This window comes from Erithacus rubecula (assembly GCF_903797595.1).
Source record: "Erithacus rubecula genome assembly, chromosome: 5".
Classification (NCBI taxonomy): Eukaryota; Metazoa; Chordata; class Aves; order Passeriformes; family Muscicapidae; genus Erithacus; species Erithacus rubecula.
In genome coordinates, this window is record NC_136687.1 from 48094008 (window position 1) to 48234960 (window position 140953).

Here is a 140953-nt window from a genome sequence, read left to right on the forward strand (position 1 = left end):
TACTTACTGGACAACTTACAAAGTGATCGAGACAATTTATAAAGGATTCCCAGAGACATAACAAACAACAGTAGAACACTATTAACAACAACAACAACAACCACAACACAAAACTAATGATTCCAAACTTGTGACAACATGCATTCTGAATGGAAAAGCTTCCATTTTGAAAAGTTCCCTCAACCAGTTCCTTATTCTTTCTTTTGTGCCTTTATTTTCTTCCCTTCTCTTTTGCTCAGGAAGAGTTTGTCAGGGTTCTTGGAGCAGGAAACAAAGCACATTTAGCAAGTGTGTCGGAATTATAATTTGGCTTCAGTTGTTGCTGGTTTTTCTTTGCTTTGATTTTGCTGCAATGCAAAACTCACATCTCCAATTGGATTGTTTTGAAACACACAAGCTGCTATACGGGTAAATGTGAAGGAAATATACAAGAAGTAAATTGTGATTATGAGAAGAGCATAATTTTAATGCAATTATTAATGTAGCATATAACTAAAGCCTTTTCATTTCTTTGGTTTCAATTTAATAGCATTCTTTTAGTAAACTACTCCTTTTCCTTTTTTCCTCCCACTCTTTCTGTTTCCCTTTCTTTTCCTTCTTTCTCTTCCCTTTCTTCCTGTTAACAGTTTTTTAAGTGTTTTACAATATCACCCCTATCTTCCCATCCGACAGCTGACAACACCTTCTCTTCATTTGCTTTTTCATTCTCATTAAAATTTTGTTATTTTTCTAATAACAAGAAATTGTAATTTAACACATCAAGCAAGAAAGTAAACACATAAGTAAAACTCATCATCTGTAAAAGGGTTTTAAACCGGTGAAAATCAAAACTCAAATTAGACTGATTATGCAAGTTCCCCCCTTTTTTTTTATTTTTATTTTGCTTTTATTTTTTGGGGGGGGGGGAAAGATGGTAATGGTGTGGTCATTTTTTTAGAAATAACTCTTTATTATAAGAACCATGAATATTGCATTCTGCAGGGCCCCTTGCGGAAACAAAATAGTCAGGGCATAATGGGTGTATTCTGGAAAATTTATTATTTTTAATTAATTAAAATAGAGGAATTCTATGTCTCATGGGGCTAGAACTCTTTAGAATAGATTTTAAAACTGTTTACAGTATGTATATATGAAAATGAAGCAAGATATTAATAATTTGCAGAAATGAAAGTGACATTAACAAACTAAATAATAATAGTGATACTTCATACAATTTTAGTTATATAAATTTTGATGTATTCAATAGAGACATTATAAGAAGTACCTAACTTATAAGACTTAATTAATACTCTTAAATCAAGCTACTCTTTAATGAAAACTGGGGGACAGTAAAATACTGTTGATTAGTAGACTGAGCTTAGAAACTATTCAGTTAAATTAATAGGTCTTAAATATAACTGACAAAGCAATAGAAGAAATTTAAGTTGGAATTACTAAAGCTTAAAAGACAACTTGAAATTTATATTGCTAACTGAAATTAAATATTATATTGCCCCTTAAAATAAAATAAGAATGAAAACAGAACTAAATATGACATCTCTAAAATAATTTAGCTTCGTCATTTAATACTCTTAGGCTTGAGATAGCACAAAAATTAAACAGACATGTCTTCAAGCTATATCGAACTTACTGAAATTTGAAATTCTCTAAATACGACAGAAAACATATTTACCACGAAGGGGGTTGTTTGGTTTAGTACAGAAACTTGCACAGTTACACCAATTTGCTGTTTACAGCAGTAACAACAGTTTTCCTTTTCCTAATCCATTGGTGACCCAGGAGCTCTGGTTTTCAGATTTGGGTGAACACAGCTCTGCTCTTGGTAATGGCAGCATGGGTTAGAATTTTGCTGGAAATGCCCGTGGCTGTAACTGGGGGCAGTGGTCACTGAGGCAGGCACAGTTTGGTTGAGGGCAGGCTTGTTGAGGAAGCCTGAATGGCAAGAGCTGTATTTAAAGGAGGCTCTCGATGCTGAAACACAGCCTTTTGCAGATCTTTGGCGGGTCCTGATCAGTACAGATTTCCTCCCTGCCGGGCGTCAAGTGCAATGCCGGCGTCTGATGGATTCCTGGCATATTCCAGTAACAGTCTTTTCTATCTGACTCCCACAGAGAAAGCTCTTTAGGGATAGTAACACAGTCACATACTTGAGATCGGGGGGGTCAGTACATGTGCAGTAAAGGTGGCTCAAAGAAGATTATTTAAACATGGAGATCCCCTCCCACGGCCTGCCCAACACAGTTCTTTTATTTCCCCACGTGTCATTGGCTCCCGCCTTGGTGCAGCTGCCCTCCCCCTGTCATATCTCACTGGGAATGCAGTGAGCTTAGATACAGTCTGCCAACCTCCTTCCTTATGGCAGCTTTCTGGATCTTCTCCCAAGGATTTCTTGGGGTTAGAGGGCAAGGTGGAAACTCCCCAGAACCACTAGAGTTCGAGAACTCTCCAGAGAAAGAGGAGGAGGCTGGAACAAGAGCATTTGGATTAGCATTAAGGTGCTGGTAAGCCTTGCAGGCTTTGGCCATGGGCGCCGCCATGTTGGCCATGGGCGCCGCCATCTTGCGAGGTGTTTGACAGGGTCCCTTGATTTAAGATGGCTGCCTTCCGGGGTGGCTCTCGGAGGCGTGGCCTAAACCGGAAGCAGGCTGCTGCCCGATTGGCAGTGATCCAGTGCTCGAGGGGTGCAGTCAGCAGGGGCTGTGGAGCAGGTCAGGTGCAGGGTTTGGAGAAACCGACAAGCTGGGGAATTGACACTTGGATTGCTGCAGGGTTTCAAGGGTAAGATGGAAACTAGGGAGCATGCGAGGTGTGCTGGGGTCCATTTTTACTGAAAGTTGGTAGAGCTGCTCCCCGCAGTCTCAAAACTTGATTTCCCGCATGTCATCAGCTGAGGTGTCATGGAAGTTCTTACAGATCCACCTCACAAGCAGCTTCAGTTCCTTCTTGGAAAAATCTCTGCAGAATCAAGTTAAATTGTCCATAAATGCTCTTCTCTACTTTGGACATATTACCACCCATCCTCTTTTCTCCCACCTAGGGGGATTAGCTGCCAGGTCAACCCCAGCCTAAACTCAGACCATATTTTCAAGCACAGCAGCAAAGAGGGCTGGCTGTATCATATCTCTTGTCCCCAAACCCCGCTGCACTCCACAGATGTTCCCGTCACATCCTTGCCAAACTGGGGGTGCCCGGTCGAGGTCCCTCCCTGTCGACGTCTCTGCCCCGGCACAGCCACAATCCAGGGGACACTGTCCTGCTGCTGAGAGCAGGAGCCCTTGAGAGGAATGTTACATTTGTCTTTACAAACAAGCTGTAAATTTGATGGTAGATAAAGTTAGCACCTAGAGATACAAGAAACAATGGGAGGGATTCCACTGATGATGAATGGGAAAAGAGATTTGCCTTTACAAACAAACTGTAGGTTTGCTGGTAAATGACCTTGGGTAACTGAAGATGAAAGAAGCAACAGAGGGGGAAAACTATGAATTCTATAAGAATTAAAAATAAAAGCAAGGGTTATACATTCGAGGGAATCTCAGGTGTCAGGCGTCCCTTAGGAGAAGTAGCAGCAAAAACCTTTAACCTTAGCAATTGCTGGGTCTGTGGGGGGCCAGGGGGATCTGAGAACTGGCCATGGTGGCCAGCCCAGTGGAACCTAAATGGTAGGCTAGCACCCTAAGTGAGGTTCATAATGGAACAGGATTCTGGGATGAAGGAGGAAGTCCATGGTGGCTTCTTCTTCTAAAAGAGGCACTTATTGTCTAAATAGGACAGGAAGCATACATGTGGGAAATGGTGTTTGTGACTGGACTTTATCTTTGGGTTTAGACCAAATGCCTTCCTTATGATTGTTCCAGGTATCAAGGCAGATGGAATCAAACTCATGTTAAACTCTCAAATGGTAGCTGGGTAAAGTGTTCTTACCATAATTACCAGAAAGATTTGGAAGGCTGTAAAGCAGTGGGAAGGGATAAGTTTTTTGACTCCTTATTTTTAAGCTGCCCCCGAGATAATTCCACAAGTAGGATATATGTTGTTCATGGCTATCAGTGGAAGTGCAAACACCAGAACAGAACTCAAACTCTTTTTAGCAGGTTCTGGTCCAAATCTAATAAAACGCATCTGGGGCATAACTGCAGCTGGAAACCTCATGTGGGAGCATGGAAGTGCAAATACTGTGATTCCTTTGGTGGGGCAACTATTGTTGGGGGACCAGTAGGCCCACGAAGCAAGCTGTATTTTGACCCCCAGTGGATCATGAAAATTGGGAAGGTCCCTTTGCTAACGGGACCTGGGCTTTAAAGGGGCATTTCTGGATTTGTGGCCAAGATGCCAATCACAGGTTACCCCCAAATGGTCAGGAATATGTTATGTGGGGTGTATCAGACCACTGTTCTTTCTGCTGCCACAAGTCAGGATCTAATTAGGGAAAAGCAGTTAATTGATGTATCCCTGGCTGGGGGGAGCACCCAAAAGTGGTGTGATAATGAATGCCACCTGAACGAATCATGCAACACGATGGACCAGTCACTTGGAATCCTAATGAATTAATATCAGGTGACAGAGAACCCATTTATAATTCCAATCAGATAATTAGGTTATAAGCTGCCTTCGAAATAGCAAGTTCTGGATTTCAGTGCTTTCTTGGTTTGAAAGACACATGTGTGCTAAGGAAGGAAGGAGCCTCCCTTGAAACGGCAGCTGTAGACCCTCCTCTGCAAATTATACTATTGGAAATAAAGGTGCTCTAAGGCAAGGAAATGGGAATAGGAATCCCAGTTTTTACCAGTATATGTAAATCTAAAAAACTAAACAAACAAAAAATAATAGGAAAATTAAAATATGCTGTAGTACAAAAAAACCCCCACACTGACAATTGTTAAAAACATCTCCATCTATCCGCAGAGTCCAGCACAGAGGAGCAGACAGTCTATATTTAAATCAATCAAAACTTTATTTCCAAATGAATTCTAACTGAAAAATGAAACTATATACAGGAAGAACTATATACATGAGGACACAAGTCTCTACAGTGCCTATTGTGCAAGATCCATCCCAGTGTGTCCTGAGAAATGGAAGCACTCATAAATAAATGGGATGGTACAGTTCTGGACTGAGGTCCTCCCTGCAGGTTGGCACATGTGAGAAGCCTCCACGGCAAAAGGGAGGCACCGACAGCAGAAGACGTGGCCACACCTTGTTGACATAAGGTGTCGGCCACTGCGCATGATCTGGAAGAGAGAAAACCACAACATGCATTGGGAGGAAAGAACTGGAGTTTGCTGCTCTGTTTGCAGCAGGCAAAGGAGACTTCAGAGCATCTGAAAGCAGTTAGAAAAATGAGGGACCCACAGATCTGCCAGTGCCATCTTGGCAAGGGCTTCTCCCTCTACATTCAGCACCAAGAAGTGACTTGTGGAGCTTCACAGCAAGGGCTGTGCTCCCAGCCAGCTGCCCACAGCATCCCACATCAGCCAGCTGATTAGCGCAGCCCCCTTCTGGCATCCTCCTGCTCCCAAACTGGAGGAAGCAGGAAGGATGACAACAGGTCCTTACCTGTGAGTAAAAATCCATGCAAATTGGACATCTGATGACAATTCCTTGCTCTGTAGTAGTGGGAACAGAGCTAGAAAGAACATGCAGCTGTTAATATCACCACACTTCAATGGTTATTGATACCTAGAATCTCACAGAATCACACAGCTGCACTGACTAGCCTTGGACATTTCCTTTGAAGAAGCCTGCTGTGCTTAACACACTGCTTGCTGCATTTAGTGAGGATTTGGGGTCTCCCTGCCCTGAGAGGAAGAGTGTCCTGGTTTTCACTAGGAGAAAAGTACAGTCAGTCACCCAGCTCTGGGGTGTGAATAACAGCAGTCTCTAGCCCTGGCAGCTTTGTGTATGGCAACTTTGACTTGCAGGAGGTCATGAGTAACAGCTTTGTAATCACTGCATCCAGCTGTAGTTCCTCTGGGAACCATTCCCCACAGAATACTCATTCCAGGACCCAGTTCTAACACTACAGACTGACGTGGCTGTGGCAGGATCCAGCTCTGGGAAGGAGCCTTGGGCTCCTTGATCAATGTGCAACATGGGAGAAGGAGAGAATTTTGTAGAGTAGGAAGGCTTGAAAGATACACCAGGTATAGGAGTATAGCTTATTCCTACACAGAAAAGAAAAGAAGGCACAAAATTCCATGTTTGGTAGGCATGAGCCCTACATACATACTCTGAGCTTTGAGTGTCCTCCTCCTCTGCTCCTTGGTGCAGGAGATGAGGCAGCCACAGGTGCTTCATTGGCTCCTCTGCCGTTCCCAGAGCCTTCCACCTGGTCGTGGCTGTTCACTCTATCATTACTCCTTTCTTCATCATGCACTGTAATTTAATTTTCAGAAGTTAGATCTTTTATTCTCTCTCTCCCTGGAGTTACCCATGAACTGAGGTACATAAATAGTCAGTCATGGTTCCTATTTTAAATGAACTCTTTTCAGCTGGGTTAAAAGCAATCTTACACAAACTCCTTTCCCAAATAGTAAGGCTGAACCATTCCAGATATTGTGACTATTCTGCTACAGACCAACAAAAAGCATTTGCTGTATTGCTCTATTAAGCACTGTGCTTTGCCTTTTCATAAAGGCAGTTTTAATATCCACTACTTAAGTTTCTTGGGAAAAAGAGAAGCAAAAAAAATTAATAATTTTGTTTAAGGCAATTCCAATACCAACTGTAAAACATCAACTCACCTTCAAGAGGCTTCCATGATGCACATGGAAAGGGAGAGAAAAGAAGATACAGTTAGATTTGGTGAGGCCCCCTTGTGCTGCAGGCAAACCTCAGCTCAGAGAGCAGTTAAAGCACAGCAGGTGAGGAAGGGTAGGGTATCACCCTCTAAGTTGGCTTAGAACATTCAAAGTACTAGCCCAAGGAGCTGCTGCCCTGAAAACAAATAACTGGGTGTTGCTGGTTCTGCTCCCACTACTTCAACTGGGTAGACACGGCAGCTTGGGAACCACCAGAACAACCTCCTGCCTCCTCCCCATTCCTGTTTCCCAATTCAGTTTGTTTCAGGAGGTGTTTCTTTCCCTCTTTCTCCCTCAAAAGAGAAAATACAATTGTGATAGCCATAAACACTTGGGATAAAGGTGAAGTGCTCCTGAAGAAAGAAATCCACAATAGGCATTGGGAGTAAAGAATCCCAGCTTGCTGCTCCATTGGCACCAGGCAAATAGCACTTGGAGTATGTGCAGTCTGTCACTCAGTGCTAGAACTACAAGGAACACACTGATCTGCCAGTGCCATCCTGGCAAGGGCTTCTCCCTCTACAGACACCACCAAGAAGGGATTTGGGGGATGTGGAGGTTGGAGCTTCCCAGCAAGAGCTGTGCTTCCAGCCAGCTGCCCGTGACACCCACCTAAGACAAATGAGTTGTTCAGCTCCCCCCCTGCACCTGTCCCTCCCTCAAAGCTGAAAAGACAAGAACCAGTGCATCCTCACCTGTGAGTCCTCATCTGACCAATATGGAGGATGGAAATCATACAGCAGCCAACCACTAGAGAGAGCACAAACAGAAGAGCATTCAGCCATTTAAACATGGAGCCATTTATTGTCCACCCTGGACACCAAGGGTTGCCAACAAAGAAAATGTTGGCACTTAAAACATCCTTTTTTTGATTTAGCAACATCCCAGCCCAGCAACACAATTGTTCACACACCTTTTACATACTGCGAGCATTTCAAGCCATGCTGAAGAAATATTCAGTAATGGCTTCATGCACAAAGTGGAATGTTATTTCTAGTGGATTGTATTTGTTGTTTTCTTTTGTTTTGTTTTATTACTTCTCTTTCTGTCAGGCCATTCCATTTCAATTCTGAAGTTTTGGCACAGAACCAAGCAGTACCCAAAAGCTTGGCATAAAACTCTTTCTGATATGTATCAGAAATTCAATTTCAGAGAGTCAATTTATCTGTCACATACTCATCAGCATCTCCTGTGTCTTCATCCCTTTCCAGTGGCGCAGCTGAATTCTCTGATGCCATGGAAAGAAGTGGCTGCTGCTGGCTCTGGTCGCTGTCCTGAAATGGGGTAGAAATGGAGGAGCTTAGGAAGCCCTGAACACTCTACTCCCTGCTCCCCCATTCCAGTTTCCTAATTGCATTTGGGCCTGGTGCTTTTACCCTTTATGCTATACCTGCTGGATATTCTGCTTTGTACAGCAGCAGTGACATCCCAAAACTGTTGGGATAAACTACACTGTGGCTGGATCAAGGACTATTCTTTCAAACAGCAAGGGAAATTAAAAGCAAAACAAAAGGACATTATGAACTTCTTGGAGTAGTAAACACTACTATTTTGTACCCCAGTCTGCTGCAGTTGTGCTTGGGCGGGCCTCAGTGACAGGGGTACCTCAATCTGAGGTTGCAGCAAAAACACTTCTTATTTGGGAAGGCAAAGACTTCTGCATTCTCCCTTGTTTTTTATTTTAAATCACTGAAGCAACAAGCTCTTTTAGGTTATTCTTCCACTCTCTGCAATTGATACTCAGAGAGATAGTTTGATACCAGACCACACACCCAGGAGTGCAAGAGAAACTAATTGGACTACAAAAGGAGGGAGTGTGCCCTCCACTACTTACCACAACTGATTCATCATCACTGATAATGATGACTTCAGGCTCAGAAGATTCACCTGTCAGATCGATGACTTCTTCTTCACCTGTCAGATCGATGATGTCTTCTCCTGTAAGATCTATGATTTCTTCACCAGTTGAGAAAGAGAACATCAGAGTCAAAACCAAATATTGCAGAGCAATGAAATGGGCTGCCACGGTGGAACACGTTGAGGTTGGATTCACTCTGCCCTTGGTCTCTTTTTTCCAGGAACATGTCCAGAATTTCACCCAACCTTTGCCCCCAACAGTCCACAGGAAGCATTGCCAGCCCTCTCCTCTGAAGGGGAAACACTAGAGGAAGAGCAGTTGAGCTCCTCACAAGTTCTATTGGATGACCACAGCTTATGGGGCTCACACCAACAGGTGAATCATCTCACATAGGGGAATGATTAGCACACAGGAGAAGATAAACAATCCACAATGGAGGGGATCCTAATTTTACTCTACCATGCTGTACATATTCCCCTGAAGGATGGGACACAGGTAATGACAAACTTTCCCTTATCTTTTTCCAGACTGGGAGACCCCACACTCAGGTTGCCACCTCCACTGTGGCAGCTGCAGTGACTGCCAGCTCATCAGAACACACGTTCAGGTGATTGAGCAGCACTTGAGGACCTTTGCTACACAGCTCATCTCTCACTAGGGCCAATGTAGCGAGCTCAGTAACAAACCAAAGCAGTTGTCAGAACTCATGTTGTTTAGGGATGCCGGAACAGGTGATTCCTCATGCCCCAGGTTTCCCTTCCTCCCCAGAAAAGGTCATAGGAACTGGAAAAAGCACATGGCCAGCAGGTCCTCACTCTCCAGAACAGTTCCTGCTCTCCAGGCTCCAGAGCGGGTGTACCATTTTCCACAGGCTGTGTTGCCTCTGCCTGGGAAGTTTCTCCTGTGCTGGAGGGCTGCAGCCTGCTCCGTTTCCGAGCTGGTCCGGACTCAGCTGCTCCTCCAGGGCGCTTTCGCTGACCCTGGGAGAGAACAAAGCCTTAGCATTTCTGTGGCACTGATATGAACACGGCCTTGGTTATTACAACACCAATGAGCACACAAGGATACAGAAAACACTCCTGCAAAGGCTGGAATAGGCATCAAATAGTGCTATGGGCCATTCCCACCTGAGCAAACCACATCAGAGAAACAGACAACACCCCTGATTTCTGACAAGCTGCCTCACCAAGAAGGAGCCTGTTCCAATGGCTCGACAACAAGAACACCAGTTCCCAGTTGTATCAGGTTCTGATCACACAGAGATTCAAAATGTTCACTATTCCAGAACATGAAGTTACATGAAGTTTTTAAAGGCTTCTACGTTACTATGCTTTCCTATGTTCCTATGCATTTGCTACAAACTCTTGAAATCCTTTTTAGAAGCACCCTGAAAAATGTTTTAAGAATCAGATTTGCATGGAGTAACAAAGTACTTACTGAGCTCATGGTGTTTTGTGATCAAAAACCACCGGCAGAGTAAGTGGGGCAAACACCAACAAAGGAATGCCAGGGAGGTGATCAATCCCTTAGCTTCCTTTGGGTAGCCCACTGCAGATTTTTCAGAGATACAGAAAACTGCTCTTCCAAATCTACCAGAAAAGTAGAGGGAGGTTATCTATTTGGAATGACAATTTTCCTGAACACATCCATGCCTAGTACTCCCATTCCCAGGTCTCCAACTGCTGTCCAAAGCTAGAGAAGACCATAGTTCTGCTACTTGAGCCCATGTGCAGCCCATCCTGCAGCCCAGCCCAGTCCCTCAGCAGCAGAAGCCTTTTCAAGACTTGTCTGCACTCACCTGCACACTCACACCACAGTTTGGATCGAAAACAGCAAATCTCCCTCTGTTCGCTCGCGGGATGGAGAAGACGGATGCTCCACGTCTGCACGCGCAGAGAATCCGTCAACTGGCTCGACTGACTCCGTGTCAACAGAACCTTGGGAGCAGGAGTGACCCTGGCAACCGGTTCCAACATTCCATGCCCAGGCAATAGGTGTCGCTTTGCTCACCCATGGAGCTCCAGAATGCCATGGAGGCACCTCAACCATCGCCTGGTTCCGCTGCCACCCACTGGATCAGGGTGCCCAGGGCTCTGTCCAGCCTGGCCTGCAACATTCCAGGGACAGGCCATGCACAGCTTCTCTGGGCAGCCTGTTGCCATGTCTCAGCACCGTCACAGTTGATGCCAACGTGCCATGGAATGTCCCCCTTGCAGTGCAGGCCCTTCCCTTGCCCATGGCTCCCTGCCCCCTGCAGGCACTGCAGGCCGCAATGAGGCCTCCCCGGAGCTGCTCCTCTCCAGGCTGGACAGCCCCGGCTCTCCCAGCCTGGCTGCACAGGACGGCTGCTCCAGGCCTCCACACATGCCCAGGGCTCCTGCGGCCCTGCTGCACAGGCACATCCCGCCTGTGCTGGGCACAGCTGGACACGGCTCTGCCCTGGGGCCTCAGGGGCAGAGCAGGGCAGGGCTGCACCTCCCGCCGCCCTCAGCCCCAGCGCCTGAGCATCACTGCAGCCTCTGTGCCCACAGAAACCCCAACAAACCACACCAAACCACAGCAAACATACATTTACACCCTTCCTTGACCGTCCTCCGCCACGGTTCTCACTCTGTTGCTGTTTTGACTCTTACAGGAGTATTTCAACTTTAACCCTAGTAACAGCAATAAATAAAATCAAAAGTTTCTTGGGATTTTTTTCCCCAAACTGCTGAAGGATCTAACCATCCAGATCCTTATTTCAAGTCTCGGGAGTTTTGACATTTTCAGGAGTTCAGCTATTCCTCTGACACCATTTCCCAACAGGGCTCAGGGGTTTGTTGTGCTCCCGGGGACAGCACCTTCCTCCCCAGGCCCTGCTCTGCTGCCAAAGGTGACACAGCAGGAAAAGCAGAATTGACATTCAGGGAATGAGGGTGGCCTTCAACAATACTTTTAGGGTTTGCAGATATTAGGGCAAAAGTGGCAAAGTAAAGGAAGTGGTATGAAGAGTAACAGGAAACATTTAATAATAATGAAAGTCAATGTGGGACGAGGCCTAAAAATCTGAATACAGTACCGAAGGCGACAATGTCTCTTTAGCAGTCAGTGGTGAAAGACAAAGATAAAGGGAGGTCTAGGGTATAAATATGGGGTAGGAGAGGGGGTGGAGTTGAGGTTAGGATTTCATGGGTATAGGGAAGAGTGGTGCAGAGGTGGAGTAAGGGAAGGCAGGGTCTGATGGGGTAGGCTGGGGGAACACTGCATTGACTGAGGGCTAACGAGATACAAGGGAGGCAGAACATTTTAGGAACTGGTAGTGGTGATAATTAACTGGGAAATGAGGGCTAGGAATATGTATGAGGTATTAAAATACGCAATCCCATAACTCTTCAGAAGCTTTTTTCTGGGATCAGCAAAACTGAAACAAATGCCTGCCAATGTTCAGGATTCAGGTATAATTCTTCTCTGGTGATTGTTGCCTGACCTGGAATAGTGGTCAGGCTGACTCCACATCTCCCCTTTCTGCTTAACTAAAAGTAGAACTGAAGGAGTTATTTTAAACTTTGTAGAACAACTAACAGTGTAACAACCAATTATGTAGATAACTAAACCTTTTTTGCATTATAGACAATACCCACTCCTTGATTCCCAAACTTTTAAGGCGTCCATCAAACCGTTATCATAACTTGTAACTCTTTCACACCATCCCTTTCTTAAGACAGAAATATCAACTGTTTTTTCAAAAGTTTTAACAACTTAACTACTTATACTTACTGGACAACTTACAAAGTGATCGAGACAATTTATAAAGGGATTCCCAGAGACATAACAAACAACAGTAGAACACTATTAACACAACAACAACAACAACACAAACTAATGATTCCAAACTTGTGACAACATGCATTCTGAATGGAAAAGCTTCCATTTTGAAAAGTTCCCTCAACCAGTTCCTTATTCTTTCTTTTGTGCCTTTATTTTCTTCCCTTCTCTTTTGCTCAGGAAGAGTTTGTCAGGGTTCTTGGAGCAGGAAACAAGCACATTTAGCAAGTGTGTCGAATTATAATTTGGCTTCAGTTGTTGCTTGGTTTTTCTTTGCTTTGATTTTGCTGCAATGCAAAACTCACATCTCCAATTGGATTGTTTTGAAACACACAAGCTGCTATACGGGCAAATGTGAAGAATATACAAGAAGTAAATTGTGATTATGAGAAGAGCATAATTTTAATGCAATTATTAATGTACATATAACTAAAGCCTTTTCATTTCTTTGGTTTCAATTTAATAGCATTCATTTTAGTAAACTACTCCTTTTCCTTTTTTCCTCCCACTCTTTCTGTTTCCCTTTCTTTTTCCTTCTTTCTCTTCCCTTTCTCTCCTGTTAACAGTTTTTTAAGTGTTTTACAATATCACCCCTTATCTTCCCATCCGACAGCTGACAACACCTTCTCTTCATTTGCTTTTTCATTCTCATTAAAATTTTGTTATTTTTCTAATAACAAGAAATTGTAATTTAACACATCAAGCAAGAAAGTAAAACACATCAAGTAAAACTCATCATCTGTAAAAGGTGTTTTAAACCGGTGAAAATCAAAACTCAAATTAGACTGATTATGCAAGTTCCCCCCTTTTTTTTATTTTTATTTTGCTTTTATTTTTTGGGGGGGGGAAAAGATGTAATGGTGTGGTCATTTTTTTAGAAATAACTCTTTATTATAAGAACCATGAATATTGCTTCTGCAGGGCCCCTTGCGGAAACAAAATAGTCAGGGCATAATGGGTGTATTCTGGAAAATTTATTTTTAATTAATTAAAATAGAGGAATTCTATGTCTCATGGGGCTAGAACTCTTTAGAATAGATTTTAAAACTTTTACAGTATGTATATATGAAAATGAAGCAAGATATTAAGAATTTGCAGAAATGAAAGTGACATTAACAAACTAAATAATAATAGTGATACTTCATACAATTTTAGTTATCATAAATTTTGATGTATTCAATAGAGACGTTATAAGAATACCTAACTTATAAGACTTAAATTAATACTCTTAAATCAAGCTACTCTTTAATGAAAACTGGGGGACAGTAAAATACTGTTGATTAGTAGACTGAGCTTAGAAACTATTCAGTTAAATTAATAGGTCTTAAATATAACTGACAAAGCAATAGAAGAAATTTAAGTTGGAATTACTAAAGCTTAAAAGACAACTTGAAATTTATATTGCTAACTGAAATTAAATATTATATTGCCCCTTAAAATAAAATAAAGAATGAAAACAGAATAAATATGACATCTAAAATAATTTAGCTTCGTCATTTAACTCTTAGGCTTGAGATAGCACAAAAATTAAACAGACATGTCTTCAAGCTCTATAGAACTTACTGAAATTTGAAATTCTCTAAATACGACAGAAAACATATTTACCACGAAGGGGTTGTTTGGTTTAGTACAGGAAACTTGCACGTTACACCAATTTGCTGTTTACAGCAGTAACAACAGTTTTCCTTTTCCTAATCCATTGGTGACACCAGGAGCTCTGGTTTTCAGATTTGGGTGAACACAGCTCTGCTCTTGGTAATGGCGCATGGGTTAGAATTTTGCTGGAAATGCCCGTGGCTGTAACTGGGGGCAGTGGTCACTGAGGCAGGCACAGTTTGGTTGAGGGCAGGCTTGTTGAGGAAGCCTGAATGGCAAGAGCTGTATTTAAAGGAGGCTCTCGATGCTGAAACACAGCCTTTTGCAGATCTTTGGCGGGTCCTGATCAGTACAGATTTCCTCCCCTGCCGGCGCGTCAAGTGCAATGCCGGCGTCTGATGGATTCCTGGCATATTCCAGTAACAGTCTTTTCTATCTGACTCCCACAGAGAAAGCTCTTTAGGGATAGTAACACAGTCATCACATACTTGAGATCATGGGGGGTCAGTACATGTGCAGTAAAGGTGGCTCAAAGAAGATTATTTAAACATGGAGATCCCCTCCCACGGCCTGCCCAACACAGTTCTTTTATTTCCCCACGTGTCATTGGCTCCCGCCTTGGTGCAGCTGCCCTCCCCCTGTCATATCTCACTGGGAATGCAGTGAGCTTAGATACAGTCTGCCAACCTCCTTCCTTATGGCAGCTTTCTGGATCTTCTCCCAAGGATTTCTTGGGGTTAGAGGGCAAGGTGGAAACTCCCCAGAACCACTAGAGTTCGAGAACTCTCCGAGAAAGAGGAGGAGGCTGGAACAAGAGCATTTGGATTAGCATTAAGGTGCTGGTAAGCCTTGCAGGCTTTGGCCATGGGCGCCGCCATGTTGGCCATGGGCGCCGCCATCTTGCGAGGTGTTTGACAGGGCCCTTGATTTAAGATGGCTGCCTTCCGGGGTGGCTCTCGGAGGCGTGGCCTAAACCGGAAGCAGGCTGCTGCCCGATTGGCAGTGATCCAGTGCTCGAGGGGTGCAGTCAGCAGGGGCTGTGGAGCAGGGTCAGGTGCAGGGTTTGGAGAAACCGACAAGCTGGGGAATTGACACTTGGATTGCTGCAGGGTTTCAAGGGTAAGATGGAAACTAGGGAGCATGCGAGTGCTGGGTCCATTTTTACTGAAAGTTGGTAGAGCTGGTCCCCGCTGAGTCCCAAAACTTGATTTCCCGCATGTCATCAGCTGAGGTGTCTGGAAGTTCTTACAGATCCACCTCACAAGCAGCTTCAGTTCCTTCTTGGAAAAATCTCTGCAGAATCAAGTTAAATTGTCCATAAATGCTCTTCTCTACTTTGGACATATTACCACCCATCCTCTTTTCTCCCACCTTAGGGGGATTAGCTGCCAGGTCAACCCCAGCCTAAACTCAGACCCATATTTTCAAGCACAGCAGCAAAGAGGGCTGGCTGTATCATATCTCTTGTCCCCAAACCCCGCTGCACTCCACAGATGTTCCCGTCACATCCTTGCCAAACTGGCGGGTGCCCGGTCGAGGTCCCTCCCTGTCGACGTCTCTGCCCCGGCACAGCCACAATCCAGGGGACACTGTCCTGCTGCTGAGAGCAGGAGCCCTTGAGAGGAATGTTACATTTGTCTTTACAAACAAGCTGTAAATTTGATGGTAGATAAAGTTAGCACCTAGAGATACAAGAAACAATGGGAGGGATCCACTGATGATGAATGGGAAAAGAGATTTGCCTTTACAAACAAACTGTAGGTTTGCTGGTAAATGACCTTGGGTAACTGAAGATGAAAGAAGCAACAGAGGGGGAAAACTATGAATTCTATAAGAATTAAAAATGAAAAGCAAGGGTTATACATTAGAGGGAATCTCAGGTCAGGCGTCCCTTAGGAGAAGTAGCAGCAAAAACCTTTAACCTTAGCAATTGCTGGGTCTGTGGGGGGCCAGGGGGATCTGAGAACTGGCCATGGGTGGCCAGCCCAGTGGAACCTAAATGGTAGGCTAGCACCCTAAGTGAGTTCATAATGGAACAGGATTCTGGGATGAAGAGGAAGTCCATGGTGGCTTCATTCTTCTAAAAGAGGCACTTATTGTCTAAATAGGACAGGAAGCATACATGTGGGAAATGGTGTTTGTGACTGGACTTTATCTTTGGGTTTAGACCAAATGCCTTCCTTAGGATTGTTCCAGGTATCAAGGCAGATGGAATCAAACTCATGTTAAACTCTCAAATGGTAGCTGGGTAAAGTGTTCTTAGCATAATTACCAGAAAGATTTGGAAGGCTGTAAAGCAGTGGGAAGGGATAAGTTTTTTGACTCCTTATTTTTTAAGCTGCCCCCGAGATAATTCCACAAGTAGGATATATGTTGTTCATGGCTATCAGTGGAAGTGCAAACACCAGAACAGAACTCAAACTCTTTTTAGCAGGTTCTGGTCCAAATCTAATAAAACGCATCTGGGGCATAACTGCAGCTGGAAACCTCATGTGGGAGCATGGAAGTGCAAATACTGTGATTCCTTTGGTGGGGCAACTATTGTTGGGGGACCAGTAGGCCCACGAAGCAAGCTGTATTTTGACCCCCAGTGGATCATGAAAATTGGGAAGGTCCCTTTGCTAACGGGACCTGGGCTTTAAAGGGGCATTTCTGGATTTGTGGCCAAGATGCCAATCACAGGTTACCCCAAATGGTCAGGAATATGTTATGTGGGGTGTATCAGACCACTGTTCTTTCTGCTGCCACAAGTTTCAGGATCTAATTAGGGAAAAGCAGTTAATTGATGTATCCCTGGCTGGGGGGAGCACCCAAAAGTGGTGTGATAATGAATGGCCACCTGAACGAATCATGCAACACTATGGACCAGTCACTTGGAATCCTAATGAATTAATATCAGGTGACAGAGAACCCATTTATAATTCCAATCAGATAATTAGGTTATAAGCTGCCTTCGAAATAGCAAGTTCTGGATTTCAGTGCTTTCTTGGTTTGAAAGACACATGTGTGCTAAGGAAGGAAGGAGCCTCCCTTGAAACGGCAGCTGTAGACCCCCTCCCTGCAAATTATTACTATTGGAAATAAAGGTGCTCTAAGGCAAGGAAATGGGAATAGGAATCCCAGTTCTTACCAGTATATGTAAATCTAAAAAACTAAACAAACAAAAAATAATAGGAAAATTAAAATATGCTGTAGTACAAAAAAACCCCCACAACAATTGTTAAAAACATCTCCATCTATCCGCAGAGTCCACAGAGGAGCAGACAGTCTATATTTAAATCAATCAAAACTTTATTTCCAAATGAATTCTAACTGAAAAATGAAACTATATACAGGAAGAACTATATACATGAGGACACAAGTCTCTACAGTGCCTATTGTGCAAGATCCATCCCAGTGTGTCCTGAGAAATGGAAGCACTCATAAATAAATGGGATGGTACAGTTCTGGACTGAGGTCCTCCCTGCAGGTTGGGCACATGTGAGAAGCCTCCACGGCAAAAGGGAGGCACCGACAGCAGAAGACGTGGCCACACCTTGTTGACATAAGGTGTCGGCCACTGCGCATGATCTGGAAGAGAGAAAACCACAACATGCATTGGGAGGAAAGAACTGGAGTTTGCTGCTCTGTTTGCAGCAGGCAAAGGAGACTTCAGAGCATCTGAAAGCAGTTAGAAAAATGAGGGACCCACAGATCTGCCAGTGCCATCTTGGCAAGGGCTTCTCCCTCTACATTCAGCACCAAGAAGTGACTTTGGAGCTTCACAGCAAGGGCTGTGCTCCCAGCCAGCTGCCCACAGCATCCCACATCAGCCAGCTGATTAGCGCAGCCCCCTTCTGGCATCCTCCTGCCCAAACTGGAGGAAGCAGGAAGGATGACAACAGGATCCTTACCTGTGAGTAAAAATCCATGCAAATTGGACATCTGATGACAATTCCTTGCTCTGTAGTAGTGGGAACAGAGCTAGAAAGAACATGCAGCTGTTAATATCACCACACTTCAATGGTTATTGATACCTAGAATCTCACCGAATCACACAGCTGCACTGACTAGCCTTGGACATTTCCTTTGAAGAAGCCTGCTGTGCTTAACACACTGCTTGCTGCATTTAGTGAGGATTTGGGGTCTCCCTGCCCTGAGGGAAGAGTGTCCTGGTTTTCACTAGGAGAAAAGTACACCCAGCTCTGGGGTGTGAATAACAGCAGTCTCTAGCCCTGGCAGCTTTGTGTATGGCAACTTTGACTTGCAGGAGGTCATGAGTAACAGCTTTGTAACCACTGCATCCAGCTGTAGTTCCTCTGGGAACCATTCCCCACAGAATACTCATTCCAGGACCCAGTTCTAACACTACAGACTGACGTGGCTGTGGCAGGATCCAGCTCTGGGAAGGAGCCTTGGGCTCCTTGATCAATGTGCAACATGGGAGAAGGAGGGAATTTTGTAGAGTAGGGAAGGCTTGAAAGATACACCAGGTATAGGAGTATAGCTTCTTCCTACACAGAAAAGAAAAGAAGGCACAAAATTCCATGTTTGGTAGGGCATGAGCCCTACATACATACTCTGAGCTTTGAGTGTCCTCCTCCTCTGCTCCTTGTGTGCAGGAGATGAGGCAGCCACAGGTGCTTCATTGGCTCCTCTGCCGTTCCAGAGCCTTCCACCTGGTCGTGGCTGTTCACTCTATCATTACTCCTTCTTCATCATGCACTGTAATTTAATTTTCAGAAGTTAGATCTTTTATTCTCTCTCTCCCTGGAGTTACCCATGAACTGAGGTATAAATAGTCAGTCATGGTTCCTATTTTAAATGAACTCTTTTCAGCTGGGTTAAAGCAATCTTACACAAACTCCTTTCCCAAATAGTAAGGCTGAACCATTCCAGATATTGTGACTATTCTGCTACAGACCAACAAAAAGCATTTGCTGTATTGCTCTATTAAGCACTGTGCTTTGCCTTTTCATAAAGGCAGTTTTAATCTCCACTACTTAAGTTTCTTGGGAAAAAGAGAAGCAAAAAAAATTAATAATTTTGTTTAAGGCAATTCCAATACCAACTGTAAAACATCAACTCACCTTCAAGAGGCTTCCATGATGCACATGGAAAGGGAGAGAAAAGAAGATACAGTTAGATTTGGTGAGACCCCCTTGTGCTGCAGGCAAACCTCAGCTCAGAGAGCAGTTAAAGCACAGCAGGTGAGGAAGGGTAGGGTATCACCTCTAAGTTGGCTTAGAACATTCAAAGTAGTAGCCCAAGGAGCTGCTGCCCTGAAAACAAATAACTGGGTGTTGCTGGTTCTGCTCCCACTACTTCAACTGGGTAGACACGGGGCAGCTTGGGAACCACCAGAACAACCTCCTGCCTCCTCCCCATTCCTGTTTCCCAATTCAGTTTGTTTCAGGAGGTGTTTCTTTCCCTCTTTCTCCCTCAAAAGAGAAAAACAATGTGATAGCCATAAACACTTGGGATAAAGGTGAAGTGCTCCTGAAGAAAGAAATCCACAATAGGCATTGGGAGTAAAGAATCCCAGCTTGCTGCTCCATTGGCACCAGGCAAACAGCACTTGGAGTATGTGCAGTCTGTCACTCAGTGCTAGAACTACAAGGAACACACTGATCTGCCAGTGCCATCCTGGCAAGGGCTTCTCCCTCTACAGACACCACCAAGAAGGGATTTGGGGGGATGTGGAGGTTGGAGCTTCCCAGCAAGAGCTGTGCTTCCAGCCAGCTGCCCGTGACACCCACCTAAGACAACTGAGTTGTTCAGCTCCCCCCCTGCACCTGTCCCTCCCTCAAAGCTGAAAAGACAAGAACCAGTGCATCCTCACCTGTGAGTCCTCATCTGACCAATATGGAGGATGGAAATCATACAGCAGCCAACCACTAGAGAGAGCACAAACAGAAGAGCATTCAGCCATTTAAACATGGAGCCATTTATTGTCCACCCTGGACACCAGAGTTACCAACAAAGAAAATGTTGGCACTTAAAACATCCCTTTTTTTGATTTAGCAACATCCCAGCCCAGCAACACAATTGTGCACACACCTTTTACATACTGCAGCATTTCAAGCCATGCTGAAGAAATTCAGTAATGGCTTCATGCACAAAGTGGAATGTTATTTCTAGTGGATTGTATTTGTTTGTTTTCTTTTGTTTTGTTATTACTTCTCTTTCTGTCAGGCCATTCCATTTCAATTCTGAAGTTTTGGCACAGAACCAAGCAGTACCCAAAAGCTTGGCATAAAACTCTTTCTGATACATATCAGAAATTCAATTTCAGAGAGTCAATTTATCTGTCACATACTCATCAGCATCTCCTGTGTCTTCATCCCTTTCCAGTGGCGCAGCTGAATTCTCTGATGCCATGGAAAGAAGTGGCTGCTGCTGGCTCTGGTCGCTGTCCTGAAATGGGGTAGAAATGGAGGAGCTTAGGAAGCCCTGAACACTCTACTCCCTGCTCCCCCATTCCAGTTTCCTAATTGCATTTGGGCCTGGTCTTTTACCCTTTATGCTATACCTGCTGGATATTCTGCTTTGTACAGCAGCAGTGACATCCCAAAACTGTTGGGATAAACTACACTGTGGCTGGATCAAGGACTATTCTTTCAAACAGCAAGGGAAATTAAAAGCAAAACAAAAGGACATTATGAAAGACTTCTTGGAGTAGTAAAACACTACTATTTGTACCCCAGTCTGCTGCAGTTGTGCTTGGGCCTCAGTGACAGGGGTACCTCAATCTGAGGTTGCAGCAAAAACACTTCTTATTTGGGAAGGCAAAGACTTCTGCATTCTCCCTTGTTTTTTATTTTAAATCACTGAAGCAACAAGCTCTTTTAGGTTATTCTTCCACTCTCTGCAATTGATACTCAGAGAGATAGTTTGATACCAGACCACACACCCAGGAGTGCAAGAGAAACTAATTGGACTACAAAAAGGAGAGGAGTGTGCCCTCCACTACTTACCACAACTGATTCATCATCACTGATAATGATGACTTCAGGCTCAGAAGATTCACCTGTCAGATCGATGACTTCTTCTTCACCTGTCAGATCGATGATGTCTTCTCCTGTAAGGTCTATGACTTCTTCACCAGTTGAGAAAGAGAACATCAGAGTCAAGACCAAATATTGCAGAGCAATGAAATGGGCTGCCACGGTGGAACACGTTGAGGTTGGATTCACTCTGCCCTTGGTCTCTTTTTTCCAGGAACGTGTCCAGAATTTCACCCAACCTTTGCCCCCAACAGTCCACAGGAAGCATTGCCAGCCCTCTCCTCTGAAGGGGAAACACTAGAGGAAGAGCAGTTGAGCTCCTCACAAGTTCTATTGGATGACCACAGCTTATGGGAGGCTCACACCAACAGGTGAATCATCTCACATAGGGGAATGATTAGCACACAGGAGAAGATAAACAATCCACAATGGAGGGGAGCCTAATTTTACTCTACCATGCTGTACATATTCCCCTGAAGGATGGGACACAGGTAATGACAAACTTTCCCTTATCTTTTTCCAGACTGGGAGACCCCACACTCAGGTTGCCACCTCCACTGTGAGCTGCAGTGACTGCCAGCTCATCAGAACACACGTTCAGGTGATTGAGCAGCACTTGAGGACCTTTGCTACACAGCTCATCTCTCACTAGGGGCCAATGTAGCGAGCTCAGTAACAAACCAAAGCAGTTGTCAGAACTCATGTTGTTTAGGGATGCCGGAACAGGTGATTCCTCATGCCCCAGGTTTCCCTTCCTCCCCAGAAAAGGTCATAGGAACTGGAAAAAGCACATGGCCAGCAGGTCCTCACTCTCCAGAACAGTTCCTGCTCTTACCAGGCTCCAGAGCGGGTGTACCATTTTCCACAGGCTGTTGCCTCTGCCTGGGAAGTTTCTCCTGTGCTGGAGGGCTGCAGCCTGCTCCGTTTCCGAGCTGGTCCGGACTCAGCTGCTCCTCCAGGGCGCTTTCGCTGACCCTGGGAGAGAACAAAGCCTTAGCATTTCTGTGGCACTGATATGAACACGGTCCTTGGTTATTACAACACCAATGACAGCACACAAGGATACAGAAAACACTCCTGCAAAGGCTGGAATAGGCATCAAATAGTGCTATGGGCCATTCCCACCTGAGCAAACCACATCAGAGAAACAGACAACACCCCTGATTTCTGACAAGCTGCCTCACCAAGAAGGAGCCTGTTCCAATGGCTCGACAACAAGAACACCAGTTCCCAGTTGTATCAGGTTCTGATCACACAGAGATTCAAAATGTTCACTATTCCAGAACATGAAGTTACATGAAGTTTTTAAAGGCTTCTACGTTACTATGCTTTCCTATGTTCCTATGCATTTGCTACAAACTCTTGAAATCCTTTTTAGAAGCACCCTGAAAAATGTTTTAAGAATCAGATTTGCATGGAGTAACAAAGTACTTACTGAGCTCATGGTGTTTTGTGATCAAAAACCACCGGCAGAGTAAGTGGGGCAAACACCAACAAAGGAATGCCAGGGAGGTGATCAATCCCTTAGCTTCCTTTGGGTAGCCCACTGCAGATTTTTCAGAGATACAGAAAACTGCTCTTCCAAATCTACCAGAAAAGTAGAGGGGAGGTTATCTATTTGGAATGACAATTTTCCTGAACACATCCATGCCTAGTACTCCCATTCCCAGGTCTCCAACTGCTGTCCAAAGCTAGAGAAGACCATAGTTCTGCTACTTGAGCCCATGTGCAGCCCATCCTGCAGCCCAGCCCAGTCCCTCAGCAGCAGAAGCCTTTTCAAGACTTGTCTGCACTCACCTGCACACTCACCACAGTTTGGATCGAAAACAGCAAATCTCCCTCTGTTCGCGCGGGATGGAGAAGACGGATGCTCCACGTCTGCACCGCAGCAGAGAATCCGTCAACTGGCTCGACTGACTCCGTGTCAACAGAACCTTGGGAGCAGGAGTGACCCTGGCAACCGGTTCCAACATTCCATGCCCAGGCAATAGGTGTCACTTTGCTCACCCATGGAGCTCCAGAATGCCATGGAGGCACCTCAACCATCGCCTGGTTCCGCTGCCACCCACTGGATCAGGGTGCCCAGGGCCCTGTCCAGCCTGGCCTGCAACATTCCAGGGACAGGCCATGCACAGCTTCTCTGGGCAGCCTGTTGCCATGTCTCAGCACCGTCACAGTTGATGCCAACGTGCCATGGAATGTCCCCCTTGCAGTGCAGGCCCTTCCCTTGCCCATGGCTCCCTGCCCCCTGCAGGCACTGCAGGCCGCAATGAGGCCTCCCCGGAGCTGCTCCTCTCCAGGCTGGACAGCCCCGGCTCTCCCAGCCTGGCTGCACAGGACGGCTGCTCCAGGCCTCCACACATGCCCAGGGCTCCTGCGGCCCTGCTGCACAGGCACATCCCGCCTGTGCTGGGCACAGCTGGACACGGCTCTGCCCCTGAGGCCCCAGGGCAGAGCCGGGCAGGGCTGCACCTCCCGCCGCCCTCAGCCCCAGCGCCTGAGCATCACTGCAGCCTCTGTGCCCACAGAAACCCCAACAAACCACACCAAACCACAGCAAACATACATTTACACCCTTCCTTGACCGTCCTCCGCCACGGTTCTCACTCTGTTGCTGTTTTGACTCTTACAGGAGTATTTCAACTTTAACCCTAGTTAACAGCAATTAAATAAAATCAAAAGTTTCTTGGGATTTTTTTCCCCAAACTGCTGACAGGATCTAACCATCCAGATCCTTATTTCAAGTCTCGGAGGTTTTAACATTTTCAGGAGTTCAGCTATTCCTCTGACACCATTTCCCACAGGGCTCAGGGGGTTTGTTGTGCTCCCGGGGACAGCACCTTCCTCCCCAGGCCCTGCTCTGCTGCCAAAGGTGACACAGCAGGAAAAGCAGAATTGACATTCAGGGAATGAGGGTGGCCTTCAACAATACCTTTTAGGGTTTGCAGATATTAGGGCAAAAGTGGCAAAGTAAAGGAAGAGTGGTATGATGAGTAACAGGAAACACTTTAATAATAATGAAAGTCAATGTGGGACGAGGCCTAAAAATCCGAATACAGTACCGAAGGCGACAATGTCTCTTTAGCAGTCAGTGGTGAAAGACAAAGATAAAGGGAGGTCTAGGGTATAAATATGGGGTAGGAGAGGGGGTGGAGTTGAGGTTAGGATTTCATGGGTATAGGGAAGAGTGGTGCAGAGGTGGAGTAAGGGAAGGCAGGGGTCTGATGGGGTAGGCTGGGCGGAACACTGCATTGACTGAGGGCTAACGAGATACAAGGGAGGCAGAACATTTTAGGAACTGGTAGTGGTGATAATTAACTGGGAAATGAGGGCTAGGAATATGTATGAGGTATTAAAATACGCAATCCCATAACTCTTCAGAAGCTTTTTCTCTGGGATCAGCAAAACTGAAACAAATGCCTGCCAATGTTTAGGGTTCAGGTATAATTCTTCTCTGGTGATTGTGCTGACCTGGATAGTGGTCAGGCTGACTCCCACATCTCCCCTGTTCTGCTTAACTGTAAAAGTAGAACTGAAGGAGTTATTTTAAACTTTGTACAACAACTAACAGTGTAACAACAGCAATTATGTAGATAACTAAACCTTTTTTGCATTATAGACAATACCCACTCCTTGATTTGCAAACTTTTAAGGCGTCCATCAAACCAGTTATCATTAACTTGTAACTCTTTCACATCATCCCTTTCTTAAGACAGAAATATAAACTGTTTTTTCAAAAGTTTTAACAACTTCAACTACTTCATACTTACTGGACAACTTACAAAGTGATCGAGACAATTTATAAAGGCATTCCCAGAGACGTAACAAACAACAGTAGAACACTATTAACACAACAACAACAACAACCACAAACACAAAACTAATGATTCCAAACTTGTGACAACATGCATTCTGAATGGAAAAGCTTCCATTTTGAAAAGTTCCCTCAACCAGTTCCTTATTCTTTCTTTATGTGCCCTTTATTTTCTTCCCTTCTCTTTTGCTCAGGAAGAGTTTGTCAGGGTTCTTGGAGCAGGAAACAAAGCACATTTAGCAAGTGTGTCGGAATTATAACTTGGCTTCAGTTGTTGCCTGGTTTTTCTTTGCTTTGATTTTGCTGCAATGCAAAACTCACATCTCCAATTGGATTGTTTTGAAACACACAAGCTGCTATACGGGCAAATGTGAATGAATATATACAAGAAGTAAATTGTGATTATGAGAAGAGCATAATTTTAATGCAATTATTAATGTAGCATATAACTAAAGCCTTTTCATTTCTTTGGTTTCAATTTAATAGCATTCATTTTTAGTAAACTACTCCTTTTCCTTTTTTCCTCCCACTCTTTCTGTTTCCCTTTTCTTTTCCCTTCTTTCTCTTCCCTTTCTCTTCCTGTTAACAGTTTTTTAAGTGTTTTACAATATCACCCCTTATCTTCCCATCCGACAGCTGACATACACCTTCTCTTCATTTGCTTTTTCATTCTCATTAAAATTTTGTTATTTTTCTAATAACAAGAAATTGTAATTTAACACATCAAGCAAGAAAGTAAAGCACATCAAAGTAAAACTCATCATCTGTAAAAGGTGTTTTAAACCGGTGAAAAATCAAAACTCAAATTAGACTGATTATGCAAGTTCCCCCCTTTTTATTTTATCTTTTATTTTGCTTTTATTTTTTGGGGGGGGGGGAGAAAGATAGTAATGGTGTGGTCATTTTTTTAGAAATAACTCTTTATTATAAGAACTATGAATATTGCCATTCTGCAGGGCCCCTTGCAGAAACAAAAATAGTCAGGGCATAATGGGTGTATTCTGGAAAATGTATTATTTTTAATTAATTAAAATAGTGGAATTCTATGTCTCATGGGGCTAGAACTCTTTAGAATAGATTTTAAAACTTGTTTACAGTTATGTATATATGAAAATGAAGCAAGATATTAATAATTTGCAGAAATGAAAGTGACATTAACAAACTAAATAATAATAGTGATACTTCATACAATTTTAGTTATTATAAATTTTGATGTATTCAATAGAGACATTATAAGAAGTACTTAACTTATAAGACTTAAATTAATACTCTTAAATCAAGCTACTCTTTAATGAAAACTGGGGGGACAGTAAAATACTGTTGATTAGTAGACTGAGCTTAGAAACTATTTCAGTTAAATTAATAGGGTCTTAAATATAACTGACAAAGCAATAGAAGAAATTTAAGTTGGAATTACTAAAGCTTAAAAGGACAACTTGAAATTTATATTGCTAACTGAAATTAAATATTATATTGCCCCTTAAAGTAAAATACAGAATGAAAACAGAACTAATATGACATCTCTAAAAATAATTTAGCTTCGTCATTTAAACACTCTTAGGCTTGAGATAGCACAAAAATTAAACAGACATGTCTTCAAGCTCTATCAAACTTACTGAAATTTGAAATTCTCTAAATATGACAGAAAACATATTTACCACGAAGGGGGTTGTTTGGTTTAGCACAGAAAACTTGCACGGTTACACGAATTTGCTGTTTACAGCAGTAACAACAGTTTTCCTTTTCCTAATCCATTGGTGACACCCAGGAGCTCTGGTTTTCAGATTTGGGTGAACACAGCTCTGCTCTTGGTAATGGCAGCATGGGTTAGAATTTTGCTGGAAATGGCCGTGGCTGTAACTGGGGGCAGTGATCACTGAGGCAGGCACAGTTTGGTTGAGGGCAGGCTTGTTGAGGAAGCCTGAATGGCAAGAGCTGTATTTAAAGGAGGCTCTCGATGCTGAAACACAGCCTTTTGCAGATCTTTGGCGGGTCCTGATCAGTACAGATTTCCTCCCCTGCCGGCGCGTCAAGTGCAATGCCGGCCTCTGATGGATTCCTGGCATATTCCAGTAACAGTCTTTTCTATCTGACTCCCACAGAGAAAGCTCTTTAGGGATAGTAACACAGTCATCACATACTTGAGGTCGTGGGGGGTCAGTACATGTGCAGTAAAGGTGGCTCAAAGAAGATTATTTAAACATGGAGATCCCCCCCCACGGCCTGCCCAACACAGTTCTTTTATTTCCCCACGTGTCATTGGCTCCCGCCTTGGTGCAGCTGCCCTCCCCCTGTCATATCTCACTGGGAATGCAGTGAGCTTAGATACAGTCTGCCAACCTCCTTCCTTATGGCAGCTTTCTGGATCTTCTCCCAAGGATTTCTTGGGGTTAGAGGGCAAGGTGGAAACTCCCCAGAACCACTAGAGTTCGAGAACTCTCCAGAGAAAGAGGAGGAGGCTGGAACAAGAGCATTTGGATTAGCATTAAGGTGCTGGTAAGCCTTGCAGGCTTTGGCCATGGGCGCCGCCATGTTGGCCATGGGCGCTGCCATCTTGCGAGGTGTTTGACAGGGTCCCTTGATTTAAGATGGCTGCCTTCCGGGGTGGCTCTCGGAGGCGTGGCCTAAACCGGAAGCAGGCTGCTGCCCGATTGGCAGTGATCCAGTGCTCGAGGGGTGCAGTCAGCAGGGGCTGTGGAGCAGGGTCAGGTGCAGGGTTTGGAGAAACCGACAAGCTGGGGAATTGACACTTGGATTGCTGCAGGGTTTCAAGGGTAAGATGGAAACTAGGGAGCATGCGAGGTGTGCTGGGGTCCATTTTTACTGAAAGTTGGTAGAGCTGCTCCCCGCTTAGTCTCAAAACTTGATTTCCCGCATGTCATCAGCTGAGGTGTCATGGAAGTTCTTACAGATCCACCTCACAAGCAGCTTCAGTTCCTTCTTGGAAAAATCTCTGCAGAATCAAGTTAAATTGTCCATAAATGCTCTTCTCTACTTTGGACATATTACCACCCATCCTCTTTTCCTCCCACCCTAGGGGGATTAGCTGCCAGGTCAACCCCAGCCTAAACTCAGACCCATATTTTCAAGCACAGCAGCAAAGAGGGCTGGCTGTATCATATCTCTTGTCCCCAAACCCCGCTGCACTCCACAGATGTTCCCGTCACATCCTTGCCAAACTGGCGGGTGCCCGGTCGAGGTCCCTCCCTGTCCACGTCTCTGCCCCGGCACAGCCACAATCCAGGGGACACTGTCCTGCTGCTGAGAGCAGGAGCCCTTGAGAGGAATGTTACATTTGTCTTTACAAACAAGCTGTAAATTTGATGGTAGATAAAGTTAGCACCTAGAGATACAAGAAACAATGGGAGGGATTCCACTGATTGATGAATGGGAAAAGAGATTTGCCTTTACAAACAAACTGTAGGTTTGCTGGTAAATGACCTTGGGTAACTGAAGATGAAAGAAGCAACAGAGGGGGAAAACTATGAATTCTATAAGAATTAAAAATTAAAAGCAAGGGTTATACATTCGAGGGAATCTCAGGTGTCAGGCGTCCCTTAGGAGAAGTAGCAGCAAAAACCTTTAACCTTAGCAATTGCTGGGTCTGTGGGGGGCCAGGGGGGATCTGAGAACTGGCCATGGGTGGCCAGCCCAGTGGAACCTAAATGGTAGGCTAGCATCCTAAGTGATGTTCATAATGGAACAGGATTCTGGGATGAAGGAGGAAGTCCATGGTGGCTTCATTCTTCTAAAAGAGGCACTTATTGTCTAAATAGGACAGGAAGCATACATGTGGGAAATGGTGTTTGTGACTGGACTTTATCTTTGGGTTTAGACCAAATGCCTTCCTTAGGATTGTTCCAGGTATCAAGGCAGATGGAATCAAACTCATGTTAAACTCTCAAATGGTAGCTGGGTAAAGTGTTCTTAGCATAATTACCAGAAAGATTTGGAAGGCTGTAAAGCAGTGGGAAGGGATAAGTTTTTTTGACTCCTTATTTTTTAAGCTGCCCCCGAGATAATTCCACAAGTAGGATATATGTTGTTCATGGCTATCAGTGGAAGTGCAAACACCAGAACAGAACTCAAACTCTTTTTAGCAGGTTCTGGTCCAAATCTAATAAAACGCATCTGGGGCATAACTGCAGCTGGAAACCTCATGTGGGAGCATGGAAGTGCAAATACTGTGATTCCTTTGGTGGGGCAACTATTGTTGGGGGACCAGTAGGCCCACGAAGCAAGCTGTATTTTGACCCCCAGTGGATCATGAAAATTGGGAAGGTCCCTTTGCTAACGGGACCTGGGCTTTAAAGGGGCATTTCTGGATTTGTGGCCAAGATGCCAATCACAGGTTACCCCCAAATTGGTCAGGAATATGTTATGTGGGGTGTATCAGACCACTGTTCTTTCTGCTGCCACAAGTTCAGGGAAACCAGTTAGGAATCAAGGTATATGATGATCTAATTAGGGAAAAGCAGTTAATTGATGTATCCCTGGCTGGGGGGAGCACCCAAAAGTGGTGTGATAATGAATGACCACCTGAACGAATCATGCAACACAATGGACCAGTCACTTGGAATCCTAATGAATTAATATCAGGTGACAGAGAACCCATTTATAATTCCAATCAGATAATTAGGTTATAAGCTGCCTTCGAAATAGCAAGTTCTGGATTTCAGTGCTTTCTTGGTTTGAAAGACACATGTCTGCTAAGGAAGGAAGGAGCCTCCCTTGAAACGGCAGCTGTAGAACCGCTCTCTGCAAATTAATACTATTGGAAATAAAAGTGCTCTAAGGCAAGGAAATGGGAATAGGAATCCCAGTTCTTTACCAGTATATGTAAATCTAAAAAACTAAACAAACAAAAAATAATAGGAAAATTAAAATATATGCTGTAGTACAAAAAAACCCCCACACTGACAATTGTTAAAAAACATCTCCATCTATCCGCAGAGTCCAGCACAGAGGAGCAGACAGTCTATATTTAAATCAATCAAAACTTTATTTCCAAATGAATTCTAACTGAAAAATGAAACTATATACAGGAAGAACTATATACATGAGGACACAAGTCTCTACAGTGCCTATTGTGCAAGATCCATCCCAGTGTGTCCGGAGAAATGGAAGCACTCATAAATAAATGGGATGGTACAGTTCTGGACTGAGGTCCTCCCTGCAGGTTGGACACATGTGAGAAGCCTCCACAGCAAAAGGGAGGCACCGACAGCAGAAGACGTGGCCACACCTTGTTGACATAAGGTGTCGGCCACTGCGCATGATCTGGAAGAGAGAAAACCACAACATGCATTGGGAGGAAAGAACTGGAGTTTGCTGCTCTGTTTGCAGCAGGCAAAGGAGACTTCAGAGCATCTGAAAGCAGTTAGAAAAATGAGGGACCCACAGATCTGCCAGTGCCATCTTGGCAAGGGCTTCTCCCTCTACATTCAGCACCAAGAAGTGATTTGTGGAGCTTCACAGCAAGGGATGTGCTCCCAGCCAGCTGCCCACAGCATCCCACATCAGCCAGCTGATTAGCGCGGCCCCCTTCTGGCATCCTCCTGCTCCCAAACTGGAAGAAGCAGGAAGGATGACAACAGGGTCCTTACCTGTGAGTAAAAATCCATGCAAATTGGACATCTGATGACAATTCCTTGCTCTGTAGTAGTGGGAACAGAGCTAGAAAGAACATGCAGCTGTTAATATCACCACACTTCAAAGGTTATTGATACCTAGAATCTCACAGAATCACACAGCTGCACTGACTAGCCTTGGACATTTCCTTTGAAGAAGCCTGCTGTGCTTAACACACTGCTTGCTGCATTTAGTGAGGATTTGGGGTCTCCCTGCCCTGAGAGGAAGAGTGTCCTGGTTTTCACTAGGAGAAAAGTACAGTCAGTCACCCAGCTCTGGGGTGTGAATAACAGCAGTCTCTAGCCCTGGCAGCTTTGTGTATGGCAACTTTGACTTGCAGGAGGTCATGAGTAACAGCTTTGTAACCACTGCATCCAGCTGTGGTTCCTCTGGGAACCATTCCCCACAGAATACTCATTCCAGGACCCAGTTCTAACACTACAGACTGACGTGGCTGTGGAAGGATCCAGCTCTGGGAAGGAGCCTTGGGCTCCTTGATCAATGTGCAACATGGGAGAAGGAGGGAATTTTGTAGAGTAGGGAAGGCTTGAAAGATACACCAGGTATAGGAGTATAGCTTATTCCTGCACAGAAAAGAAGGCACAAAATTCCATGTTTGGTAAGGCATGAGCCCTACATACATACTCTGAGCTTTGAGTGTCCTCCTCCTCTGCTCCTTGGTGTGCAGGAGATGAGGCAGCCACAGGTGCTTCATTGGCTCCTCTGCTGTTTCCAGAGCCTTCCACCTGGTCGTGGCTGTTCACTCTATCATTACTCCTTTCTTCATCATGCACTGTAATTTAATTTTCAGAAGTTAGATCTTTTATTCTCTCTCTCCCTGGAGTTACCCATGAACTGAGGTACATGAATAGTCAGTCTTGGTTCCTATTTTAAATGAACTCTTTTCAGCTGGGTTAAAAGCAATCTTACACAAACTCCTTTCCCAAATAGTAAGGCTGAACCATTCCAGATATTGTGACTATTCTGCTACAGACCAACAAAAAGCATTTGCTGTATTGCTCTATTAAGCACTGTGCTTTGCCTTTTCATAAAGGCAGTTTTAATATCCACTACTTAAGTTTCTTGGGAAAAAGAGAAGCAAAAAAAATTAATAATTTTGTTTAAGGCAATTCCAATACCAACTGTAAAACATCAACTCACCTTCAAGAGGCTTCCATTGATGCACATGGAAAGGGAGAGAAAAGAAGATACAGTTAGATTTGGTGAGACCCCCTTGTGCTGCAGGCAAACCTCAGCTCAGAGAGCAGTTAAAGCACAGCAGGTGAGGAAGGGTAGGGTATCACTCTCTAAGTTGGCTTAGAACATTCAAAGTAGTAGCCCAAGGAGCTGCTGCCCTGAAAACAAATAACTGGGTGTTGCTGGTTCTGCTCCCACTACTTCAACTGGGTAGACACGGGAGCAGCTTGGGAACCACCAGAACAACCTCCTGCCTCCTCCCCATTCCTGTTTCCCAATTCAGTTTGTTTCAGGAGGTGTTTCTTTCCCTCTTTCTCCCTCAAAAGAGAAAATACAATTGTGATAGCCATAAACACTTGGGATAAAGGTGAAGTGCTCCTGAAGAAAGAAATCCACAATAGGCATTGGGAGTAAAGAATCCCAGCTTGCTGCTCCATTGGCACCAGGCAAATAGCACTTGGAGTATGTGCAGTCTGTCACTCAGTGCTAGAACTACAAGGAACACACTGATCTGCCAGTGCCATCCTGGCAAGGGCTTCTCCCTCTACAGACACCACCAAGAAGGGATTTGGGGGGATGTGGAGGTTGGAGCTTCCCAGCAAGAGCTGTGCTTCCAGCCAGCTGCCCGTGACACCCACCTAAGACAAATGAGTTGTTCAGCTCCCCCCCTGCACCTGTCCCTCCCTCAAAGCTGAAAAGACAAGAACCAGTGCATCCTCACCTGTGAGTCCTCATCTGACCAATATGGAGGATGGAAATCATACAGCAGCCAACCACTAGAGAGAGCACAAACAGAAGAGCATTCAGCCATTTAAACATGGAGCCATTTATTGTCCACCCTGGACACCAAGGGTTGCCAACAAAGAAAATGTTGGCACTTAAAACATCCCTTTTTTTGATTTAGCAACATCCCAGCCCAGCAACACAATTGTGCACACACCTTTTACATACTGCGAGCATTTCAAGCCATGTTGAAGAAATATTCAGTAATGGCTTCATGCACAAAGTGGAATGTTATTTCTAGTGGATTGTATTTGTTTGTTTTCTTTTGTTTTGTTTTATTACTTCTCTTTCTGTCAGGCCATTCCTTTTCAATTCTGAAGTTTTGGCACAGAACCAAGCAGTACCCAAAAGCTTGGCATAAAACTCTTTCTGATATGTATCAGAAATTCAATTTCAGAGAGTCAATTTATCTGTCACATACTCATCAGCATCTCCTGTGTCTTCATCCCTTTCCAGTGGCGCAGCTGAATTCTCTGATGCCATGGAAAGAAGTGGCTGCTGCTGGCTCTGGTCGCTGTCCTGAAATGGGGTAGAAATGGAGGAGCTTAGGAAGCCCTGAACACTCTACTCCCTGCTCCCCCATTCCAGTTTCCTAATTGCATTTGGGCCTGGTGCTTTTACCCTTTATGCTATACCTGCTGGATATTCTGCTTTGTACAGCAGCAGTGACATCCCAAAACTGTTGGGATAGACTACACTGTGGCTGGATCAAGGACTATTCTTTCAAACAGCAAGGGAAATTAAAAGCAAAACAAAAGGACATTATGAAAGACTTCTTGGAGTAGTAAAACACTACTATTTTGTACCCCAGTCTGCTGCAGTTGTGCTTGGGCGGGCCTCAGTGACAGGGGTACCTCAATCTGAGGTTGCAGCAAAAACACTTCTTATTTGGGAAGGCAAAGACTTCTGCATTCTCCCTTGTTTTTTATTTTAAATCACTGAAGCAACAAGCTCTTTTAGGTTATTCTTCCACTCTCTGCAATTGATACTCAGAGAGATAGTTTGATACCAGACCACACACCCAGGAGTGCAAGAGAAACTAATTGGACTACAAAAAGGAGAGGAGTGTGCCCTCCACTACTTACCACAACTGATTCATCATCACTGATAATGATGACTTCAGGCTCAGAAGATTCACCTGTCAGATCGATGACTTCTTCACCTGTCAGATCGATGATGTCTTCTCCTGTAAGGTCTATGACTTCTTCACCAGTTGAGAAAGAGAACATCAGAGTCAAGACCAAATATTGCAGAGCAATGAAATGGGCTGCCACGGTGGAACACGTTGAGGTTGGATTCACTCTGCCCTTGGTCTCTTTTTTTCCAGGAACGTGTCCAGAATTTCACCCAACCTTTGCCCCCAACAGTCCACAGGAAGCATTGCCAGCCCTCTCCTCTGAAGGGGAAACACTAGAGGAAGAGCAGTTGAGCTCCTCACAAGTTCTATTGGATGACCACAGCTTATGGGAGGCTCACACCAACAGGTGAATCATCTCACATAGGGGAATGATTAGCACACAGGAGAAGATAAACAATCCACAATGGAGGGGAGCCTAATTTTACTCTACCATGCTGTACATATTCCCCTGAAGGATGGGACACAGGTAATGACAAACTTTCCCTTATCTTTTTCCAGACTGGGAGACCCCACACTCAGGTTGCCACCTCCACTGTGACAGCTGCAGTGACTGCCAGCTCATCAGAACACACGTTCAGGTGATTGAGCAGCACTTGAGGACCTTTGCTACACAGCTCATCTCTCACTAGGGGCCAATGTAGCGAGCTCAGTAACAAACCAAAGCAGTTGTCAGAACTCATATTGTTTAGGGATGCCGGAACAGGTGATTCCTCATGCCCCAGGTTTCCCTTCCTCCCCAGAAAAGGTCATAGGAACTGGAAAAAGCACATGGCCAGCAGGTCCTCACTCTCCAGAACAGTTCCTGCTCTTACCAGGCTCCAGAGCGGGTGTACCATTTTCCACAGGCTGTGTTGCCTCTGCCTGGGAAGTTTCTCCTGTGCTGGAGGGCTGCAGCCTGCTCCGTTTCCGAGCTGGTCCGGACTCAGCTGCTCCTCCAGGGCGCTTTCGCTGACCCTGGGAGAGAACAAAGCCTTAGCATTTCTGTGGCACTGATATGAACACGGTCCTTGGTTATTACAACACCAATGACAGCACACAAGGATACAGAAAACACTCCTGCAAAGGCTGGAATAGGCATCAAATAGTGCTATGGGCCATTTCCACCTGAGCAAACCACATCAGAGAAACAGACAACACCCCTGATTTCTGACAAGCTGCCTCACCAAGAAGGAGCCTGTTCCAATGGCTCGACAACAAGAACACCAGTTCCCAGTTGTATCAGGTTCTGATCACACAGAGATTCAAAATGTTCACTATTCCAGAACATGAAGTTACATGAAGTTTTTAAAGGCTTCTACGTTACTATGCTTTCCTATGTTCCTATGCATTTGCTACAAACTCTTGAAATCCTTTTTAGAAGCACCCTGAAAAATGTTTTAAGAATCAGATTTGCATGGAGTAACAAAGTACTTACTGAGCTCATGGTGTTTTGTGATCAAAAAACCACCGGCAGAGTAAGTGGGGCAAACACCAACAAAGGAATGCCAGGGAGGTGATCAATCCCTTAGCTTCCTTTGGGTAGCCCAATGCAGATTTTTCAGAGATACAGAAAACTGCTCTTCCAAATCTACCAGAAAAGTAGAGGGGAGGTTATCTATTTGGAATGACAATTTTCCTGAACACATCCATGCCTAGTACTCCCACTCCCAGGTCTCCAACTGCTGTCCAAAGCTAGAGAAGACCATAGTTCTGCTACTTGAGCCCAAGTGCAGCCCATCCTGCAGCCCAGCCCAGTCCCTCAGCAGCAGAAGCCTTTTCAAGACTTGTCTGCACATACCTGCACACTCACTCCACAGTTTGGATCGAAAACAGCAAATCTCCCTCTGTTCGCTCGTGGGATGGAGAAGACGGATGCTCCACGTCTGCACCGCAGCAGAGAATCCGTCAACTGGCTCGACTGACTCCGTGTCAACAGAACCTTGGGAGCAGGAGTGACCCTGGCAACCGGTTCCAACATTCCATGCCCAGGCAATAGGTGTCACTTTGCTCACCCATGGAGCTCCAGAATGCCATGGAGGCACCTCAACCATTGCCTGGTTCCGCTGCCACCCACTGGATCAGGGTGCCCAGGGCTCTGTCCAGCCTGGCCTGCAACATTCCAGGGACAGGCCATGCACAGCTTCTCTGGGCAGCCTGTTGCCATGTCTCAGCACCCTCACAGTTGATGCCAACGTGCCATGGAATGTCCCCCTTGCAGTGCAGGCCCTTCCCTTGCCCATGGCTCCCTGCCCCCTGCAGGCACTGCAGGCCGCAATGAGGCCTCCCCGGAGCTGCTCCTCTCCAGGCTGGACAGCCCCGGCTCTCCCAGCCTGGCTGCACAGGACGGCTGCTCCAGGCCTCCACACATGCCCAGGGCTCCTGCGGCCCTGCTGCACAGGCACATCCCGCCTATGCTGGGCACAGCTGGACACGGCTCTGCCCTGGGGCCTCAGGGGCAGAGCAGGGCAGGGCTGCACCTCCCGCCGCCCTCAGCCCCAGCGCCTGAGCATCACTGCAGCCTCTGTGCCCACAGAAACCCCAACAAACCACACCAAACCACAGCAAACATACATTTACACCCTTCCTTCACCCTCCTCCTCCACGGTTCGCACTCTGTTGCTGTTTTATCTTATACAGGAGTGTTTTAACTTTAACCCTAGTATACAGCAATTAAATAAAATCAAAAGTTTGTTGGGTTTTTTCCAAACTCTGGAAAGTCTCCCAGTTCAAATCCTTATTTTAAGTCTCTGAGATTTTGACGTTGTCAGGTGTTCAACTACTCCTTTACCAGAATTTCCCAGCAGGGCTCAGGGGGTTTGTTGTGCTCCTGGGGACAGCACCTTCCTCCCCAGGCCCTGCTCTGCTGTCAAAGGTGACACAGAAGGAAAAGCAGATTTAACATTCAGTTTTCCTGCTACACATTCTGCCACTGGACCTGTGGACTGGGCTGTGCCCCCTGAGAGCAGCAGGGAACCCATCTAAGCCCTGCCAGATGCAGGCATGCTGCTCAGCCCCTCATCGCATTGTGTGGTCTGTGGTGTGGGAAGAGGAATGGCAATTCATTCAATGCTGAATATTTTCAGCTCATGCTTTACATGTGGAAGATTATTGCTTACAATAAGTTTTCTGTTATTACAGTTGTTGCTTTTAGGTAGTTTGCAACATTTTGAGTGTTTAAGAGTGGGTGGGCATGACTTTCCCAATATTTTGAGTCCTGTGTTTGGGAATTGAAGCGAAGTCTTGCTCTGGTCAGCATATCCTTCATTTCTCATATTCTGTGCTTTGAGGCTGGTATGAGGTACTTAACTATTTATATGTTAAATACATATTTGGAATTGCTTTAACATCTTAGCATTTTCATATGAAGTGTTAAGTCTCCTTTTGGATTTTTCTAATCCTCTGCCTTTTGGACCCAACATACTTGGAAAGCAAAAGTGTTTAAACTGAGATGAAGTGAATTTCCAGCAGTCTCAAACATCCCATATGTTAAAGCAGAGAGCCTGTCCACTCCTGCTCCACATGCAGCTGAGGTTGTCTGGGTGGACTCAACACCATGTGTGTTTTGGGATAGCACTGGATGGCTTGTAGCAGAAATGTGTCATTGTGGGTAAGGGACAGGGGAGCACTGAGGAAGACGGGCAGATTTTAGTAAGTCAAACATTTGAAGCCTCTAGAGCTGGATCTCTCCTCATCCCTGATGGACAGTGGCAGTGTGGGCTGGGAGACCTTTACTGTAAGACCCAACACTTTTTAACTGAAGCCACTATTGAAAATACTCATCACTCGGTGTTTAGAGGGAAAGAAACTTCTTGCCCCTTCACTGCATTATCCCAGGGAAGCTGCAAAGGCCCTATCCCTGTTTCATCTCCTCCCACATGGGTCACTTTTGAAGCAAGGTGCAAGACCTTTGAAACACCCACTGCCTTTCTGTTTTGGGAAGGAAGAAGTTTGCATCTATTAACTTCCAAAAATAAAAGCCTAAAGTAAGCCCAGATTGAGCTGGCTTGGTATATTAAACACCTGGAGATAGAGCATTGGTGTTTTCACATGATTAGCCTTGGTTTGCCAGGAATTTTTGGCAGAAGAAGTCACCTCAGGGAGTGAGGAACCCAGGGTTCACTGGACAGGGGTTGTCAGCTCTGTACTCTCCCAAATCAGGACTACTCTAAGGATCAGAACAAGGACCATGAAGTAATTTAAGAAAGGAGAATGTAGGGTAGGATTTTGTATACCAAAGCACCGCAGGGTAATCACTGGTGACAAGAAAACCTACAATGACATGAGAAAACCCACTTTCCACCCCAGCTGGATCAGTGCTGCCTCTTTCTTTGGCTCACTCTCTTTAATAGCCAAAATGATTCTGATCTGAGGGTAGACAAACAGCTGGATTCCACAAGGCAGCAAAGGTCCAGCAACCAGCCCAGTCCTTCAGCCCCATGACCATGGCCATGGTTGCCCACAGGGGTCCTGCCCATGGTCAAGTTGGTTTTGCTACTAGGCAACCCAAGCAAAAAAAGCTGCATCACCCTCATGGGCTGCCAGGGATATGTTACTGGTGGGAGGCAGCCAGACACCCAGCTTCCCACACAGCTTGGCACAGGGACAGGACTGCAACCCCTAGAGCAATCCTGCAGACCAGTGCCTCTAAATCCACTAAAGGGATGCGGGGAAATAGTCAAGGATTACCAAAAGAAGCCCCACAAACATGATAGTCTTGACTAATGATGCTTTGTACCAGACTCACTGAAGATTCCATTTCACTTCATGTGTCAAAAGGTGCCTTTGCTTGACTCCAGCAATGGTTGTGATTTCAGAGTAGGTTTCCTCGAAGATTGTTCAAAGTAAAACCATTTTTACCCTCCCTGATGGTAGCAGTAGGGGGTGGCTTGTTCTACAGAACAAATATGTCTCTGATTTCCATCTCTTATTTTTTTCTAATACTCCACAGATGTTTGAAATTCTTCCACAGAGTCTGCATGATCTTGAAAGCTGTGCAAGATTTGTAGCTTGCTCTGAATCTGAGACATCTATGAGTGTGCTTGCAGGGAAATGTGCATATAGGGCTGTTCAGGCAGTAACCAAACAAGGAATGTTTTTCCATATATAGCCTAGGTTGCTTGTTCATACCCCAGGCCTAACACTAAGACAACTCATCTTCATAAATTGCTTTCTTGTGAAGGCAGGTACCACACAGCATTTTTTACAGCATTAGGCAAAAATTATCTGTAAGAATTGGGTCACTATGGTAACCACTTATTGCAAAATCAGATACCCATTACGGCTGTAATTAAACAATATATGATTTCTACCAAGAATTATTCTGAATTATAATTCATTCTCTGTCACAAGCTGCAATTACTTTTATTGCCCCCAAAGGCATCAGAATTTGATCTAATTCAGCAGTACAAAACTTCAAATAGAGAGACAATATAACCTTCTTTGACTCTCCTATCAGAAATCATGGTCAATGACTTAAATCTCTTAAATGCCTCAACAAACTCTACAAAGCATCAGTAATAATTTTTGGGGAAGGCAGAAGATAAACAAGGTCTCCTAAAACGTATGTTTCATTGCAGCTAGCCACATGTCTTGAGCCAAGTGGTGCACAAGAGGGCCAGGTTTGCTGCTGTACACATGGAGTGGGCAGGCCACATAATCAGATTTCCCTTTGGCTTAAGCAGAAACTTTATTTTTAAAAAATAATTTTTAAAAAAAGATTGAAAAAAATAAGAAAATCTCTCAGCTTTTCTTCCTGGGGCAGTTTTGCCTATCACTTCTGTTCTTGGGACCAAGGCCATGCACAGAAACCTTGGCAGACTACTGGGACACAGTAAACATCATTCACAGGTCAGACACTGAGCCTTTAAAATCATAACATCAGTAACAGGAGCACAATGCTCCACGTGGGCTCAGTCAAGCCAGTGGCAAAGCTGGTTTCCAGATGAAGGAGAACAAACTCAGCCTTGTGATTAGGCGAGCTGTACCAGCTGGCTCTGATGGGAGTGCTCCACATGTGGCTTCAGGAAGGAGCAAAGACTCCAGTGATAATATGAACCCCTTCCAAGGAAGTAGCAGTAGGGTGGATTCATTTTCTTTGTCTTGTCCTGGGGCTGTACTAGCTCAGGAGACTTTTAACGGGACTTTTTGGTACTCATGCCTGGGAGATTTTTTTTTTTTTGAGGGGAGGATGGGCTGCAGATGGTTTGTTCTCTAGCTAACACATTATGGAACAAATACACACCTATGTTCTATGTAAATATTAATATGATTGTTTGCCTGAGTGTCTCTTTATTTTTCTCTTTCCAAGAGGGAGGAAAACTAAACATTTATTTTTCTAAAAACCTGTACATTTTTGTGGCACTAGTTTCTCCATACAGTTGTGAATCCCTGTGGGCTCCTGAGTGTTTTCTCCTCAAAGTGAGTTTACTGCTCAGTGGCTGAGTTATTCCAGCAGGAAGCCATCAAAAGCCTTTTGGTGCCTAAAAAGAAGAATTTTCCTTGTCTAGAAGACCAGTTTCCTGTGTTCCAGATGAGCAGTAATGCTAGCTTAATGAGCCATGGATGAATATTTTTTATTATTTTGGAGCTGTTTTGGCTACCCATCCACCCCAATGGCTCTTAGTGGAAGAATTTATGACTCATTGAGTTGCCTAAAGACTTCTGGGAAAGGACCCTGTAAAAAAATCCAAATATGTCTGTGGAGCCTGAACACTGTACCCCGGAAGGGGTGGCACAGCTACTGCCTGTAGGGCTCGGCAGACTGCTGCTGTGGTGCTTCCCCAGGCAAGGGGGCGAAGCATCAGAGGAATGTCCTTAGGGAGAGATGATTTCCTGACCCCGCAGTCTGCCCTGTCACTGCTCAGGGACAGGACTAAGTGAAAGGCAGCTCCTGTAGCAGAGAGACTGAACCTTCTGGCCTTGAGGCTTTTCTGTGGCTTTGCCTTGGGCATCCATCCCTCAGCTCCACTTTTGACCTTTTCTCTGCTGGCTTTTTCCAGAGCCTCCCTGCTGGTTTCTTGAGTTTCTTCAGCAGCTCCAGCTAATGTCCACCCCCGGCCTCCCAGCCCCCAGTGCAAGCAGGTTTTGTGCTCATTATGGATTTGATGTCAAGCAGTGTCTTCAAGTGGGATGCCATTTTCAGGGGCTAGATCTTTGCACTGCCATAAATTGTTAGCCTCCTCTGCCACCCTCATGCTTCTAGTTTCATGAAGGCAGTTGCTTGCTGGCATAGCCCCATCCTTAAATTCAAAAAATAAACTTGTCTGTGTTGATACTTGAGACTACACTTTCAGTTTTCCACAGAGGGTGTCTGCAGTGTGAAATCCTGCACACCACCAAAGATATGCTTCAAAGTTCCAGATAGTGGGGACCACAACTCCTCCCTTGACAAGTTGTTCCATGAACAGTGAAGTGGAGATGTCCTCTGAGCAGCAGGACAAATTGGTGTGTTAGTGCTGCACCCCTGAAACTGAAGAAAAGGGGCCTTCTTTCTTTACCCAGCCCTTTTATTTTGAACTGGCCTTCCAAACTCTCCCAGCAGCACTTGAGGTCAGAAACACAAGAGAGCATCAGAAAGAGTTTTGGAGGAGGGGACTCCTCTGCGTCACTGCAATTTCAGAGGTCCTTGTGCTGAACTCCGAGGAGCCCTCAGAGTTTAATGATAATTACTCAAGACTGCAGAGACTATGCAATCAGAACCATGCTAAGCTTGGAGCAGCCTACTTCAGTTTGAAGTACATTAGCCTCTCAGTACTGGAGAGCAGAAACCAGCATGATGCACCCTCATGCAGTGAAGTGAGAAATAAATCCTGCTGTTTGAGCTGGCTACAAGGATGAGGTGGCACTTCATCCACCTTCTGACACTGAATTAATTTCCTAATCCTCTGGAGAGGGTAGGACAAGATGGTCCTTGCCCATGGGCTATCAGAAAGAAGGGACATTTGCTCACAAAACTGCCCTTGTAGAGCCAGATGTGAAAGTGGTCAGGAAAGGACCAGCTGCACTGGCAATGCTGTGCCAGTCCTCGGTGGCAGTGGAGCCCTACCTCCACCTCTGTGCTGAGTACTCATCCTTTAGATGATGAGAATATATTTTAGTCATTTTTTTCTAAATATTGGAGCGTTCACAAAAGGCTTTTTATTCTACAGTTTTTCATCCATTATATGTATAAGGAAAAAATTATCCTAAATCATATCTTTTAATGTCTTGAGGAAACTACTTACTGGACTGGTTCCTACCTCATGTAAGAAGGAAAATGTGTGCAACTGGGTTTTCCCCTCATCACTGAAAAGGTGAGTTCTATTAGAGATGTTGCTGCTGTTTTATGACTAATCTTTGGGCAAACAGCCTGGGAACTGCTGAACATGCCAGAGACCCAAGGCCCTGACTCATTTGTTCATCCCACTTTATAAAATAATTTAATAGAAAATAATTTAAGTGTGGACTTAATTGTGTTGCTGACTTGGGATTTTGGAGTAAAATCCCTTCTGGATTCAGTTCATCTTAAGCAGATACTTATTAGAGCTTGGGTAAAGCCACTGACATTTTGCTAGAAGTGTTTCATAAAAATGCTGTTGGTGATAATTTGGACAACACCACACAGGCATTTTGGGAAACAAATTAGTACCAATCAGTGTTGTTCTGGATGAATCATATGGGAAAAGGGGAAATTTGGCTGATTTTGCTATTCCTAAGGCAGTCAGCCATATCAATGTGAATGGCAAACAGGAGAGCCGGGCACAAGTCAGCTATAATGGAGTCCATGATAGCCTGCTATTCATTTTGGAGGAAAACTGGCAGTAAAAAGGATCTGGTCATCATTAAGCTCCAGCAGAGTTTATTCTAATTTTGTCAAGCTGACTCCTTAATTAAATGGTTGCTTTGTGGGGAATTGGAGAAAGATTGGATATGTGGTAGCAACAGGTAGAGGCTGTCATTCCAATTCATCTATTTTCTCTGAATTCTCTGAAAACACTGTCCACCTCTGAGAGGTTCTTCTCCCAAAATCTACCAATCTTTCCCTGGGCAGACAAGATGAAAAGGGGTGGGGGAGGGAATACTCTTGTTTCTGTAATAGCCACCTGCTTCTGTACCCCAGCTATAGAGGATAATTTTGCTTCTAGTTTCCAATGCCCAGGCATTTGATTTTTCCTAAGAGACAACTTAATTCCTTTTGTGAACTCATTTTGGGTTATAATGTGACTATATTTCAAAGCCTCTTATTAATCCCATATTGAAGGCAAGCATAGTAAAGATGGAAGAAAAAAGAACTACAGTTTGTTTTTTCTTTGCTGAAGAAAAAACATTTTCCTTTTCCCCATGCCCAGGGCTTTCTCTGAGTTTCAACCCAATAGCCCCTACATCTAAAAGTGTTCTAAAAGAGCCACATGCCCCAGGGCCCTTGGTGGAGCAGAGAGGGATGGACTGGATTTTTGCACTGTACTGCTTTTCTTCCCTGTACACCCAGGGCAGGGGAAGAGGCCAGACACACCTCAGTGTTTGCTTCTAAGGCTGGACTTGTACTGTGGGGTGTGATGCAAAGCTGCACTGGGGCTGACAGTGCACTGCCAGCTCTTGTGAGCTGCAGCATCCCCTGCACCACTCATCCTCATGCCAAGGGGGGCTCCCAGCGAGGCCTGAGGCTCACATCCCCCTTTAATTAGCACCATCCCATCCAGCCTTTGGATAACCTTGAGTAGTTTCAGGGCTTTGTGACCTTCAACAAAATAAAACAAAAAGGGAATTTGCCAATAGAGAGGGCATGTTGCTAGGTGCTGTCCCAGCAGTACCCACTGTGTGGCAGAGATGGTTTTGCAAAAGGTCCTAAATCCTTCTGGGAGCAGCCCTCAGGGAGCAGCCCATGCAGAACATGAACCAAGTAGAAATGCAAAGCTCATCTGGCATCTGTCTTACCTTAAGAAATTCTTAGCGCACTAAGGACACTTGTATTACAGTGTTACAGTATTTGTACCATTTTAATTCATGAATCAAAGCAATGTGGAGTATCATATGTGATAATGTCTGAGAGCTGAATGACAGAGCTGTCAGCTGTGGGACACTGAAGTGACAGCCCTTTAAAGTGCTGTCAGGTCTAGTCGGACACTTTCATCATAATACTTATTTGAGCTTCAGGAAGACAAATCTGTTGTGTCTTCCCTTTCTGGGGAGTCTTCTTAAAGTATTGCTATTCAGTAGTGGGATGTTTAACAAAATGGCTTTCTTGAAATTGTCTGCAGTGTAGGTAAGCTTTTCTTCCTTCCTGGAGACAGGAACCTCACCAATGTCACAGCCAGCGTCTTTGAGCAGGGTTCCAAGACATAGAGAATTTTCCAGGCCTTGTGGCCCTTGCCCTTTTATTATCTGATGGATGCAAAAAGTGCAAATTATCTACCTAATCCCACTGCTGGCTCCTCTCCCATGGGAAGAGCTCAACTCCCTCCCAGCTGGAGGAGGTTTGGTGCAGTGTGGTAGTGCCACAGCAGAGCTTCTCCTAAACCCACCCACGACCATTAAGGCTCCATTACAGGACACTGAATTCACTCCGTAAATGAATTATAATGTCTCCTGAGGAAAATAAACTAAAAGCGGGAAAGGGGACTGGCAAAACAAAAACAACCCTTCCCACTGCAATAGTTCTTTCAATTAAAAACAAAACAGAGCAGGAAGCTTTGAAGCTTGACTTTGGGCAGAAAGAAAGGGCCCTCTCTGAGAGCCCTGGGTTTCTGTAGGCACAGCACAGCGGCTGCTGTCTTCTTTTTACGTCAGAGCATTAATGCTGTTGTTTCGCCCCTGGTATCAACAGAGCTTGCTTGGAAGGTGGGTGGGGTATTGGGATTTATATTGTAGACAAATTCAGGAAAGCTTCAGGAAAATCTTTTTTTTTTTTTTTTTTTTTTTTCTCTTTTTTTTTCCTGGCAAAGCTTTTGACAGTCCACTGGGGACCCCTAATGTTCAGCTACTGCTGAAGCAAGCACTTCAAAGCCAGAGCTGCACAGCTTCTTTACCCATCTATGGGTTTGATCATTCTGGTGGGCTTTTATTACAGGCAGTAACACTCCCTTCCCCCTGCTGAAAGTCATCTTTCTGGGAAGCTCTGAGAGCTCCTCAGAATGTTTGGTAAAACAACATTTCTGTGATCAGAAAACATTCCAGCTGAATCAAACCAGGATGGTCTTGGAGATCATTTGGGAGGCAGAAACATTTTTGCCACCTGCATAGCAGGCAGAATCCCTCCCTGCCCTGACCTGTGGCAGCAAACACACCTAACATGGCCCACAGAAAAGTCTTCAGAAGAAAAGTGGATAGAAGAGGTGGTTAGAAGAGGAGTAATCCTGTGGAGATTTTAAGGATGTTGGTGACAGACTGTGTTAGCCTTCCATAAACTCCCACTGCCTAGTCCCTATTCCCACACAACTCCCCATGGCTGCCTCATTTGCCCCCAAAGTAATCTCCACTATCCACATTCTAAGGCCCATACCAAGCTGGGCAGCCTCTATAACCAAAATCTGCAGTCTTCCCACTGCCTTCAGCCAGGGCAGATGGGAATTGCTGTTATCACAGGGTTTATCCTAGTTTCCTAGTGCCTCTGCTGGTGGGGCAAACAGGGCACACAAATACCTCCACAACAGGTTTAGGATTTTTTCAGCCAAATTCCTGCAGTTAGCTTTTCTCTTTCTTATGACAGGAATGTGTTGTCTCTCCTAGACTAGCATTAATATAATTCTAATTTTCCCCCTCAGTCAAAGGCAACAGCATGGTCAGTTACTGGGAGAGCCACACCAAATGCACTTGGAAGTCTGGGCAGAAAAATAGAAATGCAGCTGGAGTAAGTAAGTTACCTTTCTCTTTCATATCTCCATCCCCAATCCCAAGCAAATCAGAATAAAATTGTGCTAAGTGATTTCTAACATAATGAAAGTCAATTAGAGTGATGCAAACGGAGCTGGTAACTGCAGGTTTTCATCACTGACTCTGTGCTAAATATCTGCACTGTGTGGTTTGCAAGGAAGTCAGGGTGCATGGAGAGGAGAGGGTGGGGTTTTTAAAAGCACTTAAATTGCCTCTAATTAGCAACACAACTGTAGTCAAAACATAATGTGAGGATAATAAATTGATATTTGCATAATGGAAATACTACCAAACTGTACTTCAAATAAGATGAATTAGATTATAATTAGAGCTGTGTTTTGGGAAAGAAAATCCTTCTAATTGCCTGAGTGCAGTCAGTGCCAAGGAGGGGAGGGCTGGCAGCTGTTGGGGAGGTCCAGCCACTGCTGTGTGGGACAAGTGCCCCACAAGTGAGGGACATTCCCTGAAAGAGGGACAGGGTGCCCACATTTATCACTGGCCAGAACAGCCATGGCAAGGCGAGTCTGGGGAGAAAAAGGAAAAAACCAGAAAGAATGTGAATGGATGCACTCTCAGCCATCAACCACAAAACCATGAACTGAAATAAAATCCAGGGTGAAATTGCATGGTTAGCAATTAGGGTGGGAGACACCTGTGATTCAAGGGGAGGTAGTACAAGGGTAAAAATGCAAGCACTAATCCTGTAAATTGCAGGAAAACAGTGAACATCTCTTTCTGGTAGAATTTCATCACCACGTTCAGTTCCAATGGATTCTTCCTGCTGCTGCTTGATAACCAAGTTTATTAAACCAACAATTGTTTTCTTTCTGTTGAAACATATGCAAAGTTGCTTGCAAAGATTTACTGTCCTGCTCTTACTACTCTTTTTTATTAAAGAGTGCCACCTGAATAGCACTGGATGATAGGTCACTCACCCATTGTATAAGACCATGTATACCAGTAAGGAAATTACAGCTGATATGTTATAATCCAAAACAGGTTTATTTTGAGAAAAAAAAAAAGAAAAATACTTAAATCTCGTCACTGAAGTGATGGCACCACAAACATTGAGGCTGACTTATTGCCTGGTAGCTACAGAATCTTATGGTTGGTGCTAATTCCCATTTTGTTGTTGGGCAATGACAAGGCTCAGGTGGGAAAATTGTTCAGCATACAAAACCTGCTCTCTCATTTTGGCTGGGAGACTGAAAAATGTGATTTTTTTAAAGTCCTGTGTGTACTGGGTTTGTGTGGCCTTATTTTGATAGTGAGGGGGGCTATGGGCTGGCTTCTGTGAGAAGCTGCCAGGAGCTTCCCCCATGTCTGACAGAGACAATGCCAGCTGCTTCCAAGGCAAATGTACTGCTGGCTAAGGCTGGCCTAGTCAGGAATGAGAGCAATGCCTTTGTCACAATAAAATATTTAAGAAGTGAAAAAAATGACTGCACAGATGTATTTGTGGGCAAAGAAGAGCAGAAGGGGACAGGACTGCAGCCCATGAAAAGTGACCCACGTTGGAGCAGTGAGTGGAGAACTGTCTCCTCTGGGTGGGACCCCACACTGGAGAAGGACTCGTCTCTCTGAGGTGGCAGCAGTGGCAGAAATAGCTGTGGTGAACTGACCATAACCCCATTCCCCATCTCTCTGCACTGCTGGGGGTAAAGGGATTAGAGCCAGGGAAGAAATGAAGGCATGAGAAAAAAGTTAGTTTTATAATTCATTTTCTTTTAAATCATTCTGATCTGATTTTTTTTGCAATCAATTTCATTAATATCCCCAAGTTCCATGTGTTTTGCTTGTGACAGTATTTGATGAGTGATGTCTCCCAGTCCTTATCTCAATTCATGAACCTTTTGCTATATTTTCTTTCCCCAGCCCACTTGCAGAGGGCAGTGAGAAAATGGCTTTGATGGGTGTCTGGCATCCAAGCAGGGGAAATCCAGCACACCATGAAATGCAGTGACCCTGCTCACCTGGCCCTCAGGGTATTTGCTCCTCACGTAACCAGGTGAGTACACCTTAGCTCACTGAGCTTATGGCATATCTGGGCCACCGACAGCATCATCCTGCACCCAGTGGCAATAGGAAAAGTGTGACAGGTGCATGAGTTTGGCCATCACTGGCTGGCAGAATGTGCAACAGGATATGGCTCTCTGCAGCCATGCTTGGATGCCCCTCTGGCATTGGCTACTGTGCTTAGGGAGGATGGAGAAAACAAGGAGGATGATTTTGGGGGTACAGGATTGGCAGTATACACTGGTTCTGGGTTTCAGTGCTGTCTTGGTTTGAAAGACACATGTCTGCTAAGGAAGGAAGGAGCCTCCCTTGAAATGGCAGCTGTAGACCCCCTCCCTGCAAATGATTATAATTTGGAGATAAAGGGGCTCTCAGGCAAGGAAATGGGAATAGGAATACCAGTTCTTTACTAGTATATGTAAATATAATAAACCAAACAAACTACAACTTAATAGGAAAGTAAAATGCAGTAATACAAAAAAAAAAAACCCCACTGACAGAGTCAGAATACAACCTGACACCCTGTCTGTCAGGGTGTTGGTAGCATTCCAGTTAAATGGTGGCTGCAGTCTTTTTGGAGTGACAGATGTGGTTCAGTTGAAGCAGTGCTCCTGTAGAAGGGTGCAGTTTTCCTCCAAAGGTCCAGTGATGATGTAGAAGGTTTTCCTCTGGAAATTCAGTGGAAAAAGGCTGCCTTGGTGTTCCAAATCTCAGATTATATCCAGGTGGGAATGCTTTGCTCCTTTCCCTGGGTGGGGCATCTCACAATGGGAGATGTAATTTTATCAGTCATACAATGAGACTCAATGGCCCATTAACAGAAGATATGTTCCCGGAGGGAGTATGAGTGGTGCAAAAGATAAAGAACATTGCCCCACCTAGTTTTAACAGATGGTGATAGAATACATACTTGTGGTTACATCCTGCATTACAGCCCAGAAGAAGTGGGGTTTTTGACACAGCTCCTTATGTTACTCCCTTGGTGGATGCTGTTTTGTGGAGATGAAGACAAAGTTTTCCTGTCCACAGGCTCAGAAAGGCAGGTACCACAGGCCTGGAAAAGATGCCAGGTGCCCTTAACTGGTGCATCTCTCTATATATGAGATTTAAAGTATAGGTCTGATTTCTAAATCAAGAGCTACTGCTCATGCATGAGTACCCCATGAGGGAAAAAAGGGCAGGATATGAAATGTGATGCAGCACAAGCCTCACATCAAGGGAAATATTCCCCTGCATTCAAAGGGTCCTGGCTCAGAGCATGGACCACAGAGGTCATGGAAATAAACTCCTTTTTGAGTTGGCAAATGGTGTCTTGCTTTTCTGCTTGGATAGGAAACAGAGAAACTCACCTGGAGCTCTGCTCTGCTGTGCAGTTTGTGGTACTAGATTTAATAAGGGCTGTGTGGGAGAGAGCACAGAAGGGAAAGAGAAAGGAGACGAGTGGGGACAGCAGGCAGCTGCACTGCACCAGAGAGCTTTGGTGTGAGCATGCTGACAGGGACAGCTGAGGGAGGCAGGAGCCAGGCCACAGGTCTCCTCTCCTGTTGGGAGCAGGATATAGAGCTGGCTACATAACCTGCTGAGATAGATATAGGATGGACATAAGATATAGAACCTGGGGACAGCCAGGTGGAGCAGAGGCAAGGCCCAGCCATCCCTTCCTTAATGTGTGGCCACCACACAGCCTCCACCAGTCTCCACTGTGTGAGGTGCTGGCAAGCTGTGCCAGTGGGATGCCCCCCAGTTGTTGCCAGGATCACTCTAGAAAGATACTGAGGCTGACATCCAAGAGGGGACAGGAAAATGGGAGCCTGGATAAAATCCTTCTCACCTCTGCCTATGAATCAGGGCTCAATAGCAATTCTCAGAAACCAAAGCCTGGACCCAAACCAAAGCTTGCTGTCCCATTTGTTCCCTCCATGGCAGCCCCTTGTTCTCAGGCTCACCAGTGTGGCCTCAGGCACCCAGGAGGAGTGCAGGACCTTGTGTCATGCAACAAGTGAGCTGAATAATCATGGAAGGCAGAAGGAAAACACTGCACACCAACAAAAGCCCAGGGAAACAATTTTATTGCTAGCAAAACTCTGCGGGTCTTTGCTTAGTGAGTGCACTTCCCGTGAAATGCAATTGCTCACTGTGGATTTAAACTGAGACCACCCTGAAAATGAAGGCTGTTTCCATTAAATTGAATTACTTTTCCCCAGAAATGGCATGACAATGGTAATGTTGATAAGGAACAACAGCTCTTAAAGTGAGAGCATCATTTATATTTTCTATTAAATCACTGTCATTTCCAGTACAAATGGATCACGCATGCATGTCATGCTGATTTACAGTGATGAAGTCTTAGTTGTGATCAGTTAATGCCTAAGCAGAGCATGAATGGTGGCACAAACATGCAAGGAACACTGCACCAAGCCCAGAGCAATATTTGGATCTAACTTAGCATTAGCAGATGAGTTGGTGCAACAGCTATGGGAGATTTTTCAAAAATATTCATATGCTTATCATCAGTATAACCTTGAAGGCTATTGATCTCCTCCACCTCACCTTTCCAGTTGTCTTCAGAAGTGGCAAGCCAGGAAGCAAATGGAGAAGGAACAGCAGCACACGACTGCTGCAGACCTGGCCATGGAGATGCAGCACAAAGCAAATGTAGTGTCCAGTGAACGATTCAAATTCCTGAAGACTAGACACTCAGCAAGGAGAAAGTGGGATTGCTGAGTGCAGAAGAAAGTAAAGTTGGATGAGCATCAGTGTTGCAGCAGTCACTCAGGGAAGGTTTCTGCTCTTGACGATGTTTTCCAAAAGTTGCTGAGCTTCTAGGAGCCCATGGGCTGCTGCCACACTGAGGAGTTTCTCCACTTCTCTGAAGGACATGAAACCTTCATTAAGAAAATCTAGGAGGAAGTCCTAAATTCAGTCCTAGCTAAATTTTAATTACACAGGCTTTTATAAGAGGATATGAAGAAGAAATATGATATACTGAATATGAAAACATCTGTAAAGTTAACTCCCCTCTATTCAGAAAATTATCTGATTTTCCTTCTGCTTTTTCTTGTGGTCTGAGCACATATGTTCTAGGCTTGGTGATCTTCTTGTCTTAGTTGAAGGAGAAATGGCTTTGGAGTTCTTGAAATACCACCCAATATGTAAGTGTGATCATGCAATATGCAGTGGCGACTGAAACAAAATGCACTGGCTTCAAATCACAAGGTTTTTCCAAACAATGCTTTTTTTAGCTTCATTTAGCATACAACTGCTCTCCCCAACTTTAATGTTAATTTTCAGGCTTAAAGCAAATGAAAAGAATCAAAATGATACAACACACAAAATCCAAAAAGGGTTGGGTTTCACTGTGAAGGGATCAGCTTCATTTAGCCCTAGGACAAGTGGCCACACTGACTGTCCAAAGCACAAGGGAAGTTTTCTTTATCTGTGGGCCTTGCTGGGAGCGCTGATGTGCAATGTACACATGAACATCAGGGAGAGAAACTCATCCTGGGCAGTTTCAACCCCTGGCAGTCAATAGGAAGCTTCTCATTGACCCCACTGGGTGGAAGGAGAGTGAAAAGGGAACTCTCTCAAAAGAGAAAGACAGGTCCTTATAGCAGAAAATTCACATGTCACTTCAACAGCTCTTTCTATACCAGTATGGATCTTGTCCCTTGCCTTCATTGGGAAATCACCATGGAAAAACAAGCAATCAGACCATGAGCATTTTAGGTACTGTGATGCCTTATTTTTAGAATGTCATTGGACTGTATTTTTCCATTTCTCTGCTGCAGGTAGGGCTGCATTACTGACAATACAAAGAGAGGGCATTAGAAATGCTGGAGTGGCTCTGTGCATGGAGTACCTACAGCACCAGGTTTGCCCCCCCCCCCCCCCCAAAAGGAGACAGGAATGAAGCAGTAATGGGAAGAAAGAGGATTATCTCAGCTTACCCTTCTTCTAGTGCCACAGTCATGTTTCTGAGTGTCCCCACTGCCAGGTTGAAGGAGGAGTGGGGATGGCCCTGCCCTGCAGCCTGCCTATAGCCAGGAAGAGACAAGCACAGAAAATGGTAAGAGAAGTACAGAAGAAAACCAGAAGTTGAATGTTTTCAAGCAAGGTAAGTTGGTTTTGGCTGAGAACCACTTTTCTTCCAAGCAGCTGGTACAGTGCTGTGCTTTGGATTCAGTGTGAGAATAATGTTGGTCACACTGATACTTTGGTAGTTGCTGAGCAGTGCTTACCCTAAATCCAGGATTTTTCAGTTTTCCATGCTCTGGCAGTGAGCAGGTGCTCAAGAAGCTGGGAGGGAGTCTGGCCAGGACAGCACACCTGAACGTGCCAAAGGGATTTTCCATCCCATGGAGCAGCTCATGGTCAGTGTGTGAACTGGGGAGGTTGGTCAGGAGCTGCCAACTGCTCATCAGGGACAGGCTGGGCATCAGAGTGTGATAAACAATTGTGTTGAGCATCCCTTCTGTTTCTTGGGTTTGTTCCTCTCTTTTACTACTATTGTTATATTTTACTTTATTTCAATTATCACACTGCTCTTATCTCAACCCATGGATTTTACTTTTTTCTGGTTCTCCTTCCCATCCCACAGGAGCAGGAGAGGGGAGGAGAAACTAGTGAGCAGCTGCACTGTACTTAGTTGTTAGGTGAAATTAAACCAGGACAGAGAAATAAGGGGAAAGTTATGCAGAATTCACATTTTGAAATGTGATTCCTTTGAAATTTCAGGCCTTGACTTGGGAAGCATCCTTATGCAGAAAAGCATGAAGGCTTCAGCATTTCTCTAGGTGTGGATATCTTTAATGAGTCCTTCTTGGTTTACATCTCCTTCTGTCACAGGCATAGTTATTTCAACCCTAAAAGTCCTGCAGCTTGATGCTGTTCTATACCTTGAGCAGGTAGATACCATCCAACATGCCTACTCCTCTCCCCTTGTTTTTAGGGTAGCACAGTAAATTTCCCTGTCCTTAGTCCTTCCCATTTCTCACCAAGAATGGAAGGATTTCAGGAGATGGAGCCCAGGCTCCCACCACAGGTACACAGGCATGGCTGTGTTGCTCATGGGGCAGAAGTCTCTTAGGAGGGTGTGCTGAGAGCAGGAAAATAATACACTACTGTAACTCGATTTCCCATTGCCTCAGCAGCTCCTGGCTCACTCCCCTCCTGCACCTGTGCATTCTTCTGCTGCCCACCTGCAGCTCAAACCTCCCCAAAAAGCCATACAGCAGCACCAGCATCCCTCTGCACTCTCACTGTCAGGATACTTCCTTTCTTCCTACTGACTAACAAAATAGCAGTAACAGGTGGGGAAAGTGGAGCACAGCAAATGCAACCCACAATGAAAAGGCAGGAGCTCCCACTGTCCCTGCTGCCACCTGTGAACCTCCTTCCCACCAACACAGGACAGCTCAGGACAGGTTTCCCCCCAAAGCATTGCCAGCTTTTTCCTCCCCCCATGCCACATGTAGCCTTTCCCCAGAAGAAGCCAATTTCCCATGGCAGGAATTGCTTAGGGGATTTTTGTTCCTCACCTGAACCAGTGCATAGCCATGTCTTCATTTTTTTCCACTCCAGCTCCTGGGTGTGAGACAAGGTAGCAAAGTCACAGACAGATTAATAAAATACAGTGTCCAAAATCCAGCAGTGTGTTGGTACCAAAAGCCACATTTGTGGTTCTGGTTTATAAGCATTCACACTCTGGCAGCAAGTTAGTCATAGATTGGAGAAACATTACCTTGCAAATACCTCTGTCCCAGGATGTGCTGGGCATTGGCATATCCCAGGCGAGCATACACATGAGCCACATGGAAATGGAAATCCTCATAGCACAGTGGGATGTAGAGCAGGAGGAGGCCAGCAGTGATTACAGCTGCCAGCTGTAAAAGAGAGGAACAGTCATGGTGCAAAGAAGAAAATAAGCTGAGGGCTAGCTATAGCAAATATTTCCTCTGAATTCTGAAGCCTCTCAAAGCCATCCCCCATAGAGAAATGGGAGGAAAGGCCCACACAACTGCAGAAAATCAAAGTCACCTTTGATAGAGAGTCAGTTCCAGAACTTCCACTGAAGCTGGCAGAAAAGGCCCTGCTGAATTCAGTAAGCAGTGGATGAGCTCCCAAGTTAATTTCCCCTTTAAGCTCTGCTACAGCAAAGGAAACTACAATCATTTACTTTTCTAGTGGTCCTCTTGAAGAACAGAAAAAAAAAAAAAAAAAAAAAAAAGGAACCCTAAGGTGCCATCAGGCTTTTAGAAACAATTCATCAAAGACACTTGCCAAAAGGAGCCTCATTCTCCAGGCTCCCAGGGCCCTGTGGCTCACCATTGCCCAGTAATTGTCATAGAGATGTGAACATTCACATAATCACAAAATGGGTCAGGCTGGAAAGGACCACAGTGGCTCATCTGGTCCAACCTCCCTGCTCAAGCAGGGTCATCCTAGAGCACATTGCACAGGATTGCATCCAGACAGTTCTTGGATATTTCCAGGGAGGAAGGCTCCACAGCCTCTCTGGGCAATCTGTTCCAGTGCTCAGTCACTTGCACACTAAAGTTCTTCCTTATTTTCAGGTGGAACTTCCTGTGCATCAGTTTCTGCCCATTACCTCGTGTCCTGTTGCTTGGCACCAGTGAGAAGTGCCTGGCTCCATCCTCTTGACATCTTTCAGATACTTATAAATGTCAATGAGTTCCCCTCTCAGTTGTCTCTTCTTGAGGCTGAACAGGCCCAGCTCCCTCAGCCTATTGTCATCCCTTAATCATCTTCATTGCCTTGCACTGGACCTGCTCCAGGAGCTCCATGTCTCTCTCCTTTTGAACATCCACAGCTCATAAACCCTTTCATTCTGTGTTACAGCAAGGACATGCCTACACCTGACAGGAGAATAACCTTGAGTCAGAAACCCTTCTTGCATCCAAGGTATAAATCAGTGAAAAGTTTGATGAACTGCACCAGCAGGGAAAAAATATGAGAGGCCAGAATAATACTGTTCGCTTTTTTTGGTGCCAAATTGGATTTTCTTTGTTCAGTGAGCTAGCTATTAGCTTCCAGTGAGAGGAGCTGGCAACGTATGCATCCACATCTTGGCAGAGTCAGATGTTCCTGGCTGTGGGAAGAAGAACATACTTGGGAAAAGGCTGTAGGAGGCCCATGTGGTGCCTGCAAGGTTACCAGGTTACTTTGCCTCCCTGGAGGGGAATGCAGCATATCTTGCTGGTGGTGCCAGTCCTGCAGAAGGTAAAACCCTTCCCTACTACAGGGGAAGATGCAGCAGGTACAGCACTGAGTGGAAGGCACGGCTTTTTGAAAGCATCAAGGAGGTGAGTGCTGATCAGTCTCTCTGTGCCACTCTGTGCTAAAAGAAACCATGTCAGTGGTGTGGGATCTGCAGGAGACCACTAATACCACATCCTTCAGCTCTGGTGAAATGATGGACTCTTGCAGCTGATGTTCATGGGGACATGCTGAAGTGCCTGCAGGCACTCTGCATGCCACTGTCCCTCCCCTGTGCATGCAGAAGCAGAGCAGATACAAGTGACCCTTTCTAAGCCAAGTCAGAAGCAAGCCCCAAGGTTTGTCCAGTTGACCACAGCTGTTGTAGAACAAGCTCTCTTTTTCATCTGGGCATAATTTCTTGCTTCAGCTACTTGTGCACAATGTGTGTGTTCATCACCATGTCATGTGCAGAATGACCCAAGGGGACAAGAAGCAGCTGCAAAGGATGATGAGGTATAAGAGCTTTAATAGTCAGGCACTCTTCTGGCCACTATGGATGGTTTGATGCAGCTTATACAGATAGGTGCAAAAACCAACTCTCCTTCAGTTTTTTGGGGGGCAGGGTGAGAGGATGTAGTGCTCAAGATACATGCAGACCACTGCAAAGCAAATGATGCATGTAGATCCTGATCTGCTGCCCAGTTGTCTTTAGAGCTTGATAACACAGGTGATATGGGTCTGCAATTCCTTCCTGTTTCATGTGGGCTCCTGTACTCCCACACATCAGGATCAGCTGCAGAGATTGCTGGAGGCAGCAGATTGCCAAGATTGTTATCTCCTAATTGGGACCCGGTTTAGCTCATCTCTAATTGGGACTAGTGAACGCTGAGGATTAAATGAGCCTAGTTAGCTAAATATGCTAAATAGATAAAATAGGTGAGCAATAATGACATGCAAATGCCCCAACATTTGATTTTCTGACTGATAGGTTTAGGGATGTAGGAAACTTGGACACACACACACACATTCCCCTATTCAGCCTTTGTGGTGTTGTTCTGAAAGTGCTGATGGGTATGTAAATCCCTGTAAAACAATGGCAAGTCCAAGAGGAAGTGCAAGCCATAGATCAAACTGGTTATTGTTTAATGCTTTTGATCTTTATTTAAGAGGAGGAAATGGTGCTCCTGGTAAGAAGTGCCTCTTGCTGGAGATGTGGCTGATGTTAAAGGTCCAGCTCAGGCAAAGCTGAGTACAGATCCATGGTGAAGGGTAGGAAGTGAAGCAGTGCAAATGCTGATGAGTAGGAGTCTGGTTTCACACAGTGGCCATGGGCTTTTACTGCACTATTTTGTCACTGTTGCAGTGGCTGGGGCTGGTTCACGTCAGGGAATGTTTCATGTGGCTGCAGGAAATAGGGTGCACCATGCTGCAAGAGGCATTGGCAGTGCTTTTATAGGTGCAGATCTGTGACCTGCAAGATGCTCAGAGCTGTGGTGTCTCCTTTGTGCTCCATGATAGGCTGCCTGAAGCCTCAGGAAAGGAGTAGGAAATGTATTGTTTTGGAGGAGCTGTTTCTATTGCAAGTCTGGTACATCCAATACATGCAACAGCAAACAAATGACCAGTAAGTGAAAGGGGAAAGGATAAGGTCAGAAGCAAGGTCACAGGGAAAACGTCTGTGACCTTGTGCTGTGGGGTACACCCTGGCACATATGCTGTCTGTGGGACACCACCTTTCCACAACAATGTCCACAATGATCAGCCATGCCCTGCTGGCAGCCTCCACCCTCACTACTGCAGAGATGCTGTGCCTGGCTCCTCTGAGACAGGTGGCACAGGAACCTCTGGATGTTTGCTTTTTTGTCCCAAGCTGTTTCTTAAGGAGAGGCCTTCAGCTTTTTGCAGTTGTTTAGGTACAGACATGTATGGCAAGTTTTCATTTCACAGGGAGTTCCTTTAGAAATAGATCACTGAGCACCCCTAATCTGAACCAGAAGATGGTACCACAAACAGCTGTTGCTTGACTGCCCACCAACATCTGAAAAGGCATCTACAAGCACACAGCTAGTCCTACAAGCACAGACATTACCAAAAATACCCCTTTGTCCTCCACTGTGGTTAAATCTGAGTTCAGGTAAATATTGTGTTATTTTAAGTGTCTCCAGGACCAAGAGAGGTGGGAAATGCAGCTGCTGGTGGACAGGGGTTCACTTTGAAGTAAGGTCTGCCTGGAGAAGGGATGAAGGAAGGCAGTGAGTCCCCTGGGCTGCTTTCTGCAGCCCCTTGTGCTCACAGCCAGCACCAGGGATTAAAGGCACCAACAGACCCTGAGACCAGGAGCTCCTCAGGGACCCCACTGGGCAACAAGTATTAGTCTACCTCAAATGCAGGAAGAAATATGGGGAGCCTGTTGCATTGCCCCATGCAGAGATGCAAAGCAGATCACTGCCCTTAAACAACCTTTGTAGTCTTGTGTGGCTCAATTTCTCATCACACCCTTTTCTGTGGTGACTCATCAGAAACTACTTTGCATGTTTTGAACCCTGCATCCTTGGGGCTGCTCTAAAGCATGGGGAAGCCCAGGGCTGTTATTGGAACTCTGCTGGGGAGCCAGGCAGTGAGGGAGACAAATCAGGCTGTGCATATGTATTTATGCAACCCGGTTCCTATACAGCAGCATCAGCAGTTTGACTGCATCATCACCCATGTGCCAAAGCCAGGTGAACAGGATCAAACAATGACCAAGAGGAAGGCCTAAAAATCCCACCCATAATCATTGCATTTGAAGATGCAGTAGTACTGTGTGCTAGTAAAAGCCTCTGCTCCCCAAGTTACTTGCTCCCTCTGAGTAAGGCATGGCAAGCCTTGCAAGTTGGAGAGGCTGCTTTGTGCAAGCAGCTCCTGTGGCTTTCACCCACTCTGGCCCCAGTGGCTTTCAGAGGCGGAGTGTGACACAACACCCGCTGCCAGCACTCCCACCCTGAGCCATCCCCACACTCACCTCCCAGCTGCTCCATGCCAAGCTCGGGGGGCGGGTGTTCCCACCCTCCAGAGGAGGATCTGCCCCACAGGAATCAGCTCTGCTCCTTCCCTGCTGCCGCCACCGCGCTGCAGGCGGCGTGTCCCCCATCGCTCCCTCCTGCAGGAGGTCCCAGCACCTCGTTTTAAGCTGCTCTGTCCCTCTCACAGGCACCACCACGGCCCTGCAATAACTCTTACCCATCACCATCCCTTAGTTTTGCTCCTGATTTACTGCAGCAGGAGCCCAGCTGCTTCACTAAGATAAGAGGGATGGATACACATCCCCTTGAAGAGTCACAGTCTGACAAAAGCCTTTCATGCCACCAATGTTTAACTCTCCCTTGTTCTGAATATTTCTCTTCTTTCAGACTGATTCCAGGTGTTGCAAGGCCTCACCATTAAATCATTGTATATAACAAACTTGTTTACATTTTTCTGCCTTTTACATGCATGAATTTGGGACACAAATGCAAGACTGTGCAGACCCAGGCCCAGGTGAGAAAATTAGAAAAGATGCAGTGATGTATAACTGAAAGTTATCAGGACATACAACCCCCCCACACACACAAAATTTGACAGGGTGGGAGGTGTTTTTGAAGCTAGAAAAGAGCTCACTTGTTAAAGTCATTTTATAGTTGCATAATTATGCCTCTATTCATCTGCAGTAACTTCATCTAGTGAATTTCATATGCTAAATTTTTTTTTTTGCTTTCACATCTAAGAAAAAAAAATCCCTTTTTAACACAAGATCCCTAATGCACATTATCTTTCCTGCTCTGAAGTCCTGGCAGAGAACCTTAACCAGATGGCAGCCAGGCAAGGTCCATCTCATGTGAAATGCTGACTTTGCCTGGTCTCCTGACTGCAAAAAATAAAATGTTTTTCTTTCCAATTTTACAGCAAGATTAGTGCTGTGTTTTGATTTTACCAGCAACCCAACCCCCAGAGAACAAGGATACCTCCTTGGTGATGATGACTCAGCCTAAAAAGCCTCACTGAAGAGGAAATCCTTCATATTTTCATATTTTATTTCTTATGTTATGCTGCCACCATTGGGACAATTTCATTTGGTCAGTCACAGCCCCTTTACAGTTGAAGAGAGTCATCTTTATAGCCCTGGTCAAAGTGTGACTCATTTTCACAGTGTATCAAATTTAATTGGGCAGTAATAGTCATACTGCAAGATCAAATGCTTCCAAGTGCAAACCCCTGCATTAAGGAGACTTGGAAATTTCCAAAACAAGTCCAGCACAAAAGGCCCTTCACTGCAGCAAACAGTAAAGAAGAGATGAAAGAAGGTCCTCACCTTCTTACTTACTTAACAGTCTACTTACCTACTTGCCTTTTTTTATTATTTTCTTCTTTAGGCACAATTGCTAACATTTAAAGAGAAATGAAAAAAAAAGGCAAAACCCACCTCTCTGGGAGTTACTGTTCTTGGGAATGAGATGCCCTTAACTATAATCCCAAGTTTTGGCAAAAGTGCATTCCTGAGTTAGCCTTACTGTTGTTTGTAAAGGTATGCTGGTAACAATTACCCCCTTGACCTTTGACCTATGACCCCTCACCTTTGACCCATGACCCTTACCCTTGATGTCTGGCTTTTGACCCTGGACCCTGATCTGGTCCCCAACTACTCTGCCCTGCCTGTGCCCAGACCCACTGCTGTGCCCTGTAACCCCGAACTCCTGGTGTGTAACCCCCAGCCCCCAGCCCCTGCCTGTCACCCTGCAGCCTCAACATGTCATCCCCACCTTCCTGGTGGTTTTTTGTTTGTTTTAAAGTAGAGAGAAAAATTATGATCTGGTTTTAACACAGAAGAGCAGAGGAAATTAAGTCTCTGTGAATAAAGTGGATCAGACCCAGAAAGGTTTGAAATATACCCCAAAAATGTGATTTAAACCAAATAAGGTGAGATGTTGGTGCTAAAAAGTTCCTATGTTTTATTTAATAGAAAAAGAGGCAAAGAGAAAGGAAGGAAGGACAGGGAGAGAATGAGAGGGGTTAGGCAGAAACACATCACCCTTCCAGGGGTCCTGACAATGTCTTGTTTCTCCCCTCCACCTGGTCTCCTTGGTGGTGAGGGTCTCCAATGGCCACTGAGGCCATGCCAAAAAGTATAGAATCCAGTGGGATTTGTGCTGACACCTCGACTCACTCTGTGACACTGGTAATTTCTCAGTATAAAACAGGCCCTGGAGCTTGCAGTTCTTTGTTGCAGATGACTAAAAATGAGAACATGTTATTATTAATTACGTACTATTCAGTGAGGGCTAGGCTGTCTATGTCACATGCCAGATGTGGTATAAAACCTTCTCTACAAAATGCAATTTACACCATGAGTAAGAAATGACAGCTTTAGTAGCTGCCTTCTACTGCCTAAGAAGAGTTGGATCCTTTCTACTTGCAATGACTTTGGAAAGGGCAAGCCCCCCCCCCCCAAGAATTCTCTCCAGACCTCCCAAGGCAGGTGGTATTACCTTTTTCCTTTCATTTTCACACAACAAATTGTGTAGAATCATTTTCAGCTCCTGCAAGAGAGCATTTTGTTTGAAAACCTGAAAAAAGCCATCTTCATGAAAATTTCCTTCCCATTTCTTTTTCATGTTTTCCAGGTTGCCTTCTCAGGCCAAGAAACTGGTATAATGAATTTTCTATAGCTGCTAAAAGCCTATTTGATTACAATGTCCTCAGGACATAGGTGTCACAAGGCAAATTACATTCACCCAAGAGCTCCCCAATTTGAACATAATTGGAGTAGATGCTTGGAAATGACTTTGTAACCGACACAAAATATCTTGTAAATGTAGCTTCAATTACTATACTGAACAGAGCTCAGATATGAGGAAGGGGGAGGACCAAAGCAAACAGCAAAAACAGAATGTTGAGGGATAAGTTTCTGTTAAAGTCAATGGGAAGGATGAGGTTAAGGAGTTGTGGTGTCACCGTCGCAGACAGAATCTCATTTCACCTTGCCTACCTAGCTGTAGTTTCCTTTCAGAGCTGACTAAACAACAACAAGATAAAAATCTATGCAGGCTAGTCATTATGACACTATTAACAGCAAATACAAGGATGCACCATGAACAACAGTGTAGATGTAGGGGTAGTTCAAGTCTTCCAGTATGCAAGTGTTATCTGGTGAGCTATTATACTTGTATACTTGTATAGACTTGTGTTATGTTACAAGCATAGAAATTTATCAGAAAAAAATCCCTCCTTCTTTCCAGCTGGTCCTAAGAGGGGCTGGGTGCAGCTAGGTTTAATTTTTTTATTATAACCAATTCAGCACCAATTCAGTAAGTTCAGTTGCATTCAGTAAGATCCCAGAGGCACCAATACAGTGGGTCTCATTCACAATCAGAGATTCACAAATAGTGCAGCTTGCCAATGAGACACTGTAAGTCTGGTTTGGCTCAGAACTTGCACGAACACAGGCTCACAAACAGTGCAATTTATTGGAACAACGGATTGTAGATTCTTTCAGGCTAGCAGTGATGGATTCACTAGATGTAAATAAATATATGCCAAATATAAATATACAGTACAACCTACAAGGGTTTCCAGGTATGTTCTAGAGGTGCAAATCTTACCAAAAAGGCATCCCAACTTTGGGGAAGGAGAGAGGAGCAAGCCCTTTGACATGCCTTGCCTCTGCCACGGTGGATTTCAAATCACATATTTTGGAGAAGCGGAGGTGAGAATGTAGTCAAATATTCTGTTAGCTGCTATCAGAAAGGGAAGGGGCAGACACTTTATACCTAAATTTGGAATACTGAGAGGTACAAAAAGAGAGATTACAAAGGCTGCATGTCTTGGTCAAGGACAAACAGGACTGTGACACCTGAGTGTTACTCCCTCTTCCAGCTGGATTGCAGCATGAGAATCACCTACAATCTACAGATAAAATAACTTATCACCCCATCGGCAGGCCATCATGCCCATGATAATCCCTTAACTACACATCTCCCACCTATCTCATTCCTAACAATGTGTGAAGCTGTTTAGAGATAACAGATTAATAGATGTATCTGTTAAGATGAACAATTGAACCCATTAATCACTACAAACAATACAACAGTGCAGCCAGAGAGGGTGGGATTTTCCTGAACCCAGACATAGCAGCCAGCAGGGAGATCCAGCTGAGCAGAACCCTGTTATTTGATAGAGATCCTGGAAAAGGGCACAAGGGAAGCCCTCTGCAAGGGGAAAGAACCCTGGGGGCAAATACAAGTCATAATGGCATTCATTTCACTACAAAAACTAGAGCCTAAATAATTTAAGTGGTGTCTAAAAAACCCCCTAATGAACTATATTACTCACCTAAGGGGAGCTAGTTCAAAGTTTGGCATGCTAAAACCTCTGACTAAAAACTGAACTGCTTAGCTGTCACCTAAAAAATTAATTTCTCCAGTGCTTTCTGCTGCCTGGCTGTTGAAGTTGCAGATATCCAGATGTGTATCCTGGGAATACCATGGCAGAGCTGAGCACCTCAACGTTTATCTCCCACTTAAACTTATGTAGGATCCAGAAACTGTAAAGTTCTGAAGGATGTGGTACAAAGAACTTTCTGGGAATGCTTCATCATTCTACTGAAGAATGATCTCCACCACTTCTGCAGAATCTAAGATGGTGCAAAAAAATAAATTCAAGAAAATTCAAATAATATGTTCATAGCCTAGTACTTACAGAGGGGTGAGAAGTCGTACCTGCTTTAAAAAATCTGTATATGTTTTTGAGGCAATTGGAAAATAAGTGCTTTTATCTAAGGAAATAATACCAAGTAGTAGGCAGAATAGAAAAGAAAGCAACACTACACCCCAGTTCTCCTAAGGCTCTTCAAATATAGCCAGGTGGTTGAAGGTCATTCAGGTCTCTGTCTCCAAGGCAGAGGTAACCTTTAGCCAGCAGCTCACTGCAAGGCTGCTGGCCTCCCAGCAAGGACCTGGCCCAAACTGGCTCGGGCAGGACACCAGCAAAGCCATCCAGCTTCCCAGGGCAGGTGGAAGCAGTGTGGTCCAGGACAAGGCAGCAGCAGCCTCAGTGCTGGGCCCCGTGAGATGGCGAGCAGCGAAAGCAGCTCGGGCACAGCCCACCCAGCACAGACAACACCTCTAGTGAGAAGCACCAGAAAAACTTCACAGTGAAAAAGCAGGGACACAGGGGCTGGGTAAATGATGCAAAGCCCCTCACCACTGTGGCCTTCGAAGGAAAGACACTTGGGCATAGGCTTTCCATACAAATATCATTAGGAAGATGGAGGTAGTAAGTGCTTCCTTTTCTCCTTTTGTGCATGTGGGATTGAGGTTATTTGTGCTCACAACTGGACCTGCAGTTCTTTGGGATTGTTCCTGTGCACCTAAATTTGTTTCAATTTATCTTTTTAAATAGCAGAGAGGGGAGTCCAGGTTGTGCTTGTGGGAGAGTCTTGTTAGCTGGTATAAGGTGATGAGGCTGGTTCATGTACTCTACCTGACATGTCCCTAACTTGATCTGGATAGCAAATATACGTCCTTGCTTTAGCTTAGCCTTTGGTGTTAGGCTGCCTTGCCTGGTAATCCCAGCTGCAAGGAGCTCCAGGGGTGCAGCCAAAGTGAGCTGTGTGGAAAGTTCACTTCCGAACCAGGGGGATTGTCTCCATCTGGTAGGAGGCCTTCTTCCTCCCCTTCCTAGCACTTCTATGGACAGAAACCAAAGAGAAAAATATTTTTTTTCCTTCCTACCTCTTGAATGGTGTTCCACAGGGGTATTATGGCCTACAATTTGGTTCTCTTTTCCTGCAAGGTAAAGGGCACATGGATCCTTGATTTTGAACAGAAACAGTTTTTAAACAACATGTTGAATGAAATCTTAAGTTCTGCAGGCTTTTGTAAAATCTTGAGGTTTAAAACTTTAAAAAAAAACAAAACAAATCCTTCAAACCCTCTTATCTTCTTTCTTGCTGAATGAGTGTATAAACAGCTGATGCTTCAAATAGACGGAAGCACCAGACAGTTACATAAAAACAAACTGCCAGATCCCTGCATGTAGGAGTGTCTGCTCTGGATTCAGTCCTGCCTCTCTGTGAATGTGCCTGCAGTAGGATCCCCACCCTGAGGCGATAGCAGCTGGGACTCGATGCCCGAAGTGAAGCAGGGCGTGGATGGCATTGACGATGTGGCCTTAGGCTGTGTAGAGATTGAAGCAAAGGGTCCTTTGTAGCCAGGGGACCAAGTATTTGCAGTCGTACATTGGAGAAGAAGAGCCGCAAAGTTTAAAATCTTTACTACTTGTGTGAACAGCTCGAAAGACCCTTAAGTGAAGCTCTAGCCATCAGGACACATACTCCTGTCTTGGAACTTGAGTACTTTGATTGCTGTAGACCTGAATAAAGAGGAAAAGTTATGCAGAATCCTCATGACAATTTCATGCCTCTCATTATATGTCTAGCTGTAAGAGTATTCATTGTGCTCAAGACCCTGCAATATCGAGGTAAACACAGGCTACACCTACCCAAGAGGTGTGTTTGTGATCAGATTGGTGAGGTGCATGACACAGCCATCTCTAGAAGTCTTCCCTCTAAAGAGCTATTTAGCCATCTAAGGGCAAAGAATTCTCCCTGAGCTCTTTGCATGCTCACACATGAACAGCAAACCTCTCAGATAATACAGATTTACAATGTTCTGGGAGAGCGCAGTGAATTGTTACTTTTTTGAAGCTGAAAGAATTGGATTAACCAAGAACACCCTCAGCTGAGCTCTGAGGTTAAATGGTAATTTACTGAAAATGGCACCCCCAAAAAAACCAAGCGGGTTAAGGCTTCATTTTAGGGAAACACAGGATTCCAAGTGCCCAACGTGAGGAAATTTGCACTGCACTAATTGTTACACTTGGAGCAGAATTAATGATAAACTGCTTTTAACTGTAGTTGTGACACAACAAGAAATATCCAGTGACACAAAGGGGTCTGAGGCTGGGTGGCCCGAGGTATCGGCACATCCCCTGCCTATGACAGAGGTAAAAATAGAAGTCAGTGCACATGTGCAGTTGTTGGCACTCTCCCACCCCCGGAATATTGAGGACTTGATATGAGCTTTATTCGACGCCCCTGAGCAGCCTCGTGTCCTCGCCGAGGCAGTGCAATAGCTCCTCATCCCAAACGCGGGACATAATCTCCTTCAGGCTGCTCCCGAGCGCTCTGCACACAAAGCCAATCGACTGCATTGTGGAAAGAAAGCCCCGCCGGCACAGCGGCGGCTCTGGAGCGATCTGAGTACACGGCGAGGCTCGATGCCGGAGCGGGACCCGGCGAAACAGAATCCCGGGAACACGGTGGAGTGACTCCAGGCAAGGCCTCTCCCGCCGGTGACCCCACGGCGCCCCATCCCCAGCACAGGCCCCGGGGCGAAGGAAGTCCCCGAACACCGGGCGACATGCCCGACACCACCCCCACCTTCACCCCACCTGTCCCTTTAAAGGGGGGCGGGGCCTCCCCGCTGCCCTCCTCGCGCGGCCGGCCCCGCCCCGCCCCGCCATTGGTTGTCGCTGGGGCAGAGCGGCCGCCCCGCCCGCGGCCATTGGCTGGCGGCGAGGCCGGGGTTCCCGGATGCGGCCGCGCGGTGCGGATATAAAGGGCCGGGGGAAGGCGGGAGTGGGCGCAGTTTGAATCGCGGCGGGTCGGGATACGTCGGTGCTGTTGCTCGGGCTCGGTGCGTACGGGACGCTCTCTGCTTCAGCCTTCCCCTCCACGATACAGCGCTCCGCTTCGTTATGGTGAGGAACCACGGGGGCCGCTCGGGGGACGGGCGGCGGTGGCCGGGGCCGGGGCGGTTCCGTGCTGCTGGTGGTGGGGGGGGGAATGCGCGCCGCCTTAGTGGGGGGAGGGCGGAGGCGATGGGGGGTGGGGGAGGCGGGTCGCACGCGCAGTGGCGCTCCGGGGACGGGGAGCTGTGGCCGCGCATGCGCGCGGGGAGCGGCCTGTGCCGCGCGGTGCGGCGGGCGGCGCGCACGCGCGTGCCGCTCTGCGCGGGTGGGGGGGGGGGCATTCGGACGGCGCATGCGCGCTGGGAGACGTCAGCTCCTGATCTTCTCTTGGCATTGCCAGGCTGGTGGGAAAGCTGGGAAGGACTCCGGGAAGACTAAGACCAAAGCCGTGTCCCGTTCCCAACGGGCTGGACTGCAGGTGAGCGGGGGCTGAGGCGTGGGTGAGTGAAAGTTAGGCTGGCCTTCCAGTTGTTCGTTTGTACGGTGTGAAACCTTCATATGCTGTTGTCTGCACTGATGTAAGGATCGTAACCAGCGCACCCGACTGGTTTTAGACCCTCGCTAATCTCTGCAGGGAAGAAAGTAGTTCCCCTTGTGGCCATTGCTACTGCTTGTGTTGAGAATTGTGAAAGTTGCTGTTGTGAGTTTGGTATGCAGTGTCTTAACTGGGTTCTCAAGTCTTGATATGCGGCCTTTGCTTCTGCCGCTGACATTGTGCTCAGGGTGCAGTTTGTGTAGAGGTTTTGTGTCATCACAATCTGTTCATACTTTTTGTTATTTTCCAGTTCCCTGTTGGCCGCATCCATAGGCATCTGAAGTCTAGGACAACCAGCCATGGGCGTGTAGGAGCCACAGCTGCTGTGTATAGTGCTGCAATCCTGGAGTATCTGACAGCTGAGGTAAAATTCCTGCAAGCAAGTTGGTCAACCCCCAAAAGACATAATGGCTAGCATCTACTGTATTTGACAGTTTTAAACTGTGTGCTTTCAGATATTTTTAAGTGCTTACACTAGCAAAAGACCGTGAAATATAACTCCACTGTCTTTCATGCAGCATTGTGACTTGTAGGAAAAATGCAGTGTGTGAAATAACTGTTAATGAGCCATTACAGCCCGTTGTATCTGCTGTAGAGAACTTACTCTGTCATTGGGGAAAACTATATGCAGAACTCCAAAGAAGGAACTCCTACAAAAGAGACATTGCTTGCTGTCTTGGCATCACTAACTGTGACAACGATTCTCGAACTGAGAATCAAACAGCTAAGACTGTGTTGGTCTCACTTGATTGTGTAACTGTCTTGTCTCAGGTTCTTGAGCTGGCGGGAAATGCATCCAAAGACTTGAAGGTGAAACGTATCACTCCCCGACACCTGCAGCTTGCCATCAGAGGAGATGAAGAGCTGGATTCTCTGATCAAGGCAACAATTGCTGGTGGTGGTATGTCAATTGCTTCCTCTTTATGGATACTTGGGTGGCATGAACTTGTCACAGACTTGAAGTTCTTTATTGTTGTCATTTTATTTGAAGTATGAAGTTTAGTAGGAAAGTCGTTGAAGAGACATAGCGTGGTCTTAACTGTTGTTCTTTCTTAGGTGTAATACCACATATCCACAAGTCCCTCATTGGCAAGAAAGGACAACAGAAGACTGTCTAAAGGATACCAGGATTCCTTGTTATCTCAGGACTCGAAGTACTTAATTTGTCCAGTGTTGGTGATCCAGTGGACTGTATCTGTGAAACACAACTTTTGCCTTTTTTTTTCTTTTTTTTTTAACTTTGAGAAGTTAAAGCTCCCTTGAGCTTTTTAACAAACCAAATTTCTGCATTGAAGTCTTAACCATATTTAAGTGTTACCATGGCTTCAAAGAAGCTATTGTGTTTGTAGTGGGTTGTAATTCAGCTGACTGTTTCTAGATTGGTTTAAGTAAAGGAAATGTTTGGTTTTGTACAGACTTTTCATCTACTAGAATGGAAATATTCAATAAATGTTATGTCAAGACTGATTTTTCTCTTTTCCTATAACGGGAGTCAGCATCAGACTTAATAGAGGGAGAGGGTCTGTCGGGGGGGGGAGGGTGAAATAAGTTGAAAGGATGTTGAAATGCCACGCTTTGTATAATTTCGTGTTAGTGCCTGGCCCCTCTTGCTGTTTTAACTTGTCAAAAGGTTTGGACACACATCGATGGAAGCGGGGTTTGTGCTGCAGCAGCCTTTAAATTATGCCATGCAGTAGAATCCTCAGTAGCAGGATTACGGCGAGGTCTGGGCACACCTTCAGCTGTCCTCCACTCTGCCGGTTCATTTCGTACAGCAAAGCCCTGTCTGTTGTGTTAAAGTGTAAGGGAATGGTTACTGTGGGGGGCTGGGCCCAGCAAGCTCCCGGCCTTCTAGAACTGCAGTCAGCAGTGAAAAAGTGCAAACAGATGCTTCTGCTGAGAGCAGGCTTGTGTATCCCTAAGCTCTTGCAGGCAATAATCTGCTGCAGCACTGTAGCTGTAAGGCGGTGACCTAGATCGGAGGCGCCGGTGCGCCCTGTGCTAACTGCACTCTCCGGCGCTGCGGTGCTTCCCGGCCTCAGCACCCGAGCGCTTGCTTCCGGCCAAGCGCCGCTTGCCGTGCTCCGACTGAGGACACTAATTACAGTGAGCCGCTACGGCGCTAATGAGTTCCTCAAGGCAGGGCCAGGCACGGGAAGCGGTGGCTCAGCGCGGGGCTGCGGTGTGCGGCAGCGTGCACGGTACTTTTCCATCGCAGCCGGCTCCCCGGCGGGGCCGAGCGGGCGGCTGCGCTCCTGCCCGGGACGTCCCGGCGCTCCCGGCCCTTCAGCCGCTCCAGGCCGGGCAGCGGCGGGGCCCCGGGCGGGCGGGGCGGCGCATGCGCGGCGGGGCCCGGAAGGGGCGGCCGGGCTGGCACCGGTGCGAGCGCCGCGCTGGGGCTGCGGCAGCGCCGGGGCAGCGGCGGCATGAGCCCTGCGGAGTGAGCGCAGCCCCGCCTGACGCCCCGCGCCGCCCGCCTCCGCTCTGGCTTCGGGCCCCTTCTCTCTGCGCTGCGGCGGGCGGAGGCGGCGGAAGGAGAAGCCCATGGAGGGGAACCGGGACGAGGCCGAGAAGTGCATCGGGATCGCGCGGGAGGCGCTGGAGGCCGGGAACCGCGACCGCGCCCTCCGCTTCCTGGGCAAGGCGCAGAAGCTCTACCCGACGGAGACGGCCCGAGGTGAAGCCCGGCCCCCTCCCCGCTCCCGCTGTCCGCGGCCCGGCTCCGTCGGGACGGGCCCGGACCGAGCGCGGGCCCGCAGGAGGGAGGGCGCAGGGGGCTGAGCTCAGCGAGCGGGACCCGGCCGCAGAGCAGCCGGCCCGGGGGATGCGGCGGGGCTGAGCGCGGGCTCGGCTGCCAGAGGAGGCCGTGGTGTGTGCCCAGCCCGGCAGCAGCGCTCGGGGCAGGTGCTCCCCCCGCCAGGGCACGGCTGGCGTCAGGCGCTGCGGAGGAGCGGGTTCGCCTCCCCCGGTGCCTGGGGATCTCCCGGGCCGACTCTGCTCCTCGCCTGCATTCCCCCTCCTCCCCACAGCCGCCAGTAAAAGCGCAGCCATACATGCGAGGCTTAGCCCCGATTAACATCAGGACATCTCAGGCCCCAGGCCGAGACAGGCTGGGTTGGCTTTTTTCTGTCATTGTGAATCACCCCTCTCTAACAGCTTGCAATGAGAGCTGCAGCTCCAGAGTGGACCGTGTCTTCCTTGTCTAATATACTCGTGATTTGGGTTTTCTTGGGTTTGATCCCCTTTTGATTGTACAGCAGCCATATAGGAATTGCAACGGGTTTACCTTTCCTAGAGAAAATGGAACATGTAGCTTCCCCCAACACTTAATTAGCTCTTATGACTATTCCACACTAAAAACTTGTAAAATATTTACCAGCCTTTAAGCAAAAGGTGTTTCGAAATAATTGTTTGAATGAAACAGTAGTAGGGTTTCAGTATATCTAGAACTGTCACCTGTCTTGGAGGCTTTCTGTGACACCGTGCCAGAAGTCAGCTCATAACACCTTGGGATGCAGCAGGGACTTGTTGCGTTCCTGTGGTTCCCACTTATGTGGTCTGTGCTGTGGAAGGAGTAGGAACAACTTCAGTGCCTTGCCTGTACCACTTAAAGGTCTCAACATTTGCCATTTCTGGAGTACAAGTTTGAGGCAAAATCTTGACTGGAAGTTGCTGTGAGGAGATGCAGTGAACATTTTTGGGACTCTTATGTCCTGACTTACTATATGCTGACAATAAATGAATATTTTACTGGCGCTTTTCTTTTTTAATTAGTGTTTAATTTTTCTAGTGTTTGTTTTTTCACCTGCAAGTCAGCATGGATGTTGCCATATTCCCCTAAATTTCTGTGGCTTGAGAACATGACATGCATGAAAATACTTTGAGCTTTTTGGAATCTGTGTTGGTCAGGAGGCAGGAGGGTAGAGGATTTCAATTCAGCTTCTTCTGCCAAGGAGAGCAATTAGTTTTGTCTGCTTCACACAGCTTATTAACATTTTATATCTCAAAGATAAGAGTTAGAGTAGCTTTCAGGAAGAAAATCTTCATCTGGCTTGTTTTGAGCATTTTGTTGTTTGTTTGGTTTTTTTTTAAGTAGGACTGCCACTACATAACCACCATTATAAAGTATTCAGTGCAAGAAATAGATGTCAAATTAGGCTATTGTCTGTTGGACACTTGTTTTATTCACTGTGGAAATTATCGAAGTCAGTCACAAATGAGGCACAGACCTGGGGAAAAGAAGATGGCCTTGTGGTAGTGGACTGTAATCTGGGGAGTTGTGTCTTTTAAACTAAAAGCTTCACAGAACTTCTCTGTGATGTTAAGTAAGTCAATTCACTCAATTTCCATTAGTGACCACCTAATTGTCTGTACTTCGTTTTTCAGGTGGTCAGCTTGAAATAAAGGCCTGATTTGTGAACTGGTTTTCAGTTAAAGCTCCATATGAAGCTAAAAACTTTCTAGTTGCCTTGATACCACTAAAAAAGTTCAGACCCTAAGCCTGATTTGAACTAGCTGCTTAGAAATTTAGGGGATTCTCTTATAACTTCTCATATTTCTGTACTTCATTTTTCTAGCTGTGGAGGTTGTTAAATCTTTTAAACTAATCTCATGTGCTCCCAAAACAGCACCAACTCATTGAATTTATTTTGGTTTTAAAGTTTGAGGCACTCAAATGGCCCTATTAAAAGTGCATTAAGGTGCAAGGACAAAGACTTTTTTTTCAGGACAGGTTTTGGAAAGGGTGCAATAAATTAAAACTGCCATTTTGCACTAAGAACAAGTTAAATTGCTCTAATTGGCATCTTTTAGTGGGGGATCTACTTGAAGGAAAAAAATCCAACCCATAACTGATAATTCATGTAATCAAAAACGTGTCATCACCTTCCAGAGAGAAAGAATCAATTAAGGTATCGTGAGCCTGTTTAGTTCTAACACAAATTCTAATTTTACAGTCATGATGTTGGGTTTATATGGCTCTAGGCCAACGTGGGGCAGCCCCAGTTGTCTCTCTGCTCACTAATTTTTCTCTGGAGTGTGTGTTAGAAGGTAGTTGAACTAATTTCTCACTGAAGTTGCAGATTCTTCTTATGTTGTACCTTTAATGTCGTTTTGAGAACAATTGCCCACCATTTCACAAATGGAGTTCTGTCAGTCATAACAGCAATGAGAATGGTAATGCTGAATCTTTTATTGGTGGGAGCTTCCTCCTCCTGATGTTATAGTGGGTAACAAAAGGACAGAGAGCAGGTTTTAACTATTGTCTCTAAAACAATACTACGTGTGATCTGCTTTTGGCAACATTTACATTTAAAGGACATTCAGCACTAATTCAGTCATCAGTGAAGTTTAGTTTTGCTAAACAAAGCTTCTGCCTGAAATACGCTGACTGCAGCAGTGCTATTTTAAGGCTTTACTAGTGTGAAGTGTAAGGTCAGTGCTTATTTAATGATACTGAGCTAATGACTTCATAGTAGCAGTGTCCATGTTGACGTCATTCTTTGCTAGAAAATTGTTTTACAATTCAACCGTTGTTTGATTTTGATTTTTGCTAATGATTCATCTTGCAACTGAGGAACCCAGTTGCTTGTCTGGGAAAGATTTTTAAGGGTGCATTTAAAGATAACAAAGGACAAGATGTCCCTTTCAAATTTATGTGCTGTTCTGTTTGAAGGCAGAAAACAATGTTAAGGAGAACTTCTTTTTTAAGTGCTTCTTAAAATTTTGTTGCCCTATTTCTGGTGCTACCTTTAAAAACATTTTTGTGGGAGCATGTCAGCTTAGTTTTTAAGCTGTTGCATTAGAATAAATTCTGAATTAAATAGAATTTTACATTGGTGAAAGTGTGTGTGTGTGTGTGGGTCATGTTCAATGCATAATGCAATCAAATGTAGTCAAGGATCTTTCATTCAACAGCAGGTAATAGTACACACCAGAGAGGCTTCAGAGACATTCAGAGATAAGATTCATTGTCTTACCTGCTAACAAAATAAGTCTTTGGTTCCCTATATGCCCTGTTTTGAAATACTAGATGCACAGTGAAAGTTTTCTTTAGTGCACTGTTAGTACTAGGGTTCTAGCAGCTGGTTTTACCACCAGCAGTTCGTGGAAGAGCCAGAGTTTTTTCTGAATATCTAAACTGTATCTTTTATTTGAAGGACACAATGGCCTCATACCCTTTGTGTGGTTTTCTTTTTCAGTGTAGGACAATAGCATGTTTGTATATGCTGTGTCCTGCTATTTTAAGTAGTTCACACTGATATATTTGAATTTTATTGTTTTAAGCATCCTGCATTGTATTCTCAGCAATGCAGCTCCGCTATGAGGTCTGAGAAGGGGATTAGAAAATAGTAGTGTTTCAAGTACAACTGCAGCCAGACCTATTAATTAAGAGACTTAGAGGTACAGTTGCTGTGAAGAAGCACTGGATGTTAAAAATGCAAACCATCCCCCATGCCTGTGTTTCTGCCATTTCTGCTCCCACAGGTTCTGCGTAAGTGTTGGTGCAGGGATGAGAAATTTCTAGAGCAATACCAGTATAAAAGGAGGAACTGCAAAACTTTGAGTAAGCATTGTTTCAATAAGGCCACATGTTCAATAGGATTCTATATGGTGCCATTGTTAAATGCCATACTCACTGGATAGAAAAATATTTTTTTGTTTGTTTGTTTTCTGGTAGCACTTCTTTGAAGTACATTTGGACTGAAATGTTTCCTTCCAAGGCCACTGTCTGATCAAAGTCTTGTTCTTTATCAGCTCTTAACCTGCAGACCTGGTCATCTCGTTGGAGTTGTTATTATTTCATTTACCTCAGAACTTCATGTGTCACAACAGAGGACGTTAGAATAAAGTATTGCAAATATTGAATATGTCCTTCAGTTATAAACCATAATGCAACTGTAGTTCTCCTGTTTTCAAGCTCCAGTTTCATTTGTAGTGAAAGCATCCCCTCAGTTACAACTAGACATCTAAAGCTTAAGGAAAAGTTGTTCTCTTACATCTGCTGTAAAGAGCCTGATTTGACCAATCCACAAGTCTTGCTGAGGCAGGTGGAGGACAGGAGCACCTCTGAAGTCAGCTGACTTTCTCGTTCAGGCTGAGTGTAGCTATTCACTAATAAGTGAATATAAGAGTAAATACTGGGGAGCCTTTAAGAAGTGGTGGCTCTTCTTTTCAACAAAGCTCCCTTTTCATTTCTGCCTGTGATGTATAAACTATGATGTGTAGGATCCCAGTTTCCTGCTGCTCTAAGAAAGACCATGCTAGGCAGAGGAGATTTTTTTTTTTAATTTAGGAGAAAATTCTTAAGGATTCTTCCCACTGGCTTTCTAGAAGAAAGTGTTATGCTTTTGAAGTGCATAGGACATTTTTCCTTAGCAGTTTTTATTAGTGCATTTTTAAAGCAGATGGTAACTAATTTAGGATATGTAGTTTGCCATGTTGCTGTGAAGGGATCTCTTTTCAGGAAAGGTGGACTGTTTAAAAATCTTTGATCTATTTTATACTTTGTGCACAGTCCCTTATGTTAGAATGGTATTGTTTCTAATTCATTACTAAGACAAATACGCCCCCAAAAAAAGGCTTATACACAGAAAAAAAAAACAGACTTTGTGTATACTGTTTGCTAAAACTGCTAAATTTGAGATCTGCTGGAAATCGTGGAATGGAAGAGGATTTCAGAAACTAGTGGAAGCCTGCTGATTTTCAAGATTCAGATATTGAGTTGGGTGTACTTGGCTGGTCCTGAGTTTTTTGTGGCATTTTAACAGTGGTTTGAATTTATGCTCATACTGCCTGGAAGGAATAGAGCATCAGTTTGTGGCCATTAATGACTCAGGTTACAGAGAGGTATGTACTGTAGGAACTGAAATGTGCTGGAGATGGGCTTGATGTCTGTGTTGAATAATTTGCTGTTTCTATAGCATGTAAGGATAGTTCCTCTTCTTCGATTTATGGTTGCTTATTGAGGTGTTCAGGTGTTTTCACCCCAAGGCACAGGTTCAGTGCCTCCATAAAACATCTAGAAATGAAGCACCTGGACAAATTTTCTCCAGTGTTACATTACCTTGGCAGAGATGGATGGGAGGAGTCAAAATTAGTTCACTAATTTTGAAACACTTTTCCATAGATTTGCCATGAAAAGGAATTGTTAGACTCGCTGAAGAAACATTTATGGCAAAAAGTGGTGATTGATAAGGAAGGAGGATGTAGCAGCTAGTTTTGTAATGTGGTGCTCTCATCTAAGATACTTGAGAGCCCTGACTTAATCACTAATACCTGTAATGATACTATGATATACTGTTGTTTTTATAGTTTTGTTGGAAGCTATTATGAAGAATGGAAGTACTGCTGGGGGAGGCGCTTACTGCCGAAAACCAGCCAGTAGCAGTGATCAAAATAAGCCCAATAGCACGAAGGAGAGCAATGCATCTGCTGCAGGTGAAAGTGGAAAAGGCTACAACAAAGACCAAATGGAAGGAGTATTAAGGTATGGCTTAAATATGTCACTGCTTTTCATTCTGTGTATTATGTACTTGTCCTTTCAACTCTGTAATCTAAAGGAGCCACAGGAAGTTTGAGGTTAGCTGAGCAGGGTTACTTCTACTGAACTTTGACTAGAAGGAAGAGGGGAATTTTGCTGGTTTTAAATACTGAAGGAGACACTGTCACTTTCTGCAAGAAGGATGTTACCCCTTTCTTCAAACTATCAAGGCTATTTTACTGGAAAAAAAAACAAACTCAAAATAGTTACTGAGTAGAATTCATAGTAAATGGGAAAAGTGATGAAAATTCTGCTGTATAACTTGCAGGAAAGTGTTTTTAATCAATATTTTTATACTAAAGATACATGCTTACTCCTAAAGTTTATTTTCAAGCTAATCTTTCTGTACAGGCTGGTCTGGTCTAGACAAGTGTTAAAATTATTTTGGCTTGGGCATAAAGGTGTCTCAGAAGCACTGGAGCACATAGTCTGAGCTGCAGTATAAACTTTGCTTAGTGCAGCTTGATAGTATTAAGATGAGGTGACATCAGGAAAAGATGTGTGAAAAGAAACAAAGGTCAATAAAAATGACCTTTTGAGGCTAGGAACTCCTGAGTCATGTTATCACTGCACACTTTCTGGCTGTAGGAGCAGGAAAAATATTGTTTGATATGTGCCCAGGTTTCTGCTAAAGAAATACGGATATAATGGGGAGGTTGCACACCTCAAACCCTGGTACTTTCAGAATAGCCTAGCCCAAATGTTTTCAAGGGAGCTTGGAAGGAAATCAAGAGATCCCTGTCTCCTAATTTGTGTATATTGGATGAACTGTTGTGCATGGGAATTTTTTTTTTGTGTGCATCTATGTAATATATGTTACTGTTGATACTTACTATCTTGGGATCTTCCTGAAGTTCAATAATCTGTTCAGCTGTGCTAACAGTGAGGAAAGAAGTAGCTTCTCTTTGTTGATACAGAAGCTGCATTCAGGCAGGTAGACAGCAGCAGCTTTCACATGGTTATCCTCTGGGTGTTATTTACTAGAGCTTTTCATTTACCATCATCTCTGCTTAATTAATGTTATTGCCTTGTGTGGTACATCTAAAATAAAACCCGGATAAGCCTGTACATTTTTGGCCACCCTATATCAACTGTTAAAACGAATGCAGAATTTGTCTGTGCACACACCTGTGTGAGACAAAATATCCAAAAAGGAGTGCTCTGTAAATGCATCTTAGGTCAAAATAAGATCTGTAACATACTCCCAGAAAGCTGCTGCAAGGAGGGCTGTGTTGGTGCCTGTAGTCACTCACCTGTGACGTGCTGTTTTGGGCTGCAGTCTGCTTCAACATCAGGCTCCCTGCAAGATCAGTCTGTTTGTTTTAGCAGAAGGTGTGTTGCCTACTTTGGCTTGACTGAAATGGTGCTGTAGAGCTAACTTTTTTCTCTGGTAGGCTTTTGTGGTATTGGGTATTGCTTTCTTGAAGGGACTTTTTCAATGTGATTTAAACCTAATCCAGTTTGTTGAGATTAGGAGTATTCAAGAATTACACATGGAGAATAATCTTGATGCAGAATTGCTACAAGAATATTAAATATTGAAAATGGAGTTTAAAGCTTACCAAGATCTTTGCAAAATAAGCAATTGTAATACCTTACAGAACAACCAGTGTTTGTTTTACATACCAGTTAAAATCATGTGTTAAAACAGTATCTTCACCTTCACTTGGGGATAGCTGCCATCCTTTAATGCAGCAGTTCATGAACCTTTAGAGAGAGATGGCATTTTTGTTTAGATGTGCAGCAATCAACAGAGCAAGTTTTTAGTTGGAAGTTTTGAAATATTTGTTATGTTATTAGTTAGTAACATAAACAAGCCACTTAAAAATTTATGGTTAAGAATTAAAAAACGTGTGCCTTGCCAAGGAGAACAGAATTAAATACAAACAATGGGCTAAAACTAAATAGAAAAATGTAACACATTCAGTGATGATAACTGAAAGTTTGTGTTTAAACCACAGTGAGAATGAGCTTTCTAGTTGGAAACATGACAAGCAGCATATGCTATTGCTTCAGTCAGGCCCCAGATTTTTCCAATTAAATGAAACATGCCCCTTTGGGGAGGGTATTCTTTAGAGAATAGTTTGTCACCACCATATGCTTTTGCTGTACTGTGGAATGGTTTTCAGATGTTTGAATTGGTTAAGGAAATAGTGTGTGAAAAAGGTGGTTTTAAACAGTGTTTTGTGTGCAGTTTTTGTCTTTTTTCCTGTAAGGGAAGAAGTTTATAGACAGCAAGGTAGCGAAATCTCCAGACTTCAGTGAATTCTGACACTTAGAATGAATTTGACATTGAAAAAACAGAGTTGATTTGCATGTGCATGACTCAAGTATTCTTCCCTTTAGAAGTTTTTGGTTCAGTAACTGAATGTTGACATAGGGAAAGCACTTCTGCTTTCAGCTACACTTCTGTGCCATTTCCAATGCTTTTGCTGTAAGCTTTAGTGAGCTGTCAGTCAGGGGACTGGCTCTGAGCTCCCTGGCTTGGATCACTGATTAAGTTCCTGGAGTTGTTCAGCTATCTTGAGTTTGCTTGTGACAGCAGATTTAAGAAGCATAGTGAAGATACACTTAGAGCAATGTAACTAATTTAGCTGCATTAATTTTCATTAGAGTTACTCTAGTAATGTAAGTAGGTATGATTACAAACAAGCACCTCTGTGCTGGCTTCATTTTTTCCATATACACAGGGGATACTGATCACTAGCAAGTTACCATAACAGTTCTGTAGAGTATTACATGAGCTTGCAAGTTGCTCAACAGGGAGAAGCCTAAGATGTAACATATTTCCTCTGATTGCATAAGTGCAGGGTAATGCTGCTCTTTGTGGAGCTGTGCTCGCTATTTCAGTGTGACAGCTTGATGCTTGAGAGATACCACGGCACTTTGTTGCTTTTAAATGGAAGTAATTTGAAAATCCCATCTGTAATACATGCATCTTTTTCTTAATGATTCCTACCTTGTCACTGAGAGCTGGATTACCTTAACACCCACAAGCATGTGGGAAATACTGACAGGAGATGAGCAGAATTATGCCAGGACCCACAGCAGACTTCATGTCTTTTTAGAGCAAGTGCCCTACAAGTCTCTAGGCAACTGAAAGTTAAGCAATGTCAGCTTAAGGCAAATGTGTAAGAATCATGTGCACAACAAAAAAAGGAAGCATTTTCATGTTGTGTGTTTTATACAGGCTCTCTTTAAATGATCCTAAAATACACGTGGTGTTTGACCTCTTTGGTTCCTTTTTTTTAAGTCAATAAGCATGTATTCCATATTGCCTTTTTGACATCTGAAAGAAAACTGCCATGACTGGTAGTATGCTAAATTTGCATTGTTGTCTTATAAAAACAGTGATGGAATACTGCTTTTCCTGCCTTGCCAGTGGCTGCTTCTTGGAAGAAAGCACAAGAATCAAATTTTGTGTTTAGATCTTTGTGGTAGAACCAAAACAAACAAATAGAGGCGTGAGTTCTGTAGAAGCCTTGCAAGGTAGGATTAAGTGTCATCGAGTAGTGGTCAGGAATAATCAGTAACTTGATTTGAATTCATCTGCTGAAAAAAATTGCCTCTACACATTCCATGGATCAACCTAGGAGTAGGAGTTGTATGGCTAACTTTCTCCAGGCATTCTGCTGACACTTGTGCAGATCCTGCAAAAAGAGAGATATTGGTTCCTTTGTAGCATGGTGTCGAGAAGATAATTAACTGGAAGTGGATTAATAAGAGCAATCAATATGTGTTAAAAAAAAAACAAACCACCAAAGCAAAGAAATCAGGGCATGCCTTTAATTAGGCTGTAGAACTGCCATGAATTGTTGAAATATCCAGTTGAATAGTTGAGAAATGAAGGTGGAAATCAGTCATAGTGCCTGTCATGGGAAAGTGGCAGAGAAGACATGATGGACTTTGTCAGAAGGCTCGTAACTAAAATAAAAGCTTATATAAAATCTGGAGAAAAGTATGCTGAGGTAAACACAGCCCTGAATATTTAATATATTATACACAGTAGTAACAAACTGATCAGGTACATCCGAGAGCAGGGTAGTAAGGCAAGCACCTAATGTGTTGTTGAATCTATCAGTGCAACAGAGATCTGAGACTTCTGCTGCATTTGTTTCAGAAACTAGGGATATGCTGGTACCAGCTCAAGTTCCTCACAATGCTGTGACCTTCTCTTCCTAATCTTGAACATTTCTTTCAGGCCATGTTTATGTCACCCAGACTATCACTGGCACATTCCCAACTCAGCTGCGAGATACCATTTGCATCAGGCTCTGGCATAATTGGAAATTTGACCTGTATAGATTTTGGTCTCCATTTTACTGTGTTTTTTTGCTCAGCTCTAGGATCAGAAGTCAGTATAGCTTCCTCTTGCTGAGTTCTTTGTCACTAACATTCACATTGCTGCTTGCTCTGCTGCACAGTTCAGATTACCATTGGGAGAAAAAATTGTGTCTCCCTTGGCATGCTTCTGGTTGAAGTATTTGTCTTTTGGGCCGTTCCTGTGAGGCTTTGGAAGACCCTTTGAAATACCTCATCATACTCCAAATTTCATGATCGTGCATTGCAGCAGGTATTTGATACAGTAAGGCATGCATCTCTGATAGGTTTTGTTAATCTGATAAAAGCTGGCAGTGCTGACCTAATCTGAATTGCAGATTTGAAAAGCGATCTGACAAGTCAGCAGCAGGATCACATCATTTTGTAGTCACAGGAGAACCAGTGGTGGTAGCCCTAGGGTTTCTGTAGGTGAGAAGAGACATTTCAGGAGCTGAAGGGCTTCCTCTGCTGTCAGCCATCAGAGCATGGAGAGCAGCCCAGCATCCAGCAGAGGTGTTGGTGCTGCAGTTTGGAGCTGCTGGCCAGTTCTACTGCAGGTGCCTTGTCAGCTGCAAGCTGGGGTGGTGGAGCTCTGGAAATCGTGATGAGATACCTCTGTCAACAGACTGGGGATGAATGTAGGCCCTTACTTGCTCTCATGCTCTTTGAGAAGTCTATTCTGTAAAAGTCAGGTGTTATTTCAGGAACAGCAGCAAATCTGCTAATCAGGAGGACAGTGCCAAGGTGTTGGCAGGGTGCTAACAATTCAACAAGGAGAGAAATTACCTAAAGAATGGAAAAAATTTGATAGTAATTCAGATACAGAAGTGATCCAACCAGAAATGAAAAGTACGAGAAAAGCGATTCACAAAAAACCAAAATCCTAAGCAAAATATCAGTGAAAACACCAAACTTCAAATATGCCAGAAATAAAGAACAAAAAAAAAATAACCCATCAATACAAAATGGGCAGTTAGTAAGCCAGCTTCAGGATAGCTGTTGCATGGATGTGATTTTATTAATCCTTTAGATCTTTTGATTGATACCCACTATTGCTGCTTCTCCTTTGAGGGTTGTTTACTGTGGAACATCCACTGGTTGTGAACAGGAGGGAACTTTTAAGTGGGTTTTGAGGAGTTAGAAGAACAGGTTGGCATCTCTTGCATTGTTTTTTTGGTTTTATTTCCATATTTCTCCTCTTGGCATCCTGTAGTTGTGAAATTAATGTATATTGGGTCTGCTAATAAATAAACTTTCATGTTAGTTTTTTTTTTCCATGAAAAATGACAATTGCTATTGAGGGAGAGAATTGTTGAGGATGCACAGTGCTTAAAATACTTGAATGAATGTTTAACACCAGAGTTTTAATGCTAAAAAAATAACTTTGCTAGACATTGATGTCTTGCCATGTAATTTTATATCAGCCAAAGTTCTGAGGAGTCTGGCCCACAAGCAGATAGCTTAGAAACAATTATTGAAGAGAACTTAGATTGGATGCTGAGATAGCAATTTCAAGAAATAAAAGCTTAATTTGATACTTTTACACATTTAAATAAAGCTACCTGCTCTTGATACAGATTAATAAATCATCCAGGCATTGAGGCTATGGATTAAGGGATCTGTACACTACCACACTTCTTTCTGCTTTTACAGATTACAAAAAAAAAAGTTTCCAGTACTTCTAATAAATTATACTAAAGAGTATAATTTAATGTATTTTCCTTCCATCCTTTCTTAATGGATTCACTGTGTTCTTTTTAGTTAGCTCTATCAGCTTCCTAATTGGAGCTTATTAAATGTTACTTCAATATAATGAGCTATATTTATTTCACAGGATGTTTGTGTTGGCAGCTGCCTGCATACATTAAATTCAGTGCTCTTGTGAACATTACACTGAGGCTTCCATAAAAGCTCCTGTATTTGAACACAGGAAACAGGATCCCTCAGATGAAGCTTGATTTGATCAATCTGTGAAGTAGGACGGACCACACATGATGGTGTGGTTGTACTTGTGATGCTCACATTCCCTTAATTACAGGATACCCATATTTCTTTCCTGAAAATGCCAAAGGCTTGCTTGCCCCCTTGTTTTCCACACGACTGCCCTGTGTATAGTCTTGGAAACATTAAACCCAAATTTATGTAGAAATTTGTGCATGTAAGAGAATGCAGATACAATTGTAGCCATGTGAAGAGACTCACATGAAGCTTTTAAAGTATTTATGGATATAATTGCTATTTCTTGCTCAGACCAGCCCATTTCTTTTGGCATGCACCCAGTGTCAGTGTGCCTCATTCCTGCAGTGCAAGTTTGGGATTCAGCCTTTTCTTTCTGAATTCTTACCCAAGTAACTTGGTTTGGTTGTTAAGCTGTATTTACTGGTTTGATCAGTTCTTCCTGCCCACATAGAATTAATGTTCTCTCTTCTCCTGGAAGTGCTCTTTCTTTCTTCTAGAGTATTGTAAAGAATACTAAATCATTACATCATTTCCAGATTTTGCTTTTCCTGTCTGGGTTAGACAGCCTACAAAAAGAATATTTCTGAGGTTTCCGTTTTAAAACACGCTACACTTGATTATATGAGATGAGCTAAATATGTAATTGCTGGAGCTGCTACTGTGCCCTTGAATTTACATCAACACTTACAAAAAGATTATTAAGATCCAGGCACATTCCCAGCAGCAGAAGTATTCTCATGTGTTTTATTCCCTGAAAAGGGAATGCTTGAGTGGTGGTATGATTTGACTTTTGTTTGGAGAAAGGGAGGTATTGTTTGCTTTGTTTTATGTCCTTGATACTGAAGTGCATGTGCTGTTTACAGTCAAAACATTTTCCTACCTGCTAGTTGTGCAAAGTAAATTTGGAACTTTCTTTTTATGCATTATTAGCAGCAATATTAATGCAATATTAATTATGAAATAGGAAATGCTACAGTAGTTGCAAACTGCCCTTTCTTATGGCTGTGGTAGTTCTACAGTAGAAGTAAAAGAAATATACGTTATAAGCTCAATAGTGACTTTATTATGAAAAAATGACATCGTTTGTTTTTAGGGTGGATGTTTTTAAAATATATTGAAGGCAAAAGATGTAATATAATGCACTAGTGTAGTGTACGACCTCATTTGCAGCTGTGTCTTAAGCCATTACATTTACATCTTTTTGTTTGCAACATTTTATGTCATTTTCTTTTGCAGTATAAAGAAATGTAAAAATTATTATGAAGTCCTTGGAGTGTCAAAGGATGCAGGTGAAGAAGACCTAAAGAAGGCTTACAGAAAACTTGCTTTGAAATTCCACCCAGACAAAAACCATGCACCTGGAGCAACAGAGGCTTTTAAAAGTAAACCACCATTTTTACTTTATATTTCTTTTATGATTAAACTTCATCCAAATAAAACATATTTCTGCATTGGTCACTTGTATTTTTACAAATGTAAATGTATTTTTGAACTATTGTTAAACTGACATTTTTATCCAAGAAAATATTTGACCTTTGTTATATTAGAAGTATAGGTAAATAACATGGACTTCGGCAGTAGGGCTTGGTTTCAGAAAATTGACTGTAATGTTCAGTACAGGGAACAAATACTTGATCTGTGAAATCCAATTGCAGTTTTTTACTGTTGTTGACTTAATGTAGTCATTGAGTTTTATTGCCTGGATCTTTACTGTACTTGAGCTAGAAAAAAAGAAAGCAATTCTTGAGAGCAAGATACAATTTTTACTGAATCACGTTCCACACTAAGTTACCTCTTCCTCAGAATTTCTTCTATGTGTGTTGTTTTACTACTTTTTCTGCACAAAAGCAGCTGAGTTCAAGCATGCTCTTACTAGTAGTTGCCTTTGACCATTTTTTAGGTAAAATTTACAGTTTGATATTACCTTATTTAAGGCTGCCCAGCTTAGCCCGGCACGTGGGGAATTGTTGAAGGAAAGCTTTTTAAATAAAACTACACCTTCATCTCACATGAAGAAAAACATGAATCTGTAAGAAATTATGATGCATAAAAAATCTAATTGTGGTACATATTTTTATCTTTTTCCTGTGTGAGGTTTACGTGCAGACATTTGAAAAAATCATTCGGTTAAAACACTTAAATTGGGGAGGGGAAAAAAAGAAAAAAAAAGTCCTGAGCAAGACTTCTGATATAGACTTTAAGAGGTAATTATTATAATATATTGACAATTTCAGGTGATAAGTAGGTACAGCAGAGCAGGAAAGTTGATTGCTAATGATATATTTAATACATCTATGTGATGTCTTTATCTGAAAGATACTATTCCTGTAGAATTGTCTCAGGCTCTAGGACTAAAATAGTTCTTCCTTGTTAATTGCATTTCAATAATCTTTAAAATATTAAAAATCAGTTTCTTCATATTTTATTTAACCTGAGCACTTAGTACAAGTCGAATTTCTTCAGCTGAATTTTTCTTTCTGGTTTTTAACTAGATGAGTAAATGAACAGAAAGTCTTGTAGGAGAATCTTGTTGACCAAAAATTATTTAATAACAACTATCATTTTCTTGCACTGAAATTATCATAATCCTTTTGTAAGCTGAGTAAATTTATGGTTTAGTTTTCCTTTAAAGATGTCTAATCAGTTTTTCACATCCATCTGAGAAAAGGAGTTCATAATAATAGTTTTTATTTCATAGTAATGTTTAATTTTAAGGAAAGTTCACATTATAAAACAGAATGGAGTTTCATGATAGGTAAGGTACTTACTTAGATCTTGACCTACCTAGTGCTGCTCTTCTTGTATTGAGCAGTCTCACTGAAGTGAATTTTAAATCACAAAGTTTGTGCAAATATTATAACTTCTACTGTCTTTTACCAATTTAATGAAAAATCTTTCCTTTTGGGCAGTGGTTTTTTTTTTCATTTTTATGTCCTTTTTGAAAAGAAAATTATATTGGAATCAAATCTGTTGTGAATTAGCACCAGATAATCAAGAGCAAGTAATAAACAGACATACTGTGACAGTATGGTAACTTCACTTTATGTGCAGTCACCTGATTTATCTCTCTAAGTTTTTAATTGTTGGGAAAATCTAAATTTTTGCTACCAATTTTATCCTTTTACTGAGCAACTGAGCAATATTTGATGTCAGTTTATATCATGCTTTCAGTGCAAAATACCAGACTTCATTTCTTTGGGTTTTCTCCTCCACTTGGAGGAATTACTTATGTTTTTTCCTAAGGGCATCTTAAAAGACACATAGCTAAAACTCATTAACTTTTGTTTAGGTTGGATAATGTTTAAAATATTAATTAGAAGCCACAGTTTTATTTGCTTGTGTTGAAGTTATAGTGTTGCACCTTTCATGAACTTTTGATGACTGATGGCTTTTCAACACTGAAAACCATAATTCATGTGCCTTGGGTTGGTTGGCTGCAAAAGAAGTCTTTTGTTGGAGAGGCCTGGAGGAGAGAGTAGAGAGGAAGGCAGAAATGGTTTAATGAGAATATGACTGAGTGAATATTGTTCATCAAGTGGCAACACAAACTTTCCATCAACCTGCAAGATCATTATATCTCTGCACAGCGAGAAAAAAGCTTCTAAGGTCATCAGAATATGTGGGTTTTCTTGCTGATTTTTTCCATGTTTACCTAAGTGATGTTTTTTCCTCTCTACTACCAAAATTGAAGCTGTTCATTTGTGATACCACAGCATAAACATGGACAAGCATCAGGCCTGGCCCTCCAAACACTGAGGTCATATTGACTGTCTGAGGAACACACTCATTCCTGTCACACATGCATCTTGTACTCCTCATGTAGCATCATGCAAAACTTTGTGTTATAAATGTCATCCACAAAATACCTTCAGAAGCATGAAGAAAAATACATTCTCACTCTTGTGGACAATGAAGTTGGTTCATTCCAAGAAATGACCACTTACCTAATGAAACCAAAAGAAAACCTGCTGAGTGTATGATGTTTTTTAAATCTAGGCTGCTAGAGCAATTACCCAGTTTCAGAGTCTCATTGTAATGCTTGCTGCTTTTTTTGTAACTTCAGTGAGAGAGAATATTTCCAGAGGTGTAGGTGTTCCCCTAGAAAGAGCTCTCCTGCCTTCTGCCTCATTTAACAGGATAAAAGGCCTTTGAATAGTGTTGGTGGGAAACTTTGTGGAAGCTATTCTAAGAAAAGTGGAGATGTTTCTGGACTTTGTTCTACTGTAGTTGTTTTGTAACATACAGTAAATTACATTGTTTGCTGCCTATTTTTGACTTTGAAATTGCAATTTTCATGCTGTAATAGCTTTTATCATGCATTTATGGGAGTTGTGTTTTATTCCTTGCTTCAGAAATCGGAAATGCATATGCTGTGCTGAGTAATCCAGAAAAACGAAAGCAGTATGATATTACAGGCAGCGAAGAGCAAAATTGCAATCACCCTAGCAATGGCAGATTCAACTTCCATAGAGGTTGTGAGGCAGATATTACTCCAGAGGATCTGTTCAACATGTTTTTTGGAGGGGCCTTTCCAACAGGTATTTGTATACATCAGTATAATTGTCAAGATGTACTACTGTCCGTATGGGGCATTAGAGTTTATGACACTATAAAATAGTAGAATTATTCCATTCAGCCTTGAATCCCAGCTTTACAATCTGTATCAGTTTATTTGTCCCTCAAGTGTTGCTATATCCCAAAAAATGTCAGCTCTTTGGGGGTACTGTCATAGAGCTTAAAATCATTATTTTAAGCAACTTTGAAATTGTAAGATACCTTTATGTTATTTCATGTGCCGTTGTGCAGCAATGTAAAGTACTTTATGTTGCTTCTGTACTGGCTCTAAATCCTATTTTTGTACATGATTTAAATGTGGATGTTCCTTCCTCAGGTAGTGTACACTCATTTTCTAATGGTCGTGCTGGCTACAGCCATCCGAACCAGCACCGTCAGAGTGGGCACGAGAGGGAGGAAGAGAGGGGTGATGTAAGTTTAAGAACCATTGGCTTTAAACTATGAAATTTGCTTTGATTTGTGATTGTACAGGAGCTTTGTACTGTAGAGGAGGATTTGTACCTGCCAGTTGGGTATTTTAAACTTCAGCAGGTGGTTGGCTTAACTGACTGGTAAATAGGCATGCAAATTTGAGAAGGTAATAGCCTGGTTTTGTAAACCTGTTGTTGTATGTCACTGTCTTACTGCTGACTAGTATTATTAACTTAAATATGCCACTTATTCTAGCCACTAATCCCTATATGCATTTAAAAATTTATTTGGGCTGAGGTAAGAATTGAACTTACAGCTCAATATTCATCTACATGAATTATCTCTTGTCCTGTATAATCACATATCACTGTATAGATGAGACCAAATCATAGCATACAACATAGCTGAATCCAGCTTTTATTTGATAGTTGTGTGCTAACCCATGAACTCTTGCACTTGAGCAGTCTGTGAATATTGTGTATGCATTTGAAAGTTCAGATAATACCACAGTGTTTGCAGTTACTATTTTCCTAGCAGCTTTTGAGGCTTAAAGCAAAAAGTCAAACTTTGCATTAAGTATTGTCAAATTTACCTGTTTGCTTGATGATTTATGAAATACCTGAATCTGTTTTGTTCCTTAGGGAGGTTTCTCTATGGTCATTCAGCTGATGCCTATTATTGTGTTGATCTTTGTCTCCTTGTTGAGCCAGTTGATGGTATCTAACCCTCCTTACGCCTTATACCCAAGATCGTAAGTAATGCTTAATTACCTCACCTTAAAGCAGAGGGGAAGGTATTGTAATCACCCTCTCCCACTTAGAAGCACTGTGGAGAATCTTCCATTAGTTGGTCTTTCATTTCCCACAGTGAGGAAAGGGAGGGAAGGTGTAGATGAAGCAGAACAAAAAATTCAGGTGCAAAGAACATGCTGTGAGAATGTAATGAAGAAAAGATGTCAGCAGTTCAGGAGGTCTAGTACAAGGCAGTGGGTCCATGCAACATGGCATGTTGCAAAGGTGTTCACATGTTCAACATACATAATCAAAACCTGAAATCTGCTAAGGCTCATTACCCTTTTGGGGGTAATCTGTGTTTGTAGAAGATGAAGAAATTGAAAGCAACTTTCTCATCCATATTGAAGTGTTAAACTTAATGATGTCTGGGAAGATTGTCTGTTCTTTGCTTCATTCTAGGTGATGGTAAAATCTTCATTTTCTTGTCAAGAATTCTACTTCTGAAACTTACCTGTTTTGTACAGTAGGATACTTAAAACCTTATTTTCTTGTGAGAAGTAAATAACTTGTATCAATTGTGCAGCTAGCTGGTAGACTTAGCCCACTCACCACAGTGATTTTAAAGGTCCTTAATTCCTTGCAGAGCTCTCAGCCCCATGACAGAAAGGTTTCTTTTCTCCTGCTTTTCAGAGTTATCTGATTCTGGAGTAGGATGTTTTTCCCTTCTGCAACTAAGCTGTTGTAATGCTTAGAAAAGCTTCTCTGTCAAAATGTTTGCATCCAGTCTTTGATTTTTAATCTGCAGAATGCCAGCAGGAAAATGAATTTATCAGGGCTGGCAGCATACATTTCAGAATGGAGATGCCTGTAGTGGGATGCTACAGAATAGTGACCTGCTTGTGTTGGGTTTGAATGTAATTTTCTGTTACTAGAACTTAATAGTTGCTTGAAGAGGTATAAAATAAGTGTCTTAGTAAAGTGGATTTTTTTGGAGATCAAGTGTTTAAACAGCAGAAGTTTAATGATCAGGTAAATGCAATAATTTTGTTCTCTGGCAGATTATAGAGCCATTCTTTTCATTATTTGTCTCAAAATAGCAAATTCAGGAATGTACTGGTATTATTCTGTATAGGCAATACTTTTTGAAGTCTGTTTGTGGTGTAAAAAATAATTGAATTGATATTTAGTTGTTCTCTCTCCCCTACCTCCTTTTTTGCAGAAGTACAGGGCAGACCATAAAAATGCAGACAGAAAATTTGGGTGTCATTTATTATGTCAATAAGGACTTTAGAAATGAATACAAGGGAGTGTCATTACAGAAAGTGGAAAAGAGTGTGGAAGAGGATTATGTATCCAACATTCGTAATAACTGTTGGAAGGAGAGGCAACAAAGTAAGTTTGGTAATACGTAAGTTTGGTAATGATTTCATGAAATCATGCATTACTATAAAAATAAATTGCCTCAGGCAAGAAGGAAGTGCTCATATTATTACAATATCTCAATGCAAAAATAAGTGTAATGTCCCTTGCTGCTTCTTACTTTAAAATTTCCCCAGTACCACTTATTTTTTGATTTTTACTCAGTGATCTAAACTATTTGCAATTTATCACCTGCTGCTTTATCATCTGTGACCATTTCTCAGAAAATTAAAAACTACGCTAAATTGATAATGACAAAGCTTTTGTCCTTAACTCATTATGATTTCTAAGAATTCTCCTGTCCTCCACATTACTTTATCATGGCAATAGCTCATTTCCCTAGGTGCTTTTATATAAGTAAATAAATAAACCAGAAGCCTACATAGGTGTTCCCAGAGAGACGAAAAAATAATCTGCCTTGGACATACAAACACTGCTTTTCCAGGCAACCAAGGACAGGCAGCACGTCCTGTAAAACAAGGGGGTTTAGTTTGCCATCTGTTTCTCCAATCTAGTATTATACGATGAGGAACTTCTTTTCAGAAACCTAGAATTCAGTATTAAAGCATAAGAAAACTGAAGAGCATCAGCCTTTTCTAAATCAGCACCAATTTTAACCAGTTATTCTGTTGTCTGTAACCATTTTGTGAGCTCTGGGGGAACAGCACTGCTAAAATTACATCAGTGTTGAAACCAGATGGTTGTAAATTTTCAGGTGGTAAACTTCAGGCATAGCTAAATGGAAAAATAATTCATTCATGAATAGTCAGTAAACTGACCAGAAGCAAACAGAAAACAATTCTTTGAGTCAGATCACATGTTCCTGCCCAGCATTAGTCTCTGCAGCCCAGTTGTTTGGTACTTGTAATTTATCAGGTTGTGAAAACTTCCCAAACTGATTTTTAGTAAGAGGCTTCTAATGGTTTGTTGGGGTTTTTTCTGATTATAGAAACGACTGATTTTGTGGTTTTATGGATTTTAAGTACCTGTTGTGTGTTAAATCTCCTTGACAGTTAAAATCTTTCCAGGGTTGATTGACGTTTAAGAATGTCTTGCATTTTGAGTTGAAGTGACTTTTGAGTTGTAAAAAGATTTTACAGAATTGATATGCTCAGCAATGACAAGCTGTTGAGCACCAGTATAATACAGAGGGCTCTTAATTATTAATAGCTCTGAGCACTGACAGACTGAATCAGCATTAGTTGAAATAAAAGGCTTAACATTCAGATTGGAGTTTTTGAAGCACAGGCAAGGTGCTAGAGCTATCAATAACAGTGCAGGATCACTGAATGTAGCCTGTATTTGTAATGTTTAAGGAGGTCTGAAGTAGTAGGGGGTTTTTTTGTTATTTTGTTGTCATTGGGGATTTTTTTAGGGTGTGTTTTTTTAAACAGATACTGCTGTATGAACTCCGAGGGAACTGGAAGGGTGATACAGCTTTACATACTCAAAAAGATGGAATTGTTACAAAGATCCAGCCAAGGAAAACTGTAGCAGTTCTGTTTAGGTGGTGTCTGAAGGAAGTTAGAATATAGCAAGGGTTAAAACCTGCGGTGTGTTGTACAACTCTGTCATGTGCCAAGTACTCAGTTTGTAACCAAAAAAAAATATTTTCTCTTTTCTCCTTAAAGAAACAGACTTACTTTATGCAGCAAAAGTATATCGAGATGACCGCCTCCGAAAGAAAGCAGAGTCCATGTCCATGGAGAACTGCAAAGAACTGGAACGGCTGACCAGCCTCTACCGAGGAGAGTGAGCTACAGTTACACACACCTCACCTGTGCTGTTATCTCTCCTGTGAACTGAGAAGAGATTTAGTTTCACCATGGATGCTGGAAAAGAGGGTGGATGTAAAACTCTACTGTGTAGCTGTTTCCAGAAACCTTATGCTGAAATATCATTTAACGGCTTCTTTACCTACTGTGAAATATAGGTAACTTTAATTGTCTAGATTTTACTTCAAAGCTTCTGTGAATTCTTTCAGCAGAGAGAATAGCTCAGAAAGGATGCTATACTTGTAGAGACTTAGTCATAGTGGTTCTCCTCTAACATATTTGCCATGTAAATATCTGTGGAAAGAACACTTTGTGTATATACGAGTTAAATGACTTTCTATTTAAAAATCTCAGAAATTTAGTTCCATACTACATTTTGTCTCACTGATGGAATAAATAGTATGATTACATCACTCCTATTCAGATGTCAAGTGTGTGGAGTTGAAACAATAATTTTTAATATTTTATCTCTAACTATATGTAAAATCTTCTAGGTTTACTGCTTAGAGGAACTTGGTATTTTTAAATATAATGGCATATATTCCTAAATATCTGTTGGGGTATATTGATCTGGTGTAGAGTAGCAGTTTAGCTGTTGTAGTTTTTTAGCATTTCTAAGCAATGCTGAGAAAAATAAGAACTACACTAATCTCTTTTCAAAGTAAATATTTGCAAATGCTGTACAGACCATTATAAACATTGCTTTTAGTACTTGCAACAGTTTGCAGCAGCTCTACCATTTGGTATTCCAGTAGTAGTAAGTCCATACGTATGGTTAACATGCATCCATTGCTTCCTTAATTTTCACTGGAAGGGTAGAGGAAAACATGCAACACTAAAATCTCAACATTAAAGTAAAAATGTGACCTAATTTTTTTTTTTTTTCCTGGCAGGCTTCCATTTTCTTACTACTTTTTTATTTCAAGCTAGGTCCCAATACTGATTCCTCAATGGGCACCACAAGTGGAACAGGGAAATTTTGCTAAGGACAAGCTATGTGCCTTTCAACCCTTTTGCCAACTGTTTAAATGCTTTGCTGCTTTGCAGTGTGCTCCTATGGTCAGAGCCCTATCACTTGTCAGAAGAGGTAGGGTATGCATTTTTTGGGACCAGAATGTAGCTGGACTGACTTCCTAGAAATGAGCAAGCCTAATGTTTGGCTCCTAGATAGAAGATCATGTAACTCAGAGATGGAAACTATATGTAGCCACACCTGCTGATGCAAAGAGGTGTTCTGAAGCAGCTAAGTACAATGTACTTAAAGTTTATCAAAGTGTGTTGAAAATGTTTTTAGGTTCAATAGCTGATGTTTTTTACTTTTTAATGGTGTTATGCAGGGGAATGTTCTTGTATTTGAGAATGCCAGATAGCTTGTATTATGGGCAATATATTTTGTTTGAGAAAACTGCTATCTTTGAACAATGCTATCAGTTCACGTGGAACCAAATGTTTCTCCTAAACTGAAAATTTAAATACTTTGACTGACTTCATTGCAATTTCTTCTGATCTAGAGCAGGATATGACCTTACAAATATACTAAATGCTATTGCTCCAAGTGACCCAGAAAACATTTTGCATATATCCCTTTTCTTAAGTGTCCCAGTAGAAATGTCTTCTCTTGAACTGGTGTAACAGGAGACTGGCTGCAGGCTTTTAATTAAGCAGCTAAACCAGCTTTCAAGGTGGACATAAAAGCATGGTGCACAAAACAGAACTAAAAGTTGCTGAAACAACAACAAAAAATTATTGCTGTAATGAATGTGCTTGCTAAGGCTGTAGTAAAAGGGTTCAGAGAATGGAATGGCATCCAGTTGTTTGAAATATGCAATCAAAATCTATCGAGAAAATGAGAGTCCCCAGATTTTGTAACTGTCCAGAATGTATTGTACTTATATTAATGAAAACAAACCATCAAAGTACATCCTGGTACTCCTGTGTCTTCTTAAAAGAAGAAAATTGTTCTAAAGGCTTTAACAAGTACTTGAGCCTTACTGTTTACAGATGAGTCTGAGCTTGCAAGGGATCTTCTAGTTAACAGGAAGAGGATATATAAGACATTTATCAAATACTGGAACTGTGAAGTCAGAGTGAACAGATGGTCTTAGCAAAGCTGCCTGTAATAATGCTGTGGGCTGTGTCTGTCCTGCAGCCACTTTTGGTGCAGGTGAGAAGTGAGGAAATGGATGGAGTCAACTTGGTTTGATTGCTATCAGTTCCTCTGCAAACTGGAGTCATGTGGTGGCTGTGCCCTATGGCAACACAGACAGCCCAAGAGGTTAAAAGTGAGACCTAGACTGCAACATTTTATTTGACTACCTATTCCCATTGGCACTTTCTGAGAAAGAAATAATATGTTTATATTGGTGGAAATATGCTGCTTAGCATTTAAGAGATTAAATAGTTGCACACTTTGAAATATGTAGTAATGTGCAAAAGGATGCTGTGATTTCCTGTGGCATAAATATTAAGCTGCTCTAAATGTGGCCTGCAAACATTCTTTTAATATTTCAAGTGGGTGTTTTTCTCCTATGATTGTTGCTTTTTTTTCCTCAGGTCTGAAGGGTTTTTTTCTTCAGAAATGTCAGTGTCTTCCCTGGATTTGTTGAGGGAATCTGCTGGAAAGTTCAGAATTAATTTTCTCATGAGCAAAATGCAAATTGAAGAGGGTGAAGTACTTAAATCTTTTCAGATGACCTTTCTTCAGAAGGTGAAGTTCTCATTAAAATAAGATATTGGAAAGAAAAGGGGAAAACAAACTGTCTTTGAACAGCTTGATTAAAAATCCCTCAACGTTTTAGCTACCTGCTCCTTACTGTTTTTATTTAGTCATTACCTTTCATTGAATCTGGAATTAAAGATAGCATGAGCACGGGTCCTTGGTTTTATCCTTTAAAAGGGCAGGCAGAAAAGCCCTGCAAAAAGAGAAAAATCTTGGCATGACTCTGACATAGCCCATTGAAAAAAAGGAGATTATTTGCATCTGCTGAAATATAACATCAGTATGTGTTCTATTTATGGAGCATCCTGAGTCACAAGTGAGTTCAGTGTTCACATCTGATGAACATTTCCCTACAAGTTCTCTGTTTGGGTAAAACAAGTCTAAATTGGAAATTTTTACCTTTTTTTAAATGGTCTTTTTTCTCTCACAAGTTTCCAAGAAATGGTAGAACATTACAGTACTAAAAATGTAACATGCATTTAAATAGACAGCAGAGACAACTTTAAATTATAAATATTTTTAATATAATTTTGTAACAAATGCTGTAAAAGGATTAAAATGGGAAGGAAAGAGTATTTTTTAAGGTTGTTTGTTCATAAATTTAATTCACCCTTAAGCAGTTGTTATTCTGAATTCTTATAGCTCTGTCAAAAGAGAAAGGAAGTGTAATAGTAAAAGCATTTTGTTTTTTAAAAAGCAGGTAATGTTAAATTCCTGAAGCTATAACTTATTTACATGCAATGTAATAAATACAGGAAAGAAGTAGGCCATTTGATGTGGTTTGGCCTCAGCCATGAACTAAGCACCATTCAGCCTGCTGCTCTCACCCCACAGCTCCACAGGAAGGAGAATCCAACTCAGGTAAAACCTGTGGGTCCAGATGACAGCGGTTTAATCATCAAAACAAAAACAAATTCAGTAGCAAGGTAAAGGGAGACAACAAGGGAGAGAGGAACAAACCCAAGAAACAGAAGGGATGCTCAACACAATTGTTTATCACACTCTGATGCCCAGCCTGTCCCTGATGAGCAGTTGGCAGCTCCTGACCAACCTCCCCTGTTCACACACTGACCATGAGCTGCTCCATGGGATGGAAAATCCCTTTGGCACGTTCAGGTGTGCTGTCCTGGCCAGACTCCCTCCCAGCTTCTTGAGCACCTGCTCACTGCCAGAGCATGGAAAACTGAAAAATCCTGGATTTAGGGCAAGCACTGCTCAGCAACTACCAAAGTACCAACATTATTCTCACACTGAATCCAAAGCACAGCACTGTACCAGCTGCTTGGAAGAAAATTAGCTCCCCTATCCCTGCTGAAAGCAGGACACCATTATAAACTATACTTCCCATGCTTCTCAGTCTGGCAGGAATTGGGTTTGAGTATTGGGCTTCTCCACATTCTTAAAAGTAATATTAAAACACAATAGTTACAATGTTATTCTTCATGCAGAATACACTTCTCCCTTCAGTACTGGTTTATTCCATATATAGAAACTGTCATGGGGAAGGCAGAGTAAATTCCCATTAATAGCAATACAGGAGCCATCTCACAGATGCTTTTACATAGTTTTTAATCAAAATAAAAGGGACAAGAGAATCAGTAAAATCGATCACTGAGCATCATGGCTGCAAATAATAAAAAAAAAAAAGTTGCATTTTTAAACATTTTTAGTGTCTAGTAGGAAATATTTTAATAAATGAGAAGACCGAGGTTGACTGAGGTAGCATTTTCAAAATACTACCAGAAGCTCACACTATGATTTTATGGGGTTCTCTTTTAAGTATCTCTCTAATAGGACCAAGTCCTTATCAAATTGCTGTGTGTGCATGGCTTGGATTAAGAAGGAGGTATGGATTCTCAGTATTCAAATAAATTTGTTCTTTTGAATGACCTTATCCTTTCTTACTTGCAAAAAGTGGCTTATCTCTGTTTCGGGCTTCTTGGAAACTTCACTGGACCTATAAGTTCAGAAACATTAGCAATTTCCGATGAATGTGTGTATATATGGGGGTTTTTTTATTATTTTGATTTACGCTTCTTAAAATTTTAATTGGATACTGGTAGCTAAGCAAAATCTTTAGGTACCAACAATGCTCTAGTCACTGATGGTGTCCCCTGGGCTCACTATTGGGCTCAGTCCTGTTCAATATCTTTACTGATGATCTGGGTGAGGGAAGTGAGTCTACCCTCAGTAAATCCACAGGTGACACCGAGTTGGCAGTGTCCATCTGCTGGAGGGCAGGAAGGCTCTGCAGGGGTCTGGACAGGCTGGATCATGGGCCAAGGCCAGTTGTATGAGGTTTAACAAGGCCAAGTGCCAAGTCCTGTCCGTGGGTCACAGCAGCCCCAGGCAGTGCCACAGGCTGGGGACAGAGTGGCTGGGGAGCTGTCCATGGAAAAGGACCTGGGGGGCTGGTCAGTGGCTGAACAGGAGCAGCTGTGCCCGGGGCCAGGAAGGCCAATGGATTCCTGGCTGGGTCAGTAACAGTGTGGCCAGCAGGAGCAGGGCAGTGACTGTTCCTGTGCTGGGCACAGGTGAGGGCACACCTGAGAGCTGTGCCCAGTGCTGGCCCCTCACTGCAAGAAGGACACTGAGGGGCTGCAGTGTGTCCAGAGAAGGGCAGTGGGGCTGGGAAGGGTCTGGAGCACAAGTGCTGTGAGGAGTGTGAGGGAGCTGGGGCTGTTGAGGCTGGAGAAGAGGCAGCTCTGGGGCACCGCCCTGCTCTGCAGCTGCCTGCAGGAGGGGGCAGCCAGGGGGGGTCAGCCTCTTCTCCCACACAGCCATGACAGGATGAGAGCTGTGCCAGGACGTTAGCAAGAAATTCTTCACAGAAAAGGTGACCAGACACTGAAAGGAGCTGCCCAGTAATGTGATGGAGTCACTCTTGCTGGAGGTGTTTGAGGAAAGACTGGATGTGGCCATGGTCTGGTTAACGTGGTGGTGTTCAGTCATAGCTCGGATTCAATGATCTGGGAGGTCTTTTCCAACCTAATTGATTATGTGATTCTGTGCTTGGCTTGTAGCAGCTCTTTTTTTTTTTTTTTTTTTTTTTTTTCTTAAGAGAAAAAGCATTGTTACATGCTAACCAGGCTTGGGGGTTTTTAAGATCTACCACCAGGATCCTGCATTCCGATAGAAGACTTTAAAAACAGATATGCAGTTACCATTGTTACAGTGTAGGCACCTACGAAATTAATCTATTTTATTTCTTCACATTAGCTGTAAAATTATTAGCCTGCAGGTCCATGGTTTGATGGACTAGATCCAGAAGTCGGGGAAATACAGTGGAAGAGTAAACGAGGCAGTAACTATTCGGCAGAACAAGACGCTTGCTCACTGTTGCTGGCCTTTAGCTGAAGCTCTCGGTTTGTTTTGGTTTTGGTTGGTTTTGCTGCCGGGGCGGGGCGGAGGCGGCGGGAAGCGGTTCCGGTTCTGGGGGCGGTGCCGCGGCTCATGTGACAGCGGCTCCGAGCGCAGCGGCGGCGACAGCGCGGGGCGCGCCGGCGGCGCGGACAGGTACGCGGGGCGGGCAGGGCAGGGAGCCCCGCACCCCCCTCCCGCTGCGCGGTGGATCGGCCCAGCCGCGCGCCCCTTACGGCGCGGCCGGGAGCGGCTGTACCACTGCAGCGGTGCGGGGGGGGCCGGCCGGGCCTCGGGACGGAGCGCGCCCTCCCGGAGGCGGTGGCCGCGCCCGCGGTGACGGGGCGCTCTCTGCTCTTGTCTCGCAGGCCCGCGGAGGTGGCGGCGGCGGCAGCACCGGGCGGGCCCCAGCCATGGCCGACGTGAGTGCGGCGCCGCGGGGCGGGCGGGACGCGGGCGGGGGCTTCTGGCGGGGATGGGGTCTGGGGATGCCCAGATGGGGCCGGGGCCGGGGCCGGGCGGGGAGGGCGCTCCGGGGCTGCCGGGAGTAACGCGGTGCCCGTCTCTGCCCGCAGGACCTGAAGCGGTTCCTGTACAAGAAGCTGCCGAGGTAACGCGGGGCCGTGAGGGGCGGGTGCACAATTCCACCAGACCGGATTGCTCAGAGCCCCATCCAGACAGGCCTTGAGTGCTTCTAGCCCCTCTGGGCTCCAGTATCTCACCACCCTCACAGTACAGAATTTCTCCCCAGTATCTAACCTAGATTTCCCTGTTCTCAATTTGTGCCCTTACTCCTTGTCCTGTCACTGCAGTTCCTGATGAGGAGTTCCTGCCCAGCTTCCCTGCAAACCCCGTTCAGATACTGGAAGGGAGCAGTGAGGTCTCCACTCCACCTTCCCTTCCCCAGGCTGAGCAGCCCCAGCTTCCTCAGCCTCTAGAGGAAGTGCTCCAGCCCTCTTATCAGCTTCATGGCTTCCTCTGGACTTGCTCCTGCAGTTCCATGTCCTTCTTATTATTGGGGCTACCACACCTGTACTAAACACAACAAATACTGATCAGTGAAGGCATATTTTTTTTCAGTGTTTTCCCCTTCCTTGCATGTTTGTTCACACAAAAAGCCCTTTCCTACTAATTACTGTGTTTTCTAAATGGTGTCTCTTTTCTTCTTCCTCTTTTTTTTTTTAATTTTTTTTTTATTCAGTGTTGAAGATCTTCATGCTATTGTAGTCTCAGACAGAGATGGTGTGCCTGTTATCAAAGGTAACTTCAGCTTCTTGCTGTGCTCTGCAGCTGAAATCCTGATTGAGCAGCAGGGGGTGGAGAAGTAGAGAAAAAAATCATCCTGGTTATGCCTGAATACCCCAAGTGGCAAAATTGAGTTGGACTTTAAATAAAAGTTCAGGAGTTGATTATGTACCTCTAAATTTATCCTTTTGTTTGTGCCCTCAGTAACTGTAATCCATGGAAGTTTTCCTTGGTAATAGGGGTGTGGTTGGAGTGCTGTAAGGTCTTCAAGTCCCTCACAGGCTGATACTAAGTAGTAGGGAGAGCTTGGCAGTGTTCTGTTGGCTTTTTTAGTACTGCAGTTTTTATGTTCTCCAGTCCTTGTTTCAGGTGGTTTTGGCTTGTGAGTACAATAGTTTAAGGCTACCAAGATTCAAGTATTGCAGGTTTATTTTGAAAGCCCCAGAATATTCAAACAGCCAGCAGAACTTGCACATCTTCACCTGTTTGCAGTCAAGTGACTGTGCCAATAATCAGTTCAGAGGCTGGAATGGGTGCAAACAGTTTGGGACATGGAACCAAAGGGGCATCAGTACAGGCTGTGCATCCTAAAGGAAAAGACTTTCTTAGGTATGCTAGGAAGGATGCTGGTATATGAGCTTTGATCATACAGAGAGCATTAAATATGTACAGCTCATGAAGACTGTCTGGTGTTCCTGTGGGAGCACCTCAGGTGTCTTGTCTGTTTCTCTGCTTTTGGCAGAGCACCAAGCTGGATGAGGGTTTGGGATGCAGAGACACCATGTAAAGATAAGGATTTTCTTGTTTTGTTCTAGTTGCCAATGATAATGCTCCAGAACATGCTCTGCGACCTGGCTTTTTGTCCACCTTTGCCCTTGCCACAGATCAGGGCAGTAAGTTAGGACTCTCTAAAAACAAAAGTATCATCTGCTACTACAATACATACCAGGTGAGTAACCTCAGTGTAACCTGTCCTCAGTGACTTGAGCTGTTCCTGCATCACACTGAGGAAAAAAAAAAAAAAAGTGGTTGTTTTAGCTCTTTTAGATTTTCACTAGGCTGCTATTGAAGTAATTTTGGTTTATTTCTTACACAGCTTAAATAGTTAAGCCAAACTTTCACAGTATTTATTAAACTCATGTTATAGCTCTCAAAACTTGAGATGTTGATAATGGAAAAGTGTAGTAATTCTGAATTTGCAGAAATTGTTGCTCATATGGTCTTCTGTATCTTTTATGAAGGATTTATGTTCTCTTTTATAAAAATGTTTATAATGAGAGACATCTAACATTAATTAAAGCACATGCAGCCTACTTCATAGCTCATCTTGCTGCCAGTGTGGCTTTGAGGTAAGAAAGCTTTGAAATACAACTCACATTTTTCACAGATAAATTGATTATATGTGTCCAAAAGTTCCTCATCTACTACATTTCTCTTTCACAAGTTCTGGTGGTCCTGAGAGATTTTAATTATGACTGCAGTAAACTGACCAGCTGTTTAGCCTACAGTGTGTCAGGCTTTGTTTGGGAATTAAGTGGGTGAATGAGTTAGTTTGCCCTCATCAGTAGATTACTTTGACTCTTGGTCTACTAGCTTGCTGTGGTGCCCAAGGTGCCAGTTCCCTGTTAATGGAAGAACAGATACTTCTGTACAGGGAGCAGGATTTTAAAACAACAAACCTGCCTGCCCTCCTGTTTCCTGTGGAGGGTGTGCTCTCCCTGCTGTGATCTGCAGGGTCTGCAGCTGAGATGGGGTTCTGGTGGACAGCACACTGTAGAACATGGAGGCAGAGGGAAATGCCAGGTTTTCCATGTGCAGCTCCTTGTACTGTAGAGTAAGTTCTGTTGGTGTTTTTAACCATGAACCTTAAGAAATAGATACTGTCACCTCTGTGCCTCTTGCTCCTGCTTGTCCTTTAAACTGAGGAGGGTGCTTGTTGCAGAAAGAGTTAATGTGGAAAGAATTTCTGGGAGCTCTGACATCCAAGATGTGTTACAGCTGGCTGAGCACTTTTCTCTCTTTTCAGGTGGTGCAGTTCAATCGCTTACCTTTGGTAGTGAGTTTCATTGCTAGCAGCAATGCCAATACAGGTATGTCTACACATTTGTTCTAAAGGTTAAAGTATTTTAATGCCTGGGAATTTTAATAATTGAAAATAAATTCCCTGAATTCACTTCAAGCTATGTTAACTTTGTTCCTGCTGTGAATTTTTGTCAGCATATTGTGAAAGGTGAGAAGGGAAAAGTATGAGTAAAACTTCACAGATTTTAGGTGGCTTGCTGGAGTTATTATTCTTCTAGAAGCATATTTTTCCTGTGATTAACCTTGCCCTTGCTGCACAGGCAGGTACTGTGCTGTACAGGCCAGCTATTTGGTCTCTTTCTGTCAGTCAAGGAAACATTCTGCAGGATCATGTGCAGATTTGTCTTCAGTTCCATGGGGTGGGGAAATCCTTCAGCCAGACCCTAGCCTTGCTCATGAGGACATTGCTAATCAACATGAGCAGAAGGGATTTAATTCTGGTATAGCTTCTTGGGCCACAGCAGCTATGGAAGTGGCAAGGCAGTGGTGAGGCAGAGTTGTGCTGCACTGGTTGCCTCTTAGTACCAGGGACTGGAGGCACCCTGCCTGGGGGTGCTGCCCACTGCTCACAGCAAAGTGAGTAGCTCACATGAAACATTTCAGGCTGTGACTTGGGGGGAGAGGGAGCTGCAGGCTTTGGAGAGAGGCTTTTCAGTGATGTTGTTTGATGGAATATTCTGTCTCTTCTCTCTTTCCAGGGTTGATTGTAAGTTTGGAGAAGGAGCTCACGCCCCTGTTTGAAGAACTGAGGCAGGTTGTTGAAGTTTCTTAACCTGATGGTACAGCCAGAGTGCAGCATTCCTCTGCAGCCCAGTGGACAGAAAGATTCAATAATTGTCAGTCAAATAACACGTCTCAGAAACAATACCACAGCTCCTTAGTATACTAAGAGTAAATTGTACATAGTACTGAATCTGAAATGATCTACTAGTGTGTTGTAGGTGGATGTTACTTTAGGCCGTGCTTCTTGTATCGTGCAGTACTGGAGAGCCCACCAAAATAGCTCCTATGGAGTTTAGCTGAGCCAGGCTGGTGCCATGCCCTTGGCTCAGAGGAGCAGCCCCAGATCTCTTGCTTTACAGGGCACCGGGCACATGGCAGGGTGTGTCCTCAGGCTAGCCACCACTAAAACAGCAGAACAGGTGGAGAGAGTGAGCAAAGATGTGGTAGGAGGCATTGTGAGGGCAGGTGTGTTAGCAGTGACGTGTCGGTACAATCAGTCAATATCCCAGCTTTCTTACACGGGGTGCACTTTGGCAGGGGAGTGCTACTAATCTGGATGCTAGCTGCATCCTGCTTCCACTAGGAAGAGAGCTGTTTCTATGGAAGCTGTTGCTTTAGGGATTTTCATGATGCCTAGCTAAAAGCACCCAAATAATGTCTCACTTCTTCATGGGGTTTTTTTGTGTAATATGGTTGTGAAGATCTCATGTCTCATAGTCTTTGTGTGGGTTCATCACTGGTGACACTCTCAGCTTATTTACCCTTAGGTTTTCTTAAGTAAATAAATATAAATAAAATACAGTATTTTTAAATGACAGAGCCTGGTCCACTCTTCTGTTGCAGTGTAATACCCCACAGCACATCTGCCTGTCTCTAGAGAGAACAGGTCTCTTAATTGTTTGTAAATGTCCAAAATCCATGAATTTATAGGCTGAAAACCAGCCAGTGTGTCTCTCAGTTGGGCAGCAGGATACCAAGTCCCAGGGCAGTGCACAGATGCTGGGGATCAAGCCTGTGCTCTTAGCCCCACCCATGTCCTCTTATGACACCTGCCCAGCACTGCAGTCTGGGAGAAGCTCTGGGAGGTGTGTGCCCCAGGCAGGGAGAGGGGATGCCATGGCCCCGTGTTCACACCTCATGGACCTTTGGTGCTTCAGGCAGGATGGGGGAAACAGTGGTGCTGGAAATGACAACTGGGAGTCCTTGGCTCAAAAAGACACTACAGCTTGTCAGTCAACCCTTTTCCATTTAAACTGGGACTTCTGTTGCTGGTCGTGACAGAAGCAGCTGGAGGGTGTGTGTATTTCTGGCAAAATGTGTTGGCACTCCAGCAGAGGCCTCCCCTTGCTGTTTGCTTCTGCCCCACCCATCTGTCTGTGGCGGCTTCCACCCGGGCACTGTTTCTGTCACTGGCCTCAGTTTGTGACACTGTCTGCTGAGCTTGTTTCCAGGGTTTTGTGAAGCAGCCTGGTGCTGTGAAAAAGGGAAGGCTGTGTTTGTGGTTTCTCTACAAGCTCTGTTTCCAAGCCATGTTCACAGGACAGTGATGCTGTTGGAGAATATAATCTCTCTTCCCCTTATGCTGCCTCTCACACAGACTCACAAAGGTTTTTAACTAAATGGGAGATGCCAGTTTGTTAAATCTTCATTAAGGGAAAAAGGAGGACAGAGCTTTAACAATACAGTACAGGAATGTAAGACTTGTGGTAGTTTTATAGTGACATTCTATTCAGAAAACAATCTGTATAAAAATATTTACAAATACTTTGAATTTTTAAATTGAAATAAAATGCTATTTATATGTCCAAATCCAGATTTTCTTTCTTCTTCTAATGTGCTTTTGCCTTTCTCTTCTGCACTTTTCTCCCAGTAAAGGCAATTATCAAACACCTTCTGCATGAGCAATACCAAACACAGACTGCAGTATTGCATAGCAGGAGAGGTTTGCAGATGCTGTTTCAGCATAAATTTGATTGTTATGCAGGGAGAGAGGATTCCTTCCTCTTTGCCCAGCCCTTGAGAAGGCACAGGATTGCTCAGGGGATCTTGCAGCTGTGTCAAGCTGGGCTTGAGCCTCTCCAGTGTGTCAAACTTTGCTTCCAAAATGTAATATCTGTTTTGAGTACAGCACAACATCATGGGGTTCCACTTCTTGTCTCTGTAGTGAGCCACAATGCTGTTAAATGAGTGCCAGGAAGCAGCTACTGTTTCTCATAACCCTGGTTTGTGTACAAGTGTGCTTACACGATGCTGCTCACCATTACCTACAGATGCTGTTTGAAACAGACATTCCCTTGTAGCCATCACTGTGGTATAAAGCTAAACCATATAAAAATTTGTTTGACCAGAACTGTCACACATCTGTTGTGTTTGAAAAGGGCCTTTAAATACTACTCTCTGGATTGCAATATAGATACTATTTACAAAATGCCATTCTGACATTTTTCTTTCATTTAAAGCCTAAACAGGTAATAAAAAAATATATTTAATGTTTCCAGAAAGGACCTGTTTAAAATGTTCGAGGTTACAGAACATGATACTGATGCTTAGCTGTGATGGAGCTTGCCATAAATTATTGAGTGCTCTGAATAACCACAAGTTTTGAGCAGTGCCCATTTCTGTGCTTAGTTGTTTGAATCAAGTGCATTACAGGCATACACCACACGTACCAAACCCACTCTCTCGCTCTGAAACTGTCCCCAAGTGTGACTCAGTGCCCCAGAGCACCCAGAGCTGCAGATCCCCGTGTGCAGAGCTGGGTGACACCCCTGTGGGGGCACAGACTGCACTGGAGAGGTGGGGCTGCCCCGGGAGAGCAGTGCCTTCCCTCGGACAGGCAGCTCCTGCCAGCGGAGCACAGCTAGGAGCTGAGGGTGGCGCTGTGCTCCTCCAGCTGCTTCCGGATTTGCGACTGCAACAGAAAGACAGTCCATTACTGCTTGTCTGCCTGCCTGTACTGTGGCTGAGTACAACCAACCCAAGTCCTGGTATTTTTTAGGAAGTGGTGATTTCAAGCCTTTTTACACTGTCTTCTTATTCCTGCCATCATGACCCAGGACAGATGTGGTCTGGGCTGATGATCCATATTGTTTACCAAGCACATATAATGACGTCCTTAGAGATGGAAGCACTTTTTCCTTACTAATGAGCATGCCTGTTAAAGTGCATCCCAAAAACGCTGAAGTGGGTTTGCAAGCAGACACATAGTGCCCCTCTGCATGACAGTGATGACATGCAGTGATGACACCTCAACGCTGTGCCCAGTTCTGAACACCTCAGTTCAGGAAGGTGCCTTACTCCAGAAAAGGGCAGTGGAGGGGAAGGGGCTAGATCATTAGTCCTATAAGGAGCAGCTGATGGAGCTGGGGGTGTTTAGCCAGGGAGGAAGGAGGAGGAGGCTCAAGGGTGACCTTACCACTCTAACTCCCTGAAAGGAGGCTGTAGCCAGGTGGTGATTGGTCTCTTCTCCCAGGCAACCAGTGACAGGGTGAGAGAACATAGCCTCAAGCTGTGCCAGGGGAGGTTTAGACTGGACATCAGGAGGAATTTCTTCACAGAGGGGTTGTTAAACATTGGAATGGGCTGCCCAGGAAGGTGGTGGAGTCAGCATCCCTGGAGGTGCACTGTGGCTGTGGCACTCAGCACCAAGGTCTAGTTGACAAGGTGGTGATTGATCAAAGGTTGGGCTTGATGACCTCAGAGGTCCTTTCCAAGCTAATTGATTCTGTTATGTGAAAACTGCATATTCCAATCTAACTGTCCTGGCAGCCAGAACAAATAGAGCCTTGTTGCAGGTGCTGAGAGTGTAGCACTGGGGGGTTATGGGGCAGTTGCAGGTGCTGCTGCCTGGGATGCCGTGTAACAGCACATGTCACCTTACCAGTTTCCACCGCAGGATTTTAATCCACTCGTCAGCTTCTATCCCGGTTTTGGCACACAGGTAGTAGGTCCTTAGTGGGAACACTAAACTGGAAGTAAACAAAGCTTTCCTAAGTTGCTAGAAGAGCTGGCAGTTCTCCCCAAAACTGAGCCCAGCTGGCCTGTACCAGCAGCTGCTGAGACAGAGCAGGGCAGGGAGGCTGTGCTCCCACTCAGCCACCAGGAGGGAGGTTAACCAAGAAGGGGTGACAGCCATTTACAGCCCAGGCTCTTTAAGGATAAGAACCCTTCTAAGGATAAAATACCCACATTTGGGCACAGAGGAGGTTACCATGTGACCTGAATCAGTGTCTGGCCCCAAGATGCCTGAGTCTAGGTGATGATTATAGATGCTTATAGAATTAGAAATATCCACTACATATGGGTCCACTTTTTGGCAGGAGTAAATTGTCAAAGCCATGCAGGACTGACAGAGACTGGCTGACAGAAACAGTCTTGTGAGTTAGAAGATAAGTAGGGTCACAACCACCAAGGGACCTTTCAGAAGCACACACTCTTTACATTTCAAAATTCCCTTTCTATTTTGAACTTCCCAGCAACATGGAGAAAATCCTGCAACCTACCAGAAACAATTGACTCTTTCCTGGGAATAGTCAAATTGCACAGCTGAGCATTCAGTTAAGTCAAGTGCTCGAATTGGTTCCGTAGCCTTGAAGAGAAAGTGTTTTCAAAATGTAAAACATGAAAATAGAAGATAAGGTTATCTCAATTCATCTTCAGTGCATCTAGACTTACAGGCATAAAAACCTTCACAGGTTTTTCCAGGCATAATTACACTGGCTGCAACACTATAAGCCCAAATCAGCAAGCATAACATCAGTGGTATCATGATATGAAGTGAGCCTAATATGAAAAATGCAGGACAGTTCACATCTGGACAAGCAACAGAGGAGATCTCTACTGCAAGAATGCTTGAGCTACATGGAGGCTGCTGAGGGTTTGCATGATGCCTTGTAATGTAACTGAAAGAGCAACAAATCTGGTACCACTTTCAGATAAGGTTTACAGAGGCAAATGCATGGGTATAGGTTTTATCAGACACAGCCAGCTTTTTATAATTCCTAAGTGCCTTAAAAGGGTGAAGCTGGGCAAGGAGAGATGTAGAAGCAAAGTCAAAGTAGTGCTTGTAGAAGTGATAGGTTTGGCTGCCTAAGAAGTATGTAGTATGCATGTATGTGTACACAAACACACATACAAATAAAAGTTTCTTTGGACAAGCTCAGGTACAGGGACACAGATTGTGTACATCCCATGTCCTTTAGGAATTTTATTCTCCCTAGGTGTGAGAGCTCTTCCCCTATTTGTTTCAGCCACATACTGTTAAGACCTCAGAAAAGGCAGCTAATGGCTTTCTGCCCACACTTAGCTGTTTCCATGGTCCTTCATCAGGTGTATGGAGGTGTCTGTTGCTTTCTCATCTTCCCTTAATACTTTTCCTGACAGAGTGGCTGTTAGTAATACCCTACATTAGAAGAAAGCCCCTTGTGCTGTGATACCAAATGCTATCCCAGGGTCAGCTGCAGGCTGCTCACGTGTAGGTACCTGCAACCCCACAGCAACAACAGGAGTGCCAGGAGACACTGGAGCTGCTGCCTGGAAGGAGGTCATATTCCTGACAAAGACAGAATTCTCCTTGCCTGGTAAGTCACTCATGGAGTGCTGCTCTTTGAAATGCTATCCTACAAACTTAATTCAAGTTGTTTTGAACTGAAATGAAAACTGATGGAAAGCCCCGTTAAAACAAAGGCTTAGAAATGGTACTATTTGGTGAGATAAGCCAGTTGCATCTTCTGTCATGTAAAAAACTGTTAGAGGGTTGAAATAGGGCTGTGTTTATGAAGGAGCCTCAAACAGAGGCATTAAAAGGGCAAAGAAACTCCAGATGTATTTTTTATCTTTACTCAGATTAAGATAGAAATGGAGCAGCAACTCTAAGAATGCTGCAGGTTAATCTTTGTAAGAATCTTTAAATGAATAGTTTTTCATGTATCCTGAGATCACTTGAAATAAAAGCATGAAATCAGAGAATGCAAAGGACTATGAGTATTTTTAAAACTATTTTAGCAGCACACTCTCTGTCAGGTTGTGTCTAAGCTACAAATAAAGGTTGTGTTGTGGTGGTAGTTTAAAATCCATTTAACAAAGCAACCCAAAAATGTATTCTAGACCAGGCTGGGCAGGGCTTGGAGCAACCTGGGTCTAGTGGAAGGTGTCCTTGCCTGTGGTAGATGGCTTGGAAGAAGATCTTTGAGGTCCCTTCCAACCCAAACTATTCAATGACTGTGTAAAAAAAGCCCTGGAAATTCTATCCAGTAGCTAAGATTGGCAGAGCACAGTAAATGTTTTCCAGCTGTAGAACTTACTTTCTCTTGTTGAAGTCATCAGCAAAACTGACTTTATTTGACAGGTTTGACCCTCTGACAGTTTGGGAAGATTTAGCTTGGAAAGCTGTGATACAGATGCGAGAAGCCAGAGATAGGAGGCTACAGCTGCCTGTGTAGATGTTTAAAAGCAGAATTTCTACTTACTGTCTGGTCTTTGAAGTACTTAAGTTCATACCTATGCAGTGTAAACCACCTTGTTTTCCAGCTCTGAAAAATCAAGAATGAATGGTAACTGTCATGGGAGAGTTTAGTCTAAAACTTCTTAGGAAAGAAAAACTTTCAAAGCTGCTGACTTGCTCTGGTTTACAGTTGTGCTTTGTTGTTGCTCAAAACACAAACTGTTCCTGTGGGTGATCACAGAGTAGAAGCAACAAGAAGAGTTTTCCTTACCTTGACTATTTTGCCTTGTTTTATCAAATATCCTTCCTTGGTACCAAGCTGTGAAATAACAAAGAAAGGGATTGGGGTTAGAGGCTGAGCCCTGCTTCTGTTTCCCACATCCCCCACTCTGCCTCCATCAGAAAGATGGATCAGTTCTTTGGGAGACCCTCACAGCCACTTGCCCTCACTTCAGTGCTCCCCTCCAGCCATCTCAGGGAAAGCATGGAGCTGTGCTGCCTCTGAAGGCAGCTCCCTGCACTGTGCCAACCTCAGGAGCTTCTGGCCTGCACCTTTTCAGCCTGCACAGCAAAACAGCTGCAGTCACACCTTGTTTAGGAAAGTGGATGGATGTCTTGGTCAGTATGTGCTGTGACCAGAAGCACATGGGCTTTAACTGAACTGGAATTTTCCAATTAATGGATTTATCCCCAGATACATAATAGTGGATTTTGCCCCAGATAATACTCCTCAAACACACAGGGGAAAGTGCTGTTTTACTGAATTGTTCTATTCTCTCAACCAGGCCAACACTTGAGAGGAAAACCTGTAATATGCAATGTGCTTATTGAAAAATTGGGATTTGAACAGTTTCTCTGGCATCATGAGTGACACTTGGATCTTATAACTTCTCAGATACTGGAAGTTTGTGCAGAGCTCTGAAAATCAAAATCTTGCCAAGTTACCAACACTTCTTGAAAAAATAATACATTTTATTGATGGTATGTGAAGTCAAGCTTGTTTGGAGTTTAAAGTGTAACTCAGTGATGAAAGGTTGGTTGTGAGACATCAGAAGTGGTTCTTCTAGCAACTTCATAAGCTCATATTAACATAATTCTTGCTCTTTTCTCCAAAAAATACAGTATATAATTAAAATACTTTCCTCTCTGTTCAGAGCAAACTGTTCTGAAGAAACCACCTGTCTCACTTAGAAATTAGTTACAAGAGATTTAAAAACTCTAACTGCTGTTCAAGTGAGTCTCAAATGTCTGAATAGGTGACCCAAATGTATATATGAATGAATTTTTTTGTGTGTGCATGTTTGAGTTTTTTTAAATTCATGATAATGTTAATAAAAGATAACATGAGAATTAAAATCTTTCATATATTTTTTGTTAGGATAGTCAGATTCACCCAGGCCAGCTGCAGACAATGTTTTTCCAGGGACAGCATTGAAGTGACAACACTTATAAAAGCCTTTATTTGCCATGGGACTGTACTGAGCAAGTCTGTATTTGTTTTGCCTTGTTTGGCAAAGACTTCCCATATTTACAAACCCATAAAGGGATTAATAACCAGTCTGACTCCATAGCTCACTCCAGCAATCATGCCAGACTCGGGCCAGAAGCACCCCTCCCACCAGAGCACAACTTACTGAGGGAGCATTTGGGACAAGGTCACTTTCTGTCCTCCCCGTCTGCATTGCAGTGTGAACTCGGACAGACTCATAAATGGAAGGTTCTTCCACTTGCCATGGGTAGGGATACTTCAATACAATTAAAGTTCCTGGAGAGAAAAAAGCAGGAGCAAGTCATCTGGAAAGTCCAGCTTAGAAAATAACTTGTCAGCAGCCAAATCTCTGAGGAATGGTTAATTTCACCTTTTCCTAAAATTAAAAAGGCAGCTGTGAAAACTGTAAATATATGGTACCCTTGCAAAATCTTTACCCTTGCAAAATCTTTACCCTTGCAAATGCTTGTATGAAATCTCTTGATTCATTAAATTGCTTTCCTGCCCAAGAGGCTGGCTGGGAGGGCAGGCAGGAGGCTAAACTGGATAGGAGGCCATTAGAGTCACTGGGTTTGTCAACATCCCAATAGTGGTGCTTAAATCACTTAATCTATCAGAGCTTTGGCTACAGGCTTGCTAACAACCCACATTGCCATCACCTTCAAGGGTTTGGAACACAGCTCTTCCCAGCTAAACCTTTCATTATAGCCATTCTTCTTTTCCTCCAAGTAAGGTCATGTTTATTGCATGTTCCCTGAAAAAAGCTGTATTCTCAATAGTGAATCTATTGTACTTTTCAAACTAGTGAAGAACATCTTTAAAATAGTGACTGCTCCACTATCTAACTCCGTTCTTTAAAATAATGCTGCTCTATTTGCATTTTATGCTGATATTGCTGCTCTTAAAGAGGAGGGATGCTGGAACTGGTAACAACTTGGACTTGAAACCCACAGATGTATGAGTAATTTAAAAGTATTCTGTAATGGGAAGAACTAAAAAGAGAAGTGGAAAATTTGTATTTGAAGTATCCAGCTGAAATCTGTTTGCAGGCACAGGGGGTGTATGCAAGTGTTATCTATTCAACTTGCAGTAGGTAGAAAGTCAACCTTGGTTTATTTCTATCTGGCCTTGCAGAAAAACTGTGCTTACCATTTAAAATAAAATTGAGAACAGCTCCATCACCATTCCAGAGAAATTACTCCTAAGCTGTTACAAAGAATCAGGATATCATCATCTGTATACCATAGATAAAAAACCCCATTGCAGAACTGGAGGGACTAATAAAACATTTTATAAAGTATTTGTTTTCTAGTAAGTTCTCTGTGGATTTTTTTCCTCCACTAAGACAATTATGCAGAATAATCTGGTAATTATACACAAGATCTAGCAAAAACTGTACTGTAGCAAGATTATTCTGCCACATCTGCAACTGCTGATGCTGGGATTGGAGTTGACTCTGATGAGCCTATACCCTATTTTTGACAAAAGATGGTTATGTCCCAGGAGAAATTTGACACCTGTATCTGAAAGAATATTTCCAAGTGTTAATTCTCTCTTCCTCTCTACTGTTTGCCATGGTATGGTAAGGTGGAAGGTTTCTTGATATGATGTGAATTTTTTTTTTTTTTTCCTGTAGCACATCTGATTAGAGGTTTCACAGAGGCAGTAGAATCTCATTAGGAAACCTTAAGGTTACAAGTGTTGATCCCATCCATAGAGATCAGATAAAAACAATGTTTTGCTTATTAATGTCTGTAACATAGCAGTGAAGGAGTGAGGAATGGGGAAATACAAGTTTTATGCCATCTGAAGTCTTTGCAGAGCTAGGCCTGTGTGTGCATGCCTGATTTCCCAGGAAAAAGGCACATGTATCCACTGGCATGGAGGATACATGTAGGAGCTCTGTGTTTGAACCACTCTTGAAAGCAATTTAAAAAGAAAGTGTTTTGAAAGAAATAAGTGCCATATTGAGTGTACAACTGCATTTTTCTTGGGGGAAGAAACTGGCAAAGGAGGCCTTGAATCTAATGTTTGGGTTAGCAGAGTACTGGTGCATATTTAGTGTGTGACATGTTAGTTATTGCACGTGCCAGCTATCACTTAAATGGGCTTTTGCATACATAACTAGCACTGCTCTGAATTATGTGCATACACTTGCCACACAGGATACTAAAGTTTTTGGCATTAACTTGTACTGACATGTCTTCAACTCTTACACTTGAAGCTAAACATAAAACTGACATTATAATATCCACTTTGTTTCTCCAGGATTCTAGTCCAATGGTGTTCAATTCACATGTAGGAATCAAGTTTAATATTTTGACCCTTAATTCAGGCAGCACACTGGTTGTTAAAGAAACCTGTGCTTTCCTCTCTCTTCTTAAAAGTGAGACAAATCCCTGCAATGGCAGGTGGCATCAGCATGGTGATGCACTGCAGGCATAACAGGAGAGCTAGTTAAAAACACATTCCCTACAGAAATGACAAGCATAACAATGTAGACTCCTTCCTTGGACAAAGAATAGTGAGATGAAACAACTTCAAGTTGCTTTTCCATTTACTCTTATTGGGGGATTTCAACTTCATAAATGCATATTTATTTCCTCACTAACACCATACTTTGGTTTTGCCATTTTTGAGAATGTTCTAATCCTCCTGATATTTGGAAATGCTTCCTCCTCTGAGAAATTGAAAGGAGCTCGTAGCCCTGGTTAGCAAAAGCCCAATAAGCTAATATGTGGTTTAACTCAAAAGATCTTGAAAGACTCTTTGAAGTAGAATTTTTTTAGATACAAATACAAATGTGGATTTATGAATATGAACACTTTAGCAGATCTATTTCCTAGCATATCAGAAGCTCCTTTGAGTTAGATCTTTGTGAAGTGTCTTGGGGTGAATTTATGATGCTTTTATCCCCAATCATCTGTTCTGTTGGTGTTGAACATTGAGTACTGAAGCTTTAAGACTGGTTCCAGGAGTGAAGGGGGAGAGAAGAGGCTACAAAAACATTCATACACACAATATGGCTCTCCTTACCTGTTTCACTTCCAATTAAAGGCTGGTTTGCAAAATGCATGACCAATTCCTTCAAGCTAGAAAACTCATTAAATCCAAATTTGAATGAAGTTCCTGTATGTTCAATATGGAAGTGTTTCACAGAATCTTTTCCCCTAAAATAAAAGAGGAAAATTTGTAAAGATGTAAATGCTAAAGGCATTTGGCACATACAATCCTTAAATAGCAGCTTTCACTACAGGGAATCTGACCCAGATCACAGACTGACAGTCACTGTCCTTGTAGTAATTACTATCTGCCATTACTATCCCTCACTAATACTCAATGCATTTGAAAATCAGATTTTGGTTGCTGATTTACAGATATGAGATGATGAAAGCCTAGAAGGGCCAAGTTCATTAATTAAACTCTTGCATCAGCAAGAAGATTCACAAAAGAGATTTCAAACCTTCTGCCTAAACAGGATGAAATCCTTTCACTTACTGGACCTTAGTCACCAAGGTGTACTCAGAATGTGTCTTGCTTTTCAAGTAGCACCCCAATCTCACTGAAAATGTCTTCTGTCTCCCTTTGAAATATAGGCTGTCTCTGTTTTGCACCCAAACAGGGGTTTAATAACCTCATTTTAAATACCAAGGACTTTAGAATTTGTTTGCTTTGTCTCTGCACTTGGATGACTTGTTCCACTAGGATGGGCACTGACAAACATGAACCAGGGTCCTTGTTCTGCAAGGGAAGTAACAGCTTCTGTTTATGAAACCTGATGGCATTTAGAGAAGTGTGCAAGGTCTCACTTCCTGGGTGGGGGATTATTTTTGCTTCAAAAGATAGTGAAGCATTTATTGCAAGTATTTCTCCAGTGAAAAAGTTACTTTTGTTAATGTAACTAGCACCCAAAATAGTTAACTGTCTGAGGAAAAACTTATATATCAAATATACTGAAAAAATGTGGTGAAGAAAATGAATGAATTGTAGTATCTCTTTCATTGTTTATTGCCACTTCCAAAGAATATTATTATTTCAAGCAGGTATTTAAATATTTCTCTTTGAACTCTATTTATGGTACTGTAGAAGATGCCTCTATGGGCCTCCCACATGTTTTGTGCTACAGTCAGCTGGGGCACAACAAGCCAAGTGCAAATGCTCCACACCACGGAAGAGCTGCTGTGGCTGCTGCAATTACAGGCTTTTCCATCTTTTTGTTTAATTTCTCAAGACAATGTTGCAATGAGAGCAAATTCTGCTCTGCTTCCTACTTCCTTTTCAAACTAATGTAGCTGGGGGAGGGGATTTCAGGCATTGTGTGATCTCTCTTCCTACAGCTGACAATAAAAACCTCAAGGGATGGCTAAGCATTTTTTCCTTGAAAAACCCCAAACTATAATCTTCACCAGAGTTCCTTGTAAGGCTGAGGCAGAAAATAAAGTAAAAGCTACAGAAGATATTTTAGGACAGAAGGAAAATGACAGCTAGAATTGCTGAAGTTATCCTTTCTACAGAAATGTATAATAAAACCAGAACAAAATTTAATTACCTATTCTAAAATTAAGTTTTAACATTAGTCAAAGAACTGAAAGAAAACTTAAAATAAACCAGTAGAAAAATAGCAAAACATTTTAAAATCAAAATCAGTATTCAAAGGAGATGTGCCACCAGAAACAACAGAAACTAACAGAACAGAATAAAAGATCAGACTTCAGACTGGACTATTCAGTTCATATTGTAATGCAGCAAGTAATTCTGGCTACATAAAGAGCTGAACAACAGATTGAAATGGGCCTGAAATAGAAAGAAAAATATAAAGAACTATTTAAATTTTGGTTTATTACGAAAAATTGCTTCCTGAATGCCCTTTAAAAATACCTTCAAGATACATATATATATTTTAATTGTCTGAGGTAGTTATATCAAATAATGCTTAACATTTTAAAGCAAAAAATACTAACCAGAAAAACAATGATAAATTTAAAATCACTTCTTTTAAGGATTAATTTAAAATTACTTCTTTTAAGAAAAGCTATTACTTTTAAATGCCACTGTTCTTTTTGGCAACACTTGCACTCAAATAATCATTGCTACTCTGAATACTCATTTTGTAACATCACTTCAGATCTGTTGGGCACCCTTTGCATAAATGGCTGCCTTTAGTGGTAATAATCTCAACAGTGTATGTATAGGCACACTTGCTCCTAGATCCTCTGTCAGAAATGGGTGAAACACCTCACCATTGTTTTTCCTGGGGAACAGGGTATGTGTAAATTGGACTTTCCTCAGTTCCCAAGCAACTAGTCTTCCAAACTGCAACAGCTCCTGGTACTGAATATGCAGAAAGCCACAACCTCAAGGGCATATGCTGTGCTCCTGTCAGGGCTGTAAATAACCAGCAGCATTACACAAAGTGACTTTTAAAAGTTACTATGATTCGGCTGAGTTGTGGCCACGAATTGTTCAGAGGCTCAGTTGGCAGCAGGAATGAGCTTGCATGAACCAGCTTAAAATTTTGGTCTAGAGGCTGCTTGCCAAAGGCTGCAAATGTTTTTAGGGCTAGTTTTCCCCACCCAGCCCATGTGCAGGGAATGCCTTGTGTGCCTCGCTAAAATGTTGTGGCTTCTCTCCTTCTGGGAGATTCTTTAAATGTGATTCAGTAGTGAAGTAACCGGGCTGAGCTTCCTCTGCTCTGTATTGGTTGTATCCTGAGCAGTTGTGTCCTAAATTGCAGTAATTGACTTCAAGGCCCTGACATGGATCACTCACATGATGCTATTCAATTTAGTCACTCAGACCTGGCTAGGACTGAACCTTAGCACAGAACAGAGGAGTAAAACCAGCCAGTCAAACACTGGTTCATCCTTCAGAGATGATTGTTGCTGTACAGGAACTCAGAAACTAGTAAGATTAGCACTGGCTAAATGTTTGCTGCTGTTCTCATCATAAAACTTTTCTACTCCCACCAGCTGAGCTCTTTTAACTGACATGCAAATTTTTATCACACAGACTGAAAATTTACAGCTATTCTATAGAATCATGTTTTCTCCCAGTAAGATTAATTCATAATTTGGAAAAAATGAAAGCAGTTGTGAAATCCAATCCAATTTTTTCCTCTAGCAAAATTCCATTTAGCGGGATTATACCAATAGGAATATATTTCAAAATAGTTTAAGGCCTAGGGAAAAAACCCATCCTGTAATGCATGGGACATCCAAACCTGGAAGTAAGTGCAGCATTAGGCTAGTTCACTCTGTCCATAGCCTACCTTACAGAGAGGGAGTACAAATCTTCCCTTTCATTACTCTTCCTCAAAAGATAGCTCCCATCCTGCCCGTTGGAGAGCAGCAGTGCTTCTGCTGCGTGCCGGGTGAGATTGCCATGGTACCACCTGGGGAGACACAAGGGTTAAAGCGTCCTGCACTCCACTCTTAGCTGCCTGCTGCTGCTTCTTGGAGCAGGGGTAGAAAATGCTCTGATAGTTGCAGTCTTTCCTCCACAACTGTGAGTTACCACCCTTCTCACAGGCACTCACAGTTTACACAGATCTGTGCCCCTTGCAGTGGCCTCCTTTTGACATTGTCAAATACTATTTATCGTTCATGCAAAGCTGTGTACAAAGAGCTGACTGTTTGCTGGATCTAAAAACCCTGCAAATTCTACTTGCATGAGCAACAAATTATCCAGGTTAGTGCTGATAAGGTGAAAGCAGTTTTGGGGTGTATACAGAATCCTTTGTCTATTTTCAGAAGCTGTACTTCCTGACATTTGTATATTCTTTGGTACACTTCCTCTTCTGGGCAAACAGGCAGCGCTTAAACTCCTCATAAACTCTATATTTCCCTCAACGCATCTTCACTGCCAAGATCTGCAATTAAACATGTTTGCCTAAGCTTAGAATTAAAGGGATCAAAATTAACTGACAGAATTTCAGTGAAAATTAAGATATATTGATGTTATTGCCTCTCAGCCAGGTGTGATCCAAGCAACAAAGGAAAACATCTAAACACTATTTCAATTTATCTTCAGTGATAATTAACTTCATTTTATATGGAAAGTTTTGCAAGGACTTCACAGGAAAAAAATCCTGCAAAGAAGTCCAGGAAGTGTAGTTTACGGGTTTGTTTCCATTCAGAATGTTCCACAATGGAAACACCCAATTTTTTACAAGAGACAAGGATCTCACTGGGAATCAACCTGAGGCTGAACACAAAAAGCTGGAGCTGTAAAAGGCTGGAGCTGCGATCCTGCAAGGCACGTGATAATAACCATAGCCATGCACACACACAGGAGGCTCTGGAGCAGGAGGAGGGAGGGATACTACACCCAAGGCTCTGCTGGGAGCAAGCTTCCCTTGTCTGTATGTGGAGTGGTGCCAGGTCACCTTGCCCTTCCTTTAAAACGCCTCTAGCATTGGGAACAAAGCCTGGCACTGCTTCAGCCAAAGAAACACAGTTTCACTGAAAGCAGAAGGTGCCAATGCAGCACTTTCCAGAACTGGTATCATGGCAGTCTTCGAAATTAAACCAGGTGTAATTGTATCCTCTTTCTCCTTAGCTGTTCATCCCAGCTTTTCACCAAACTTGGCATCTCACACAAAGCTTTAACTCCGAACTTGGACGGCTGCCTATTTGAAAGGCCAGCTGGCTGATAAATTGCTTTATGAGAGACTCCAGACTGTTAACCCAGAGGAAGAGAAGATCCATGTGAAACTCAATACAGCAGGGTATTGCTGCTTTGGCTCTAGAATGTGGTTCCATCTACACAGTAGAATAAAATAATGAATATTTAAAGATCAAAGTGTCATCCTCTGGAACACCTGTTAGCCAAAATCTGCTTTGGGATTAACTGCCCAAGTAAGTAACAGGCAAAGGTCAGATCTTTGCTGATGTGGGGAGGATCGTAGCGGCATGGCCAGACCTGCAGCTGAGCATGCAGCCCTGTTTTGGGTGGGATTTCGTAACACTACTTGGCTCACTTCTGTGCAAAAGAAGCAGATGTTGAGAAAATCTGTGAGTAGTCATTGTCGTGGAGGAGGTGAATTTAGTTTGAGATTGCTTGTAACTGCGTTGGTACCTTATTTCCAAAAAATACCCTTTTATTAAACTTTCAATTGGAAAGTCACTTAAGTTGAAAAAATGCTGTTTAAATACACTCTCTCTTTACACATAAAAGGCCAGTGACTAATGAAATGTTACTACTATGCAAAAATATAGATAAACCAACCAGAAACCAACAACAAAACCCTTAATTGGGAAAATAATGTTGTTTGAAAGTGCACTTTTAAAACTTTGCTGACAAGGCTGCACCAGTTTCTTGCCGAAATATGCTGTATCAGACAAAAATCCCTCAAAAGTTTCTGTGTTCCTCTTGTTCAGCTCAAAAAATAGAAGTGGATGGGAGACAGTAATGCAGATCTCAGTGTCAAAGGGACTGTCACACGTAGTTTTGGTTTTTTTCTCTTCCTGACTGTGACAGATGGTTTTGTCAGGTAACTTCAATATTCCACTGTGAAAATGGTCACACAAACTTTGTTCCAATTGCATAAACACAGGCAAAATATTAAAATGCTGTAGAAAATTTAGAATTTCCACCACAGATCACCAGGAAGGTAAACAAATACACACCTACATAGTCTGCTCCCACAATCAAGCCTGAGGTGGCAGTACGAGTAGAAACCACCAGGACTAAAAGTAAACCCAAACAGTCCTGTGGTTAGACATTACTAGGTACACTTCAGCTAAATTTAAGTATTTTTCACAGGGAGAACCCTCCTATTTATCTGTCTCAGAAAAAAACTTTTGTGCAGTTCTTTGAAACTGGCAGGCAAATCAAGATGGGAGTTATGGCTCATTTGGCAATTTGCAAAAGGCAGTCCACCATCAGTTCAAGCTTTGGTTGTCCTCTGAGTTACACCTGGAGCAGGAAACTGTTGATACAAAACACAATGCTTTATCTACCTTCATGCCATCTTAAAACAGGACATTAAAGAAATTAAAATGCTTTACAAACACCCATCTCTTTGAAGCCCCTAGAAAGTCCTTCACGGAACTGAATTGTCTTAAATCTTTGGTTTGGAACATAGTGGATGATGTTGGATAATTGGAATGTTTCTGAAGGTCCTTCCAAAAGTCATCTTTATTGAGTCTTGTGTTCACTACAAAACAAGTCCAGAAATATGCTCTGTACTTTGACACCTTTCAGGCTGAAAATCATCAGCAGTGTAAAAATTGCCTGAGGTTCTTCATTGAGATTTCTCTGAGAAACACAAGAAAAGAGACAGATTAAATTCCTTCCCTGCTTCAAAGCCACTTCTTCTGGCTGTCCTTGGCCTTGTACACTCTCCTGATATGTATACATACTTCTGGGAAGTTTCTCTTTCCTAGTTATTTCATTTCTTCTATTTAGGAAGAAAAGAAAATTTTTAAAAGTGTGGTCAATTTTGGGATTCCTTTTCTACAATTTGACTAGCAATCTCAGGCTCAGAGTTTATAGCTGATCTAATTTATCCATTCTTGTTTCTTTAACTGCATACTGAATGACATTAAATCTTTTTATCTCATCCATGTATGCATGTTTGTGTTGTTGAACGACCATGCCATCCTTCTTGCTCTTTGGAATGGCCAGTGAAAGCATGTCTTGGGATAGGCAAGCACAGCTAATGAAATCACTTTTGCTACCCTTTGAAAAATAAAGCATTTTCACATATCAGCCTATTCTTTAGGTCATACTGCATAAGTGACAGCACAGAGGAAGGACTTTTCTGATGGCTTTTACAGGAAGGAGAAGGAAATGAGACACACAGAACCCCAGAATGCCCAAACTCATCAGAGCCCACAGCCCCCCCTGAAGATCTGTGGGGTTTCCCCACAGAATGAGCTGGTGGCTGCTGCAGTACAAGCCATGTCTGTGCCCCTACAGCTGTGCTAATCATCACAACTCCAAAACGGGACCCACTCACACTGAAACCTCTTCTTAAGAGGGTCTCTGTGTAGCAATGCAGTGACTACACTGTGGTGAAGATGAGGAATATGTTACAGCAAAGTTTGGGGTGGGAAACTCCCTTTTCAGGTTAGAACATCGTCCTCAAAATGTTCATCTGTTCTTTAACAACCCAAGCTGTTACAATGAAAAATGTGAATGAAACTTCATTTCTGTGTCCCCTGTGGATGAGAGCCCTTAGGTATGGCATCTGTCATTTCTAATAATGCTGTTTTCAAAGAAATCATGTGGATATTTTGTAAATATTTTTGCCTGTGTAAATAGGGGTTGCTGAATAAATTTGTAGCTGACATCAGGTGGAGAAACTTTTTAACAATAAGAGAATACACAAGGAAGACAAACATCCATGAAAGGGTGAATCTGAGTGACTTGGATAATTCTCTTCTAAGCCATTTTTATGTACAAACCGTATAACATCCAAAAATTACTATAAAACTAACCCACTAGTTCTGTAGTTTTGGCACTCTTTTGGTATTTCAGCAACTTCTAGATCTTATCTGTCAAATTCAGTAGATTGGGATTTTTAAAACATTTTTTCCTAAGATCACACCCTAGAAGCATTACCCATCATCTGAAAATTGCAAAAGGATCCTCTGTACCTCACATTACTAAAAGTGAAGTTTTGGCCAAGTTTTTAATGGTGCATGAGTTGACAGAGCTCTAGAGAATCTCCAAAAGGGCAAGAATGCTGAGATAAAAGTTACAGGTGTCAGGCAACCAAACTGGTATTTTTTAGACATCCTTTCAATGTGTTACATTGAAACACTTAATCACAAACCTGTGTAAAGTACTTTGCTGTAATATAAGGATGCCTTTATATGGGGAAAAATAATTTTAAGATAGAAATAACAGGAAATAACATCATTGTATCCAGTCTTAAGGTTTGTCTTCTAACTATAGACTTTCACTAGTTCAACTTCTGCTTTTCACTTCTATTTTCTCTCCCATCTTTCAACGGCCTTCATTCTGACTTTCACCCATTATTTGGCCCACTTTCTAGTCACTTGAATTTTTAGCTTGCTTAAATTAGAAAATAGAGATGAAAAAAATTCTTATGACTGTTTACCCTGTTCCACTCTAACATGTTCCTGAGTTCCTCCATTTCATTACCACCTAATTTAGGCCTGTGGCTTAATTTCTCTTCTGTTGCTAAAACTAAGCATGAAATGTATTGTCCAGCCTTACGAATATTGTCTGCCATGGTATTGTCAGACCTGGAAGAGCACAAAAGCTCTGCTGCAAGGGGTGACAAAGAAAGTTTGGACCGTAGGAGGAAAAAAGGCTACAAAGAATTTGTTTCCTCTTGCCCTGTGCCTTTCCCTTTTCACAAACAGTGTAACCCAAACTAAACTCTCTTGGGACACAAACTGTGCTACCAGAGCAGTCTGTAACTACTCGGATGACGAGACACTCCACATTCCCAGCTCTTGCACAAGGCGGAGCTCCCCAAGCTCAGGCAGTGCCTGCTCAGCCTCGGGAGCTCCACGCTGCAGCACTCCAGCTGTGCTTCCAGCTCTAACAGCACCAAAGCCACTGGAAAATGCACTGACCCCCGGGATAACCACAGGCCTTCCGAGAAGAATCCCACTGTCAGTTTCCTTTTCCTTTTAAGCCAAAGCGCTTACGTCTCTTCTGGCAAATTTCAGTGTTCCCTTTTAAATATTTCGGTAGATTTAGGGACGAAGCTAATAAGTGAAGCAACAAAGTTTCTACTTTTGATCTTCCTTTTCATTAAGCATTAGGTCCACCTATACATACATCAATACAACAAAGTAGACTGTAATCTGAATTTTCACTACATTGCTAACAACTTTCCATTTTGCTGAGCAGGTAACCTGGTAAACTGTGAGCATATCCTGGTACTCAGCCTCTTAAGAGTAAAGTCCTTCCCATTTCACACTTCTTTAAACCTTATCCAACTTCTTTGATTTTTGCACCAAAAAGCAGAAGCTTTAAAATAAACTGCTTCAAACTCCCCCCCAGAGGTATGTGAATGTTGAAGCTGCTTCTCATTTGAATGACCATTGTCTCTGCTGGACACACCTCCCACCAGAACTGGGTCACAGTTGTGCTGGACACTGCATCAGCTGTCAGGGGAACTCTGCACTGTCAGAGTATGGGACTAAGTTTAGGATGGAAAACCCTTGTGATGACTGAAAATTTCATTGTGTGGTCTGGAGAGTGATACACCTATTTACTACAGCTGAAAAAAGTGTTTACGTTAATAGATATTTCAGATTATGCTACAAGAATGTCTCCTGCATGAGGACTTATTTTGCATCTTTAGAGGAAAAAAAAAAGAAAAAAAATAGTGGCTTTAGTACTAGCTGAAAAGAAAGAGCCTTGTTTAATAATTTGAAGGTAAATTTTGCCTGGCATTGCTTATTCAACTTTAATGCATTTAACTCACCACACTTCTCTGAAGGAGATGTGGAAGGGTTTAGGTTTTCCAATAAAGCAGAAGTAAAATAAAGCAGGTACAGCTTTAAAAATGCATAATTGTAACTCGCTCATCTGTATTCCTTCCTTGTGATGGAAACCACACTGAGTATCACATCAAGCTGCATTTCTACAAGACTATCTATGAAGATGAACTCCTTGCTGTTTATAGGCATGTTACTGGCATGTATTAACTCAGACCACATTATGGAAATCAATAAAAGTCTGGTAATTGGGAACCATGCTTTCCACAACTGCTGCAACTAATTTTTTCTTTTCTTCTTCTCTGTAGATTCTGTTTTAGGATGAGCATAATCTTACAAATGTAAAGAAAAAGTACATAATGTTCTACTCTGGGTACCACTGCAAAGTGACTTTACTTAATTTCATACCTATTAGGTGCTTCAATTAACAAGCATTTCATTAAAAGGTTCTTTTCAATACAGGAAAGTAGCACCAGTGCGGAGATAGTAATTCCAAGCTATTTTGCTGCACTCCAATTTGTTCACTAAGTGAATGAATCACAAAATTAAGCAACGAATTGGTCAAACCCACAAATCAGGAAGCAAAACACCTTTTCATCAATTTCAACACTCTTTTTCATCAATTCTTTTTGAATGCAGAGGCGACACCAGAGTCTTTTTCTTTTGACAGAACGATCGCTGGCTTTCTTCTGCTTTGCGTCCCTCTGCATTGCTGCCGCTGATCCCCTGCCCGCCCACCTGCGCCCGCCTTTCTTCTTGCCCACGGCAATGGGGCCGGCGACAAAGCGACCCAAGCTTGCCTCCCGTAAAAACCAAAACTGGCGGGCAAAAAGGGCGGCTCACATCTGACAGGGAGCAAGGGCTGCTGCAACCTTCTGCCTTCCTTCGTGCTCCCGGGGCTTTGCTTTTCGGTGGGCGTGATGTCCTCCTCGTAGGGGCTGAGAATTGTCCCTCCCGAAGCCCCAGCCGCCTTTGGGAATTCTCTATCCGACGGCAATGGCTTCAAAGCCACTGAGGTTCTCTGAGGGAAGCTGCACCGCTGCCACCGGTTTTCCTCTACATTCGAACCGCGTGTCTGCGCTCTCGCTTTTCTGACTATTCCGTATTTCTCCGGCCCCTGTGCCAGCCTCTCAGCCCTGCCCCGGGACGAGGCGCCGGCTCCTCTGAGGGGCCCTTTGGGGGCCTCGCTCCGACAGAGCCGCGTTACCCCATGCCTCACTCCAGCCCGCCATCCAGCAGCTCCCGCCCCGCCGGCTGTCCCGGCACCCCGGGGCTGTCACTGAGGGGCGGCCCCCGAGCGCCGCTTACCCGAGCGCCATCAGCTCCCGCTCCAGCGGCTCCCGGCGCTGGGCCATGCTCCCGCGGCTGCTCCGCCGCCTCCGCGGGGCTGAGGAAGTGCGGGCCGCCACCGCCCGGCCCGGCCCGGCCCAGCCCGGCCCGGCCCAACCCAACGCAACCCAGCCCAGCCCAGCCCAGCCCAGCCCAGCCCAACCCAGCCCCACCCGGCCCAGCCCAACTCAACCCAGCCCAGCCCAGCCCAGCCCAGCCCAACCCAGCCCAGCCCAGCCCGGCCCGGCCCGGCTCGCCTCGCCTCGCCGCCCCGGAGCGACCAGGCCCGAGGGGAGACCCTCACCCCCGGCAGGAGCAGCTGGAGCTCCCCGGCATCCAGCGGTACCCGGAGTCTCTCCCATACTGCTGACAATTGGGTTTATCGCCAGAATAATTCATGCTTCCCTTCGCTTTAATCTGCCCCTCCCAGAAGTTCGTGTTCCGAAGGGTTTCGTTATCCGTTCGCTTTTCTCCCGCGTTCAGTCAATACCCCTCGCCTCTTCTGTGTCGGCCACAGCACTCAGCGAGGGAATCTGCGGGGGTGAAATCTCTGGATTATTCTGTAAATCCCAGGTGTTCAGCCCTGTCCCCAGCCAGCCCCCAGAGCCCAGGGCGGTTGTGGCTGGTCCCTCCGAGCGCAGCTTTCCATGGCCCTGCCGCTGCATTGCCAGGGAAGGGGGATGCTGCTTGCCCAGGATCTCCCACCGCGGCCCTGACCCGCTGATTGCCCTGTGATCCTCCTGCAGACTTTGAATCTGAAACAGGAATGGCAACATAAACTGCTAGAAATTTACTACTTCATTCCATCTTTGGAAGTATCACGTAGACTGAGCTTTGTGGATGAGAAATTTCTGAGCATTATGTGGTGCCTGTTCTTTCCAATGCTTAAACGATCTCCTGCAATACTAGAGGTTATTTGGTATTCCCCGATACTTCATGGACTGTAATTATTATAGGTGTGGCAGATTCCTTCCTAAACTGTTTTGACAAAAGAACTCCACAAAAAAAAAAAAAAAAAAAAAAAAAAAAAAAAAAAAAAAAAAAAAAAAAATCAGAATGCTCCTTTCCAGTCATAGTGATGTTTTCACCAGGTATCCAGTACTGAAAATCAGCTGTTTCCAGAAAAACTGGTATTTCAAGAGGACGGAACAGCTACTTATTTTCCCCACAAATGGTTGTATGAACTTCATGCTCAGTGTGGAGCTAAGAGTCATTTGGAACGGGATTTTTCAGCCTGCAGCTCCTGCTGGTCTTGGGGAATCAGTTTTGAAAGAGCTTTTCTAGCTCTCAAATGGGAAAATCTTCAGGGAGGTTCCATGTGTCAGATCAGACTGTCCTTTGTTAGAGTTTCTTATTGTGGCTGCAAGGTGCTCTGCTTCTGTACTTATGTGTTCTTGTCGACAGAGATTCAGTTGTAGATAAAGATTTTGCAAATAAGCTGGGTTCTTTTTCCTTACTGGGAAAAAATATTTTTTTAGTGGGGAAAAATACCTTTTTCCTTTTTTTGAGTTTGCTCCTTCCTCTATTGCTTGTTGAAAGCTTGTGATCTGATACTCTTTGGTAACCTGACTGAAATTCACAGCCTTTGGTTAAATAGATGCTTTGATGTCTCCACTGTTTGCTTGTATTTGCTGGATAGATTTATTAATTACTGTTCTCCTGTTCTGGAAGCTACTGAGTTTTATTTTAGCAGTGATGAACCCATTCCAGATTTTCTTGTCTGTCTTACTGATAGAGGCAGAAAAGCACCTATGAAAATTTCTGGGTTACAGAAGGAAAAATTAATTAAATTCCAAATAACAAAGAGCCACAACTAAATTTTAATAAATTCTAATTATATCACGGATGGTCAAAAATTCAGCAATGCAGGCTGAAAGGTGGTTTCCAGCCCTTGTGTACACCACTGTGTTTTGTGCACCTGTGTGTTGCTGTGGGAGGGGTTTCATATCTGGGAGCAGATGCTTCCTCTTACTCTGCACCTGAGAGTGCAGTGTTTCCTCTTCATTTGCAGAAAAGAAAAAAAAAAAAAAGAAAGAAGAAAAAGGCAGAAATTGTACTCTCATGCAGCAGAGACCATCCTTCCCTTTAATCAAGTCCACTTGATTTTGGGTTTCTGACACAGGTTTGCCACTGGGCAGAAAGGCTACAGGTTGCCATCTTGCACTTCCCCAAAGCTGGAACACTTCAGTGTCTGTGTTTTGGTCCTGTTCCCAAGCACGGGCATCCCTGCTGGAGGACTGGTTCCGTGTGCAGTGAGTGCTGTGCAGAACAGACCTGTAGGGAGCAGCAGTGCTCTGGTGCTTGCAGCTCAGCCCGAGCACTGCTGGCCACAGAGCACCCCCAAAAGACAATTTGGCTCTCTACTCTTCCCCTCACAGCTGCCAGTTAAAAACCAAAGTGTGATTTAATTTAAAAAATGAATCTGTTCAAGTCTTTCTTCAATAGCTGCACCTTCTCACAGGAAACAAACAGCAAACCCTTATTGTTTTAAATTTAGGTCATGAAAAACAGAAGGAGAACTACGGCTGTCAAAATGGGAGGGTCAATAATGATCGATACGTGTGCAATTATTCCTCATGTTGTGTCAAACTAGGTTATTCCAGAATGCCATATTGACTTCAAAACCCAGTAAATGCTTTACAGTGCAGCCACCAGGTCTCTCAGTCCAGCAGGTGTTTGCTTTTATGATTGTGTTTTTGGATATTATGTGTTCTGTTTGGGCAGAAATTGTGGGATTGCTAGATGAGCTTATATCATATGTGTCCTGCAAGTGGTCAGATCCCAGGACCATGATGGTTCTTCCAGGTTTTCCAGTTTTTATGCAACAATTGTTTAAACATGTTTGAAAGTTTTAAATTTTTTTCAGGTAGCTGTAATTTTTAGATATGCTTTTAGATGTACTAAATAAAGGAGAATTTGGCTTGGATGGGTGTGTGACTAATGAATTGACATGATTGCTGCAGAAGTATAATTAAATAACTCCAGTTATTTATACTTGGCAGGAAATAATTGAAAATTTAATTTCTTTTCTTTTACCATTTCACCTTCCAATAATCTGAATAGATTATAGATAGCTGTGAACCATCCAAGCAAAAATGGTCAATCACAAAAACAGTGATTTCACCCAAATGAAAGTAAAAGTAACAGATATATTACAAATCCATTATTAACACACCTGGGATGAGGGACAGGTTGGGGTGGAGCACAGTGGCACCCACAGAGTGCAGGTTTCCTACACAACAGAGAGTTGGCCATTGATTTATTCCTTTTAAGGTGACTGTATCTGATAATTTTGCAGTGCCCAAGACATCTAATCCCTATTACACTTAGGTATGACCCCATGGGATTCTATGAAACCTTCTAAAGCAGCTACAGAAATCTTTCCACCAGGATGTGCACTAATGTTATCTTTTGGATATCAGAAAGAGACTGGATATTAGCATAGTGATGAGTTTACTTTGTGGATTTTGAGGCACCTAAGGCATGTTTATTTACTGTGTTTTTAATGACCACAGTCAAAACATTTCCAGAACATGCCAGCTAGCCCTGTGTTGACTGCAATCTGTTCAGATAGGAAACACAGGACAGTGGTGAGAAAAGGGATTTGCAATCACCCAGGTTCTTTTCTTAGGGAAAATGGCTTGAATACAAACTGTGCAAAAGCAAGGGTTGTTTTTGCCCCATTTTCTGCATAGTTTGGGCGGGGCAAGGCTTCTATAGCTGAAGATCACAATAATTTTGTTGCTGTCAGGGTTCATTCCCCAGACCTGGATGAGGAACACATTTCCATCTAGGCACAGCACGAGGTGCAAGAGCCATGCCCTCCCAAGACTTTGTGGAGTTTCCTGCCAACTAGGATAGGCCCAGCCGTGTCACAAAGGAATACAATGATGTATGGGATGCCAGAAATATTAATTTAATAATTCAGCTTTTTAGGTCTCTTGACTTAGCCCTTAGTAAAAAACACTAGCATTCTTCATATTCTTCATGATGTGACTTTTGGGACCAAACATAGTTATCATTTCCAGCATAATGCACTTTCTCCTCTTGTTTCTCTAGGGTATTCAGCTACTTCTCTAGAGCTAAGTACAGGAGGATTTTTTTACGGTTTCTGAACTTAAACAGGGACACAGAAATAAGTACAGGGAGTTTCCCTTGATGCTTGCTAAATTTTTTCCTAGCTTTTGATTGCTGTGTACATAACCAGGAGCTGGAGCATGTATATTTTGAGATGATGGTGGGAGATTAAATGCCTCTAGCTAGAACAGCTGTGTTATTGCACGTGGTTTGGTTTTCACAGTTTCAATAATGTGGATAATGATGTGAAGATTATGTGTTTCCAGTTTCAGTTCTACCAGGAAAACTTTCTAGGAATTTTGTCAATTCACTGTTTAATGTACATGTGTGCTTGAAGCCTTCAACACATTTTTCATGTCTTCATAGACACAGCCAAAGTCTCTTTAAAAGTTCCCACTTTAGAGCAAGGTCACACTCTCTTAATAGACAATGTGCAAATGTTTTTCCTGTCCAGCCAAATCCCAAGCTAATCTCAAGAAATAAACTTAAACCCTTAGAAATTATCTTTAAATTAGAAAATGTGGGTTTCTGTGGCTGTTAGTGGCAGCACACATGGGGAGGTGGGGGAGAGCAGGTCTTGTTGCCAAAGGACAGCGTGAGGGGCAAGGTGGGAGACAGCCAGCTGCTCTTGTGGGCCATGTGGTGCCTTGAGCCAAATGACCTGCTGGCAGTTCAGCCTCTGTCCAAGAGGAATCAGACCTGGCTGGCAAGTCTGTGCTCTGGGACTACCCAGTAATTAAAGATGTAGAGAGGAGGAGCCTCTCCAGACTCCTCAAAGATGGCTCTTGGCTGTAGTGATCTGGGGTGGGGAGCACCTTCAGGGTCGGAGAGCTGAATGTCCTCACACTGGGACTTCCTCCAGGGATTCCTGCTTGCCTGTGAAACCAACCCATACCTCTGTGCTGCAGCAAAGCCCAGGGTGCCAGGCCCACCTCTGTTCTGGCTCCCAGCTCCTCACAAATCCCACTGTCGAGCCTAAGGCAGAGACTGCACCCAGAGCAGGACTGGCCACACACAGCAGTGTCCACCATACACAAAAACTGAGGGAGATGTAGCATATGGTTTTAGGCTTAGGTAAAAGTGTCATAAAATACAAAATGAAACTGTTTAAACTAGAGAGGGAGTAAGGGAAAAAAAGGCTGAGAACAGTCTTACTTGCTGTTTTGTAAAACTGTTGTGCAAGCTTATTACAGCTTATTTGGGTTTGTTTCATTTTTGCTTTTTGCAACTTCAGAGTTTAGGTTCAAATAACATATAATAAATAAAAAATTATATATAATAAATAATGTATAATAAATAATAAACACAGTAACAATAATAATAACATACAATATAATATAATACAAATATAATATAATGTAATATAATATAATATAATATAATATAATATAATATAATATAATATAATATAATATAATATAATATAATATAATATAATATAATATAATATAATATAATACAAATATATCTGTGCAAGTATCAAACTTGATATCCCTGTCACCTTATGCAACTGTTTATGGATACAGGGAAGCTTTAGGAGTCATACCAAGACCTGAGTAGAAAGAAGCTCAGGAGAAAAATAATTTTACCCAAATAAAATGATGTTACATCAGTAGCTCTGAAAACATTTGAACGTTGCACCATCTTGCATTTTATGGCACTGCTGATGCATAAATCAAGATAATCCGGGTCAAAATGGGGATGCAGCTTGCTTTCTGAAAACAATGATTACAATTATAGTGCCTTTTCCTTGCAAAGGAAGCATGGGTTAATATGTTGGCATTATGTAAGCATAATATGTTAGGGTTATCCCAGAAGACATCTTGCTGGAATTACAGATGCCAGGCATTTTCCAGTGCCTCACCAAAAGCACAGTTCACTGCGAGTTGCTAATTTAAAGATGTGTATGCTGTGTGGCAGGTCATTTTTTCCCTAAAATGAATAAGAGCCTAACCTCAGAAAGAGTGCAGGAGCTTTATAACTAATATTTTGGGGACTCTAATTGGTCTAATGGGTGTTCAATGCACTGCAAATTCCTGGTGTGGATGGCTGCTTCTCCTACCAGCACATGGCATCAAGGACCATTTGCAAGCCAGCAGCAGCTTCATCTTCCATTCCATTCCATGGTCAGGCATTTCAGTGACTTTAAAAACCATCACTCTGTCACATTAACACCCAAGAGCAGTCTCCTGGCAGGGGCCAGGTTATAAATAGAGCTCCTCTCCTGCTCTTACCTGAGACGTGCATCTGCCTGTGCTTGCAGGCTGATCTTTGCCTGTTTCGGGGCGGTTGCAGTGGATCTCTCCTCTAGAGAGAAGAAGGTGTGCACATTTCTGTGTCTGGCATGTTCTCCCTGCTCAAGGGGACAGAGCATGTCCTCTGCTGGTTTTGGTGAAGGGAAAGCTGAGCTTGGGTCGTCTATAGAGAATTGTGAGAAAAGAGGAGAGGGCAGTGGATGCAGGCAACCATGCCATGCTTTCCTGCAGAGCCTTCAAAATGCACCAAGACTGCTGGGTTTTTTTGTATTTAGACTGCAGATATCGTCCTTTTTATCTTTAAGGTTTTTTGTTTGTTTGTTTTGTTTGTTTGTTTTTTGGGTTTTTTTGCGAGGTGAGTGCATTTGGCCAAGTAGCAAAGTAGGGGGTATTAAAAAATCCTGCCTGACCGTGCTGCTTCCCTTCCCTATAGCTATTTATTGTACCATGGACCACAACAGCTGCACTGGGCTCCCACGTGACACACAGGCCTGGCCTGTGCCAACATTTCAGCCCGTCAAGCCCTCTTATTTATACTGCGACTTTCATAGCAGCAGTCTCACCCCACTTCACGTGTTATAATTAGATCTTGAAAACTGGTTCAAATAAACATTAGCTCTTATGTTAAAAGTCTCCAAACTGATTGACATAAACTAGTAAAGTAGTGAGGGGCTGGGGAGTTTGCTCAGATGTGTCATTGTCACCGTGATTTTGGCATGGTAGACCGGCTCTGGTTTGAATGAAATACAGCTCTCAGGTAGTGGTCTTTGGTTCTGCTACCTTAGAGCAGAGCAGGGTGCACTCATGTTTAACTGCTGTAAAGCTGATACAGCTCAGGCCTTGTCAACACTGTGAGTGTGCTCCAAGTCTAGCCACTGATCTAATTTCACTGCAGATAGGCGAAACTAATCAAAAGATAGTTGTATCCTGCAGTACAGGTGCCTGAAATGCAAGCTGGAATTGAACAAAGAGAGAATTTGTGGGTGACCAAGAATGAACCAGTGGGGACTTTTCTGGCTTAAGATGAAGATTTAAGGAAATCAGGATTTCAGACACAGCCTTGATACTGTAAAGAAGCTGGAGGAGACTCTTAGAAACACAGGATTTTTATTGGTACTATAAAATAATATATATTGATCAATTTGGTTTCAGGAGGTTAAGGATCTCCTCTTCAAACTCAGAAATTAAATTTGCATGCTTATTCAGTGTGTGACTCAGCTTTCTTTCACAGTTCTGACAGACCGTAAGTTGCAATACCTGGAAACAAATTTTGGGACCTCTATTAGGCCACCTTTATTTCTTGACATTTCTCCAGTTTTTACATTTAGGGCATGACATGGGTGGGAGGGGGACTGGGCTATGAGTGAGCTCACAGGAAATCCTAAGTTTGAAACATGAAAATCATAAGGTGCTAGTTCTCTACATCATTATTTTTATGAACACTACAATTTAATTAACTTTTTTCTTGCTAAGAAATGATTGATAGTCTAGGAGTCTGTTCACCGGAGGTAGAATAAAACCAAAACCCATGGTCTGTAATCTATTAGGAAGTGTATTATTAGGAAGGGTCAAAGCCCCCAACTTATATTCAGGAAATTTCAGTCATTTGAACTATATTTCTTGTCTATAACAATCCAGATCTTGGCAGCCTTAAAAAAAACATAGTGCTGGCCAAAGTATATACACTATACACACAGAAAGCATTTTACTAACTAGTGTAAAATTTAAACATTGCACAAATACAAAAAAGTACAAGAGCTTCAAGTCTAAATCAGGCTTTCCTGCCATATTTTTGCAGGGATCATAGGATCCTGCCCCTGGGAATCATCCTCTCAGTCCTGAGGACCAGGTAAAAATCACACTAAACATCCATCAAAGCAAAGAGGCTTCAGTGCAGAACTGCAGGCGCCTGCAGCCCTTCACCACATGTATGTTGCTGTTTTACCTGAAACACACAGAAATGTGCCACCCGAGGGTTTCACAGCATGTGCCAGCATCAGACAGAGATCTGAGAGCTTTTATGCTTCTGGCATGGCTCCAAACTGGTCTCAGAATAGCACCAAATATTGGAGATGCTTAGTCAGAAGCCCAGGTGGGTTGCATGGTTCGGTAAAGCCAAGCAACCTGTACCACAGCTGGGAGCAGAACACAGCAAATCTCTTTTTGTATCACTAATGAAACTTTGAAAGTCATTGTCTTCTGGGATAGAAATGGCATGGCAGAGAAAAGCATTGATGAGATTGAAACTATTTTAAAGCTGCTAAAATGAAGTTCAGGTGTTTGGGAAATGCTGCTGAAATGCAAGTTTGGTTTAGTGGTCCTGAGGTTGGCAGAAATAAACTGAAATTCTGTAAATGAACAGTTCATTGAACATAACCACTCAGTATAAAAAAATGCAGGTTCAGAACACAGAGATCTCAGAATACAGCAAAATGTTTATCTGCTTGAATTAGGGATTATTTTGTCTTCTGCATTGGTTGCAAGTCTTGCCAGAGTGTTTCTGGCAAAGCTGCAGGCCATGACTTTATAACAATTGAGCTGGATGTAACAAAGCTCCAAGAAGCTGAACAGCAGTTATTCTGCATATTTTGCAAGTGATAAAAATCCATTGAAATAACAGTTGCACATTCATAATCATGATCATCGAAGGGGAGCTGCACATCCAGCATACCTTGGAGATGTCTCACCAGCGCACAAATAGGGATCTTAATCAACATCTCCAGAAAAAAAAAAACCTGTGGAGTCAGGTGCGAGGGTGAAGGTGGGGGCAGTTTAGTTGATGCCAAGAAGTAAAATGTCACTTTGATTCTTTATCTCCTATCATGGTTACAAGAAATAACCTAGGCAGCAGCAGCCCCCATTAGCACTTTGAAAAACGAGCTTTTGCTTGTTTGGGATTCAAGGTGAAAACTGCTTTTTGGATTTTTAAGTGGCAGGTTCTGCTCACATTTCTGGGCTGCTGCACATTGTGGGAAGGTTCAGCTGGCTGCTCTCTGCCACCAGCATGTAGTTAAGTACTCTATGCTTCCCTTAGGATCTAAATACCGGGAGTGTAAATGATCCTTCATGCAAGTTAAATAGCTTGACACCAGAACACCCCTTACTTTTTTGTCCTCATATTCTGCTTTAACATTAGAAATGTTTAGAAACACAACACATTGAAGCAGAGCTGTTTCAGGGATGTCCAAGCACACACACATGCTCATACTGGTGAGTAACAGCAGCAGCAGGGGAGGAAAGAGGAAATCTCATCCAGGAGGAACTGGCACATAGCTGGTACTGTGGGTCTGTCAGGCTCTTCAGGGAGCAGATGGTTTTCTACAGGAGCACACACTGCAAGGGAATAAAGGCTGCATAAGATATTTCATGATCAAACACCATGGCTTCAGGGAGCCCTCATACTGTCAGTGTGATACATCGATCTTTCTTATTACAGATTTTTGTCTTGCAAAAAAAGCAGCATCCTCAGCAAAGTCACTGTGGAAACTGCCTCTGAAGTCTGGGGCAAAACTGGGGGAATGACTGCAACTGAGATGCTCTGGAAGGATATCCTGTACTTGCAAAACATTGTTGAGCAAGCACTGCAATCAAGCCAAGGCAAAGCAAGCTGGCACTGTGGCACCTTACACAGAGACGTGGGCTAAGAAAGTATCTCTCAGAGAGCTCTTCCCAAAAGCTCTCCCAGAGACTGTACACAGAGAAGCAAGGGTCTCACATAAAGCTGGGCTTGGTTTAGACTACCTTGGTGATCTACTAAAGAGCTTGGCATGCCAAATTACCAGGGAGAGTCCTTAGCCAGGCTGTTTAGTGAATCAAGCCAGAACAGATGGAAAAATGCTGTTCATAAGAGGTCATGTCCATATGCCCTTCTGAATGGAAAGAGGTGAGTGATAATTTTAGTGTCTTCCAGCAACATCAAGGTAGAATATTTCTTTTGTAAGGGCAGAAGTAGCTCAAATCAGTTAAATGGTAATGATTCCATAAGACATAGGAAAGTTTTGCACTGTAAGTGCCATCCATGCATCCTCCCATTTGCACTGCTGCAGGCAGAAAGGAGCTCCCAAATCTGATCTCACTCACCCCAGTCTGATCTTACTCTCAAGAACAGTTCATTCCAGCCTTTCCATCTGTACAAGAGGCTCTATCTGTACAAGAAGGCGTGACAAAAAGTAGTTGCTAAATGTTTGATCTCTGCACCAGGGTGCTGCTGACAAGTCCAGCTCCCTGCAGAGCAGCTGAGTCCAAAGGAAACCCTTCTTGTGGGAATCACAGCAAGGAGATCGGCTGCTGCTGCTGGCACATTCCTTCAGAAGAAAATACAGTATCCTGAGTGAGAAAAAATAGAGCAAAGTGCCCTTCCTTCTCTACCAAGGAGGGGTACTCAAGTTTTGTTAGACTAGATGGGCTCCCCTATGCCAGCTACATGCTTGTAAATACCTGTGGCAAATCCCTTGTTTGTGTGAGGGATTCTTCCCTGTCTATATGTTATTTCTAAGGTTTCATTTGAGAATAGAGAATTGTAATTTATTTATAGAGAGGAAAGAAATCAACATGCAAAGCTCATATTTCAAATTCTCACCAATTTTACTGCTGAAAGTCAGCTGTTCAGCCAGTAGAAAATACTTGTCTTTAACATGTGTTGGGAAGGAACTAAACATGTGACAGAGAGATGCATGTCCAGGAGTTTTTCTTGAACAACCATTTCCTTTTCCCCTGCATTTCAACCCATTTCTACCTGTTGTCTTAAAAGCCCTGTGACTGGATTTTTGAGTGAGATCATGAACCTCTTTCCCTTGAGCAGAGCTACAGGTCTTTTAAGGGAAGGTGCTTTATGTGCTTTCTCTTTGCATGGATTTCCCCATCTGTAAGGCAGGGATGACAACTCTGACCTCATCTTTGAGTGCTGCAGGCTGGCAGGTATGAGCCAAATCATCTCCTAAGAAGAAATAGTAACGTTTATTTCATGATGTAACACAAAATGCTGTGGTTAGAAACTCAAATGAAGAACTTTATGGGCTCAAGTGAAGAGTGAGAAAGAGCTGTTGTGGGGTGGGGGGGAAGAAAGTTCAGTTCTTTCAATCTTCCCAACTTGTAATCCATGGCAACCTGCTGCTGAGGACAGCTGAGGGAGATGCACTGAATCAGCACATCTCTCAGCTGCCTTGGACACTCACCCTCCTTGCCCACTGTCTGGGCTTTCCTGGCTATTGCTGGGTCTGTATTTATGCCACCCTCCCCAGATACTACAGTGGTGGCTTGGTGTAAATACTGCCAGACAGCTGTCTGTCACTCCTGTCACTGACAGGCCCAGGATGGCACAGGTATGAATTAGCAACGGGTTTCTGTGGTGGGGGAATTTTGAGCTGCTTTCTGACACCATGAATTCCTCCACTGCTGAACTCCCATCTTGGGACTCAATGCCTGCATGTACATTCAGGGAAGGTGGGATCAACTTGGGACAAACCTCTTCTGTGCTGACAGCATTGTTTTGAGCTGTGCCATGATAGACATGAGCTGTAAGGTTTGCTACTCCCATAGCATTGAAGGACAGTACAAATCTTCATGGACCTGACAACATACTGTTAATTTTAGGCAGAACTGGCTCCCTCCAAATGCTACAGAGCACAGATTTAAGGCAGTCGCGCTTCACCTACTTTTTGCAAGCAGACACTTGAGCAGGGAAATCAGTCACAGTCATCCCTTGAGAGTGATCACAGGCTTCTGGAGGGGTGATGGTGACAGTGGTGGTGATGGTCAGGAGCTCTCTGAGCTCCTTTTTGGGGAGCATTAATCAGAAAGGCAAATGCTGTATGCATGAATGAAGGCACTTGCTATTTTGTGAGTAATCCTGCATATAATTTTAATATATTCACGTGAAATAAAGTGTAAAAGGAGTGGACAGAGAGTAGAGACAGCAATGACAGTTTGTAATTTCTGAGGGGTATGAGCATCCTGATATTCTTTGAGGCAATACCTAGGGCTCATCAATCACTACTAAGTGGTTGCTCTGAACCCCTCCCCTTCCACTTGGGACAGTGTTACAACTGTCCAGGTAAGCCATAAAGGCGGCTAAATTTAAAGACCAGATTTAAGTTTCTGCAACTGGGATTAGCACATGATGTCTGAAGCAGAGGAGTGGAAAAAATAGAACTTTCCTTCTTGGCAGGACTTTGTCTGACAGCTACAGAGTTGCCTAATATTTCTCATCACCTAGCCATGATAGTTTGTTTGTTTTATGTTTTAATCAGAATACAAATGCAGGATTTCAGGTAAATGTTGTGCTCTTTGTGTAGTTGTCATATCACAGCATCCCTGCCTCATCCCAGCAGGAACAGAATAAGGATGCATACTGCAGACCAAAACAATGTAACATGGCTGATGCTGTTCTTGGCTTTGCACCTAGACCTCTAGGCTGCCTTGCTTTGGGCCTCAGGAGGTGAGTGGGAACAATGTGAGGTTCAGAGGGTCTCATCCATGTCTTGGTAATTAGCCAGGGACTTTTGGTTTGCCTTTTTAATGAAGGATGAGCAGTCTTGTTTGAACCCTACCTTCCCACTGAAGACAGAATAAGAAATGCCTTTCAAGTAAAGCCACCATTAATCCATTCATCAAAATCAAAGACTCTGAGCATTTCTGTGGCACTAGGAAAAGAATAATAACATGACAATGAGTAAAGGAGTGCAGAAATTATGAGGGCAGAAAACAGTCTTCCAAGCTCACTTCTTTTTCCTACCTTTTTAAGTTCATAACCAGCAAATTCATGGTATTTTAAGTGCTTTTACCACTTGCACTAAATCAGCAGTGAAGGAGAAAAAATTGTTACCAAAGAAAAATGTAGGCAATGTTATACCTTGTATAAAACTAAACATCAGAACAATATTTTGTACCTAGTTACTTTAGAGTAGATAAAATGTATCTAATTCTGAACTGCTGGATAGGAAGATTATGTGCATTTGATATATGCTTTGAGATACCACTGGGAGAAGAAATCCTTTGAGATAGCACATGGAGAAAGAGCCCTTAAATCACTGAAGCTTTCTGTGCTGAGGGGTGGAAATGATGCTCATTACGGTGTGTGCGTACCCAGGAGGAGGGAAACACCAGCAGGCAGGAGTAGGAGAAAGCTGTCTGAGGAAGAAGCAGGTACACCAGCCTGCCTGTACATTGCTGCCTGGGTGCTGGGCATGCAATAAACTGGTGGATATTTGGAACAGGAGAATTTGCTATTTTTATAGTTTTGTAGCCAAGATGGACTGTGCTTTGGAAAACACAGGGACTATACATTGCTGGCACTGTTGGGAAGCAGGACAGGGATGGCATTCACTGAGCACAGTGCCCACCATTCTCCATATCATGCTGCAGAAGGGTCTGTTTGGGAGAACATCACTTTTAACAGAGGGAAGTGGACGACTTGCTTTTCTCAGTGCCAAACCACTAATGGCTGATCCCTGCTGTTTCATGGGCTGGACTAAAAGTACAAGGGATTTCAGAAACATGAGACTCCATCAGAAGCAGGGTCAGGAGGCCACTGACAGCTGTGAAGTGACAAAGGTAGAAGACAAGAGTGTATGATGGCAGGGGACAAGCTGGGGAGACCCTGCTCAGTTCTACTTATCCTGAGCAGTGCCCGTGCTGGAGAATTTCATCCTGGGGGATGCAATGATGCACAGCAGCACTTCATCCTGGCCTGCAAGGACAAAGAAAGGCTTGGTGTCTGGAGGAACTGGCTCTCTCTGCAGGTCTTTTCATGCCAGCAGCTGCCAGGCCTGTGTGCCCATCCTCCTGCATGCCATGGCTGCTGGGCTCCCCGGGGATGTGGCCCATGTGTATTTAGAGAGCAGTGCAATGCCTTTCCTCAGAGCTTGGTCTGACAAGGAAGAGAGGAGTGGAGCAATGTCAGCCTCCAAGGCCCATCTGCCCTGTGGGGTTATTTCTGTTTGGATGAACTGATGTACAGAAGGGTCATATTAAATGTTGGTATATGAACAAGCATATAAAATATTAGGGGAAAATTAAAGTCAGAACAACCTGTGGAGATCATCCAGTCTGACTTCCATCCACAAATCTGTTGTCCAATCTCTGTGCACCTATCAAGGGCATTTTCATGAGTTTTTAAAAACAGTCTTTGTCAGTGCAGTAAATGCATCCTAAATATCTCATTATGTAGCCACAAAAAGTGAGGATGATAATAAAAATTCAGAGGAAAAAGAAGACAAAATTACATCAGATCTCTTAACTCTTAATCCCCCAGTATTAACATTAAACCACAACTATGAATCCTGAATGTTACCCACTGATACGTGTGGGTTTGCATCTGGTCTTTTGGTTAAGTATTAAAAATAAGTTATGTATTCAAAATTATTTATGTGGTCAGAAAACATATGGCCTTACTAAGTTAAGAAGTGCTTGTTCACACTGGGTTTGCTAACCTGATTTTCAAAAAAGTGAAGAGAATGTAGAAAAAATGCTAATTTTTGGTGACAATAATGGAAGCATAATTTCAGAACCTTGCACCATTAATCATATGGTTATTTTCAGAACTGAGGGTCAAATAGCCTTTTATGACTGGAAATGTGAGACAATGGATAACCATTGTACTGGCACTGTAAGGAATTTTTTCAGAAAGTTCTTTCTTTTGGCATAACTCTCCTCATTTGTACACAAATAGATTCCTTTTCTCAGACTCATGTCTTTCTGTAGCACGAACTTTGTTAATGATATAGGAGTTGTTTGGGGGTTTTTTTATGATTCAAAACAGTGTGAGATAATTTTTATGATTAAAAAGACAAAAGTGTCAGATAGAAGGGTGTCAAGGAGTAGAGGGCTGCAATCCTGCTCCCCAAAGTCTCTCTTCCCTGCCCAATACCTTCATCCCAGGGAATATTTTACTTCCTGAGAAAGCAGGTAGTTTGTGATGCAAGTTAAAGCTTAGATACCCTGCCATGTGGCAAGGAAAAATATAACCTTGGATTTGGGTCACTGGCCATTTAAAAAAGCACCACAGTAAACTCTGTGATGGTATCAGCAGGTAGCTCTTACTGATGTGTGACATAACTGATTGTGCTTTCTTCCTGGACAGATATCTGCACCTAAAAATAAATGTGACACAGTTTGTGTTTTTAGCAAGATGGCACAAATACTTTTCAAATTACTCTGTTGACTAGAAAACAATCACACTTCATCCTCTGATGAGTGCTGGCACCTGCTGCCTCCTGAAGTTTATTTGCAGCATGAATCACCAGCGGGGCCTTGAAGTGCCATCAGTCCATTTTAGGCTCTGAAGACCTGGAACACATGAAGACCTGGCCTTTTATGGACTCCACCTGGAAGCCCATCTTCTGCTGTAGTATCTGAATCTTTGTTTTCTTCCTTGTCCTATGTCCCTCCTGTGGGAAGGGCCTGTAACCTGCATATCCCAACGATTGAGTGGGAGCTCCATTTGGCTTCCCCAATCCACAAGTGCTGAGGAACTCAGTTTCCAGACTGTCATCTCACTGTGCAGAAGCCAAGCACCAAACAATCTTTGCCACCCTGTGGCCTGTAAAGGAAATGAATGGAATGTGATCACATCCATAAATTATAAGAACAGTGAAAAGGATATTTCTGTACGAAGACTTATTATAAGCTTTTCTCACCAAAAATGTGGTCAAAGTTGGTCTGTCGTGTTACTTTCAGAGAGAACTTGTATGTGTTATATTCTTCCCCAAACTGCTAGTGGCTTTATAGCCATGATCCCTTTAATTATTTCTGCATGCATTTTGCCATATTCAGAAATTATTTACAACCTAGAGATATAAGGGTCATACATGTCTCTACTCAGAGCTGCAGAAACTCAGTACTTTTAAATGCCCTTGGATACAAACAGTGCTCTGCAGTGGGCACTAGTGTTATTATAGTAGCATTTACTCAGCTAGGCTGCCCTGCTGAACGCTGAGGGGCACGTTAAGAAGTATATTGGCTCCTTAGAAAAGGAGGTGGAAGGTAAGTCATGATTGGCATGGTTTCCCAGGCTGCAGGGAGAAAAGCTGCATGACGTCTCTGTGAGCCTGACTGAGGCTGTTTGAGCTGGCAGTAAATTCAGTTTCCAGTGAGTGAAGAGCACACGTGCAAGGGAGCAGGGTGTGGGGGTGCCAAAGTTAACATCAGGTAAGCTGGCTCTGGAGTCAGCAGCAGTGTTGGCACCACAGCCAGGCACTGTGCAGGAGGGAACTGCCTTGGCTGAATGCAGTGGTCACAGTGGGTCACAGTCCTTGCCCCTGCTGCACAGCAAGGTGTAGGAATGTGTGAGGATGGGGGACACACTCATCCTGCAGCACCCTGCATGGTGTGGGCACGTTCTGGGTGTCCTTGTGTACCTCTTGCCATGCACACTGTCCCTGTGCCCAAAGGCAGAGCCTCTCAAATAGCTCCTGAGAGCTGCACAGCCACCCCCACGCTCCTGCACTAAGACAAGACAGCTGCAACTGATCCCTCTTCCCCTTTGCCACCTACTTCAGCCAGGCACGGCTGGTAAGGGTTTAGCTTTCCTTAAAATTCCCAAATGTCTTCTGTCTTGAATGAACATGACCCATGCAGAGTTTGATTAGACCATCTACCGCCCACAGCATTTCAGTATGATTGACTTAGACCCTGAGGGCCTCAAACCTGCTCTTCCTGACCTGGATTAGTGCTGCTAAAATATGGGCACAACAGATGTCTCTTCTGTCCCACAGGTGCCAATCAGCCCCTTAGGTGCCCCTAAATGCATCTCCCTTATTGCTGCTTAGCAATGGACTCTGCAAGGTCCCTGCAGACATTGGCCCCATCCAGGAGAATGCCAGGTTTAATGCTTATTTAAAATGTGGTTGCATTGTGCAGTATTGCAATGATTTGCCTGTAAGAGGCAAACATCTAAACTGGACATAAGCCATAAATTGCAGCAGAGAAACAAGCAGGTGTTGGAGAAATCCACAACAACCTGAATTTTTCCGGGACTTTCCACGAGACTGTCAGATCAGCTTGAAAAGGTTCAAATAAAGCAAGTTCCCATCCCTATTCTGCAAAAGCAAAAGCAGCTCAGCTTTGCCTCATTCTGGGTAAAAGCAGTCAAGCATTTTGGGCAGAAGACACTTCTAATCCCTCAGTGGGAAACTGTGCTATCTGTCTCTGTATAATTTGAAATGTTTTAAGGCATCAAGGACTGTAATTTAGGCCCAGCACAGCAGGAGGATAGTGACCACCTGATGAAGGCTACTGAAGCCTCACTGGGACCTTCTGGACAGAAACTCTTCATCTGCCTTTCCTCTGTGCCACTGCACAAGCAGACCACACTGAGGACCCAAGCACAGCCCTGTTCTGGGCTGCCTTCAAGCTCAGGAGGTCAATTTTATCAGGATGCCAGTAAAGTCAGCCACTTCTGTCTTAGGGCTCTGTGAATGTCTAATGAAGGTCAGAGTATTCTCCCTGATGGTTATCTGTGCTGCTGTCAGATGTAACGAGAGCTGTGTGAAAGCACAGGCTCTGTTCTGCTCAACAGGCTAAACTGAGAGCAGGGAAGGTATTGTAGCAGATATTTCCTCCCATCTGGCAGCTCTGAGAGCTCACTCTGTATGGAGGGCTCACTTTCCATATGGAAAGGTCAAATGAACTTCACACTTACTAAATTTTATTAGCCAATTTTTGACATCCTTCCTGATGGCTCTACCACATGGTTGGCTTGAGCTCTTCATCCTTCATTAACAGTGATAATGATGATCATTTTTATGCTTAGCTCCCAGTCCCTATAAAAAAGCCTTGACCATGCAGATGCCTGAGGGCTGCCCAGCCTGCACTGCCTTTGCTTTTGTGCAGACATGGGGCACTTACTTACCCTACAGATTCAGGCACTCTGAAATAACTTACTACTTAGACAGCTCACCCTGCAAATGCAGCAAAAGTCTTTAGCACTGAACAAGACTGGGTAAAATAAACCCAAAGAGAAAGAGGTTTTCAAAGAGAAGACCATAAACTATGCATTTGTACTGACTTAGCTGAAACTTTCCTTGGAAGCATTCTGCAATCAGTCTGCCACCAAAATGTGCTGCATTTTGAAAGGGATACTTTGTACTTACTGTATGATTTTAGTGAAAGCCCAAAGCTGCACTGCAATGTTGCCATGATGTGGTAGAATTGGTGTTGTGTTCCAGTATGTAGGTTGGTTTTCAGAATCAGCTCTCATTAAAAAATTACCTTTGATTTAACAGAAGAATTTGGCAATGACCACTGGATGCTCCCAACCAGTACTTCTATCTACACTGTTTTCAAAAAATCAGATTAATTTTTGATTTTCAATATTCAGGATTGGCAACAAAATTAATTTCTGATCAAGAGCCAGAAATTCAACATGTACCTACAGCAACACCATGTCTGAGGTGTTGCTGTGATTATTGATAGCATCACAAACTTTGGCTTGCTTTTTCCATACTTCCATGTTTTAAAACCAATATTGATCAAAATAGAAGTAGTCCCCAACAGTCAGACTACAACAGTAATCAACCTAACAACTGGTGGATCCTCTAGAAAACATCAACAGTTCAGGGCTTTTATTGTGAATTTCTGAATTACATTTTTTTTCTAATGCTCTTCGCAAGTAACCTTTGAAGTGCAGGGCTGTGCTGAAAACATCTGTTGATCTTTATACAGTGCCTCTAAAAATAGCTACTGCAGCTATTGCATCCCTGTCTCAACACTTGGGTGACAAAACCACATTAATGTGACCAAAAAAAAACTGTCTGTGGACAGTATCTGGTTCTTAAGGCAAAAAATTTTGTACATCTCACTTATTATTATTATTCCTGGCGTCAACTGAGATACACTTTGGTCCTGTCCAGCACAAAGGAGATAAGGGGGATTCTTGCTATGGTACATTGTATTTAAAGTGCTTTTAAAGACTGAGGAGAGCTGCTAAAATGCTGTCTGATCAATACAAATCCAACACTGTACAGTGCTATGCTCTTTTGTCTAGAAATTAAGGTCAGGTAATGTCCATCTGGTGTCTGGTGAAAGTGCTGGAGCAGCCAGTGCTGCAGGTTATTCAGCAGGTGGAACAAGCATTCAGTTGTGCTTTTGCTGGTGTAAATCTGGAGATG

General features: G+C 43.4%; 4 protein-coding genes across 5 annotated transcripts; 3 read left to right on the forward strand and 1 right to left on the reverse strand.

Annotated features, from left to right (window-relative positions):
- Positions 1-65165: 65165 nt before the first annotated feature.
- Positions 65166-67433, forward strand: H2AZ1 (H2A.Z variant histone 1). 2 transcript variants are annotated; one of them, XM_079307254.1, is made up of 5 exons: positions 65166-65440; positions 65772-65849; positions 66217-66330; positions 66738-66867; positions 67023-67433. In XM_079307254.1, the coding sequence occupies exons 1-5, from the start codon at positions 65438-65440 to the stop codon at positions 67082-67084; spliced, it is 387 nt and encodes a 128-aa protein (XP_079163380.1). In that variant the 5' UTR covers positions 65166-65437; the 3' UTR covers positions 67085-67433. The 2 variants fall into 2 exon arrangements, with proteins under 2 accessions (XP_079163380.1, XP_079163379.1); XM_079307253.1 differs by lacking the exon at positions 65166-65440 and having other exon boundaries at positions 65709-65849; positions 67023-67246.
- Positions 67434-68313: 880 nt separating this feature from the next.
- On the forward strand, positions 68314-94306 carry DNAJB14 (DnaJ heat shock protein family (Hsp40) member B14). Its single transcript, XM_079307092.1, has 8 exons — positions 68314-68643; positions 74280-74454; positions 82024-82169; positions 85140-85325; positions 85679-85773; positions 86415-86524; positions 87727-87899; positions 89558-94306. Exons 1-8 carry the CDS (start codon positions 68511-68513, stop codon positions 89680-89682), a joined length of 1143 nt encoding a protein of 380 aa, XP_079163218.1. The 5' UTR covers positions 68314-68510; the 3' UTR covers positions 89683-94306.
- Positions 94307-95835: 1529 nt separating this feature from the next.
- Positions 95836-100647, forward strand: LAMTOR3 (late endosomal/lysosomal adaptor, MAPK and MTOR activator 3). The gene is made up of 7 exons (XM_079307107.1): positions 95836-95936; positions 96149-96202; positions 96356-96390; positions 96982-97040; positions 97841-97974; positions 99052-99115; positions 99806-100647. Exons 2-7 carry the CDS (start codon positions 96194-96196, stop codon positions 99877-99879), a joined length of 375 nt encoding a protein of 124 aa, XP_079163233.1. The 5' UTR covers positions 95836-95936; positions 96149-96193; the 3' UTR covers positions 99880-100647.
- Positions 100648-102206: 1559 nt separating this feature from the next.
- On the reverse strand, positions 102207-121628 carry DAPP1 (dual adaptor of phosphotyrosine and 3-phosphoinositides 1). Its single transcript, XM_079307105.1, has 9 exons — positions 121495-121628; positions 114030-114152; positions 110798-110931; positions 107907-108037; positions 106544-106591; positions 106298-106360; positions 104333-104418; positions 103711-103798; positions 102207-102741 (listed from the first exon to the last, which is right to left on the reverse strand). Exons 1-9 carry the CDS (start codon positions 121539-121541, stop codon positions 102691-102693), a joined length of 771 nt encoding a protein of 256 aa, XP_079163231.1. The 5' UTR covers positions 121542-121628; the 3' UTR covers positions 102207-102690.
- Positions 121629-140953: the final 19325 nt, after the last annotated feature.

What these genes read in the sequence shown, in the direction of transcription:
- H2AZ1 (XM_079307253.1), top strand. Translation starts at nt 65,724, where the DNA reads ATGCGCGCTGGGAGACGTCAGCTCCTGATCTTCTCTTGGCATTGCCAG. An exon ending in CCCAACGGGCTGGACTGCAG is followed by an intron (nt 65,850 to 66,216) that starts GTGAGCGGGGGC and finishes GTTATTTTCCAG; the next exon opens with TTCCCTGTTGGCCGCATCCA. An exon ending in GGCAACAATTGCTGGTGGTG is followed by an intron (nt 66,868 to 67,022) that starts GTATGTCAATTG and finishes GTTCTTTCTTAG; the next exon opens with GTGTAATACCACATATCCAC.
- DAPP1 (XM_079307105.1), bottom strand. Translation starts at nt 121,541, where the DNA reads ATGGCCCAGCGCCGGGAGCCGCTGGAGCGGGAGCTGATGGCGCTCGG. An exon ending in TTGTCCCAAATGCTCCCTCA is followed by an intron (nt 106,592 to 107,906) that starts GTAAGTTGTGCT and finishes GTTATTTCACAG; the next exon opens with CTTGGTACCAAGGAAGGATA. An exon ending in AAATCCTGCGGTGGAAACTG is followed by an intron (nt 102,742 to 103,710) that starts GTAAGGTGACAT and finishes TTTCTGTTGCAG; the next exon opens with TCGCAAATCCGGAAGCAGCT.
- LAMTOR3 (XM_079307107.1), top strand. An exon ending in CTGTACAAGAAGCTGCCGAG is followed by an intron (nt 96,391 to 96,981) that starts GTAACGCGGGGC and finishes TTTTTTATTCAG; the next exon opens with TGTTGAAGATCTTCATGCTA. An exon ending in GCTACTACAATACATACCAG is followed by an intron (nt 97,975 to 99,051) that starts GTGAGTAACCTC and finishes CTCTCTTTTCAG; the next exon opens with GTGGTGCAGTTCAATCGCTT.
- DNAJB14 (XM_079307092.1), top strand. Translation starts at nt 68,511, where the DNA reads ATGGAGGGGAACCGGGACGAGGCCGAGAAGTGCATCGGGATCGCGCGG. An exon ending in CAAATGGAAGGAGTATTAAG is followed by an intron (nt 74,455 to 82,023) that starts GTATGGCTTAAA and finishes TTTCTTTTGCAG; the next exon opens with TATAAAGAAATGTAAAAATT. An exon ending in TGGAGGGGCCTTTCCAACAG is followed by an intron (nt 85,326 to 85,678) that starts GTATTTGTATAC and finishes TTCCTTCCTCAG; the next exon opens with GTAGTGTACACTCATTTTCT.